Source organism: Amblyomma americanum, chromosome 4, assembly GCF_052857255.1.
Source record: "Amblyomma americanum isolate KBUSLIRL-KWMA chromosome 4, ASM5285725v1, whole genome shotgun sequence".
NCBI lineage: Eukaryota > Metazoa > Arthropoda > Arachnida > Ixodida > Ixodidae > Amblyomma > Amblyomma americanum.
In genome coordinates, this window is record NC_135500.1 from 134,592,392 (window position 1) to 134,713,474 (window position 121,083).

Genomic DNA, 121,083 nt, shown 5'->3' on the forward strand with positions numbered 1-121,083 from the left:
TCCCCTAATTCTTCTTCCCCAGTGCAGGGTAGCCAACCGGAACCCCTTTCTGGTTAACATCCCTGCCTTTCTTTCCCTCCTCCTTTTTATCTATCTATGATATCGCACTGTCAACGGAATTCGAATAACCATTGATAATGCAGCTAGCAAAGCCGTTGAAGTCGTTTCAGGTTTTGTACTGCCTTGAAGGGGAGAGCATCTCGCTGGTCTCACGCGAAGGCGTTTTTTCTGGCGCTTCTTTGAGAGAACGTGCATCCGACACACCGGTGGCGGTTCCCGCCGCTAATAACCTACCTGATTTCGCAGGGAAACAGCGTGCTGAACAACTTCGGTCGCATAAACGGCATCTACCTTGGTGTTTCGTTCATCGTGCTGCTGCGCCTTCTAGACACCGTGGTTAGGGGAATTCACCTCCACAGAGACGGAACCTTCACTTGCTGCGACGAGCCCATTGAAGACCCGTAAAGTAAAGAGAAAATGAAAAGGTGATGCCAGAGGTCGGCCGGACAGTGAGTGCATGAGCTGGAGCGAAATTTTACGACGACGAAAAGACGGTGCTACCTTAAACCATGCCTTCAGCGTCCAGCTGGAGGGCGTACGCTCCGCGCCTACAACTTTCCAGCAAAAGGTGTATGCGGTAAATGGGGAAATACTCGTTAATAAAAAATGACCACTTACTTAACACAAACAAGAACGATCGTTTCATTGTCTCCTCCTCCTTTTGTTTTGAGCATTAAACCTTAATTTGGAAATCAAGAAATCTTGCCACGCATTGTTAAAAGCTATATTATGACGTAGTAGCAGAAGGACTGCAACATGAAAGCATTCGTTAAGAAACAGCAGACATCAAAAACACTACAACCCGGTAGAGCTGCACAGAAACAAAAGAACGCGAGATAAAGTGGCACCAAAATATATCACTGAGAGGAAACATCAAAACGCTGCGTGATGAATGCGTAAGCGCAAACAAGAATGTACCAGTGAAAGAGAAGCACCGATGTTTAACCCTGAAATGCAAAGTGTCAAGGATTCGCGACATAGTAATTGCGCACCGTGCTACACATTACTGCATAAAGCTTGCATGAAATGTTTGATGTCAGTATGCTCTCAGTGGCCCCAATTTCCGATCACTATGTTTGGAGTCATTGTGAGCAGGCCGCGGGAAGACACAGGGGATGCGAATGTGTAACTTTCAGCCAGCGTTCAATAACACGTCGTCTCTCATTTTTTGTCGATTTCTGCGCGAACAATACGAATACATTTGTTGCAGAAACACTGCCTGCTTTCCTTGGGCCTTCGAGTTGGTTCTAGACCTCCGAGGTGGTCTTTCACACATAACAGAACCATGTGCACAAATGAACGAAATGCTGATTGTCGCTTATTGCCGACATGCTGATTTCGAAACTAAGCGCAACTAAAAAAATTTGATCGCTTTTAATATGGGCAAATTAGGCAGCATAATGTGTATGTAATGAGTATTTTATTTTATTCCGCCATTATTTCGGCATATAAGGGTTAATAAGCGCAACCAGCGAACGCATATTTACCTCACGTTACTTACCCGAAGGCTGCTGCTGCTGTTGCCCTCGTGGGAATGAATGACGCATACCCACTCTGAGGGTTGGCCAAGACACAGGTGCCGACTGACATATGCTCGAATGCGTTTTCCACAAAAATATTTTAATGAAAACTGGTAGAATAAAATTAAGAACAAATCGGTTTCTGCGAGATTGATGACATTAAATGGTAAGAGCGCTTTATGTGCAATGTATTACGTGCTTTGATTACGGATGAATTTTGTGCATGAGGAAAAATAAGTACGAATTCAGAAAGATTTCAAGATATGTCAAGTTTGAATCCTAAAAAAAGTTTTGAATGAACGAGTGCACATTCCTGTAGCTGTACCCAAGGGTGGAAACACCAAGGAAAATAGCAACCTCAGTACACAAATCCAGGCCGAGCTGTTGAAAAGGATTTTCTGGCGGGCACCTCCGTTAGGAGGGGCATGGCAGCAGGACAACAAAAGCGATGGACTGTTTCGGGTTCCGCAAAGAATGGACACAAGGAGAGACCGCCAAGCCGTGGAGGTAGAAGTTCAGTTGAGGTATGCGACAATTTATTCGCGTGAAATAAATCTCAAAGCTTTCCAGCTACACGGGAACAGAAGATGCTGACAGTCAGTAGCGGGAATAAGCGCAGAGGTTGTCAATTCTTGTATTAGAATATGAGCGCGAAATTTAGTCGCTGGCACGTACGCAGGGTGGGAGGAGAATGATGACTGGGCCATGAAGAGAGGCCTTGGCCAAGGTATCTGCAACCTTATTGAAGAGGATTTCTCAGGGCCCAGAAACCCAAATTAAACGTATTAAACACGTGTGTGGTGGTAGGCAGAACTTCATCATGCGCAGTGTGTCGGATACTGTAGGCGTGGTTGAAAATGAACGCAGAGATAATGTGTCGGCCATAATTATAGCAGAATAAAAACAGCTGTCCAACTAACATAAGGCCAAGGGAAATGCTGAAAATTCGGCCAAATAAATTAGTGCGAAGTTGAGGACGCGGAGTGAGAATGACCATTCGAGAGACAGATAGCGAATACCAATGCCTGCTTTTTTTTTGACATGTGAACCGTCCATCGCGATGACGACATGAGAGATAAAGGACATGAGGTAATCATGCAATTTTCATCGCGAAATTTCTAGCCATGTTTCTGGCGACCAAAAAGCTATGTACTCAGCAATGTAACTTTTTTTGTATATGAGGCCCTTTCAGTTCGTACGGTCATGACGTATCCCAATCGGAAAGGTTTTCTTCCTCTCTTTTTTGGTCTTGTGCTTTGTCGTGTTCGTGAGGATAGGTCTGTGTGGGTTCCCGACTACAGCGGAACTCACACGAATGAGCTAGCCTGATCTGCGCTTACTTCCTTATTTTTCCTTGTGGGCGGGTGACCGTTTCAAACAGTTTTTTTTATTTCTAAAGCACTTTATGTTACTATTCTCGTCCGATGACTTCCAGAATTTGAAGTTCAGGTGGCATTCGTGTCAATGCCTTTCTTGTCAATGTGAGGTGAATCTGAGCAGTTTTTGATGCAGAATTCCTCCCTTAAATTTCTGCCGTAATGTAGCTGGGTGTTCTCCCTCAGCCATGTGTTCTTTCTACAGGCAGCCTTTGAAATTGCTTTCCGAAATTTAAGATTGTCGCCAACAATTCCAATTTTACTCTCGTTTAAGGCTACACATCTGGGCTGCAACCATGGTACAATTCGCTCCGCTGTCCACAACTTGATTTCTTACTCTGGAAGTAGTTCCTGCTAGAGACACTGATCACACTGTTTTTTTTATTTTTGTTTATATTTCTCCACGCGTCCTTTTCTACGCCATTCTAGTCCCGGGCTATGTTCTTTTTTTTTGCATTGAAATCGCTGTTGTTGTTGTTGTTAGCCTATCAAAAGATGGCACATACCCACACTGGGGGATCGGCCAAGAATCGGGTGGCTATTCACCTGAACGCAGTTAATAAAAAGGAAAAGCACGTGGGAGCGCAACACCGGTGAATTCTTCGTCATGAACAGAAAAGGGATGAGAGTTTTGATTTTAAAATTTCAAGAATAATAATAATGAGAGGGATTAAATATTAATGATTAAGTGAAAATGTAATAATTGATAGAAAAGAAAATTTTGGAACACTTAGCAAGGCAGTCGGTGAGATTCTATCAGGAAATTTAGAACAGCGGTGCAAACGGATCTGTGGCTGAACCCAAACGTGATGGCGCCAAATGATAGAAAGAGCGGGCTGCTCAAACTAAGGCCAAGATGCTGCAAGGGCTCCTCCAGCAACCTTTTTCTCAGAGAGTTGAATCGGCGACAATACAGCCAAAAATGTTTTATAGATTAAGGCTCACGGCAAAATGCACAAAGGGGAGAGAGCGCCAAACCCGACTTGTGTAAATAGAAATTTAGAGGGGGATGCGGCTCCTTTGTATTTGCCTCTTCTTTTTCTTTGCTTAAATTGTGCCTGGTAATGCCAGCCTTTTATTTCTGTATTGTGCGGCCAATAACACTTGTGGTCATGTGCCATTCACCAAAACCACCAGCAGCAATAACCACATTCAAAAAGTTCCCAAAGAAAGTAATTTATTTTCCAGTAATGAAGAATCCACCAATCCAATTTACTTAGCAACTTCCATAAAATGCTACTCTGCTGACAGCTGGCTTTCATTATTGGTATTCAAAGCTCGAAAACATTCTACTCACAAAAATCAGACCATAGCACAACTCTATGATGCTCCGTTGCTACCTGGCAACGGCAAGGACTACGACTAACACAACTGCGCTAGCCCATATGGACAGCTACTGCTCAGGCTACAGGGTAGTTGTGTAGACAGTCTACAGAAGCCAAACACGTCTTTCCAGCGCAGGAAGGCGCTGGTGACCAGCTATAACGTGGAGGACTAACGGGCTCTCATACAACAGCTCCACAGGGCAGCTCAAGCCAGTGGAGCCCTGGAATGAGGACCCCGCCCATCAGCTCGAACAACGTTTTTCCTCCTCCTCCACTTCCACCTCAATGTCATCTTAAAGTGGATATGGCATCTAGCAGTTTCACAAACCAAAGTACAGTGTTGTGGAGGTTCGCAGGTGGCTCAGTGCACGCAGTGTGGTGTACGAAAAATGCTGCATGTTTGGCGAAATTATGCATTAGCAGTACTATATGCTTTTCAAACAGTTCGTTGAACGGGAAGTCGCATCATGCTGACATTCGTTCGACTAAAACTAATTTTCACACAATACATGGCCGTTTCAGCGAGGAATTTCGCAATAGTTTATTTATCTGGAAAGCTCGTCAAGTGACGTTTCTTCAAGCGACATTTCACTCTTCACAAGTTTGCAGGTAATCTCTCTGTTCCAAGTAATAAACGTATGGAGAAAGAATTGCAGCTGCACCTCATCTTCCTTTTCTTGTTAGCGCACTGCCATCGCCTTTTTTGGGCATAAATTCCCTGCACAAGCGCGCTCACGTGAAGTCGGATGGGCAGAAGAAGAAGAGCACGCGCTGCTAGGTGCGTGCTGCACGAGCTCCGCTGGTTCCATACCGAGCAGCAGCGCAGTGTCCGCGATAAGCGAGCTCTCCTTGTTCATCGCCCTTTTCCCAAGCGTTCGTCTGGCATCCAGGGTCTTCGGGAACCGAAACTCAGCGGCTGCGAGCTGATGAGTAGCAAGTCGAGTGGAGGCGATGGAGCCAAGGCGGGCGCGACCGACGACCAGCCCAGGCCCGACAAGGCTTCGAAGGGCCGCCGTACTGCACCCGGTACGACGCAGAGCAAGGTCTCTGTAGCCTCTTCCAAGGGCAGCGGAGGGTCTCAGCAGAGCAAGGCCTCTTCCACGTCTTCCAAGTCCAGCGGGCGGTCCCAGCTAAGCAAGGCCTCGCGCAGCGTTACCGTCAGCGAATCCAAGGCAACGTCGTCCACCACAGCTAAGGCCAAAGCCGGCGCCCGAAAGGCGAACGCGGCGAAAGTCTTGGGCTCATCGACGCCAGAGCGGGCATCGAAAGCGCGGGGCACGGGCCTCCGCTCGGACGTGGACAAGACGGCGGGAGCAGACGCCGAGACCAAGGATCTGGCCAACTCGAAAATGAAGCGGCCGTCCGGCACAAAAGCGGTGAATCCCGACGACAAGGCTGCTTCGGACGTCGAGGCAGGGGTGCAGTCCAAGAGCTCTCGCAAAAGTATCCCCGGCAGATCTGCGAGCGGGAATCCAGACGCACCTGATGAGGCCGCTGCGAATATGCCGAGCAAACCTGCAGCCCTTGTGGACGGCGGGCCCAACAAGAGCGACGGAAAGTCTTCAATGAAGGGCGGGGCTGTCCGGAGCCGGTTTTCAGCTCTGAGAAGTCTGCTGAAGCGCAAGTCGCTGGCGGTCCTGAGAGTCGCGAATGTGGCTAAGTTCGCGACCCGCCGAGCTTCTATGCCTCCCCCCCGCGAAAGGCGAAACTCGGTCACACAGCCGGTGGCTGATAACCAGCCTGTGGCTGCACCGGACGCCAGGGAAGCTATTTCCAAGCTTATTCCGCACGGTAAGAAGCCGGTAGTGGCGACGACTTTTACAGCAGCCAAGCGTGGAGGGCCTAGGAAAATGTCTGCCTCCAGCTGGTCGCAGGAAAGGGCTACCTTTTCAACATTAATACCAGATTTTCAGAAAGCTGGCTGCTATGCACGCAGTGCAGAAGAAGCAGTGTTCTATGTATACAAGCAGCCATGTGCGCCAATACTTGCAAAGTGAACCGTATACGTTAAGGCAAGCCGGTATTCAACTTCTATCATGCGGTCCCATCGAGTTTCTAGGCACACCTTCCAGATGAGCAGCTCGCTCAAAGAATACAAGAGGCCTGCTTCATACTAGCCTCACTTCACAAGATATCGAATAACGTCGCCGCTAGTTCTTCATAGCTAGCTCTCAGTTCTCCGGTTAGGAAGCTAGTCGTTAGTTACATCTTTGTAAAACCTAATCAAAGTAAAAATACAGTAATCTGTGAACCAACGTTGATACTTTTTACGCGTGTGACCCAACGTCGATACTTTTTATAGTCACGGTTTGGTTTAACTTTGCATGTTATGGTTTGGGTTGTCATGGATGAATTTCATAGAGGTGAAACAAATTCGTTCCAAACATTCAAGCGCTTGCCATTAGTTTCTAGATATTTTATAGGGCGTTAGGTAAAGCCTTTGTCGAAAAATTCTCGTTGCCGTAAATGCTCGATAAAGCTGGTTGACCACAAGGAACAGGATAACCAGTGTAGGCCGGAAGATCAATGTTAACATAAGACCTGATTTTATCAAAGTTGTCACGAACAAACAGATTTCCTTAAAATCTTCTGCATCCTTTTGCCACAGCCGACGAAAGACTAAAAATCTCTTTTGTCCTGATGTAGAGGCGAGCGGCCACAGTGACCTGGACTCCCAGCAACAGCGCTGGCTGGCCCTGTGCGGCGCGCTGTCGCTCACAGTGCTGATGCTGATCTTCTTCAGCGTCGCCACCTACTTCCTCACCAAGGGTACGACTACCGTCATCGTAGCGTGCGAGACGCCCGAGTGCATCGCCGCCAAGGCTTACGTCGAAGGCCTGCTCGGCGACCCCAAAGACAGGTGCGCTTGTCTGAAGATGCTTATGACGACCTTGATTCACGGCCTCCAGGATAAGCATGCTCAGTGCACAAGAACCTGTGTGCGCTCCCAGTTTCGACTATGAAAAATTCGGACGACACTTAAACTCCGCCTGAAGCTCCGCACTAACGTGATAGCGTTAATTCTTTCCTTCAGAGGCCTGCGGTCCTCTTAGCGTATCCCTTCGCAGACACGGACACTGCCGTGACACGCCGAAGAGACAACGATGGTTTCCGTCGTCTCTCTACCCATACCTTATGAAAGCGCTATCTCATTCTAAGGCCCATACAGGTTGATACACTCAGCCGACCTAAAAATCCATTTTCCCTAGAAAATCTCCCCCAGGGTAGCACTGTTAACTATTGCTATCTCGCAGCCAGATGCAAAAGTCGTGCAACTTGTATCTCTTGCCAAGGCCGGGCCTTGACACCGCTTGACGGCAAAGCCTTTGACCCTCCACTCTCAACTCACGTGCAGGTGCACAGACTTCTACAGCTACGTCTGCGCACGGTTGATCCAGGACCAGTCGAGCGCGAGCGAGGTTGTCTTTGCGAGGCTGCACGACGGACTGCTCCGCGAGAGGGGCATCAGCGGAGACAAGCTGGGCGGCCACGTGGCGGCGACTGTCTACTCCGGCTGCTACGACTTCCTCGACTGGGAGGAGTCGCTGGCCGACGAGATGCGGGAGACTGGCCAGTCTATCATGACCGCACCTCTGCGCAGTGCCGCCAACTTCTCAGAGATTGTCCAGGTTAGTGTCTGCGCGTAGCATTAATGGGAATTTGTGGGCCCCGAAGAGTTTGGCTGAAAGCTGCGTTTATTTTTAGTTCGCTAGCACTGCTGCCCGTAATAATGGATTTCGCGGGGTCTGTCCGAAGCCGCGCCGTGACCATGAAGCGCGAGAGGTCAATAGGTGGCGACGCACGCGTCACGCGGCTTAACCAATAAGGAGGCGGCGCGATCGCTCAGCGCGCTTTCCGCAGATGGTGCGGGATTCCTTGAGGGCTCTGGACGTGGCGGACGTATGTCGCTCGCGCTCCCTTGAGCAATGCTAGAGCATCTATTTTTTCGTTTGAATTAACTATGCAAATCGACTGTCATTTTTTTTTGCCGATAATCGGAAGCAAAAATCGTTTCGGGGCCTCACAGCTACACAACTCCATGTAGCAGCCATTCATGACCTTTTCTCAGCTTATCCTGGCCGTCAGAGTGCAGGCAGTTATATTCTGTGGGAATGACAGAACAAGTAACTATCGCGGTAACTACCGTGGTAGGAGCTGTATTCTCGAGGCGCAAACACAGCAAGGCTTTGAAGTTTATGAATCGGGCCGTCGATCCAACGAACGAAGTACACAATGTTTGTGAAAGTTGGGTGGTCTCTGTGTAGACGCGCTTATCTCTTGTAAAGAGGAAACCTGAGTTTGGTCACTCCGGATACTTTGTAAGTCATACTGAGTTCGACAGTAGGCACATTTCAGCGCAACGAATCAGCTGGGAATGTTGCTGCAAAGTCACGTCTTAATGTAAAGTTCTCGGTGAAACAGAAGCGCTCGTTCTGTGTAAGAAAGTCGGCTGCTGACACGTAAAGGCATCGGAAAAAAATGTTAATTGCTTAGATTTCTTTTCATTGACTTTACTAGCACGGCGACTGCATTTGCTTTGAGAGAACAGTACTGGGCAAATCGGCTTCAAAATCCTTGGGCTAAAGGGGAGATGCGGGTTTTTAAATGAATATTTTTATTAATAAAGATATCCTAATGAGGTAAATATGTGTTTCCTCTGCTTCCAAGAATATATTTAGTTTCAGTACGTCTCAAAATAACTGAACCCTAATAGTTAAATTCTTACGGGTTGTTTAAACGCTTTGTTTTTTTTTTGGTTTCTATTGAACTGGGGCTGCAGCCAAATACCTGTCATCTGGAGCTATGCTAATTATATTGTTGTTAAAGTATATCATCATATTAAAATGTTAAATTTTGTCTAAGCAGCATAATTATGCGAATTTGAAAACTCAGCCAAACAAGAACAGCGCAGCTCCACAGTTTTATTTCTGAATTCAGCGATATAAGATTAATTGAAATTACATCATAAAAGCCTAATAAAAACATTCGTAAGGCTAGTCATGTCAACAAAAAGAAGATCGCATTTGAAGTGCGCGCGCAGGCCATTCAGAGGCAGTTGTAAAGGCCTCAAAAGAGCGGAATGCGGATGTTCCAAAAATATTTCACAGTAGTGAGCAATACCAGGTAGTGGTAAGGGGCCCAGCTTTCAAACAAAACCAAGATGGTGGCTATCGGGGCCTCGTTCGTGGGAAGCGATGGGTGCGAAGTCCTGCCGCATTTCGTTCCGAAATCGCCATTTCTGAGTTTCGTAGGGGCGAAATATATGGTGATAATAATAATAATTGGTTTTGGGGGAAAGGAAATGGCGCAGTATCTGTCTCATATATCGTTGGACACCTGAACCGCGCCGTAAGGGAAGGGATAAGGGAGGGAGTGAAAGAGGAAAGGAAGAAATAGGTGCCGTAGTGGAGGGCTCCGGAATAATTTCTACCACCTGGGGATCTTTAACGTGCACCGACATCGCACAGCACACGGGCGCCTTAGCGTTTTTCCTCCATAAAAACGCAGCCGCCGCGGTCGGGTTCGAACCCGGGAACTCCGGATCAGTATTCGAGCGCCCTAACCACTGAGCCACCGCGGCGGGTCGAAATATAACATCGAAATATATAGATGTTTGTTTTTTGGAGTTCGAATTTAGACTTCAAATCTTTTTAGACAGGAACATTGGAGTGTATTGATCCCGAATATGGTACTCTTGCAAAATCTAAATTTTCGCTTTTTTTATCATTTCAAGACCCGCGTCTCCCCTTAAGTGGTATGAGCGAGTTCGGGTCGGCAGTTCAAGATGTCAGGGCCATGTGAATGTTGCACTCATTGCGACATATAGAGGACCTTCAATGAACAAACTACAGTTTGGACTGCGCAGCAATCGTGATACAAAGCACCAAGCACGTCGGAGTGATGCAGTAAACCGTACTCAGTATGTTATTTTTTTTAATCTTCAGCGCCATCAGGTCCACGCCGCTCAGTGAAACGAGCTCCGATTGCTTACTGTGTGTTCAGGGTCATAGTTTGCATGATATTGCAGCACAGAAGGATCACCTTATTGATTGTGTCAAAATGTTTTTCACAGTAAATGCGTTTTAGCATACGTAGGCTAAGAGGCTGAAGTTACCGCAAATGCAATCACTCATAAGCAGCTCTCTAAAAACAGCAAGTCTGTACGAGCCTATTTTTCTTAATTTAGCTTCAAAAGCATTTTTTAGCGCTTACACAGAACTAATAGCTAAATTTTGGCATTAACTGATTACTTGAATCTCTATCGTGTTAAGGAGCTTAACAAATGAATACATTTCACGTTATACACCTACCAAGCTTACGCCATCATATTAAACTGCGTGCTTAAAAACCTAAACATTTCTCAAGGCTTCCATTATTCATCCTCGAAGGCGCAAAATCCACCTCTAAACGGTACAATGGATGTATTGCTTTATTACCCCGGCTTGCATGTTCCCATAGCCGTGAAACTTACGCGATACCTCCGGCGATATCTCGCTTCTTAGACCTCACAATACAACCTAGCTACCTGCGTATAACCGTGATGTCCGTAACTCGTTCAGCCTTGACAAATTCGCATACAGGAAGCAAGGTCACAATTGGCCTCGTTGTTGTTGTTTGTTTCTTCCAGCTCCTGGTGCGGATCTCGTTCCAGAGGGGTCTGCATACCGTGCTCGTGATCGGACTCGTACGCATTGCGGATGGCTTGGATGTCTCGTTGAGCCTGTCCCCGGGCAACTCCGTGCTGCGCAAGTTCCGCATGGCAAGCTACGACCAACTGGAGCGGAACTTGAAAGCCGCTTTCTCGTGGGCGCCCCAGGTGAGCCCCCTGTTACTGGCTGGGTTCATAGGATGGCGCCTACAAGAGTAATATAACGTTACCTGTGCCGGACTTTTTAAAAATTAAACGCGCGGCCGCAACGTCACGCTGGATTAAACACTATCCGCTCTGAACTGCTTACTTAGAGAATACCGCACAAGAACGGCCACTGAGTCTAATTTGCGAAACTAGTGCAAGTTCATTCTTGTAGAAAAGTTCTCAAATGACTTCTGTTCTTATTTTGATAAACATGTGTATTGAATTTTGGGGACGATTACCTTTTTTTTCTGTTCCATGCAGTGTTGTCGCTTGAGCTTTTTTTTTTTTACAATAGAAATGCGACTTTGTCGGGCAGCGTATAATTCGGTACGAAAACGTAAACGCTGTTCATTGTACCCGTTCTTATGGCAGGTCAACACGAGCGCAGCCTTGAAGGAACTGGTCATTGTCGACAAACGCGTTGAACAGGCTCTCGCCGCCAGTGATGAGGAGGCCGATGAAGCAAGTGGACCACTGCGCCGCTTCGTCGGCGGCCTCGTCAGAGGCGTCGACGCCAGCGTGTGGGTGACCGCCGTCAAAGACGCCAACCCCGGCGGCGTCACCATCAGCGCTGAGAGCGAATGCTTCGCCAAGGCCTTCACCGCCATCCGAAACGCATTCCGCGAGCTGACCGCGGTCGGCGTTCGCAGAGCGGCCTCGTACTTGGCGGCGAACCTCGAGGCCGAAGTCGCCTTCCTCGAAGACGCCAGGCAAAACCTTAAAGAAGACGCGGCGGCGAAGCGCCGCTTTTGCCTCGAGCTGACGCGACGAAGCGTGGCCCTTACGTGGCATCCGCTGGCCGCCAGGATCCTGCACAGCGCTGCTCACGAGGCCTCGGTGAGGGGCATGTTCGGCGCCCTCCGGGACGTCCTCGGCAGAAACAGCGTCGCGTTCACCTTTCTCGACCCGGAGGTGCGCGCGGCGGCGCTAAACAGACTCAACGGCACGGCGCTGATCTTGATCGACGAGGAGATGGCACAGCAGGTCAACGCGAGCTACGAAAAGTTCATGCCTGTGATAGCCGAGGCCAAGGACTTCGTCAGTGGCTACGTCAGCGCCTTGAAGGAGACCCAGTGGCTGCAAACGGTGTCGCCACCATCACGTTTGCAAGCCCTCTGCGCGAGCATGGAGCTGGCCGCTTCCATCGAGTACAAGCCTTGGCTGCGTTCCATCGTGGTACCTCCGATGCTGCTGGCGGAGCCGTATTTTTACGGCAAAGCGCTACCGCTGCACTTCAACTACGGCACCGTCGGCTCCCTGCTTGCTTCCAGGGTCGCTGAGGTCCTTGGCGCGGATAACCCGCAGACTGGTGGCACCAACGGAACAGGTGCTGCCATCTGTAGTTTGAGATATTGGCTTTCGTGTTTTTTCGTTTTTCGTAACACATATATATTGGACTAGGTATTCAGAGAAATTCAATTTATATTTGCGTTATGAGTGGAGCCAGCCTTCCCGCGTGAGGCTCCGCAGACTTGTGGGGGCGTCAACGGACAGACACATGACCTGGACCCTACAATACCAGGAACGACCCAAGAAACAAAAGTGCGAGATCCCCACTACTTCCATGCCACTATGTGTTTTCTCAGTGAGCGGCCCTTCATTTCTTAAGCACATTTATAATAAGTTTTGGACCCAATTACTATGTTATCGAGGTCCCTAGAGCGCTAACATCACACGTCGCTCTCACGAGAAAAAAAAAAAGCCGAGATGTCAGTCCTCGTGTGCTGATTATCGCCCGAAGCTCCATAGTTTTGTTGAGTCATGCGAGAATTTGGTCAATTGCGCTGAATCTTGGAAGCGTCGTCACTCGGTTTATGGTGTTCAAATCTCGTTAATGCAGGTCGCGAAGGGGATCCACGGGCCAACGGATCTCGCTGGAGCGAGCAGTCGGTGAAAAGATACAGGAAAAGTGTGGAGTGCCTGCGGGACCTTCATGCAAGGCTTGGCTCTGCTGCCGGCGCCTCGGGGCCACAGCGCAAACACATCAACGTCCTGCTCGCCTGGGCGCAGGCAGGTGTGCTCTGTTCTAACGAATCGCAAGTCACTGCGTTGGTGGCAGATCCGGGCGACATTATGCCCCTTATAAGTTGGCATAGTACTTTGTTATCTTCGGTTTTTCACTGCTGGCCTTCGTAAATCCGCTCATCAGGAGAGCGTCCTTTCAAGCCAAAGCAGGTAATTGTTGATGGCGGTGGTTAATAAGCCATGTTTTTAATTGATGTGCACGTTGTGAAAGCTTTAGTGTTTCTTTTCTTATATTGCAGAATTTTTTTAATAAAAGCATTCTTATTAGTGAATGATCATGGACCAAAAATTAAGATCACCGTTGAGGCGCCGAATGGTAAAAAGACTGTCAATAATAATCGCCCATGTGGGCTTCTTTGACATAATCGATCTTCGCAGGGTACCAGCGTTTCGAATTTCACCTCCGTCAATATACGGTCCTCCATTGTGTTCGGTAGTAAACCACCGTAGCCACTGACAATTTTCCTATCTCGCGAGATCCACAAAATGAAAATAAAATTTTCCTGTACCGCGAGGCAGCTTACTGGCCATGCGTGGCACAGTTCATTTAATGTGCATGTGCTCAAAACAGAAACATCTTCAGAACTGAAACCCGCCGCGGTGGCTCAGTGTTTAGCGCGCTCGGCTACTGATCCGGAGTTCCCGGGTTCGAACCCGACCGCGGCGGCAGCGTTTTTATGGAGGAAAAACGCCAAGGCGCCCGTGTGCTGTGCGATGTCAGTGCACGTTAAAGATCCCAAGGTGGTCTAAATTATTCCGGAGTCCTCCACTACGGCACCTCCTTCTTCCTTTCTTCTTTCACTCCCTCCTTTATCCCTTCCCTTACGGCGTGGTTCAGGTGTCCAACGATATATGAGACAGATACTGCGCCATTTCCTTTCCCCAAAAACCAATTATTTAGAACTGAACATCTGCTGTGCGCCACCGCGCAGCCAGCGATAAGGTAGCGAATTATGTTTTGCTGCTCGAAGCACTGTAGATTTTTTTATCATTATTGCGACAGTGTGCCTGCCTGCATAATGTATTATTTACACAGAGTTGCACGCCGGACTATCGTAGTCCAGTAACGCCCGCTAGGGCGGCCCAGAGATCCACTCTACATCGTGCTGTCGACCTGGGGCCGGTCCCCACCGGAGCACATCTTCTGCCGGGTAGAGCACAAAGAGAGGCAGGTCCAGAGCAAGTGTCTAGTATCCACATCGCAGACAGGAGCGGTTGGTTCTGATGATGATAATGTCAGATCTGATGACAAGTTAATATGCGCAGCCTACAGAAAGAAATTCCGAGCATCGCTGGTCTTCGTCATGCGAGCGCTTACGTCTGTCTTTGGCAGTCTTCGATTTGCACTGTGATACCAACTTGCTTTATTCGACGTGTTAAAACCATTTACTAGATCCGATATATATTCTCATCGTGTTTCAGGCGGCTTCGGCTTGGTCATCCACAATAGGTATATGCCTAGTTTTGTTTACTGACTCTAGCTTCTGCCCCACTTTGCAGGGCCTGCGCGTGGCGTACGAGGCGCTCCTGACCTGGTTCACCACGGTCGCTGGCGACTCGGATCGGTTCCAGCACCACTGGCACGCTGCGCAGGTCCTGTTTTTCGCCCGCTTCTGCCTGCTCTCGTGCAGCGCCGACCGTCGGCCAACAGCGGCAGTGCCTGGGCGCGACCGCTGCCTCGTTCCGCTGCACAACATGCGGCAGTTCGCCGAGACATTCGAGTGCGGAGGTGCAAAGGGCTTCGTCACCGCCAGCTGCCCACTGTGAGGCGCCGTCAACCACGGCGGCGCCATTGATCTGTAGGATACTTTAGTAGTTCTACTTTTGTTCAATGGTGCCGTCCAGCACGACGACACCATTGATCTGTAGGATACTTTAGTAGTTCTACTTTTTTTCAATGGTGCCGTCCAGCACGACGACACCATTGATCTGTAGGATACTTTAGTAGTTCTACTTGTTTTCAATGGTGCCGTCCAGCACGACGACACCATTGATCTGTAGGATACTTTAGTAGTCTACTTTTTTTTCAATGGTGCCGTCCAGCACGACGACACCATTGATCTGTAGGATACTTTAGTAGATCTACTTTTTTTTCAATGGTGCCGTTCATCATGAAGACACCATTGATCTGTAGGATACTTAAGCGTTTTTGTTTTTTTTCAATGGTGCCGTTCACCACGACGACACCATTGATCTGTAGGATACTTCTATGTTTACACGTTGTTGCTTTGCTTCCATCTACCAGGACGACACCATTGATCTGGAAAATTGTTTTGTGTTTGTATGTGATTGCGGTGTTTTCCGTCGACCAGGACGACACCATTGATCTGGAAGATTGTTTTGTGTTTGTGTGTGGTTGTGGCGTTTCCGTCGACCGGGACGACACCATAGATTTGGAAGATTGTTCTGTGTCTGTTTGTTAATCGTGCCAACAAACGCTCGTAACTGACTGAGCCTTCAAAGGTCACTTGTGCCAACGCGCTGTGGTAGCAGTGACGATTGTTCATTCACCATGGTCTTAAGCGCATTAATCTCAGCGCCTGGGAGCCGAAGGCGTTGCGCTGCCTCAGCATGCTTAGGCCATTAATAGAATACTGGAGTCTTCTTCCGGTTACTGTAACCGTATTACTGACTATATACCCAGGAACGCCACGCTTGCAACTGAGAATAGTGCCGTGAGGAACACTTATAACGTCACAATGTATAGCACTTTGCTCCATTTTTGCTGCTTTCGTATATTGGCTGTGTGTAGATAGGTTGGCTGTGCGAGCCCTTTTAGGTCGCGTCTGGGGTGCGTGTGCCCATGACTGGGGTGGTGCTTCCAGCAAAAACACGCAGCCGCTTCCATATATATGCTGCTGATTGTTCCGCAGCAGTCATTGAATGCTTTACGAACATGCTTTACAAGGACGTGAGTGCTTCCTCTAGTTACTCTGTATGTAGAACTATGTTGCCTTAGCGTTCTCAGGCACATTTACTTTAAAGCGTGGAAGGCGCCCAGTGGAACAAGTCTGCCTACAAAGTACCGGCGATTGAAAACTGTCGGAACTGGTGGTGAGGTTAGACTGAGCTGGACTGTTGTTCGCATGCCATACACAACTTTTACACAATAACCACAAGTGACAATTACTGTGTCGGACTTAATTCCAATGTAGTATGTCTGCCTCAGCACGTGGCCCATCTCAGCTGTAGCCGAGATGTCTTAGGCAGATGGAACAAAAGCTGGCAATGGTCGTAGAGCTCACTTTTTATTGCCTGTGGTGTCTAACGGCGCTCATGGTGAGCCACTTCACCAGCCTAATAGTTGCATTCAGAAATAAAGCACTTCCAAGCCACAAACCTAAATGGGGGTATTTTGTTGTTGTTGTTGCCGCCGCCGTCGTCGTGGTTGTTGTTGTCGTCGTCGTCGTCGTGGTTGTTGTTGTTGTTGTTGTCGTCGTCGTTGTGGTTGTCGTTGTTGTTGTAGTGGTTGTCGTTGTTGTTGTCGTTGTCGTTGGAACGCAGTACTTCACTAGAGGCTTCACGCTTACGACCACGACTTGATTGTCGCTGGCCTGCGCCATGGCGCCTTAGGGATATGCTGCTGCTCTTGCACTTCGCCGATTACTTCGCTCAAGCCAATGATTTTGTCTAAGCCGTCAATATAACGCTCATTGCAAAAACTTGCACTGGTACTGCGACGTTAAAGGAAAATGACGCTGTTTGGAAGAATGAAGCTGGCTTGCTCATAACTGGCGCATCAGTTACTTTGGGGGAAGTGCAGTGAATGGGACAGTGGAAGGGCAGGACAGAGAATGAATAGGTTTTTTTCGTAGCGTGGTTCAAACCACATGTGCTCAGGTGCGCGGCGTCACAGCACGCCAAAAGCCTGCAAGTCGCAAACTGTCCTGCTAGGCTGGGAATGATGACCGTGAAGACGAATATTACGCATGAAATGCTAATAGCTCCCAGTCTCGACAAGCCGAGTCTGACATCATGCTGAAATAGGGAAGTTATCTACGGCCTAAGCAGCAGCCAGAACCAACGATTTCCCGAGGCCAAATTTTCCGCCCCAATGCTATCCAGCAGAAGAAAAAAAACCGAGCACCGAGAACCGTTCGACCTAAAGCCGAAGCCCATCCAACAGTTTCGTTTCGCGACACCTCGGGTGTGCCAGCCATGGCTACTGCTGCTCGCCATGTGTGTTGCACATAACTCAGGCTGCACGGCTTGCTAGCGATTGAACCTGCGTACGTGTAACAGATGGCGCCACTTCCAGTGTGCTGACATTTGCTGCTTGACAGCAAAGGTGTACCCACTACACTGAGACGCATCGTCCTCGTCATCATCATCCTGACTAAGCCCACTGCAGTGCAAAGGCCTCTCCCATGTCTCTCCAAATAACCCGGTCCTGTGCCAATTGGGGCCACCCTTTCCCCAGAAAGTTCTTAATCTCATCCGCCTACCTAACTTTGTGGCGCTCCCTGCTACGCTTGCCTTTTCTTAGAATCCAGTCTGTTACCCTTAAAAACCATCGGTTATCTTGCCTTCGTTATTATGCCCTGCCCAATCCCATTTTTTTCACTTGATTTCGACTAGAATGACATTAACCCGTGTTTGATCCCCAACCCGCTCTGCCCTCTTCCTGTCTGTTAACGTTACACCCATCATTTTTTCTTTACATAGCTCGCTGCGCAGTACGAGGCGGCAAACGAAGCCTCGTCATCGACAGTTCACAAGCAGTTGCGCCACGCGAGCGTGGACGCGATGCACTCTGGCAGCTGCAGTATGCCAACCGGCGGTCACTAAAAGACCGGGTTCACTTTCCGAATGGTTACTCGGCAATTAATAATCAATCAGGTGATAGAAAAATGCGCAGAATACGCATAATCAACCCCCATATATGGACTTCTTTGATTATGAGAAAGCATCTGACTCATGGTTCATGGTTTATGGGAGTTTAACGTCCCAAAGCAACTCAGGCTATGAAGGACCCCGTAGTGAAGGGCTCCGGAAATTTCTACCACCTGGGGTTCCATGTGACTGGATTAGAAAATATATACCAAGTGTTTTTGTAGCGAGAGCTACACTGGCCTGCCAGTCGAGCATTTCGCGGTGGCTGGTAGAGGCCACTTGTGCGCATGCGCCGTTACCATAGCAACCGGAGAGGAGCAGCAGATGCTGCGGGTGCTTCGCCATCGCCGCGGCCGCGCCCCCGCTCCACCGTCGTCACTAGGATGAGCGATTGTGCGCATGCGCCGATAGCATGGTAACCAGAGAGAGCCCACAGGTGCGCCGCGCGCTTCGTCGCCGCCTCGCCGCTCTATCACCCGAACCGCGCGTCGCGTCGCGTGCGCAGTTTGCATATAAAAGGCGGAGAAGTAATGGGCGGCTGTATCACGTTTTACATGGATGCGGAAAGGAGAGTCCAGCCGCTGCTAAACGGCGGTATATACAAGAGAAGATAAACTCTTCCGATCCTGAGGTTGTCACCTGGCACTTGGCTATTCAACAAAGAGAGAATGAGCGTAAGGCGAAGAGAGCAGCGGAGACGCCCGAATAGAGAGAGGAACGGCTTGCCAAACGTAGATGCCAGACTGCCGAGCGTATTAGACGGCGCATGGCCGCTGGGATGGAGCCCAATGTCTCTCATTGCTAAACATACAGTGGCGACAACAAGCTCAGCAAGGGAAACGTACTTACCTCTCGCTACGTATATCCTGGCATAGCCGAGCTTAGCCACTGCCAATTTTTTTAACTGTTTACAGATCGTTATTTCAAGCTGTGCGAGAGATGCGTCGGTATGGCCTGTGCAGATGGATCGAACAGCAAGGCGGACATTATGTATGTGATAGAGCTCAGTCATTAAAGTGACCCAGAAATGGTCTCAATAAAGCTGCGATATGTCTGGGATGTTAAAAGACGCCGCCTCATAATTATCCTCCAGCAAGAATTATTTTAACGCGTTTTGTGGAAGCTGGGTTACAAGCAAACAAAATTTGAACTTCCGCGTCTTCGCGCCTCTCCCTCTCCTCTCGCGCGCCAAAACAGCGGCGCTCCTCCGCTGGCCCAATCTAGTCGGCCCCTCCCCTACCTCCGCCGGCGGCGACGCGCGCGGAGTGGCCGCGGCCGCGGTAGCGCGTGACGTCTGAAAGAATTTGGCGCTGTGAACCAATGATAACTCCAGGCTGGTGACGTCACGTGCACGACGTGACGTCTTGTGCCAGGTTTTAGCGCGAAAGCCCGGCACCGTGCGTCGCCGCGAGGAGCGAAAGCCGGATTTTTAAAAATGTGTTGTAAACTTCCCGCTCGCTTTTGAGGTCTCGTACGCGGCATGGACTCTCGGTGGCCTGTACTCTACACATTGCAAGCATTTTACAGCCAAGCTCAAACACCCCTTTATGTGGCACTTTAAACGATTAATTAACTAAAATTAACAAGTCGACTTTTTTACTGTTTATATTAAGGACCAACATTATATTAAGGAACTGAAGGCCGTCAATGTAATAGCTAAGTCGTTTTTAAATTTCCTTTATCGGCAATGCAGTTCGAGATATTCAGTCAAAAATACGCGTTTTTTAACTTATGGTGATTAATACTTATGGTGACTAATACGGCTCGAGAGGCGATAAGCCGGTGATATGATTAACTCTCCTAAAGCTGAATGATAAAACATATGAAAGAGACGCAATCAAGAAATTTTTCGTCGCGTTTTAAGGCTGGGTAAGTTGGCTCTAGATTTTAAAGCACACACACTAGTGTAGTGTGAATAATCAGAATAAATAAAGCGGATAGCACCATTTTATATATTTTCTAAGGTGAAAGAAAAAATAGGGCTGGTGAGGATCCCATATTGCTGAAGTGTATTCTTGTTTAAGACGGACAAAAGTTAGGTATGCTAATGATTTGATGGATGGGGTGGCAAATCGTAGATTGCGCCGTATGAAACAAAGGGTACGATTAGCCTCGTTAGCGGTATTCATGATATGAGATGACTATGTTAGGTTTTGCGTTAGAGTAATACCCAAATACTTACAGGAAGAGGCGGGCGACACTTCTGAACCAAAAATAATAATAATAATAATAATAATAATAATAATAATAATAATAATAATAATAATAATAATAATAATAATAATAATAATAATAATTGGTTTTGGGGGAAAGGAAATGGCGCAGTATCTGTCCCATACATCGGCGGACACCTGAACCGCGCCAAAAAGAGCGTATTGAGAACAAGTATGCATCTGCCGACGATGGAACAAAATGAAACATGTTTTGGAAATACTAAGACATTAACCAACGTTTGCACCAAGTTCCGATTCGGTTAAGATCTTGTTGAAGAATGCCAACGTCAGTACTATTAGTGATTGGGCGGTAAATTACACAATCGTCAGCAAATAAGCGGATAGTAGAGGAAATATTGGACGGAAGATCGTTAATGTATATGAGGAAAAGGAAGAGTCCTGACACTGTACCTTGGGGAACACCTGAAATCACCGGGCTACGCGGAGAAGAATAAGTGTTAGCATAGACAAATCGCTCTCTGTTAGTCAGAAAGTTACAAAGCCATTTCTATACTAACGGATTAAGATTTAGGCACGTAACTTTAGTAGCAGTCTTTTATGCGGTACTTTATCGAAAGATTTTTCAAAATCAAGGACTGAGAGAGTGTCAGTAGGAACGTTTCGGTCAAGATTGGAGCTTAGGTCATTAATAAAGGGAGCCAATTGGGAGTCACATGAACGTCCTTTCAAAAAGCCATGTTGGTTAGTATGGAAAAATTTTACGGAGACAAGGCATATGACTTTGTGCTAATAAATAATATGTTCCATTAGTTTCGAACAAACGCTTGTGAGTTCATGGCTGCGTGTCTACGCTACGGAGTAATTAGGCTTCGTGGTAATTTTCTTGTTCCGAAAACTTTTGTAGACGCCTGTACAATCCAGCTGCGCAGACCACACAGATATATTTCGCAGAGTTTAAGAAAGGATCGGTAAACAGTTAAAAAAAAAAACACCAGGTGTAACAGCTGCACAGCCGCCATAGTCGTCCACGGGTAATTTGAAAAAATACCAATCAGGAAGACTCTCAGGCAGCGTGGCACTACATTCAAAAGCGTCGTTTACAGGCCGTTTAGTACTAGTGAAGGCACCTGAATTGTAGCAAGGGCATGGCCGGTTTCTTGTTCACGCTGCTTTGTAAAGCCTTTTTATAGGCATGTCTACCTGGTGCAAGGCAGTGGGTAAAGGAGTGGGAGAAGTCTCAGTGCCATATTTAGGACTCCACGAGGCCTAAGCTCTCAAAGTGCGTATTCGCTCCTCATACATCATGCCGTCACAGTCTTGAAAGTTTTTTTTTCTTCTTCAAATGGAGCAGAAGCAGGTGTGTCAACTGCTGATATTTTGGTGCACGTCGATGTTTCACTATACGTCATATTGGTTTTTTAGCAACGCGGCATGTCGCAATATCGTCTATATCAATTAAACAATATTTTGCCCGAAAACAAAAGCAGGGCCATAGCACCTGTGTTTGGGATTGCACTGATGCTAACCCGTCAGTCAACAAGTTTAGTATGGCACAGAAAAAGTTGTAAGTTGTGGTGTAAGCGTTCCGACCGCTACAATAATATTATCCCAAAACTGAAAAGAAAAACAGTGTTGCAACAGCGGGCTCAAAAATGAGTATAAAAGTCGCCAAACTTAAGATCATTCAGCAGAGAAGGCGCGCTCAAAACCTGCAGTTTGCTCCTCCTTTCAAGTTTCACACAAAGCACACTGTTTGTTCTCTAAATATAGCATAGCTCGCTCGTGCTTCCAAATTTTCCTTCCGGTAAACAGGGAAATGGTAATGCTGACGTCTGAATTTTTTTTTTTAATATAGCGCGTCTTCAGCAGACACATGCATCAGAATTTTAACCTCGTAGAGCATGAAACCGTCGCGTCTCATCACCAAAAACGGAGCCGAAATGCTTCACGTTGCGTGCTGCGCGTCCAATTTGTCGCAAAAAGTGGAAGCAGATTAGTCAGGTATTGATATTGATGCGAAACAGAATGAAAGAGGCTAGACGCTTTCCGTGCTTCATAGGAGTTGTGAAAGAATACGGCCACAATTGTGTATAATTATATCGTTACAGCGCTTATAAAGCCACGCAAATAAAAACGTGCGAAACATATATCTGCGTGCTTACTTTAGTAAAAAAGAGGGAAAAAAATATTCGTGACATTTTTTTTCCATAAAAGACCAGGGATAAATAAAGACAACAAACGTTTTATGACATGAACGACTGCCTCAATTTTTACGCCTTCCTGCTGTTGTTCGTACCCATTCACTACTAAAGTTAATTATGCCTGAATTGACACTAAGCAAATCAGCAGGGAACATATAGGGGCAAGGAATGACATGGGGATGTAAAAATGTGCCTATCGGTTTGAGTACGAACGTTTTTATCTTGCAGAGAGAGAGAGAAAAACATTTATTGAAATCTCAATGAGATTAGCGGTGGGCCATCATCTTCATCGTTGACGTCTGGCCTCTTCGCAAGGTTGGGCCCCTATTCCAGGGCTCCGCTGAGTCTTGCTGCTTCGCATGCGGGCTGCACAAATGCCCTTTGGGCTGTGAGCTCGCTGCTGGTGAGCAGACCCTCCCATTGCTCCGCACTCGGGGTTTTGAGTTTGTGGGATGCATAATTGCGTTTGCACTCCCATGTAATGTGGTATAGCGTGGGGGTTGCCCCGCACCACGGGCATGTGTCCCTCAATTGTGTAGGGTACATTTTGTGTAGAATGTATAGGTTGAAGAATGTTCCTGTTTGCAGTCTCCGCCAGTTCACTGATTCTTGTTGTGTTAATGAGTAGTGTGGCGGAGGGTACTTGAGCCTCTGTCCTCTGTAGCAATTTAGCAGCTCCGCATATACTAGCTCCACTATGGTAGGGTTCTCTAGGGTCTCCAACAAATGGCTAGAAACTGTGGAGCAAGCGCGTGCTCATCGCTACCTGCAACATCATACGAGTATACACATCAGGCTCTAGTGATAAGCCCATTGTAGCCTCCGCGGTTATCCCTTCCCTCTGGATCTGCAGCTGCACCTCTTCACAGTGCTGCACCTCGTGCAGACTGCACTCCCCCTTAACTCCGTAGTCAATATGTGAATATTATGATTACCGCGTGATTATAAAAAGGTTCAGCATAAGTTAAGGACAATGCAGCGAGCCATGGAAAGAAAAATTATAGGTGTAACGTCAAGAGACCGAAAGCGGGCACAGAGTGGGTGAGGGAACAAACGCGGGTTAACGGCATCCTGCTCGAAATCAAGAGGAAGAAATGCGCTTGGGCTGGGCATGTAATGAGAAGGCTAGATAACCGTTGGTCCTTAAGGGTAAAGGAATGAATTCCAAGGGAAGGCAAATGTAGCAGGGAGCGGTAGAAAGTTAGGTGGGCGGATGAGATTAAGGAGTTTACGGGGATACGGTGGCCGCAGCTGGCACAGGACAGGGTTAACTGGAGAGACATGGGCGCGGCCTTTGCCCTGCATTGGGCGTAGTCAGGCTCGTTTTGATAACGATAATCAGCGCGACGTAAAGCTACTGCGAGCGGATCTAGTACCGTTCGAAGCATCAAGTAAGGCAAGCTGTCGCATAGACAACGCCGCGTTGTATGCACTATTAAAGCGCCGATAAGCACTGGATGTTTTTGAAGTCTTTGCTGATATTGCAGAATTTGATAAGTACAAGGAGCTACCTCAAAAATGCTTCAGTTTTACTCCGTCCTCGTATCTCGAGTTGACGAATACTGCCTGCAAGCGCGAAATCTCAAAACCTGTCGAGTTTGTCGGCTTGGACCAGTTCATATTTCATTAGGAAATACAACACCTTGCAGCAGTGGGCGCTTAATTTTTTTTTTTTTTTTTGGCTGCTAGTCAGTTGCACTGATGGCTTGACATGTGTCTATTACTGTGGCATATGCTATTCAGTAAATTGAGTTGGGCGCGCGTCACCGGCGCGCACCCTTTCGTTTCTTTGCGGCAGCCGCTATCGCCGCTCTCTCTGCCCCTCTTCCCCCTTCCCCTCACGTTAAGCATGCCTATAAAAGGCACCCTGCTTTTGCAATAAATCGAGGTTCCTTGCTCACCAGCGTCGTTTCTGCGCTTGGCGCGCCCCAAGGTGACCGTGGCGATGCAACAATTACATGTGAGCTCGATGAAGCACTAGGACCCAATGTGCAAGCCCAATGATATTTTCTCAATCCCTTCGGCTCCTTGAAGGAGGAACATCCTTTAGACTATACCCGTCAAAGAAACGCTGACTGAGACCATGTTTGGTGGAACAATTTTTTTATTATTACTAATAATCTCCGTTCATCATCACAACGGAAGGAAAAACTCGAACTGGCGTTGAGTGTCCATCAACGCGGTCAGGCGGCCAAGTGGGCGCACTCGTGGTTGTTCACCGAGATCCGGTCTCCGTTCTTGCATACGGGGAAGCTCTTGCCCAGAAGATTGAGTGCGGAGCAGTGGCCACGAACACGCTCCGTCTACAGGTGGGGTAGCACGGGGAAAAAAGATGGCGGGGAAAAGAAAAACACGTAGGTTAAAGTCAACAACAAAGTCAAAGAATGAGCTTTGGCTGTTTTTCTCCCTAACGACTTGCCCGACCGACGAGCTCTGGTTGCTCCATTCCTGTTATGGAGTGTACTGCATATCGTACAAAGCGGCCTTGTCAGCAACGCCGTAAAAAAAAAACATTTCATGGATACTGTGAATACCCGCCGCGGTGGCTCAGTGGTTAAAGCGCTCGGCTACTGATCCGGAGTTCCCGGGTTTGAACCCGACCGCGGCGGCTGCGTTTCGATGAAGGCGAAACGCTAAGACGCCCATGTGCTGTGCGATGTCAGTGCACGTTAAAGATCCCCAGGTGGTCGAAATTATTCCGGAGCCCTCCACTACGGCACCCCTTTCTTCCTTTCTTCTTTCACTTCCTCCTTTATCCCTTGCCTTACGGCGCGGTTCAGGTGTCCAACGATATATGAGACAGATACTGCGCCATTTCCTTTCCCCAAAAAACCAATTAAATTAAATTACAATGCTGTGAACTGAGTGCAGGGCGGAAAGATGCCGCTGCTTCGCTCAACCTCCCTGCCCTGCCTCTCGCACTCTTCCATAAAATGCTACGCGGCAGTCAAACTACACACAAACCGCAGCTTCACGTTTATAACTGCGCTAACACCAACCACTGCAGGTATATATAGAAACCAAGAAAAGCAGAAAGGTTTGCTAGTTGCTAGTTGCTAGTTGTTTATAGTAAGAGGGCATATTCTCTGTCGTACAAAAGCAAGGACATGGAGAGACATATAAATAGCGTTTGTAGTGTCTATATCTCTTTCTGTGTTCTTGTTCTTACACGCTAGTTGTTGTGTCTTCTCAATGAAACCATGACAGCTTGTTTTGCGATTTGCCTCCATGTGTACTGGCACAAAACTGCGCCCGCTGTACGTGCGACGACCAATCAGCACTGCTCACCACTTGCACTTCGATGTGACAATCGTGTTGAGGGAGCGCGGCTGCCAAGACTGGCAGTTCGAGTTCGCTGGCAGGGGCAATGGCGCTGCCGCTGGAGGCTGGCGCCTTGAACGAGTCGGGTTTGGCCAGGACCTGCGTCTCTCCTTCGCCGTGAAGCAGCGTCTGCAGTGAGTCCGGCATCTGCGAGCGTGTGATGGCCGAACCATATATGATGTGTATCGGCTCATCTCATCACACGAATGCCACGGTAAGTTGCTGCAGGTGGAACAATAGACAATTACAAGAAAGAGAAAAAGCCACAAGCAGACATAGCAAAGGACATATATAGAGCATAAAACTCTGCCAAGTCTTCCTCAGAGTCACTATGGAGCGGCCAATAGACACTTTCAGCATAGCGCGTATTGCTATTGCTACCGCTTACTGCGTACCTCGCCCCACCACTGCGCACGCGCTGATTGGTCATGACGCAGCAGGCGTGATCGAGAGCTGTTGACTGGAACGTGGCGCCATCTGGTGCCCTCAGGGCAATCTGCGCATGCGCAGTGGCGGCTCGCCGCTTGCGGTGTCAGTGCGCGCTATGCTAAAGGTATCTCATAAGCCCGCACTAGTTCTTCCTTGTATAGCTGCCCTTACTCGGCATTTGTCCTTACGATCGTCCGCCGTTGAGGACCGTACAGGTCATTCCGATGCGGTTACTTGGTGGTTAGAGCATCCATCCCGTATGAGGGCTTCGTCTCCAGCCCAGCTGCGTACATATTGGTATCAAAATGGGTGCACGCTTTCCACTGACCATGGTGCTCGCCTTCTTTAGGGTGAGCTGTTCGGGAAAATTGACCTTTTACCTCACCTCGAGCTCACCGACACCTCAGCTGTGGAGCTTTTTGTCAAGTTGCCTTTCCGTCAATAATAATCAAATTAACATCAACAGCAACAATGGAGCAGCGACCTTGTGACGTCAACACGCCGGCTTTGCCACTGTGCCGCCCAACGCACGCTATAGCCAGTCTACGAACAGCAACAGGTTCCACTAGCGTGTCTAGTTAGAGCGGTCATACGCGGTAGAGTGTACAGCCAAGCACAACGAGAAGGTACACTCGCATAATAGTCCAAGGCTTTCAAAATTACTACGTACTCCATCCGAAACTACAATGGTCTATGCTGGAAGCAAGGCACACGTTTTGAAAGTGCAGACTTTTGACGAGCCTAGAATGAAATAGGTACACTCTAAACATAAAGGAGTAATGAGGGAATAAGCTCTCTTCTATAGCACTCCTTTTTATAACGTGGAGTGGGCTAGAGGACAGCTTACTCCTTCTTTACTCCCATACAGGCGTATTCCTGTTTAGAACGTATCGTATGCGAGCCACAGCATACCGGTCCGCGGTTCCTGAAGAAGCCATCTTGGGCGTTGCACGCCTCCAGAAACGTTCCCAGAAGCAGCGCCAGGGCGAAGGCCGTAGCTGACACAGCTGCCATTGCTTGGTCCTGCATGGTATTAGGGAGGAAAGCAGTGACGGCGGAATAGAGAAGCTCTTAAGGTTTCGTCGGAAGTTCGCTGCTTGAAGCACTCCTTCACACTGTTGAATGCACACAATTGGCTGCAGCCAATAAGCACCGGTTGCGTTGGCTCACTGGTCGCACAGATTCCGTGCCTTCTTTTACGAAGTGTGTGGTGCGACGCCCCGCCATGTCCAGCTCTGCACCTTCCGCCCGGCCATACATGATTTTAAGCTGCCGCGGTGTCTCAGTGGTTATGGAGCTCGGCTGCTGACCCGAAAGACGCGGGTTCGATCTCGGCGGTATCATTTCGATGGAGGCGAAATTCTAGAGGCCCGTGTGCTGTTCGATGTCAGTGCACGTTAAAGAACACCAGGTGGTCTAAATTTCCGGACCCCTTCACAGCGGCGTTCCTCATAGCCTGAGTCGCTTTGGTACGCTATACTCCCAAAGATCGAATCAAATGAAACACAGCATGATTTTCGTGCAGCAAGCTTTATAGGGATGCTAATAAGCGAGAGATTCGAGACAGATCGCTTACAGTTAGTTTCAAGGTGTCGTTCACTGTTTAAATGAGCGAATGAGCCATTCAACGTGATCTTGAACGTGTGCCGCTATGAGCCACCCGGTATTGCAACAATGTTTTTTTCTTCAAATTCTAGAGCATTCTTTCCATCCGCTATGTCGGATGGCTGAAAGTGATCACAGCGGGGCCTTGCCGATTTTCTAAACAAAAATAGAGTGGGGTAAACTCGTCATATTATTTTAGACCTGATATAATCGACATCAGAACTATTCTTGAAGCTTCCTAATTACAACAGCTTGTTTATCCTTGCAATATTTGCAATGTGTTCGCTAATTTGCAGTGCTCTATTAAATCGGTAAAGCTCTGCTTTCTTTCATGTTCTACCTTCCGCAACTTTTCAAGCTTGCACAGCTTGCAGTTCTGTCCATACAACGGGTGAAATTGGGCCCAGTACGGCGACCGTATTAAACTGTGAGCCAATAGCAAGCCTTTTCCAACTCCTGGCATTAACGAAAAAAAAAAAGACCTTGATCCGTGCCAGCGCCAGAAGGGAAAAAAAATTCGCACGCGATCAGTGCAATCCATGCGGCAGAGTATGCATTAGCATTAGTGTTACCCTCGGATGAAGCACTCGCTGCCGCTGGCGCCTATTCGGGTGGCATGATCCAGTATATCAATTACCATATGACACGCTGTACCTCCCTCTCCTCTCCACTCTCTGGTAGGTGACACGGGTTCCCTTTCCGCGTCCGTCCCCTCTCACCCTCTCTCTCTATCCCGCCTCTCCCCTATATATAGAGAGGGAATTTCCCATCCCTACTTTATCTCTTGTCTACCGAGGCTTCACATGCCAACCCCAACGCAGGGCACTTATTGCAATAATTGGCGTTCTAATGCTAACGCATCCAAATGTCATAATTTCAAAGTTGCAGCAACCGCAAGAGCAAACGCCGCGCCTTGCAATTTTCCTAGCGCAGGTGTTTACCTCAGTATAACCCGGGTGATCCCGCATGCCTTGTTTTCTTATAAACCGGCGACAAATTGCGCATAACTGAAGAAGCACCAAAAGAAACAAATTATTCCCAGAAATCTGGACGATTATTCACTTTGTCGCAAGTTGTAAGCCGTTATTATGCGCACTGCTTAAAACGCGTGACGCAGTACTAATGGACTTCTCAGGCCGAGTGCGACTCGCGGACAGCTTTCTGTGGCTATGCAGTACGAGAACAAGGCACAAGGCTTCCACAAGCGCCCTCTTAACACGCTCTCACTACGGAGAAAGATCCGCGTTTAAGCTGGCAGCGCGCGCCCGTAACTTCCGCTGCATAGCTACAAAAAGCTGTCCGCGAGTATAGCAGTGTTTCGCAAATTTTAGTTTGTTCCCGTTGTGGCTCATGCTCTTCCATTATGGTCTGCTGGTTCCTACCGAGTTTTCTGTCATATTCGCCCACTTGGGTACTTGCAATGTCGTCTGTATACAGTGTGCAAGCAAATGGTGAATTACGACACCACGCTATACACCTGCACTTCTTTTTCCCATCTCCTTATTACCCCATTCGCCCTCCTCTCACGGCGCGGTTAAGGTCTCCACTCGAAACGAAACCGCTACCACGCCTTTCTCTTCTTCATAACCGAACCTAACCTAACATTCCCGCGAGACTTTCTAACAATGCATGTGACGACCTGACTACAACTTCACTAGCCTTACTTGAGCGAACGCCTAAGTTTTCAGCTTCGTAGTACGAACAAGATTGCCCGGCAAACGGCTGGAATAAGGCGCAGCTAGCGAGACGAAGTTCTGAATCTATAATTTCCAGTAGCTCGGCAAGCCTATGTAACACTCACCTTAGGTTCTGTTTGTCGACACGGACCAGTGCTTGATCGAGAAATGTGCGTGTCCCGTTCGGTGTCCGAGAACAGGCAGGCTGGCTGGCTGGCTGGCTGGCTGGCTGAGAGATCTCTGATCGAGTGCCTGCCGGTCGGCGCGCTTTTATGCGGGCCGCCGCGGTAAGGCCACGCGGACAGCCTTTCTAGTTATTCCCTCATTTCCTGCGGCCGCAATCCTCGGTCGCGCCTCCCCCAGGAAGCCCAGCAAGTTACTCCCGACACGGCGATCCCACTCGCTTTTCATCTTTGTTTTTTTGTTGTTGTTGTTGTTGTTGTTATTCCTCTGGTTCGATTCTGAGCACGACGACCAACATCCTTGTGTTCTAGTGGCGTCAAAGATCCGCGTACGCACAGCACAAGTCGCGAAGATTTACCGAAGCCCTACGCAAAAGGGTCGAGCTGTAGAGGTTCTATATATATACGTTCTCGCTGGGGACTTGTTTTTCTAAGAGTGGCCGTGGTTAGCGGTTCTTCGCTTAATGCTAAGCAACATCACTTTAATCATCAGGCCTGCTCTCTCGTCTCACGCTGGGCCAGTCGCGATGTGGCTCTATGGTAAGGGTTCATATTTCTTTACATCAGGTGAATAATTCGGGTGCATCTCCACGTGTAGTGTTTCTAACGTTTAAGGTTGCTTGAGTTCATGTAGTGGAACTGGTTATTCTGGATAAGGGATCGAACTGAATACCGCCGCTAGACAATACGGCAGTAGCTCCCCCAGCAGAACTACGAACATATAGAGGAGACTGCTAACATATGCAAAGCGAGGCCAAATTGAACAGAAGCTCCTGGCAGGAACAAAGTTAGTATGGTGTGTTCGAGGGAGCCTTCTCATGGTGTATGCTGTGGGAACCGCGTAAAGAATCATCAGTACATTTCTTACTTTTTGTTCACTTACGTTTTTTTTTCAACCTTCCTTGCACATCCGAATTTTTTTTTATGATTCCAAATGTAGCAACCCTGAATGAAGTCTTTTATCACACCTACCACGCTATATCTCTTCTTCTCCTATTGTCCATGCCTCTTGAAATCCGCAAGTCACGGTTAATTTACATTTAGATAGGATTCTGAGAAGTAGGGCCTATTGTACTGCTTTATTGTAGTAACATGATTTCACGTCTCCCTGTCTTTCTCGTTAGCACCATTTACCCTCACAGCAGAGCAATCCATCATAGTAGTGGTTCTCGCCATCCTACTTATATTTCCATTTCGCCATCAGCTTAAGTTCTACCGTCTCACGAAGTACCAGAGATAATACTGTTAACTATAGCAACAAAACACTAAAGACCCTTTGCAGTTACACAAGCGTACATAGCCGCGTACAGCTGGCGTACATGGAATAAAAGAACTCTTAGGCAATCCGCGTAGGATCTCTTGAATGCGTTTGCAGCCAAACATTCATTATATCCTAGATTGACACATTAAATATCGTAATATCCGAGTTGATACACACTATGCAATTTTATGTTCTGCTATCCTGACTGAAGTGCAGTATCATCGGTTCCTGCAGTCTGTTTCTTATGTTTCTTTCTTGCGTCATTTTAATGAAAACCGATAAAGGTGTACAAACTGATGCGTAGACGTGATGTTCTCTGGTGGATTATTGCCTGATCACGGAATCGTTAGTGCTACTGTAGCAGCATACTGAAGACGATAACCGGAATTTCTTTTGTGTTTATTCTGTTATGACCTTTTTTACTCAAGGAAGTAACAGCAGGCATTGGTATAGACTGCAATCCTGCACACACAGTGCGAGTACAGGCACATTTAGATTGATGACCATAAGTACGCATATGATTATCATGCTGTAACATACAAATCAGTCTAAAGACAACTACGATACTCTTTATCGGTGCTTCCTCCTGGCGGAAGAACAACATTTTAACCACATGGTGTTTTTGTTCGCCGGATGACCACGAGGAACACCCACAAGTAGAGAAGCACGCTCAACAGTGAAGAGCAAAATGGTAGTCTCGAATATCGCACTTGAAATGAGAGAAGCGAGTTACATAAAATTATAGTACGTGGCCAGAATTATACTTTCGCTGTGAAATATCCCACTTGCATATATCGCCGAAAAAAAAAGAAGAAGAGGAAATTGCTACACCCGTCCGCCAGTTTCGTGGTGGAATGTAGAATTTCTTAGTGTCTTTATTGAGCCAGAGTGGCTGCTGGTTGCTGTGAAGATTGCTCGCACATACAAAATTTTTTCACTAGGTTTAGTGAAGAAAGTACAATAGGTGTCAACACATAGACGACATAACTGCGTGCCCTCGAGCCTGCACGAGATCCAAGAGCGAGCGCCTTTGCCTCGGGTCGTTCTTCCCCGGTGCTTTGAAGACAACGCTTCCGCAATGAATTCCCTCATTGGCGACACATACCAAGGCAAGTTCAGCCTTCAAGACAGGCAGATGAGCGTCATCATAGTACTGCTGGTAGCCGTCATAGCTGGCCTGTGCCGCGCTCTGAAGCGCATCGTTAACATACCCGTCGTAGCCGTCGTCGTGGGCATAGGCTTCGCCGCGGGCCGCCTTGTCAGCCGCTACGACCTCAAGGAGAACCTGCTGCCAGTCACAGACGCGCAGATCCGGGAGCTGCTTTTCCTGTACCTGCCGATGCTCATGTTCACGGGGGCCTTCAACATGCGCTACCACCTCTTCAAGCAATGCTTCTGGCAGTGCGTGCTCCTGGGCTTCGGCGGCCTTGTGTTCAGCACCCTGCTGTTCATGCTGTACATGTCGGGCACCCGCGACGCCGAGAAGCAGAACTTGGCGGAGACCGTGCTCATCAGCCTGCTCACCTGCTGTCCCGAGCCAATGTTCGTCTCGGACATAAATGCTCTCTCCTCGTCTCGCTCCCATATTCTGGAGACCATAATCATGGGCGAGCCGCTGGTCGGAGTCACCTTCCTGTGGATGGCCTATCGATTCAGCACTCTGCCAGAGAGGCTGTCCGTGTACTCCTTCATGAGCACGGTGGGGTGCACACTGCTGGTGGGACCGCTGCTGGGCAAGGCCTTCGGTCACATACTGGCCATGGCAACAATCGCCCTCTCTCAAGACATGCCCGTCTCCTTCATCGTGAGCGTGACCAGTGTGGTGGCCACTTGGTCCTTCGCCGAAGCGTACCTCTATGGCGCCGGCATCACCACGGTCGTCTCGATGGCGCTCACAGCCAGCGCTCACTCGGGGGCAACCGTGCACAACCCTATCGCGCTGAAGAAGTTCTGGATGCTCGTGAGGTACAGCTACAGCGTGGTCATCGTGTTCCTCTCAGCGTACCGGATTGGCCGCGATACGCGCGAATATCTCGGCTGGCACGAGGTGATGAGCCCCATAAACGCGTACGTGGCGAAGATTGGCGTCCGGTTCGTGGCGACCATCGTGCTATACCCTCTGCTGGCGTCGGCGGGGTACGACTTGAGCTGGCAGCAATGCCTGATAGTAGCCTGGGCGAACTTCAAGGGCGCCGTTATGATCGCCCTCGACCTCACGAGGGCTTTCCCCACGGTGAACCTGGAATTTGCCCTCAAGGAGCAGTTTGTTCGCATGGGCACCCTGTTCCTCGTCCAAGTCCTCAACACCACCACTCTGCCCAAGCTGATGTCTATGCTTGGCCTGCTGACGCTGTCGGATGTAGAGAGAGCGAATATGAACATGGTTATAATGGCGCTACGCAACACGGCACGTTCGTCGACCAGCTACCAGCGTAGAGACAAAAAGTTCTCGGGCGCTGACTGGAAGTGGGTGCAGATGCATACATACATCGACAATCCGTACGCCGGTGCCGAAGACGACGAGCATGCCGAACAGACGGACACGTACATTCCTGCCCGTGTCTACCGAAACGCCGCCGCAAAGAAGGCCAGCTGCTCCATCCTGAGGCTGCAGAATGTGTGCTACAACAAGCAATACGAGGATGGCATGATCCACAACAAGACCAAGACCACCATATTAGCGGCCCTGCAGTACCCTATGGAGAAGGAATGTTACCTTGACTACTCCATGATGAAGCCGTACATTACCGTTTCTGACTGGATTTACCGCTTGAAAGACCTGGTTCTGCGATTCGCGGGCAGCGAAGCCATTGAGAAGCGCCAGACGCGCTCCACCCGCTCGCGCACTGAAGACGATGAGGAGGAGGAACACGTGGGCGTACTCTCGAGCATGCTGAAGGAGGGCTGGTACCACGTGCTCGTCGGCTTCGTGGCGCTGGGCTTCGTTCTGCTACTCAGCGGACTCGCTGTGCTCCTGATCAAAAAGACCCCCGAGCCAGAACAGTATGAGGTACTGTTATCTGTCATCACCTCTGTGCAGGGCGTGTACGTGCTGTTGTACTCACTCGAGATGGTCCTGCTGGTTTACAACGTCGGTATGCTGCACGTGAGACGGGACATCTGGAAGCAGATGGACGTCATCATGTACTTCCTGGTGGTCACCGAGTTTGTGTTGATCAGTATGGCATCCGTGCAGACCGGCAAGCAGGTCATCAACAGCAGGCAAGTAGTCACGTTCCTTCAGATCAGCTTCATAACCCTCATCTCGTGCCGCATCTTCAAGACACTGCAGAGGCGCGTCGTGCTCTTTGTGTGGATATGGGACCTCCTCGACGGGATACTGAACCGCAAGCTCTTCTACGCGTACGACCTCAGCTGGGCGTACATCACCGCCGAAGACGAAGCCATGGCCAAGGTCTTCCGTTTCGTCACAACGCCACACCTGGCCGTCGCCATACGCGAGAACAGCGGATACAATAAGCTGCAAACGCTAAAGAACGTCGTCGACATACAGCAGCGCTACCCCAACATCGAAGTCGCCACTAAGACCCGGCAAGCAGCGCGCAGAATCCTCAACAAGGCGCTCGACGGCCTCAATGAGCTCCACGAAGGCGGCCTTCTGGACGAAAAGCAGTTCAGCCTGCTCTACGAAAACCTGTCCTGGATGATCCAGCGAGCCGACGGCATGCCAACCAACGTCGCCGTGGGGAACGCGGCCTTCAACACCATGCTTAGCGTTCCCTGGTTATCGCATGACGTGGTGCCACGGCTGCTCAAGTCATTCTACCAATACCTGAGGGAGGGCGAGCTGCTCGTGGAGAAGAACAATCTGCACGAGTGCGTCTTCATCATCTGCTCGGGGATTGTCCGGGTGAGCGGCTGCAACGAGGAGCCGTGGGCAAACCCGGTGCATCTGGCAAACTCGGACTCGACCCACTTTTACTTCTGCGAAGGCGCCTTCCAGGACTACCTGGTGGCACCCGACACGCTTGGTCTGCTGGGCTTCCTCACGGCTAAGCCATCGGTGTGCCGCTGCGTCTGCGAGACGGACGTCGAGATGTGCTGCATACCTATGGAGGAGATGACGCTGCTCGTCGAACAGAATCCCGAGCCGCCGAACCTGGTGTACCGCATGTGGTTCAGCGTCGCCATCCGAGTAGGCCTCGCCGTACTCGTTAACCAGCGCCGTTACCAGGTAAGCACAATGCAATGGTACGACAGCGCAGTATAGATTTTTAGTTATCCGTAGTACTTGATAAAGACAAGAATTCGTACCAGAACCGCAGGTCTTCCGTGCGTTGAAGAAGGTTCCTGTAATTTGTCCACTAAGGTCCGTTGTGTAAAAATTTTTCCGTATTTCATATCAAGCATGACAAGCATTTGGGAAAATAGGCCTATGTTGCCTGATTTCAAATTGTCAATAAATTCAAGGAGCGCGTTGCTAAATCGTAATGGCCTATCAGATTCCATATGAAACAGGACAGGGCTAAATCTAGAGGACAGGACAGGGCTAAATCACTACGTAGTTGACTTAATAGGGGCTGATGATGATTGTGGTGGTGGCGGTGATTTAAAGTACCAGGCATCACGCCGAACGTGTTTTCACCTTTGTGATATTTTATGCAGGAATGGACGCACGACAAGTTAAAACGGTTCCTAGAGAATGGGATCATGCCAAACCTATACTACGCCATCGATTTCACGCTGGACGAGGCAGTCTTGGACGTGATCTTGATCCAGGGCGTCGTCCAGTGCTCGAAGTCGCAGGAGCTCTTCACTGGCCCCGCGTATATTCCGAGCAACGTGCGAGAGATGTTCCTGCCGGGCAGACCCACGGAACGGGCGCGGCCGGTCATGCTCATCACCACGGTGATGCGCTACCATCTGCCCAGCGATCTGGACTGGTTCCACCAGCCGCTCACCCACTACGACTACAAAAGGCAACGTGCGCACACTAAGGCCCTGGTTGCGACCAAGTCTGAGTAATGCGTCGCCCCAGAAATTCTCCAGTTGCCAATCGGCCTTTCTTCACCTCACCGCCACACATCATGCATCACTTACCTTGTGCTGTCCGACCAGAACCCATCTTCCGTTACTAGAACCAAACAATCCATTTGTCATTTTCCCACATATTCGCCGCCGTATACCACTGCTAAGCTGTTACTGGATATTTGAATAGTATTGCCAGTGGCAGTATCTCAGTTTGGGGATATCTCGAGCGCTCCATTGTGCTGAACGATTTCTGCAGCCATTCGTCATTCATCGGCTCGAGCCGTAGCCATACAATTTTTATTCTCCATTGTATTTCTATTGGCCTTTCGTATGTCACTACTGCGTGCCTGCTGTGGCAGCTGCGCGCAAAATCAAATTTGCAAATCACTACCATACCGTCTCAAGATTTTCACCCACGATTAAATATTCTTGTGCAGCAAAGCACCCTACAACAGTAGACCTGCGGAAATATGCGTGAACAACTGATATCTCGCCGGCCACATGACGCTTGCGAACATTAGCAAGGCGTAGTCGGTGGCATAATGATGCCCTTCTGAAGAAAGTTCTAAATGACTCCGCACAAGCCGATCGCAGCAGCGAAGTCCCAGTCCCGCCAGTGCGCTGTCATCAACAAGCCGTCCTTCGACAAGCTTCCCATAAGTTGTCAAAGAGGATTATAAAAGTTTTCCCTGTTAACGACGATATCGACTCACCGAGCTTAGACACCCGCCGGCTGTGTAATTCTCGAGACGATGCTGCCCGCAATGCAAGCCAGAGATGGGCGTTCATGTCAACAAGACTGAAAACCAGAGGCGACAACGCTGCTAGATCCGGTTCTACAACATTGGCGTCATGAAACGGCCTGGCAAGAACGTAGTACTTTGGGCGGAAGAAACGTGCTTGTTGTATTGCTTGTTTGGCTCCGCCTCTATACGCACCCCCCGTCGCCAGGACGGCGAGCACTGAGCGTTCGGCCCCCGGAAAGCTATATACATAGAATGGAACAGGTCTGCATGCACTCGCTGAACTTAGAGCTTGGCGGTGATGGCAGGGCTGTTCGAAAGGAAAACGTAAAGCCACCCTGAATTCGCGCCGAAAACTGGACACCAAATGACTTGTGAAAACAACATGAAGCCTACTGTGACGGAAAGATAGCGACGGATGTCAAATGATTGTCAGTGGTCGGAGGGACAATTTATTATCCTGGATTCGCTGTCCGAACCAGTAGCATCGAAGTGACTGTCGAGTTTACCGCAGAGAGAACGCGGTGAGCAGGTTACCGTGACACACAAAGCAGAGTGGTTCAAAGCAGGACGTCTGGCAGCGACTGAGCGCGCACGACAGTTAGCAGGCTGCGTCCGCGGGCTATTTGAGGATTTTTAGCATTCATGTGTGAACGCTCGTGTATAGTTCGTGTTCGTGTATGACTTGCGGTTCGGTGCTGTTTGGCTGAGAGCTACCATCGCAGCTTCCACCCGGATCGCCGCCATGCTGGGGCATCGATGGAGGGACTCTTAACCGCTGAGTGAAACTACACCGTGCAAACAGGCGCATTTTGAATGGCCGGCAATAAAGGTCGTCTAGGCTATTCCAGCGTAGGGCCTTTGCTCTGATGGCCCCTGGCATCCCGTAGCAGCATTTCGCCTTGTTACTGCTGCCCGCTATCCACCTTTAGGCAACTGTTGCCGTATCGGCCAGCCTTCGCTTCTGAATCAGCAGCTCGTCAATCGCGGCTAAGGGAGCTAGGAGTGACCGCGGAAGGCGGCACAGATTCATTTGCGGATGCAAGCTGTACCGCATGTTGCACTGATTCTTCACGCAAAAACTTGTGAAACCGTTGCATGGAACCCTGTATACTCGCAAATGTAATCACACATCTTTTTGCAGCCATTTACTTTGATACCTCTTAATCGGTGCTGAGGCACCCTGTAGCAACATACGAGGGTGTGGCTCGCCGGGAAGCTCGTCGGCGGGAAAGAAATACTTGTTGCTAGAACCTTCTAGAATTCACTTGAATCAATACTCATGCTCCAAGTATGCATAACCGCCTTTTTTTTTATTTGATACTGTAAGTCCCATCAAGGACTGTAACAGGAAGGGCTCTGAATGATACAGTTGTAGTGCACATGTTGGTAGTAAACAATTTGAACAATAACATAAGCAAAAATAGTTACAAAATCGGTTAGAGAATTCAAGTTGAGGTACAAATAATAGGCGGCAAACATGATGACAAGCATACCAAGAAAGGAAATCCGCTGCAGTTAGTGTTGTATTTTCAATCTAGGCACAAACAAAACGGTAAAAATAAACAGGGCAGAAAAGTGTAGAAAATGAGAATAACTACTGGGAAACAGACAGGTGATCTATAACCAGGGCACTGAACGCATCTAATGATGAGCTGTTAGTAATATCTATGTCTAGATTGTTGCATTCTCGTGTAACTCGAGGAAAAAATGAGTATTTGAATATGTCAGTACGGAATGGAAACTCGTTTAATTTGTGTGTGAGGTTGTGGCGGGTCAATCTAGTTTTTGTGGTCGTTATGTATTTTGTAGCGGGCACCTTTAGTTGGTTGTGTATTAGCTGATACATAATTTTAAGTCTTGCGAATTTTGCTGTGTTCTCCAGGGTTAGGATTTCTGCACGTTTTAGTAATTGTGTTGGTGAGTCTGTAAGGGAGTGTTTATTATATACACATCTTAGTGCCTTTCTCTGCACCCCTTCAAGTTTTTTAATGAGCTTGTTAGTAAAGGGAAACCAAACGGTGTTGCCGTATTCTAGAATTGGTCTGACAATAGTTTTATATGCTAGTAATTTTGTTTCAGAGGGTGCTAGTTTAAGGCGTCTGTTAATGAAGAAGACTTGTTTTAGTGCATTAGATGTGATGATATTAACGTGCGAATCCCATCTGAAATCAGAGGTTAGTGTCACACCAAGGTACTTATGCTCAATGACAGATGCAAGATGAATATTATTAAGCGTGTACTGAAAAGCTGATGTGTGTTTTTTCCTAGTTATAGATAAAAGAACAGATTTATTTAAATTAATGTCCATCTGCCAGTCCTGACACCACTGGTACACTGCTGTTAAGGCGTTATTTAAAGCTATATGGTCATCAAAAGAGTTAATTTCCTTGTAAAGGACGCAGTCATCTGCGAAAAGTTTAATATTCTCTGAAACACAAGCTGGTAGGTCATTTATAAATATTAGGAACAGTACTGGGGCTAGGACACTTCCTTGAGGTACTCCCGATGTAACATTAGTTGTCGCTGATTTCTATCGTTAATTCAACAAATTGCATGCGATTACTAAGATAGTCTTTAATCCAGTTTAGAATAGCGCCAGTTCCTAAAATAAGTTGAAGTTTTGCAATAAGTTTAGTATGCGACACACGGTCAAATGCTTTCGAGAAGTCTAAAAATATAAGGTCAATTTGTTTCTGGTTATCAATGCTCATGGATATGTCATGTGATAATTCAATTAATTGAGTAATAGTAGAAAGACCCTTACGAAAGCCGTGCTACACGGGGTTGAAATGTCATTTACTTAAAGATAAGTGTTTATGTGTTTTAAAACAATATGTTCTAATAACTTGCAAACTGTGCTCGTTAGTGATATAGGTCTGAAATTCGAAGGGTCGGATTTATTTCCTGATTTGTGTATCGGTGTTATCTTGGCTGTTTTCCAATCCCTAGGGAGGGTGCAAGTGGATAATGATTTGTTAAAAAGTAGTACCAGGAATTTAGCTATCAACTCGGCATATCTATGTAGGAATATGTTAGAGATGTTATCAAGCCCTGGTGCTTTCTTAGTGTCCAGATTTAGTAAAAGGTTTAACACTCCTGGTTCTGTTACCGTTAGTGGTTCGATTGTCACGCCTGTGCTAGAGTTCATTCCTGGTAGCTCTCCGTTATCCGTTGTGAAGATGGAGCAGAAGTAGTTATTTAAAGTAGTTGCTGTATTCTGTTATCTTCCGGCGATGCCTGTCTTTCACCTTGTTTTTTAGGGTTTATATAACGCCAAAATTTTTGGGGAGAATTTTTCAGAAATTTAGGAAGTGTTTGTGTAAAATAATATGTCTTGGCCCTCTTCATTTTTGATTTCAAATCATCAACAGCGGCAATAAGGTTTAGAACTGTTCGTTGTGACGGATGGTCTTTCTGTCTCTTTCTGAGTAGTCGAACTTTTCTTTTTGCGTGGATTACGGTTCGAGTTATCCAGGGGTTATGTTTGTGGGTCCTTTTAGTTTTCAATGGTACGTAGTTAGTGACAGTATGACACAACTGTTTTAAATATATGCCATAGGGATTCGATGTTTGTGTTTGTATCGTGTGGGAGTTGATGGAAGGATGAGAGTTCGAGTGATAGTGTATCAATGATGCCTGTATCATCGGCTCTGCTGTAATCTTTATACATTATTGTTGATCGTGAAGAAAGTGGAGAACCATTATATGGGACAGCACAATAGACCAGTTTGTGGTCTGACAGGCCGGCTGACACTTCGGATTTTGCCTCATGGATAGGCAAATGATTACTAAGAAATACTAGGTCTAAAATGTTTGAGCTAGATCCTTGTACCCGCGTAGGCTCGTTTATTATCTGGGTTAGATCGAAAGAAAGCATGATATCAAAAAGAACATCGGCGCAAGGTGATCGATGATGTAGTGTGTGCCAGTTAATGTCAGGTAGATTGAAGTCGCCCAGTAATATCACCTTGTTTCCCTTCACATGCTGGTGCATATACGCGTACAAAGATTGCATTGTAATCAGATCGGAAGAAGGACAGCGATAGATGCATCCCACAGTGATGGTAGTATCTACAAGGCAAAGTTTACAAAAAAGTGCTTCAACTCCTTCAATTTCCGGCAAGGTAAAGAACGGTATTTCTTTTTTTATCAACAAAGCAACGCCTCCGCCTCGTGTTGGCCGATCTTTGCGAATAATGACGTAGTTTGGGGGAGTTATTTCAAAGTCTTTGATGTCTTTGGTTAGCCAGGTTTCTGTTATGGCGATGAATTCTGGCTCAAAATTTAATATTACCGATTCGAGGGGATCAAGCTTGTTAATTATACTTCGAGCGTTAACATTAACGAAGGTTATTTTGGACATTGGGGGCGGCGTGGACGCAGGTTGCGCGTATCGGTGTCCTGGTTTTTTGGTTTATTAGAAGTGGATACTATGGGAGACACAGCATTTTTTTCTTCATCCCAAAAATAAAGGCGACTGTTGATCTTTAGTTTGTCATAAACCAAAGCCACTTTATCACCAGAGTCCTTTTGTTTCCCATATTCCCATAGCCTCCGCCTAATGTCTCGAATACGGGGTGAAAAATCTTCGCTGATGACGTAGTCGCTCCCCTTCAGTTTGTGACAGCTTCGCAAAATTTTTGTTTTCTCTCGGAAATCTAACAGCTTTAAAATTATTGGCCTTGTTTTGCTTACCTCCGGTTTGCCTTGTCGATGGATCCGTTCGATTGAGACCTCATCTAACTTTAAAGTATCCTTAATGACCTTTTCGTTCACTGCCTGTTCCAGGGATTCGGAGTTTTCTTCTTCATCTTCTGGCATACCATACACGATGAGGTTGGATCTTCTGGGTCGATTTTCTAGGTCATCTATTCTTAACTCCAGGGATGACACTTGTTTTTGTAGGCTAGCGACTTGTTTAGTGCAGGCTGATACATTATTTTCAATGCATGTTAGACGTTCTAGCTTTTCTTCGATCAACGTCAGTCGTTCTTCTTTTATAGATTTTATGTCGGCAGCGATTTGTTTTAGCTGTTCTGAAAGTTCCGAGATCCCGGGCCCGGGATTTGTCTCGACATCACCGGCAAGCAATAGCAACTTTGCAAGGTACACTATGTCATACAAAGCATCCAGAAGTACCGCTGGGCACGGTAGCACGACAAGACCGCGCTCGCTAGAGCGAAAACATTTTCCAAAACGTCTTCTTACCTGCACGTAGAAGACAAACGGATGAACCATCTGCGTGTAAGCCCTGCTGCCGTGCCCTTTGGAATGCGGTGGCGCGTTGGCGGGTTTTATCCTCGGGAAGGGGGGTGGCGCTGCGCTGAACGGCTTGAAGAATTCACTTCCGCTGGAAGTAGACGATGATGGGGTCCCATCCGCAGGTTCCAGGATAGGATGCGGCAAAATGCTGGCGTTCTGTAGCACATGCGCGTGGTGAATCACGAAAGGCCGGTTGAACTCTTGTTGTCCCGCTGGTATCAGCAGCAGGCTGGCGACGATCTGCACGTAGAAGACAAACGGATGAGCCATCTGCGAGTAAGCCCTGCTGCCGTGCCCTTTTGTCAGAATAGCCGAATCGATTCCCATATTGCTGAATCCGCTAAAATGAATAAAGCTATGGCTGTGCGCCAAGAAAATACGCGGCAATCTAATTTCATACCCTTAATCGCCAAGGCATTGAGAAGGGAGCGAGTACAATTGTAACAAGAAAATCTAATAGCAGAACCATCTATCACCGAGTTCTGACACGCAATTACATTTCTAAACTAACCGAACAAGCAATGCACTAAAAGGATCGGTTTATCATGTTAGATTACCTGTAAGACGATCTAGAACCCCACAACTACAGCACTCTGTACAGCACGTTGCACTGATTCTTGACACAACTTGTGAAACCGTTGCATGGAACCCTGTATACTCGCAAATGTAATCACATTTTTTTGCAGCCATTTACTTTGATACCGCTTAATCGGCGCTGAGGCACCCTGTAGCAACATACGAGGGTGTGGCATGGCACCTCATGCCAGCCACGCCTTCTCACGCCGGGAAGCTCGTCGGCGGGGAAGGAATACTTGTTGCTAGAACCTTCTAGTGTTCACGTGAATCAATACTCGTGCTCCAAGTATGCATAACCGCCTTGTCAGAATAGCGCCGAATCGAATCGCATATTGCTGAATCTGCTAAAATGAATAAAGCTATGGCTGTGCGCCAAGAAAAGGCGCGGCAATCTAATTTCATACCCTTAATCGCCGAGGCATTGAGAAGGGAGCAGGACCATCTATAACAGAGTTCTGATACGCAATTACACTTCTAAGACTAACCAAACAAGCAATGCACTAAAAGGATGGGTTTTTCATGTTTAGATGTGACGGTACGGATGCGCCGGTATATCTGTAAGACGATCTAGGACCCCACAACTACACCACTCTAACTGAAGCTGCATTCGTTGCTATTCAATTTCATTAACCATTTCTTGCACCATGGCATAGTAAGGCCTAAATCTGACAAGCATTTTTTGTCGCCATAGAGAATATGTCCCCCACGAAGTCTTATTAATCCGGTACAGTTCTCTGTTTATGTCTTATACAGATTACTGTGAACGTACACGCTTATCGCAGCAATTACGGAACACAATCTTTGAAATACCGTATTCCAGCTGCCCTAAACAATTTTCTGAATCAAAATGTTGATATCCTTAATCTTAATAATAGGCATCTAAAACAAACTTTCCTACTCTCGTGATAAAGATTATTTCATTTCGTAATGCCCTAGCTATTTTTAATTTTTTTTATGTACAATTCATGATACATATGTTTGTGTGCTTATAAGCGTTGTGCTTATAAGATGTTGTGCTTGTCATGGTATGTAGTTTCTTTTTTTTTCGTTTCTTGCTGTCCATCGCGATATAATATGCCCCAGCTCATGCTCCTCCTTCTTTTTCTTATTTTGCTAAATGATGTTTTGCTTCTCTATTTACTACTGCTTTTTTAACATAAGCTTGAAGATTTATATCTGAAAACTAAGAAATTACGGTATATTGGTCTCTGACTTCGGTGTGCTTGCTCCTGGCCGATGTGCTCTGTTAACTGCTGTCTGCCTTTGGGCGAGTGGGGCCTTTGTCAAGCTGTGTACACAGCCTTTCGCCTCACTTTCTCCATCATTTTGACGAAAATGACCAACAAAAGAAAGCGGAAACACATGTGGACAAGAAAAAATTAAAAAGAAGCTTTCAAAACGCATGTGTTCGATGTGTTGAGCTGACAAAAAAAAGGTATACAAAGCAAAGGCGTAATCGAGCTGTGACCATATATCGCACGAACGCGTCACGTACAACACACAGCAGACGAAAAATTTATTCTATTCCGACTCTTAATATATTCCTATTCTATTCCAATTCTGAATCTACTTTGATTCTGATCGCTCTTTTTAGTCAATTTCGCGTGAGCTGAGTAACCCGTAGTCCGGGTCTTCCTCCTCTCCCTTATAAGCGGATAGGGAGAGAGGCGTCGGTGGGGGATAAGACGATTAGTCGGGGGGCAGGTGTGGCCACCTGCCAGTTGTGACGGTGGCGGTTGCCGGGTTTTCGCTCCAACGAAGTATCTGTGAGCGTAGAAGCACTATAGCATAATAGTGAGCTTCTGGATGAGACACTGCCGTGGACACATTCGTGAAGAGTTGAACGTAGTCTTGTTGTGGGGAACTCGGCCGACCTGCAACGCAAGGCAAACGGAGCACGAGGGAGATCTGCAACCAGTACCGCTTCAACGGAGGTTGTCCTGCGAGGAATAAATGAGCGAGATCCAACTCCCACCTCCATATGTACGCAAATTGTTGCCGCAAGGAGGCGCTAATAGCCTCGAGAAAATATAATCGGGGCTACTAAAACGAGCCTACAAGAGAAGGAAGAAACGGACGAGGAAATACAACTTGCAGAATAGATTCGCTATTTAATAAGTGAGTCTCATCCTTTCAATTACATTACCGCGAGACAGCTTTTCAGCAGTAGAAGGTTACCGCCCCGCTCTCGGCCAGTCCCCGCACGGTGGGTTATGTGCTGTTTTCCATTTTAGGACAACCATAACAACATTGACTTCTGTGGGAGCTCCTCGTTTAATACATGTATATCCTTGTAGATGCTCAGAATAGTTTGGTTTTACACGTTCCCGGCCACCGCACAGTTTTCCTTATAGGCGAGTTTGAAACGCCTTTGCGACATGCCAAAGAAAAAACTTGTTTTTTTTTTCTTTTCGTCCTTCGGAATTCACCGCACACGTATGAATTTTTTTTTTAACCTCACATCATTTGCAGCTCACCCATGATCGATATGCTGCTCAATGCTTTACCTACCACATACACACACAAAAAAAAGATGCATTACTGCTGCCGGTTCAAGGTAATTACCAAAGGCAGGCTTCACCTCATCGGCGACTCAACTTCCGTTGGATGATGTCATGTGGAGGTGATGACGAGCTGTGTAACGAGGCTCGAACAATGAACATCAATAAGGACGAACTTAAACCTAAGCCAGGAAGAAGGAAATTCGATGGCAGCAATTGTGACAACAACGGACAGTAGAACAAATAAAAAAAAACAATGGCCTTTACACGTTTGCCCATACATCATACACATTCGAGTCTGCTCAACATTTATAACGACACTCCGGCATACATAGTGTCACATTCCATCAAGGCGACATCAAGCGTGCTTTGGAGGCTGGAAGTGATCGAGATGGGCTTGCACTATTGCAAACATGAGAATGATTAGTGGCCCCGGGAACATAAGATAAGGAATAAGAAGGTGTTTTCTATACTGCCTAGAAAAGCCCCCAATTGACACCGGTTAGTTGCAGGAATGACGAGAATTTTGCGTGACCGTATTTACAAGACCAAGAAATTGAACCTAGTTTTAGCAGCCCAACAGAAAAGAGATCCGTTTGTTATTGGGAGATGTACGCACTCGGCCTGCTCCGAATATGCACGAGATTTCACACTGGCTTTGACAAGCTCCCTGAAAAATATTTGGGAAAGTCTATATATGAAACGGAAAGTGAGAAGTTGCTTTGTGTACTACGGTGAACGGTGCGTATTAATAAAAAATTAATTGAGCAACTGGCCAGTCACTAGACAACGTTGACCAGTATCATGGCGCGCAGTAGTACACCACCAGCCCCAACTTATGGGGCAAATTTTCGATTTAAAAACTCTTTGTGCAGTTTTAGTTATCAGCTTTTTGGAAATGCGTTATAATTAGCTTTCCACATCACTACAGTACTAGCAGTCAGCAGAAAAATATAATCTAAGTGGCAAACATGGTTTGGTTTGGTTCTGTTTTATGAGGTTTAACGTCCCAAAAGCGACTCAGGCTAGGAGGCACACCGCAGTGGGGCTCCGGATAATTTCGATTATCCGGAGTCCTTTCAAGTGCACTCGATACCTCCCAGTACATGGTCCTTCAGCACTTCGCCTCCATCGAAATGCGACTACAGAGGCCGGATCGAAACCGCGTCTTCCGGGTCAGTAGCCGAGTACCATAACCAATGAGCCACCGCGGCAACATGGACCAATCGCCCCAGAAAAATACTTCCGTGGGAAGGGTAAAGGAGGGAAGCATATGGCCATAATATGCAGATAACAACCAAATGAAATGCTCTACACAACAGCATCAAGCTCTGCACTCTTTTTCTGGACTACGATCTCCCACCTAAATAAACTCCAGTAACTTGGATGCAGTTCCCTGAGGTGCTGTATCACCACGCAAATTCACTGACGACCGTTTTTAATACTTTGCTTTTATTTTCCTGCCCCTCCTCCCCGCATTCATCCTTCCTCTTTGAAAACCCATCCACTGCGCAGAACAGTCAGTGCTTTTTATGCGTCGCGGAAATCCCCGCTCTTTCCATCTGCCTATTTCAATAAAGGCAGCGATGTGCATATATCAACTTGGCATCAGTCATATTTCGAGGCCGCAAACTTCGTTTCGAAACAGCCGCCGCTCCTAATCAGCACATCCTGGTTTAATAAGAGCGAAGCCAACCACACGACAAGTACCCTAACGACAGCGTTGTTTTGATGAGACCGACTGGACTGCCCGCCTCTTACCTGCTGCGCTTTGCACTTGACCTTCAAACGAAAAACTTGGGAGGAAAAAAAAAGTATATTTTTATCCTTCCCTGTCCGCGAAACAGCGTACCTGCCGTTTCTGCCGTCGCGAACACCGGCCACTGCATCGCTGTCGCCTGCAGCGCCTCTCGCGGCAAACAACAGTAGCGCATACCAGGAAAAGCTCGCGTGTCGTTCACTGGAGTCGGGTGTCGTGCCTTTGGCAGGTAGTCAATGGAGTGACCGGCTTTGTGCAAGCAGCAGGCTGTAATCGGGATCAGCTGACGAGGCTTCGTCTTGAGGCGCCGGGTGCTTGTTCAACGAGGATCCGTCGAACCTCCGGCCCCACCATGTCCAAGCACATCCGATGGGACAGTTTGTTCACGTACGACACCCTAGTGCACGCCGTCGGCGGGGCGGCTGGCAGTGCAGTGGCCATGAGCGTGTTCTTTCCTCTCGACACGGTCCGTTCCCGTCTCCAAGTCGAGCAGCACCGGGAATCGAAAAGCACCCTCGCCCTCCTGCGTGAGCTTGTAAGCGAAGAAGGACCCGGCAGTGTGTACAGGGGCCTGGGGCCCGTGCTGACTTCGCTGTGGTGTTCCAACTTTGTCTACTTCTACTCCTTCCACGGCCTCCGAGCTGTCATCGCCGCGGGCGACGCGAGCCGTCACGGAGCCTTGTCCGACCTCCTGCTCGCCTCCGTCGCGGGAGTCATCAACGTGCTCACGACCACGCCGTTATGGGTTGTCAACACGCGCATAAAGATGCAGGGGGCCAAGCTCGCGGCCGCCGACCGAGAAGCGCTCCGCAAGCACCCTCGCTACGAGGGCCTCTGGCACGGCCTATGCCACATCGCCCGCACGGAGGGCCTGCCTGCTCTCTGGGCCAGCACCCTGCCCTCGCTCGTGCTCGTCTCGAGTCCCGCCGTGCAGTTCATGGTGTACGAGGCACTAAAGCGACGCGCCAACGCAGCCGGCGTGCCCCTCAACGGCGCCGTCGTGTTCCTCATCGGAGCAGTTTCCAAGGTTATCTCGACCGTGGCCACTTACCCGCTGCAACTTGTGCAAGCCAAGCTCCGCTACGGGTGCCCGCCTGAGCTGGCCAACAAGAGCCTGCTGGGCATGTTGCTCCACATCGCCCGCACGCAGGGCTTTCCGGGTCTCTACCGGGGACTCGAGGCCAAGCTGTGGCAGACGGTGCTCACCGCGGCGCTCATGTTCGTCGCCTACGAGAAGATCGTGCGCTTCGTCATGCAAATTTTGAGACCGACCGCGGTTCGCCGAGCTGCCCAGTGAGAAATGAGCACGTACTTCAGAAGAGGTTTGAGAACAACTTTGCTTTTTTTTTCATTCTTTTTATACACCGACGCAGCACAGCACGTACACAGGCAAGTCATCTTCGCCCAAGTGAGAAGCGACGGGACTGCCAGCTGCTAAATTTGGTGTAGGCTGCTTGCAGGAGGTCGTCCAAGTGGCCCGCCAACTGTAAAGACAACGAAACGTGAAGTACAATTACTAAAATTAGCCGGTCACTAACGTATGCATGGGTATATTACCAGAAAAAATAAAACCACTACAGTGCATGGCACTGTTTCAATGCATCCCAGAAGTTTCCCTCATTAATCCTTTAACAAATTCATTCTGTATAAAACAAAGTTTACTTTCCTGCTTTCATGTCTTCAGTCCCTGCTAACTGCACCAAGATAATGCTACACTTCTTCACAAAAGACATCACTGAAGAAAACTGATCGCCATCACTCAAAATGACTGCAATTGCATTGCCAGGCCATGTATAGACACCCTCAAACCTGCTGTCTAACGAGTCTATACTGCACTGTGTTTTTAAGGCAAATGTTTAATATTCTAAGAAACAAAAATGTCGCCTCTGGCAGTGGCATGCAATTACGCGCCTACTGAGAGAGATTCAGCACCCTTCATGTTGGATACCACAGATTCAGTTTTGTCCTACATTTGTTTCAGTAAAAGAGAATACAAAGCGCAAGTGCAGTTGTACTCGTACATAGGTATGTTTGCGACGTGGCTTCTGGGAGTACTTTTCTTTACAGCCTGCACATCATCACTTTCCTCAAACACCTTAAGCTGCAAAAGCCGTGTAACTTGATGAGGTCACAGTGGACTTCCCAGGCTGTTCAAACAAGAGATAAAACTCAAGACCAACCAGCTTGGCTGGCTTCATGCCAGGTGCACTTGATGCAAATGGAATTGCCTGCAGCAGCATGCCTACGTGTCCAATGTAAGTGCAAATGGTGCAATCCTTGCATAAGTGGTCGTGGAAAAACTCACAATCACTGATAACTGCATATATGCTCCCTAGTGAAGGCTCCACTGCCGACTAGAGGAGACAGTTAGCAAGTGCTTTAACTTTTTCCTTCCCTGGTACCATGAAAAAGCACAACTACACAGCTGCCATTTAACAAGGTCAAACATCTGGACCTTTGTGAGCGATTTGCTCAGTCCAAATCAATTAAATTAGAACTTATTGACACTCAGAACCCCACTCCTCTCCCCTTTTCATTCCTTTTGCAATTTTTATTTCGACAATACTATTGGCAGACTGGTTTTTTTTTTTTTTTCAGCTACCTTCATGGTGTTTGCAGATTCCTACAGTAGCATCCAACCTACAGCAAAGCAGAGGCAAATGGCATCCTGAACATTACTTGTATAATGCATTCGTTTGGCTCCAGTGTTGCTTTCACAATTGTTTGCAGTACATGCAACAGAGACACAGAACTTGAAGGCACTGTTCCACAGATTCATTCACAAAGTACAAGTGATGAAATTCAAGCTAGACACTTAACAATCATGAAGGCAGTGGACACTGTTTACAGCCCAAAATCACTGCTACAAGCCTAAAAAGACGCATTTCTGGGGCAGATTAAGATATTGAATAAAATCATTTCGGTGCCTCCATAGGACACTGAGGCATCACCATGTCTTGAATGGAATGTCATTCTTAGACCTATATGTGATGTACTAACGAGGTCAAAAGTAACGACCCCCCCCAACGCCCAAAGTTCCGAAACATGCCACACTGCATGCGGGCGCCATTTCACGATGCACTCTTGGTGCAGAGACCGGCGCAGTACCCCGGTCTTGGCACCAGCAGGGCATCCTTAGATGGTGCCTGCATGCAGTGTGGCATAGTTCGGAACCTGAAGGGGGGGGTCAATCACTTTTGTCCCTGATAGTACATGTACAGTCACTAGCTAAAGTTTAGGAAATGCACAGTGCGAGGAAGAAAAAAGAAAATTTCGGCACAGTCACGAGGGGACATGCATGCTCTATCTACATGAGTCCATACCATGCAAGTGGGTATCAAAGAAGTACTACAATAAATTTATTCCCGAGTACACACATCCTGCGACATTTTCCTAGCAACTTCATGTCATTTGTGCCCCTTTGTTTGTCCTCGTCCTGTCTGCACCAGATACAAAACTCCAAGAAGGAACCAACTAGCTCAGACCAAAGCATCAATTATGCTCGTCACCTTCTTTGAATGTGCGTCTTAAACAAAAAAATTACTGGCTAAACTAGGCTATGGCGTAGTTAGAACGTTCGGCAAGACCCATCATGTCTATTTCTTTCTCCATGGTGGTGACCCTCAACTTTTTCCCTCCTCTTTTCTTTCTCTTGTCTTCTTTTGTTTTCGTTTTCTTCTCTCTCTCTCGTGGCCCGACTCTGGGCTTGGCTTACCTTGGCTTGCTGCATATCCAGTTGGGCACCAAGGCAAGCCAAGCCTTCAACTACAACAAGCTTCAGCTACACGATGACTTGGGGCAGGCTCCCTTAATGGCTCTCGCCGTGAAAGTAAGCAGTAGCTTTAGCGGAATGTTTTTTAGCTGCACAGAAGCGAGCCCACCTCTTGACTCAACTCAAGAAACTGTGAGGTGTGCACCAAAACTAAGTTTTAGCTTTGAAGTCTAGACTAGTTTAGTCGCTCTTTCAGAGAAGCCAGGTTTACTAAAGAGTCAGAGCATCACTTATCGTACTATTAACAGAGTAGATAGAGTAAGCACAGTACTTAAATATAATATAAGAATGCTGTCGGCAAAAAATTCAAGGTTTAACATTGACTACTGTCTACTGCAATCCTCGTATGTTGAGTGGATATGAAAAATATCACATTAAAACTGCACCAAGTGTTCACAGTAAGTCCTGCAAATGACTGGGAAATGCATGTTCTGAGAAATGAAAGAAGTATTGATCTTATGTTGTCATTGCTGTAGCTGATTTGTTGTTTTTCGGTGTAACTGTATGAGATGCGTCACGAATTCCAAAAATGGCATGTTCGGGATCAGTACACCCTAAAGTTCCAGCCTAAAAAGTTTCAAGGTCTAAATTTGACCTCCAACTACTAAAATATCTATATATTTCGTGCCTACAAAGCTTGAAAACTGCGATTTCAGAGCGAAATGCGGCAGGGCTTCGCGGCCGTCGCTTCCCACGGCTGGATCCCCAATGGCCGCCATCTTGGTTTTGTTGAAAAGCTGGGCTCCTTCCCCACTACCTGGTATTACTCACTGTTGTGAAATATTTTTGAAACATCCACATTCTGGTGTTTTTCGACGCCTCTACAACGACCTCCGAATGGCTGGCGCGCACACTTCAAATGCGATTTTCTCAGCTTTGCGTTCACTGCCGGCATGACTACCCTTAAGGAAGTTTTTATTATGTTTTATGGTGTAATTTCAATTAATCATATACCATTGAATTCAGAAAGAACTAAACTGTGGAGCTATGCTGTTTTTGTTTGCCTGAGTGAACCATGATGTCACCTAACTATAATTTTTAATTATGGTGCTTGGACAAAATTTAACATTTTTATATGATGATGTACTTCCAAGAACAATATAATTAGCATAGCGCCAGATGGCAGGTCTTTGGCTACAACCCCATTTCAATCGAAACCAAAAAATATAGAAAGTGTCTTAACGACCCATAATAATTTAACTAATTAGGCTTCAGTTAAATATATACTGAAACTAAATGTCTGAAAACAGGAAGAAGAAACACATATACGCACCTAATTTCATTATGATATCCTTAATAATCAAAATGTTCATTTCAAGACCCGTGTTTCCCCTTAAGTTATCAAAGTGCCAGATGTTCTTTTATATCGTGAACCACCAGGCTCGCAGTTTGCAAAAATCTGCTGCTTACAAAGCAAAATTATTTCTTTTCAGCATGGCACACATCACTAATGAACGAATACTCTTCAGCTCTCTCTCCAAGCACTGTTTTCATTCATTTTCCTGACAACAATAAAATATGATCACATTAAAAGCCATGGCCGTGAAACATTTCTGCTCATGAGAAGTTTCAAGACAATTTCATAGGGGGAAAGAACAGTCTGTCAGGAAAAAGGCTGTCGAAACACTGTATCCAGTAATGCTGCAATACATGCTAGTACCAGCCCAGGCAGTGCAGGAACCTGCTTGGTGTAAAGAGGAGGAAATGTGGAGAAGCTTATACTCGCGGGCAACTTCTTGTGGCTATGCAGTGGAAGCTACGAGGGCGAGGCACAAGGCTTTCACAAGCGCGCTCTTATCACGCTCTCACGAGGGAGAGAGGTAGGAGTTTAAGCTGGCGGCACGCACCCGTAGCTTCCGCAGCATAGCCACAAAAAACTGTCTGCGAGTATAGTGTACACCTTGTTTTGTTATTAAGTAAAACAGTCACAAAAAAGGCAAAGTTCAGATCCCATGCCCATCCTCTTTCAGATCCCATCCAGCCTATAAGACCCAACCGTTGCAATAGTGGGTCGATGATTTATTCTACCACCAACCAACTTCTTGGGCAGTACATAAACACTGTCCCGCTAAAGAAAGCTCTGCAAGAAACCTTTTCACTTTTCTGAACTTTTTTTTGGCATTGGTCTTAACTTCGGACACATGAGCTCCCATTTATTGTGCCACAGCTGGAAAACTGCCATTAATGTTTCAATAGTGCGCTAGCTCGAAGTAACGTATTCAACGTGCAGTCACCAGCAAAAGTTTAGCAGCCCCATTGTTAATAAATCCAGCTGCACATTAATAAGAGCCAACAAATTCTGCGACTCAACTACGCAGTAGAAGGAAAAAATGGCATGATATGTATGGTATGGTATGTGGAGCTCTGACATCCCGAAGCTGCTGCACACAGGCTGTAAGAGATGCTGTAGTGGTCAGTTTCGGATAGGTTGTGTACACTTAGGGAATCTTTAACACGTTCACTGCTTCGTGAGCCACCGGTGGGTCATGTCATTTATTCATACTGTGCAGCCACAAATACTGAGTCACATGATGGAGCCATGGAAGAGCTGAAATTTCTCACAAGGCACACAAAAGGTGCATGTGCCAGGCTGCATTACCACCTGTATGGGACTCAAAGACACTGACAACACTAGTAGCTCACTGGTTGGTTACACAGCGCATAAAAAAGTTTAAGGGTGGCCCACCAGTAAACCCTGACGCACAGGGATTAGGGCTCTGAAAATCGCTGCTGCAGGGAAACATGTTAATGTGCACTGACACCGCATAGCACACTTAACTTTTTGCATTCTGCCTCCATAAAAATTTTCCGGCCACAGCCGGGATTCAATGCCATGTTTCTGCGCTCAGTAGGTGAATGCCATAAACACTAAGCCACCGCATTGGGTGAAACAAAAATGTTCCTTTTGCTGGCTGCTTAAAAGGCACCTTGAAGTAACATAACTGGTGGCAGCTGGTAAAGTGAAATGGCCTGCAATCATAAAAAGGCCTGTGCACATCCAACTGTAGGTCTTTACATCATGCACAACACCAGCACGTGGAGTGAATAGGCATCTCAACATGTGCTCGTGTAGCTGATAAACTTTTGTGGGCTACAGTGCACAAATCGAAAAAGAATGCTCATGGATCATGAACCATTCAAAACCAGTGCAATGGCAGGCTGCTAAAGAAAACTCACATCGGGAGCATGGTGTTCACGAAGCAGCTTGTCTCGGAAGGGCTGGAGTTGGGCGAATTGAAAACGTTCCAGGGTGGCCCTCATATTGACTGCCTGCAAATCAGCAAATAAAACAGCATATTATCCCTAAAATTTTTCAGCTCTAGCAACAGCAGACAGCAGCACCCTTATAGTATCCACATCAACTTTGCATCCAACAATGGCGTAGTCTTCAAAGACACATTAGCAAACTGTAGTACTCACGTACCCACAACATACAGGTAGATAGCTGTATTCTGATGAACTGCACCACTTACAATGCTATGCCGAAAAAAGTGCTCTCCTAACTCAAAAAGCCGGTTTTTAAAAATTGCGTAAAATCTTAGCTGAAACGCTATGCATAATGCACCCTTGGCCAAGGAATTTTCCAAATTCGCATCATCCCGAAATTCATATCAATCGTGATCACATCGAGATTCTACTCTACAGCATACCTGCCAACTCTTCTGATTTTTCAGTAAAATGTACAAATTTTGACCCGTATTACGATTTTACGAATATTGCCTGAAATATTACGGAATCAAATTTATTTGCGATAAACGTTTAAAATTCTGTAAAAAAAAATACACTGTTGTCGGTGGTAACCTTCCACCGCCACGAGAGAGGGATATGTATACCATCTGTGAAATGAGCAGCACCTGGAATAGTGCAGAGTAAAACTTCGTCAATTCAAATTAAATAACCATTTATTCCTACTCCTCAGCCTCGGTTAATTTACATAATCCGCGCTGCCGTCACAGTCCTGCCGAACGTCCCTGTAAGACTGTGGCAACGGGGGGCTCGTTTATTCGGATGCCCAAGGGCTGGCATCGGTCAATTCTGACGGGCTCCCAAAAAGTGGTGCCGTATCGCGCTATGATGACGTGCACGACTAACCGATTGCCCAAACATTTGTCCCCAGGCCTGAACTGCATGTTATATTTCTTATTGGCGCCCCTCTGACATGCGCGCAACTGCAGGTGTTTTCAGGATCGGCAGGCCCCCACGGGTAGGTCGATAGAGAGTATGGCCGCGTAGTTTCGTTTTTGGAGCTTCGCCGCCAGCCCAAAGCGTCGGCGGCTATCGGCTCCGCTTATCAGTCAGCCGAGCTATGCGCCGTTTAGAAAGACGATTGCATTGTCGTGGGCAATTTTGTATGCTTGTTTGTTTGTCAAAAACATCTTAATGGCCGCTGCGGCAAGACTGTGAAACAACTGTGAGCGGCCCTCAATTCAGTACGCGTGATACTTGCGTTCTTCCAGCGTGCTGAAATTCTGTGCTCGTCACGTGCTGTTCGCAGTTTGTGCGTTTCCTCACGTGCGATGCCATGTGTGAAGAAGCTTCAGCGCTATTGCGTCATGGACTGGCGACGAAACGCGACGTTTCAGAAAAAAATTGTGTGCTAGCTTGGCTATACCCCCCTCCCCCCCCCCTGGTCACCATGGTTTTACGAATTTGAAAGCCCCGAGCTTGGCAGGTATGCTCTACAGGCGTGCAAAGAGAGAAAAAAAATGCTAAGTCATTTTTGGATATCCAGATATGTATAACCCAAGAGATTTGTGCTTGTTTAGTGATTACAAAGTGTCGTAAAGGACATTCCACTCACATTATCAACAGTTCTGGCAACAGAGCAATGTAATTTCATGCACACAAAAGTGTTCTGCAAATGAGCACTTCCCAAGTTTGGTCGCTTTTTTAGAGGCCCTGTACAATCACAACAACTTCGCAAACAATTTGTGTGAACCAGAAAACATATTCTTTTTCATCTATATGTTCAATCATGCTAGAAACCAGTGCAAGTAATGTTTTAAAGTGAAGGGCCACGTCCTTTGCAAAATGATCACAAATAAATGCCAAACAATGGATTTTGTTGCATTTGGGTTTCAAGCCCCAAGGGTAGCGTTGGCCTGGCGGCCTGGGGCAAAGCTGGAAACATCCGAAGGTCCCGGCAAAGGAAGAGTCGACTGGCAACAGAACAACTAGTTTATTCTGGCATCGCAAAAGAGCAGCCGGTCAGGGCGACCACGTTACTCGAAGGAAGGAATCGAAGGCTCTCCCTCGCGTCCGGCGCAGCTGTCTTTTTTTATACCCTCGGAGTCGAGGGCAAGAGGGAACGGCTTGGGAAGAGTCATCCGATACGGCGACGCTTGAACATGTTCAGGCGTGACGGGCGCGTCCGCCAGGCCGGCGCCGGTCAGACCTCCTCGCCTCCCAGTTGAGGAGCTCCTCTCCCCGGCTGCCGCGCTTTGACAAGCGTGGGCAAAACAAGCACACACACACACACGCACGCACGACGACACGTGGCACTGAAACATGCCTGGACGCGCTTGGCGGGAGGCGTTGCGGCAGCGATGAACGAAGCCGCGGCGTCCGTTGCATCCGCGCCGGCTATACCGCGCGTCGTAGGTAGGCGAGACGTAACAGACCGCCCCGCCGGGAGAAGGAGATCCCGATGGTCAGGGGACTGCATCCGCTGTCCAGAGGGATGTCGCTCGATGATGCTCATAATCGAAACCGGTGGTCCCTCGACGTTGCTTGAGCGCAGCGCACAGAGAAGGCCTCGTTCTCGGGTTCAGGATCACATAGGACACTGTAAAGTCACTTCGGGAGAGTTGCCATTTTTGTGCTCGTTCCCAGCAAGCGTTAGAACTACGCCGAAACGCAACCGCTCAGTCAGCAAGCACGAGACAACCCTCACTAAGCTCTGCCAGGCTCTTTCCCCTTTTATACTACTGCCTAGTTCCTTACAGTAGTCAAGCAGCACTCAGAACGCGTCCACAAATTGGAAAATTGCACTAGAAAGCACATAATCACTTTGAAACACTAAACAAAAGCAATATGTTAAAAATCCTGCCTCAGGAAGAAAACATCAGTAACCAACAACTTTGAGGCGGATTCCTACGTTAGGGGCTTCGACTTAAGCCATCGGCGTTACCGTTGAGACTCCCCTTTTTGTAACGCACCTCAAAGGAATATTGTTGCAAAGCGAGGCTCCAGCGCAGGAGGCGGCCATTTTTGGGAGATATGGTCTGCAGCCATTGGAGAGGGCAGTGATCCGTCTCAATGATAAACCTCGAGCCGGCTAGGTAGCATGACAACTTCTGAACGGCCCACACGAGACACGCACACTCTTTCTCGGTGGCGCTGTACGCCTGCTCACGACAGGTCAGCTTACGACTAGCATACAGGACGGGGTGTTCCACTTCTCCATTGTCCCTTTGGCACAGTACAACGCCCATGCCTCGCTCACTAGCATCGCACTGAACAACGAACCCTTTGGTATAGTCTGGCGATCGTAGCACAGGCTGGCTTGTTAGGGCGCTCTTTAGGGCGCTAAAAGCTCTCTCCTTTGTCTCGCTCCAGACGACTGTTTGGGGCTCTGTTTTTCTTAGAGCATCCGTCAGGGGAGCCGCGATATCGGAGTACCTGGGGATGTACCTCTGATAGTAGCCGGCGACACCCAAGAACGACCGAATATCGGTCTTCGTGCGCGGTTGCGGGAAGTCTCGCACAGCGGCCACCTTTATTTCAGAGGGGCGGCGACGACCCTGTCCAATCACGTGACCGAGGTAGACAACCTCGGCCTGTGCTAATTGGCACTTGGGAGCCTTGACTGTCAAGCCCGCTTCGCGCAGGCGGGTTAGCACTGCCCGCAAGTGTGCCATATGCTCAGACCAGGAGGCGGAGAATATCGCTACGTCGTCTAAATACGGTAAAGCGAATTCTTCCTGTCCCCGCAACACTTTGTCCATGAGGCTTGAAAAGCAGTATGGCGCGTTCTTCAAACCAAAACTCAAAACTTTAGGACGGAATGTTCCCATTGGTGAAATGAACGCCGCATACCTACTAGCCTCCTCTGTAAGTGGAACCTGCCAATAACCCCTGACAAGATCTAGGGTGGAAATAAACTGAGCGCTACTAACTTTCTCAAGGCGCTCCTCGATGTTAGGGATCGGATAAATTTGATCCTTAGTGATAGAATTAAGCCTGCGGTAGTCGACGCAAGGACGAGGTTCCTTGCCCGGTACCTCAACTAAAATCAAAGGGGAGGTATAATCACTCTCACCCGCCTCAATAACACCGAGCTGTAGCATTTTCTTTACCTCAGCCTCCATAATATCGCGCTGGCGGGGTGACACCCGGTACGCCTTGGATCGTACTGGCTCTGGGGAGGTAAGTTCTATATCATGCGTAAGGACAGAAGTCCTACCCGGCCTCTCAGAGAACTGACCTTGAAACTCTTGTAAGAGTTGGTGTAGTTCGGTTCTCTGCTCAGCTGACAGCGGTGCTTTAATGATTAAGTCACTAATGACCTGATCAGTGTCTTCACTGTTCGTCACTGAGCCTAGTCCCGGAAGCTCGACCGGAAGCTCTTCTAACTTTCCCTTGTCGGGCATTTCCTCTCCAGTACCTGGTGCCTTCAACGCTACAGGCTCAATTTTTTCCAGTTCTGACGTGCTCGGAATATCAGCTTGCTGCGCCTCCGACCCTTTTTCATTGTTCGACAACGTCGGCCCCGCAACTACCGCCTTTGCAGCGAGCTCCCGAACTCTCGGTCTGGTTAAGGCCTGAACGCTAGCCTCACCAAACAAAAGCCCCTTCTCGCGCAGGAGGTGATCGGACCTGTTCGAAAATAGGTACGGGTACTGGGGGGGCAGCCTAGATGACACTACGGCCTCCGTCTCAAGTGCTCCGAAAGGTCCTTCAATAAGCACTTTTGCTACGGGCAGACACACGCTATGAGCTTCCACGGCTTGCTTAATCCATGCGCACTCGCCCGTGAACATATCGGGTTCTACGTAAGAGGGGTGAACTACATCCATTGTAGCTGCGGAATCACGAAGCACTCGGCACTCTTTCCCGTTCACGAGGAAGTCTCGCATGTAAGGCTCGAGAAGCTTCATGTTCTCGTCAGTGCTACATAATGACAAACACACGACTTCTCTTTTTGTTTCTGGACACTGCGCCGAAAAGTGACCCGGCTTCTGGCACGTATAACAAACGCGCGCTTGCCTCCTCTCGAACCGCTTTCTGCGTTCGGCTTCGGCTGCCGCCGTCTCCTTACGTTCGGTCGGACTGCTTTCACTCGCATCCGCACTACGCGTGTCCCCCCTTGCTCTCATGGGTGTGAACTTCGGCCTCTCAGACTTGGAGCCAAATTCACCCTTTTGACCGTCCTTAGCTCCGCGAGCCCGACGCGTCACAAACTCCTCGGCTAGCTCGGCGGCTTTAGCCACTGTACTAACGTCTGGCCTATCCAAGACCCAGTACCGCACGTTCTCAGGTAACCGACTATAAAACTGTTCCAGCCCGAAACACTGCAGAATTTTCTCGTGGTCACCAAACGCTTTCTCTTCTTTGAGCCACTCCTGCATGTTTGACATAAGCCTGTAGGCAAACTCTGTATATGACTCATTTCTGCCTTTTTCATTTTCCCGAAACTTCCGACGGAACGCCTCCGCTGACAGCCTGTACTTTTTTAGCAGACTTGATTTCACTTGGTCGAAATCCTCTGCCTCCTCTCTCTTCAAGCGAGCGACTACGTCGGCCGCCTCGCCGGGTAACAAAGTGAGCAAGCGCTGTGGCCACGTTTCCCGAGAGAACCCCTGCTTCTCGCACGTTCGCTCAAAGTTAACCAGGAACAAACCAATGTCCTCTCCAAGCTTAAACGGCCGCATCAGGTCAGTCATTTTGAACGATACCCGTTCTCCTGCACCGTGTGCCTGACTTCCATTACGAGCGCGTTCCATCTCTACCTCGAGACGCTTCATTTCTAAAGCGTGGTCGCGCTCTTCTTTCTCTTTTTGCTCTTTACGTTCGCGCTCCTCTTTCTCTTTTTGTTCTTTACGTTCGCGCTCGTCTTTCTCTTTTTGTTCTTTACGTTCGCGCTCGTCTTTCTCTTTTTGTTCTTTACGTTCGCGCTCGTCTTTCTCTTTTTGCTCCCTCTCCTCAATGGTCTCAAGGCATTCCGACAGCTCGTCATCCTCAGCCTCCAACTCAAGAATCGCCCTTAGCAGTTCTGGTTTTCTGAGTTTGTCTGAGACATCAAGACCCAACTCTCTTGCAAGCTCCAGCAATTTCGGTTTGCGCAACGACTTCAAATCCATGGCTGCTCCGAATGCTGCTTTCTCTACTGCCTACTATTGTCTTGCCGCAAACTAACCCGGCAGCAACGACAACACAATTACCAGCTCTGTTTCTGACACTAACAAAAGCCTGGCAAAACTCAGAAGAAGAAAGTCCCGCACTCACCAAACCTCGCAGCCACGAATTCAGCGCAGTCGTTCCGCTGCAGGCAACCAGTCATCACACAGGGCTCGTTGCACTGCTCCCGGATGGTCGTTGTGCTGCTCAGCATACAGTTGACCGCATATCTTCGCTGCTGGCCTCCGTTGTCGGGATCCCACCGCTGGCAACCAGTTGTTGCATTTGGGTTTCAAGCCCCAAGGGTAGCGTTGGCCTGGCGGCCTGGGGCAAAGCTGGAAACATCCGAAGGTCCCGGCAAAGGAAGAGTCGACTGGCAACAGAACAACTAGTTTATTCTGGCATCGCAAAAGAGCAGCCGGTCAGGGCGACCACGTTACTCGAAGGAAGGAATCGAAGGCTCTCCCTCGCGTCCGGCGCAGCTGTCTTTTTTTATACCCTCGGAGTCGAGGGCAAGAGGGAACGGCTTGGGAAGAGTCATCCGATACGGCGACGCTTGAACATGTTCAGGCGTGACGGGCGCGTCCGCCAGGCCGGCGCCGGTCAGACCTCCTCGCCTCCCAGTTGAGGAGCTCCTCTCCCCGGCTGCCGCGCTTTGACAAGCGTGGGCAAAACAAGCACACACACACACACGCACGCACGACGACACGTGGCACTGAAACATGCCTGGACGCGCTTGGCGGGAGGCGTTGCGGCAGCGATGAACGAAGCCGCGGCGTCCGTTGCATCCGCGCCGGCTATACCGCGCGTCGTAGGTAGGCGAGACGTAACAATTTGAATAATAGACCATAATTTGCATTCACATATTTGTGTCACTGAGATGGATTTCACTCCTCCCTATACGTATGGAACAGGTCATGTAGGGCCGTTCCATACACCTGCCTCCTAGGGCTGTACCTTTTTTTATTACGAAATGGAATCAAAATTGTTAAATTTAAATGAAAGCTCACGTGTCCTATTTCCCAGGAGCACATCACTTTTCGGTATATTCACCATCAGCGAGTGGCTACTCGCTACTGCCACCAGTGGATTAGTCTCTGCATTCCGTTTTAGTAGTTTAATGCCTTCATTCTCTGCCACTCTCGGGGAAACTATCAAAAAGCGATGCGCTCTCGGGGAAGAGGGCACCTTGAACACATCGGTCAATTCCATCACCTGACAAAAATTACAGCCGAGGAAGAAAAACCTACTGAACGCCCGGTTGTAGATGTACACACATTTGTGGTAGTCCTCTTGACCGGTTAATGCCAATGTACCTGTACAGCATGCACGTCAAGAGCCCACGTCACAACAGACCAAATTCACTCAAAGTTTCACTGCTGCTGCGGAGCGCACTAGTAGCTGCACTCCTTAGCGGAGCTGCATCACAACCACGCTCGGAAGAAGTCTATGGGGACAGGGAAGGCGCATTAGCACATGCACCTTACACTCTGAAGTTGCCTGGTCCAATTTGTTAAGAACAAAAATCAGTTTCTTTGGATGTATAAATACACTTCTAGTAAAACTAAAGGACTTAGGTATGTCTGGTAGGAAAAAGAGTGGGTGTCCTTGCTGAAAAGTAGTCATGCCCCGTTAATATGACCGTTAATATAAGACGACTCGAATTAGGGTCAATTCTTGTAGGGATCTAACTTTTTCAATGCATTTTAAGACTAATTAATATGGAAGCTTGCTATCCGGAAAGAGGAGAGGGTAAAATTGCACAAAGCTTATTTGGATGCATGTATTTTTGCCACGTTAATATGGACAGCGATGACACCAAACCACGAATAGCCCAATAAGATGTTTCTTTTCCTGTATTTTAAGTGCAGGATGTGGTGAAAGGCAGTGCGAAAGCACAAATTCCTAAGTGACAGCTTATTTTTTGGTGGTTTACGCTTTACTCTGCCAAAATGGCTGGACAATGCACATCGCCATGAGTCATACTGCAAGAATGGCTGCTATGAAAATGGTACTACAAGATACGTCACCATACCACAAGACACTGTTGTGTGTCTCATGGACCTTTAGCTGCTCCATACCGGACCACATTATTGTAAAGACCATGACTACCACGATAATCTTCGCAGAAGCACACCTTAGTCACCCACTGCTTTTTAGCATTTTTTTTATGATTCATTATTGCGGATGTCTCACTTCATGGATAGTTTTGTCAGGGAACCAAAGTGTCCATATTAACAAGACACAACTGTAGTGCATCCAAGATCTATAACATGTATTTCCTAACTCACTAAATTATGTACTCGAGTGTACCATCACAAAGCAACCACCTGCAGAACCATCTTGAAATGCCAAAATTTTGTTGCATTGAGTACTGGTCCCCAGGTTGTCTCAAGCTTGACAGCAGCAGTAAACTGGTCAGGACTAGTAGCACAGGCATCACGGCCACCGCACAATCCGTGCACAGGCGCAGTCAGCGTGGTGAAATAGAACTATTGGGGGCTCATTAAATCTGGAGCTCACCTTTTCTTCGAGCTGTGCACTGGTGGTGGGAAAGCAGCTCCAGAAATGCCGCAGGAGCTCAAACTGTGCCTGGTAGGTACTGCGAAGGTCACGCTGCACGTCCACGCTCACCGTGTCTGCAGAAAACAGCGAGAGCCGGGCAGCGCAAGTTCATTCACGATTGCTCCAATCATTTTTCCAGTTATAGTTCCAACAAATGTGGCCATTTTGATGGGCCTACTTTATGTTTACAATGGCTTCCAAAAGGTACTCATTTTCCAATTTTTCACTCTTTGTAAAAATCAATTGTTTGGCCCCCTGGTGGCTACAATGATGCATTTATTGCTGAGAAAATTGGAGTTGAAAGTGGAGCATTTTTTCTTCCTGTCATTCAGTTCAAACTTGTCAACGGCTCGGTGTGAAATTAAGAGTAGCCATTTTGTCATGTGTGTCTGAGCTGCTTGAACTTCAATGTCAGGCACTGATGTATAGTGATTGAAGGACAAGAAGAAGAAGGCACACAACAACAACTGGACAAACAACTGTGCTTTATTGACGACAGCACCTTCCCAGCTAGACAAACAGGGCATGCGGAGTGCAACCCGCACCAAATACAAAAACGTCAAAAGAAAAGATAGATATCAAATCTATCGCCAGCGATCTAGAAAAGCAAATTATTTTTCGAGAAGGCACATGGAAGTCGTGCTGATGCAATCATCGCCACACATACTAATGAAGTAGGCTTCAAAAATCTTGCACTCTTCTTTGCCACTGCCAAGAATGCTAACATTGCTGAACAACGGGCTTTCCTTTGGGCCATTGTCTCGTGTGCTGTGCATCCTCTTCTTGACTGATCTCCCTCAAGAAAATATGTACCAACTGGCCCACATTTAGACTCTCCTGAGAATGAATGGCTATGCAGCCTAGCCTCAGAGATCCGCACAGAAAACACTGTTTTGACGTCATTGCAGCTTTCTTGTTGGAACAGCTGGCGATGATACGCCGATTTCATTCTTGGCCTTGGCTTATAGAAGCTGCGTTTTCAGTTAAACTAGCAACTTTATCATTACAACATGGCAGTTTATCGATACGGGCCAACATCAATTTGTCCTTGATGTCCCTTTTAAAACAACTCTTAGTTAACTAAAATTTTTCATCTTTTTGTTCACATCAGTGCCTGCAGGGCGGATCTTCCGCAGGCAAAAGCCCCAGAAGGCAAGAGGTAGTGCAAGACAATCACAATACATCAACGCCTGACATTCAAGTTTAAAGCAGCTCAGACACACATAACAAAACGGCTACTCTAATTTCACAGTGAGCCGTTGGCAAATATTCTCTGGCAACTCTTCAACCCATAGCCGCTGCATAATAAAATCCAATCTCTTCTTTTACTTCCTGTCATGGCTTCTGACAACGTGTGTTGCAAGCAACATACAATGTAAAAATGCTTGCCACCACAGACAAAACCGAAGCAGTTGTAATAGTCAGCACAGTCCCATTAACCACAACACTGCCAAAAGTGCTTTAATTGTAATACCAAGAACTAAAGCGTTGTTTTAATCGTGAGCCAAGCAGCTGATATATTATTCAATTTTGGCAAATTGAAATAAAAGCTCGCAGTCTCCAGTGTATTTGAATTGATGTTACTTAGCTGTAGATTATGCACTAGACCCCAAGAAAAAGAAGTGATGATGATGATGATGAATTTTTATGGCGCAAGGGCAGCTTTGGCCAAAGAGCGCCATGGCACAAGGTACTTTTTCATTGCACAAGGTGGGGTCAGAGACCCATTTTCCCAAGCTTTTCACCCTAAAGAAGCCGAGCACCAGGCAGGGAAAAGCTTGCGCCCACTGTATAACCGGTGGGTACCCGGCGGCACTGAGGATTGAACCCCGCACCTCTTGCATGCGAGGCGGATGCTCGAACCACTAGACCACTGCTGCGGTGGCAGAAAAACAAGTTATGGTTTACGCCTTTTAAACTGTGTCATATCCTTCCGAGACCTAGCGAGTGAATTGTGTCGTTTTTTTTTTTTTTAACATTTACGAAATCATCATTTGGGTCTTAAAACATGACTGCAATATCTTTGCTGCTTTTGGTGCTGCACTAGGAGATGCCAAACAAAGAAAATTGAGAAATTTCTGAGACACAAAATTTGAAAACCACGAGGTTTTTGTCGCTCAAATATATGCTCAAGTGTGTCGGACGCGCAGTACGAGTGCTAGCCAGTGTTCAAAAGTGCTTTTTATTTGCCGCTGAAATGGATCTGGATCAGCTTGTTTATTTTTTTTTTCTTAAGACGACTGTCAAACGTGTTCCCACTGACTCCCACCTTTTTTGGGAGCTCCTGAAGAGGACAGAAACACTGCAACTTTGATCGTGTTCACTTGACAGCAGCACAGATTGTAAAAGTAGCTAAGAAAGAGCTTTTCATAGCGCTAAGCTGCCATCCATGCCATTCCTTTGTCCAGTATACCGGACAAATTTTCCAATGCCAGGTGTAAGGAGGATACAGACAAAGAAGTCATACAAAGATGGGTCAATATGAAGGATGAGATGAAAAGAAAGCTTTACCTTTCAAAGGTACTTGCTGTGCATTTTTCATCAAGGCACCGCCTGGAGACAATTCACCCAGGACAGACAGAGCGGCCGACGAGGGTAGTATCTGTACAGGGTGAGGAGAATGGGATGTCCCTCTCTCACGTGCACAGTTGCAACACAGTTCTTGTAGCACTCCAGAAAATTTCACATGATTGAGAGCCTGCAGTCGTCTAGTGTGGATGTCTAATTTGACACACAGCATCCAAGTACCTCCAAGTACAGCAATCACCTATCAGTGTCATGTTAGGAATAAACAGAGCTTTTGAAAAGAAGCAAACGCCCAACAGAGACTCCGCCCAACAGAGACTCTCCAGAATGCTACACTACTACTCTGCTAGTACGTGCCACGATACTACGGCAAGCTAGCCTTCAACTTATAAATGCAACACAAGACAAGTAGTTTTCAGTTTGAGAAATAAAACATATAGAAGACTGAATGCTGACAAAAAAAAAATAAGAGGTGAAAACTTGCCATCTGACCTGCTAACTAAAGAGGTGACAGTATCAGCTATACCACAGTCACCACACATATGGCTCTTGTATGTATATATGTTAAGACAACATAACATGACCACACACCAAATGCATTGGCAAAAACATGGCCACACAATTTACAGCACCCCAGACAAAATCTTTTGGCTGGATAGAAATAGTCACTTGGCAAAAGGCAATCAGTCATGTGATATTGTGATATCTCATAGTAACTGATATCTTCAGCACCACAAACCTCGAAAAACTTTCCAGACATTGCTACCACTGCAAAAACTAAGCCTGCCAATGAGTAGCATGGTGTTCTGAGCATCACTGATTGAAGCTATGGCCCTGACAGCAGCAACATGCCTTGACATATTCTTGCTCAGCACACAATTTTTTTTTCAATCCATTGTTAGCTTTCATCCCCAACTTCAATCCTAGGTGCCAGCACTACCGTCAAACACAACATCATAGGGCAGCCAGCCATCAGCTTCCTCTATAATGCACCCATTCAATGTCTTTGACTTGATGAACCCCTTCCGCATTTTTCCATCAATGTAAGCCTGCAAGGCAAGCCTGAGCCTGACCTCAACGCAAGTGAACTTTGGACACAGTGGAATATTTTTTAGAGGGTTTAAATACCAAACTTTACCTTAATAGGGTTTATCAATGCAAATTAAATCACCCCAGGTGTAGTATCTGCATTACCCCAAACTGCTCACTAAAATGCCCCTAACAGAGAGGTAAGGGTGTGGCAGGATCTAAGAAATTGCAAACACTGACACCCAATATGTGTCGAAAAAATGTGAGAAGAATGCATGCACACAAGCTCCTTCCTAAGCCTTATCACTAAAATACAAACAATCCTGCCGAAAACGAAAACTGAGTAAACGAACACAATGATCTGCTTTCAGTCCCAAACCAACAAGTCCCTGCAAGAAAGCCTATTCTTCCACCAAGAAAAAAAAGAAAGAGGCTCATGTATTCTACTGAGGCTATCTTTTAGTCATTTACTATACTATAGTCGGATACAACTCAAGAACAAAGCAGGTTTTCCCTGTCAAAGGACCCGCTTCCAGCCAATGGCATCGGCCAATTCTCATGACCCTGCTAGCGTAACAGTGCAGGGAGGGGACTAACCCCTTTCACCTGCCACTCCCAGCAGGGTCATGAGAATCAGCCAACGCCACTGGAAGGAGGTTCTTTATGGGGAAAAGCTGCTTTGTTATTGAGTTGTATCGACTACACCTCTTCAAATTCATGCATGGGCTCCCACAGAAGCACATATATTTTATCAAGGCCATCTTATTTCTCTACCAGTACACTGTTCTTCTTCTTCCAAACCCACCAATAAATACACCAGGACAGCATCATTCTCACCCCTTGCCCCGAAGGGTTCCACTGGGATAGCTCTCGCCGCAGCACACTGGGTGCAACGTGAGCCTCGGGCGCCGCTGAAGAGTCGCCCAGTGTAGGTCCGCGCTGGTGTCGCTCGCCCTGGCCCAGCCGCACGGGAAATCCGCCACCAGCTCCATTATTGCCTACTAAGTCATCCAGCTGCGTCTTCTCCCACACCATGGCCTGGGTCCGAAGGAAAGGAAGAGAAAAGACCCCACTGCTGCATCACAACCACCTCTTCACAGAAGACTCCCCGAAATGCCTTTCATTGCAGCTACCACTTTTGTTGGGCTGTCCTTCTTCACTCAGCTCTGCAAGCATGGTACCAGAAGGCGTTGCAGGAGAACAGGCCCACGAAAAAGTGTGCAATTTTCCAAACTAACCGAAGATAGTGCTGCCTCTTTATTTTAACAACATGAAATATTTACTGAGACAAAGACAGAGTAGGTCCTTCTGCCTTACCAAGTTTACTCAAGTGAAATGCAAGCTTTTTAACGAACAACAGAAGCACAACGCCGCCTCTTATGCTATAATACAACTGAATCACAAGCAGAGAAAGTTGTGAAAACTAGATAAAACAGCTTAGAAGCACAGCAAATGCTTGATTATTAAAACCACCTAATGTAATAAAATATTGCTTGATTTCATAAATTTTAATGAGCGGAATGAAGTTTGAGAGACAAAAACCTCTCAAAGACATCCTGCAAGAGAGGCATGCAACATTGGTACACATGGGTTTATGCAAGATCATGAAGTATGAAAAGCTGAACAGTTGCACAGTCGGAGAATCATGGAAGTACGCACTTGGTAGTTTCCAGCTCGTGAGGAAGGCGAATCATATAACTACCACAATGTCTAAAAAGAATAGACACATTTCACCAACCCCAAACCGATTCCATAATCCAAGTGGCAGGAGCTCCTGGCAGCTCCCAAATTTCCCTACCTGGCCCAATGGTGATGGCAGTGGCACTGTGCTGCTAAATATCTCTTTTGTGCCAGACTCTTACTACATGGTTTCAATTTTCAGAGGTCCATGGCATGGTCTCATGCCTGTTACATCACTGTTTACAAACAGAGAGCAAGTCTACTGGTCAATAAAATCAGTAACTTACGCAGAAAGACATCTGGACTTAACAAATCAACAAAATGTGAATGAAGCGGTATAAGGCATTGTTCAATTGCGACAAACTGCGAAACTGCTTTCGAGGGACCCAAAAACATTGTTTCCCATAGTCGCAGCATAACATTACAATTTACATAATCCCTGCTTCTGGGCAGGAGCATAGAAATCCTGCAGTGCAAAGCACTCCGACCTGCTAGAGACATGAGTCTAGCTCTAGCAAAATCAAGGCATCACGCAGCAAGGTACAAAAGTCCATGCGAAGGACCGGTTTTTTTCCTTTGATGTTATAGTACACCAACTCTTCAAAAGTTACCCATGGGTTCAGGGGGAGGATTTATAGCGGTTATGCAGAGGGGGCCCAAGCTAGACACTTTACATTGTAAATCATGATGAACTCCATTTTTTTTTAATAAATTCCAAGAACCACATAGTTTAAATGGAACAACCCCGTCCAAAACTGACCAATAAATCTATCCCTGCATGAACTATGAATCAAAACTGCAATAGCTTCAGCGCTACTCTGTCAATTTCTGCTGTTCGACCGCCAAGCCACTTGGCAACATTGACGATGCTTTCCAGACACCTAATGCCAAGACATGCCCATGGCAAAGATATTTCACGAGTCTTGTGATAACATAGTTTGCATCACGAGTACTAGGAGCGAAAAAACCCTCGCAACAGTCATGTTGGCATGTTTGGATGGTGGCCACAATATTCTTCCATTCATCACTCTTCACCAGAAGACCAACCCAAAAAAAATGTTCTCAAGAGGTGCTGTCATTCAGCATCATGAAAAGTGTTGAGGGGGCCTCGGATCTCATTTCAGATTAGAGTCACACTATTTGGGATCAAAAACAGGGCACTTTTCTGCATACGAAATCAATATTGGCACTGGATTCTTTCCAAAACCACCTTATGTTTAGTGATAAAGAGAAGCTGCAGCATGACAGCACGCATCTGGTCGAAATGCCACTTGGCACGGTGCCAATTTTTCAGGCCTTGAACTTTAGTTTCAATAAACAACTCAAAATTCATGCGCAAAATTTTTACTGCAAATGGATAAGGCGCGGTTCTACCTTATCACCTGCTCAAAAAGTGTAATATCCAAATGCACCCACCCTCATCAAGGGGGGTTCCAGCTGCCTGGTATGGATTACCCAAACCTGTTTGTCTAAAGGGACCAACATTTGACCAAAACGTGTTATGAGATTATGTTGGAAATGAAAAGCTCTTCCCTTATATTGTAAGGATCTTGAACTGTAATACTGAAGAAACAAGGATTAAGAACTTTAATTTGGCAATTAAAATTGCATACAATAAGCTAAAATGGCATTCCATGGTAAAACCTTTCAATGAAAACCAGTGCTCCCTTCATATTGTTGATGAAGTGATTTGAGCTTTTGTTACTACTAGGGGTGTGTGAATATTGAAATAATCGAATACGAAATATGAAGAAAAAATGGCTTCGAATATCGAATTGAATATCGAATATCTGTTCAGTACAAAAAAAATTTCACAATACGATGAGCAAGCAAACATTGTTGCCCTTATTTTTTTTTTTTTTCAATATAGTGTATGGTCTTTGCAACTAAATTAAACAAAACTAGACTGCCTCAGTACCGTATAAAAAAACCACGATGTGCACAGAAATGTATACTACTTGATTAGACAGCGTAACAGCATCCACCAAACTATAATGAGGTCATGCAAAACAAAATCCATAAAATAACAAGACTGGCAACAAAAAATTACATGGTGACTAGTGAAACCTCATTCATTCGAAGTTCAAGGGACCGGAAGAAATACCCAGTTCATCCGAAAGCCCCAGTTTATAAAATTACCCCCTTTCCCTGGAAAAAAAAAACCTGCCGAAAATGCGAAGATGCAGTAAGGCCTTATTGGGCGGCTCTATCGCGCTAACACCTGTAAGCCCGTGATGAGCCACCCGTTTTGGAGTGCTGGAAGAACAACACACTGGCATCGGAACGGCGAGATGGTTCCTAAAATGGGAAAAGAAATACCATGGGACGCGCCAGTCGGCGTCCAAAAGCCGCGCGGAGCTGTGATTGGCCTACCGGCGAATGCGCGGCCCGACAGGTGCGGTTGCCGCGGAGCAGCGGCGAAGCTCAGAAACCGAAACTACGCGGCCAGGCTATTATTTTTACCTAACGAGAGAGGCCTTCCGATCGTTGTCACGCCTGCCGCTACGCCCATTAAAGAGGTGCGCGGGTTACAATGCACCACGCAATAGGTGAGATTTTAACAGGATCACTGACCCTATTGTGACAACTCGACGCGCCCCTTCAGGAGGCTCCCGCGACATTCCGCAAGTAGGCTTTCCCGCATAGCGTAGTTTACAAAACTGGACGGCGGAGGTCACGCTCGGGGAGTTATTAAGGCGACAGGACGCATTCTTCGGATGCGGGCATTAAATATGTAACGCATTACGGAAGGATTTAAAAAAAAGCGCGATTTCGCGTTGCGATTGTTCGAAGCGGGCCGTCGGCCATCTTGTTCGCAGCACGTGTGATATGTGGGAAAGCCCACTTGCGGAATTTCTTACACGAGGTCAAGCCTAGCGGCGTCGGAATGCGATCGGTCCGCGTGGTAAATGACGAAGAAGGAAGGGACTAGGACCTATGTATGGAATTCTTAACTCGATCATCGGCTAATTTGCCCAGATATTGCGGTTTTGCCACGCTCGAATTTATGAAAGTCTGCGCAGTATACGATCGCTGGCGAGTATTTGGGAATTTTCGAATATTCGGAAATTCTCGAATAATAATACGCATCTAATATCAGACATATTCGATTCGTATTCGAAATTTCGAATACTCGCACACCCCTAGTTACTACTAGATTGCGCCACAATATTCACCACTTCTGCTGGACATGCAACCACCATCCCGTTCTCTAGTCATGCTATACAGCATCGGGTTACACATAAAAACAGGTGCACCCCCCAACAAAAGTCTTTAGGCCACAGCGTTCACTTATAGTGACATGAATGTTTTTTTAATTCCATCGGTAGTGGAGCATTCAAAGAACAGGTCAAGCAGCAAGCTTCTCTACCACGGGGGGAAACCTTCTCCAAGGATTTCAAGGCCCTGTGGTCTTCAATGGTGCCTGTCATGGGTCCATAATGGAGGTAAAAAGAAAAGCCTTTGGCCTGAAGACTTCTGACCAAGACTGTACATCCACTGATAGAAAAATTCTGGACAAAAATCTTCTGCAACACTCGCAAAATTGGTGCGGAATGGGCAACCTTGGAGACTAAGTTTTCCACTGCGCCGAAAAAAATTAAGTCCTTAAAACTTGGCTGTCGGCCCCTTAAGAACACCCAAATTTCTGATGCACCTGATGGAGGTGAGGACAACCCCTTGGAGGAAATTGATGACGAGGAAATCTTTGGTTGTGACGACAACAACAACATGGCAGTGATGATAATGAAAGCAAGGCATAGGAATGTCAATTTTCGAGCTACTTTGATTTGCAAACTTTATGCAACCTTCAGTGCATTTGGTCCCAATTCCTCAGGTTACTTTTATGCACTGCTTATTTTCCTGCTCAGGGCGGGCAATCAAATGTTCCTTGTATCAGAGTTGAGATCATGCTACACTTGGCCAAACAAAGACATGCGCATGTTCATTTACTGCAGAAAAAAATGACAATGCACATTCACTTACGTGCTTAGCAGCAATGGGGTTCTCTTCCTGTGCAGATGGTGCAGGAGAATCCTTGTCCTCCCCACATGCCCTGAGGACCATCATGGAGTGATGGTTGAATCTACGAATCATGGAGTGATTCGCCACATTTCCTGCAGATGCCACTGATCCGGGCAGGTCTCGTTCCTGGCAAACAAGAGCGGTTTGAAGAACCGAAGCTCAGTAGTGCACATGCCGCACTATGTACCAGCAAATAATCGCCGCCACAACAGCTCAGGTGGCGTTTACATGGTTTTACACATGCCTCCATGAAGTACAGAAAAGACGAAAAACACAAACTTACATTGAATGTGTCAATATCCTGGAAAGATGAGATGTCAACAAAGGGATCCCGGAACCCTCTTGCAATAGCTTCTTGTATGTCTAGAGTGGCGATGTATGAAAAAAATACAGGAAGAAAACTATCAGTAATGCAGCCATAGTAACATGTCCACTACGCAAACTGGACATGCCATAATATTATCCAAAAAGCCAATTTCTTAATTTCGTGAATATCATTAGAATGATATTCTGATATCCTGGCTGACTGTGCACAGAGTTGTTGGCACCTACAAGATAGTTAAGACATCTTTTAAAAGCACAAATATAATCGGCGTGACAAGCAACTGGTTTAACGCTCCCGCCTTTTTATTTTCGAAACTCCCACCTAGTAAGTCTGACATGACAAGAAATAAAAACAAAAAAAGATGACAATAGGGCTTGTTTCACTGTTCACCCAGGCAGCATTTCAACTTCAGTATTTCGTGCATTATAAACGCATCTGGCAACTTCAAAATCACAGAAATTTCACGAGAAAACCTATTGCCTTCAATCAAAAAAAGTGAGCAATGTAAATAGTCAATTATCTTCTGAATTTATTCAACAGCAACCTCCTGGAATGTGGTCCAGAGTTCAGGTGCAAAAAAAAGTAGCACACCCGGCAAAGATGCTGGCATACTGCTGTCAGGCTCTTTCTTTGTTCCAAGGCACACACTCAATCACAACAGTGAACCAAGAACAATACAATGAGCATCATGGCCCCCAGAAGCAGTAAGCAGGCTTAGCATGGTAAAACTGGTGCACACGGTATTAAGCTGCGCTTAGATTTGTCTACAGTGACTACACTAGAACACAGTCTGTCATAGAACTGAGGAAAAAAGCCGGGCTCGTTATACTGAATTGAAGAATGAAATAGAGTAGACTGGTTTTCTTTTTTCAAATTCTGGCTGGTTACTATCACACTGATATACTGAGACACATTACACCAGACGTTATTTCTCAGTCACGAATAAAACACACAAAACACATCAAACCGTTAAAGTACAGAACCGATTGCTTCAAGTATTCTTTCTCAGTTCAATCTATAGACGAATGGAATAAGCTGCCAAATGAAATTGTCGTCCTCACAGAACCTGTACCATTTTAAAATGCTTTGACTGAGTACTTGTTAACGGTATGATAAATTCCTAGCACGCTGTTACAAACACTAGTTATCCCATTAACTTGTTGAATGATGACTTGTTTCTGTTCTTTGCTCATTAAAAGCATATATAGTTATTTGCTTGCAGTTTGTATCGTGCATTCTGTGTGTGTATAATACGTATTGCAAGCACCAGAGGATTGCATAGCTTCATTAATGTTTTTTTTCTCCTTCTTCAAATGAGTAATGACTTTCACTGTATACATCCTGCAACTCCTCTCTTGGCTCAGGCTGACAGTATGAATAAATAAAAGCAGAGAGACTCAACCACAATTACAAGGCCCTTGAAACACCTCCACGAGAGTTTGATTTTTTTTTATACCCTCATCATTTTTTCACGTCATTACTATTAACATGTAGGCCTGTTGTATAACAGGCGTCAATGCTATAAGCTTATACAGCAGCATACCTAATTGTCCATCCAAACAGGAAGAAAATATGCTTATGAGCACACCGTAAACATATTCTGACAAAGATTCAGAGACAGAAACAACACTTCGTGTGCAATGCAAACCAGAGTCAAGGCCTTGTGCCCTTCATATGGCCATGCCCTGGCAACTTCTAATATGCTAACAAGGCTAAGATGGCAGATAAAACCTCAAAAATATGAGACTGCAGAGTGGGTTATGAACCTTTTAAAAAGACCATAAACTGAAGTTCTGAACATTTTTTTTTTTCTAGTTTGCCTGTTCAAAGTCACCTACCTGGTTGTTCAGCATGAAAACCATTTTAGCCGAGAAAGACGCAGCAGATTCAATGCACTCCTATTTCACACCGTAGCAATTCAATTGAAGTCATAATATGGAACGTCAAAGCACAAATCCATGTGCTGCAATTGTGCTGGTTACCTGTGGCAATACCACCAGAGACTCATTTTTGGTTGTCTTCACATTTCTAGTTTTCTGCACTCTATCAATCATGCACCGCTAAAAAATCCCACTCAAAGCAATAAACAACTCTCTTCACAATAAATTTACAAAACACAACTAAATCAATGCAAAACTGCCATCGTTCCTAGTCGAGAAATGTGCTGAAAAGTGTGCAATCAGTTGCCACAGGTACTTGGCATTTACGTTCCTGTCTGACATCCTTGCAATGTAATGTAATCAGTTAAAGAACAGACGCTTCACGTTGGAGCTTGCAATCCCCTTCACAAAATGTAGCTAACACAACCTACCTTTATCGTCACTCCGGGCACAGTCCGAAAACAGGTCCCGTGTGCCTGTGTGAAGCCTGTCACGGTGGAAATAGTGGGACTGGAAGAACCGTGTCCAAAATTCAGACTCAGTCATGCGCTCTGGCACATTTTCCAGGTGCTTCCGCTTGACTGAAATGCAAACCAACTATTCAGACACCAGCAGCAAGGATCACGAAAACAATCGCTCACCCAACAACAGCAATCCTAGTGACAAAATGACAAACGCTCACTGATCAGGCATGCACAGTTGGTAGATCCCCTTACTTTAAAACTCCAAGACGATGATTCATGTGCTGTGAATACTTCTGAAAATAATTAGCATGAAAACATTTAAAATGAAGATAAATGCTAACAGATTTTTCCTAACTTAGTGTATACATATATAGTTTGAAAGGATGTGACATTTCCAAATTTAAACCAAAACCCCAATCGATAACTAATTTGCAACGGCACGAGCGGACTATGATGCGTCGAATTTAAAGGTCGTCTGGAAACAGCCAGACACCCTTGCAGATCAGTGCATAAAGTTTTCCACACGCAGGCTCCCACATGAAATAAGTGCCTGCACGTATCCGAAAGGTGTCGCAACGGGCAATAGCTTACCATCTGGCGCGCCCGCTAACCGCACTGCGCAAAATGGCGCAGCTCACGTTAACGTCATGATACCGGTACCAACGCAAAGCACTCTAAACCAGCGCACTCGAGCGCGCCGTCGGCTCCGCTCGCCTTCTTGCAGTCTCGCTGTGCGTGCGGGCGTGCGGGCGCGCTCTCTCTCTCTCTCCCCCATCAAGACACCCTCCTCCTCTCCGCTCCGCGTAAGCAACCTTCACGTGACCAGACACGCGCGAAGGTCCCCCCGCCCCCAAGGACGCCGCGCCACCAATGCGGCTCTATATCGTTTGATTCCAGCCTCCGCGCACGGATTCCAGCCTCCGCGCACGAACACCACTCGCGGAAGAGCAGACGGAGCTCCTCAGGAGAGGCGCGCCGTTCGATACCTATCGAATGTTTACACCGGCGACCGGAAATAAGCGAGATCGATGCCGGCGCTCGAAGCTCATATACGCTTTCACGCGGAACGTGTTCCCACGCAAAATTATGCTCGCGCTCGCTTGGCGGGGCTTCAAACGCGACAGCGACCGTCCATCGCCGTGACAGCACTCTTCCCATATTGCGACTAGCAGTATAAACAGCGGAAACAGCCTCACACGGATCCCTCACCATCGCCGTCTCAGGCACCGGGGACTCGGGGGCGCGCGCCTTGCAATCGACACCGTGTTTGTCAACGGAGATAACGGCGGTGGCGACGCACGCGCACGCTTCGAGGCTCCCCTCCAGTGCTTTATAACGACCACCCGTGTCTACCCAAGCGTGCTTGTAAGTAGTCATGCTATGATCAACGCGCAACCGGTTCCGAACTTCCGAGGATCAGCGAGTAGTGTCCTTGAAGAAAATTGATGCACGGTGCGCAAAAAGAGCTGGCCAGCCCTGTGTTATCACCGCGGCGGAGACGATCACGTCTTCTGCCGGCGGTCAAAGCGAGACCGCCCAGACTACTGGATTTCCGCGCCAGCGTTATGCAAACAAGCACTTGGCACGAGAGACGAATGCAAATATAGACACAGGAAAAAAAAGACACCGACCAAGTGATAACCCTCAACTAACCCTCCTTGGGAAAAAACCCGAGAACACGCGCCTTCCTAAAACCCAACAAGACGAATGTTAAATCACCGGTGTAAGCTAATACTCAAGATGCAATCACAAGAGAGCAACTGCGCCATTCACAGACACATCTGTTAAGCACAGAGAAGAGTGCCAACTTCATGGTTATCGAAAGCAACTCGCAGCTGATGGGCAATGTCAAGGAAGAACATATACTAGGTTTCAATAATTTCTCATTTTGGCCTTCAAGATGTCTAGGATGCCTGGATCAGAAAATTCGACACACAAACACATTCTCTGCAGAGTGCCACAAAGTAGGGGTATACGAACTTTATACTGTTCAACGAAAGTGTTGCATTCACAATGCAGCTATAACAAACAAGGCAAAATACACCTACAGCAGACACTAGACAATAATTTTTTTATCCAGCTTTTCTCAAGCTCCATAATTTAATAAATAAAATATTACCAAAGCCTTCAATATTTTCCATCACAGCAACAGGTGTGTCAGTGAAGTGTCAGATACACTAAGCAGCATCTATCAAATTCACTTAGCAACCTAAAATCAGCTATACTCTGCAGATAGATGGCATATCAAGGTCTTTCTAATTGAGCGTTCAGCTCTAGACCCCTTGTTGGCATCCCTTGTTTGCATAATGGCACTACTGTTTCCTGTCAGCACCCTATAAGCGAACATGACCTAAGGCCTCTTCGGAATGAACAATTCCCGATCCAGTAATGGAGAGAATTGTCTTGGTGGCACCAATCAGCCATGAAGTTACTCTTTAGCTGCTGTTAATCGAGTTTTTCCAAGAGCTGATGCACACTTTCAATGCACACAAACCAGTTTTGCCATGTATAACTTAAGAGGAAGCTTCAAAAAGGCACAGAGAGTTGCACACAGATGAAACGAACTACATATTGTCACGTAGTGGTGACTGCAGTCGAAGCAGCGATGAAGACGGACAAAAGGGTCTTCTAAAAAAACTGTTTATTGGGCTGACTTGCACCCAAAATGGACTGAATCACTCGGCGGCGGCGAAGCGACAAGTGTGCTCGGCGGTCGTCGAACAGAATGCCCGCCGCTGTCGGCCGTGCTCAATTTAAAGCTGATAGCGAACTTTCGAGATAAAGCGTGCAAAGTTACTAGAACATTCCGGAACAACGTGGAATCAGCTCTGCCTGGCTGCGATCAAACGAGATAAATCTAGTTGCGTCTTGCGTCGCAAACAAAGCGATAAAGTTGTGTGGCGGCAGATTTGAAAAATGAACAAACACTGCAAATGTTCGCGGCAATATTATTAGTAGCCAAGCACTGTTGCAGAAGTCAGTGCTCATTATATGTATCACATTCTAATCAAATAATATTTAAGGTTATTTATTCATATTATTAATTACGCATTCTAGAGTATTAGAGCCCCTTCCATTGCAGGGCAGAGGCACATCGCTTTAGCACTGCAACAATGCGCCAGGAGTGGTATGAGGACTCCAAGCGGCCTATGAGCGTGAAGTCAAGAATGATCAATTCCACATATATGGGCATTAACCCATTCATGCTGCCGCGTCATACCCTTCAGTGAAGCTTAAGTGCACCCCCCCCCCCCCCCCTAGTTTTTTCCCAAGAACTTTGAAGAAATCTCGCTGCAGGGAACTTGCTAAAAATGCATTCCACGTCAGCCCCGCAACTCACAACGTTGCCTTCATATAGTATAAACCGTATGCTTATGAACCATGCATTGTTGCAGCAGGCTGAACATATCCCCATCCATTTCTACAACCACAAAGCCACCTTCATGACAATCATATTGGGAGAGGAGTGTCACCTGAAGAAAGAGTGTCTGTAGAAAATAAAGAATGCTTTGTAACTGTACATACGTACATATATCTCCCAAATTCTTTACCTCAATATATAAAAAAATCAAAACACCTACAAAGCTGTGCTCAAATTTCGCATTAGGGAGTATCTCGATCGTCCTTATAATTTTTTTCATCATCATCATCAGCATCAGCAGCCTTACTACACCCACTGCAGGGCAAAGGCCTCTCCCATGTCTCTCCAATTAACCCTGTCCTTTGCCAGCTGCATCCGCCCTTTGCCTGCAAACTTCTTAATCTCATCCGCCCACCTAATCTTCTGCCGCCTCCTGCTACGCTTACTTTCTCTTGGAATCCACTCCGTTCCCCTTAAGGACTAGCGGATATCTTGCCTTCGCATTATATGCCCTGCCCAAGCCCATTTCTTCCTCCTGACTTCGACTAGGATGTCATTAACCCGCGTTTTTTCTCTCACCCATTCTGCCCGCCTTTGGTCTCTTAACGTTACACCTATCATTTTTCTTTTCATGGATCGCTGCGTTGTCCTTAACTTAAGCTGAACTCTTTTCGTTAGCCTCCACGTTTCTGCCCCGTAGGTGAGTACCGGTAAGATACAGCTGCTGTAAACTTTTCTCTTGAGGGAAATTGGTAAACTACCACTCATGATCTGAGAGAACCTGCCATATGCACTCCACCCCATTCTTATCCTTCTAGTTATTTCCCTCTCTTGATCCGGATCAGCTGTCACTACCTGCCCTAAGTAGACGTATTCCTTTACAACTTCCAGGCTCTCGCTGCCAATTGTGAACTGCTGTTCCCTTGCTAGACTGTTGAACATTACCTTGGTTTTTTGCATGTTAATTTTTAGACCCAGCGTTCTGCTCTGCCTGTCTAACTCATTGATCATGATTTGCAGTTCACTTCCTGAGTGACACAGCAAGGCAATGTCATCAGCGAATGTCATCAGGCAATGTCATCAGCGGCAAGGGGAAAGGCAGCTAGGGAGGATCAGGTAACAGCAGATCTGTTGAAGGATGGAGGTGACATCGTGCTAGAAAAACTAGCCACCCTGTATACGCAATGCCTCATGACCTCGACTGTACCAGAAGCCTGAAAGAATGCAAACATTATCTTAATTCATAAGAAGGGAGATGCCAAGGCCTTGAAAAATTACAGACCGATCAGCTTACTATTTGTTGCCTACTAAGTATTTACTAAGGTAATTAATAAAGTCAGGGCAACCTTAGACTTTAATCAACCAAATGATCAGGCAAGCTTTCGTAAAGGATATTTCACTCTAGATCATAATCACACTATCAATCAGGTGATAGAGAAATGCGCAGAATACAACCAACCTCTATATATAGCCTTCATTGATTACGAGAAAGCATTCGACTCAGTGGAAACCTCAGCAGTCATACAGGCATTGTGTAATCAGGGGGTAGAAGAGCCTTATGTCAAAATACTGGAAGATATATATAGCAACTGCACAGCTACTAAAGTCCTCCCCATAAAGTCAGCAATAAAATTCCAATAAGGAAGGGCGTCAGGCAAGGAGACACGATCTCGCCAATGCTGTTCACCGCCTGTTTACAGAAGGTATTCTGAGGCATGAATTGGGAACAGTTGGGAATAAGAGTAAATGGAGAATACCTAAATAATCTGCGATTCACTGATTCGCTGATAGAATTTTTTTATCCATATATATATATGAGCAGCAGCAATTCGCAAACTAAGAATGAGTCATGTGCAGAAAGTATGAATACACTGTATGAGAGCCGCAAAGTCATATAACTAGTTGGGAGGTGGCAAGCCTGTCATAGAACTTAAACATATGCTGCCCTCTTCCCTTCGGTTTGCAGTGCTCCGTCAGCGCCTGACTGAGTAGCACCTTTTGGAAATGTCTGTGCTGATCCAGACTTCAGCCAAATGTGAGGTGTGATCCACAATAAGCATTCTGCATGCAAGAGGCAAACCACCAGCGGGCGTTCGCAGAGAGGAATGTGCTGTTTTCGGCGATGTTATGATCGACAGACTATGGAGAAGTGGTGCTGTGAAATTTTGGAAGGCAGGATGAAAGCTCATCATGAAAAAAAGAGCTGTAGGCCATCTGTTGTCACTGATGATCTTTGCAAAATGAGACATGAAATGCAATCAAATAGGCATGCGATGATAAGAGAATTGCATGAACTTGCTTCTGAAGTCGAAGACCATGATTCGTGAAGCTGCAACTGAAGAATTAGGGTACGAGAAGTTGTGCGCAAGGTGGATGCCCAAGATGCTGACCAAAGAGCACAAAACAAAAGGATGGGTTATGCACCAAATTTTCTCACACACTACGCACTAGACGGAGACCAATTCCTGGACTCGATAGTGACCAAGGATGAAACAGAAGTTCTCCAGAAAAAAACAATCATTGCAATGGAGCCATACATGTGCCCGTGAAACAACATAAAGCAGAGACTTCCATTTCAAGCAGCTAATTGATGGCCACAGTTTTCCTAGACAGATGTGGCATTCTGCTCATTAACTACATGCCTCCAGGCGCAAGCAATGCTACTGCAAACTATGAATCCTTGTAGAGACTACAGCAGTCCCTTCAAAACAAACAGAGGGAACTGCCGACAAGGGCCTACACCTGCTTCACATCAACGCTTGAGTCCACACTATGCACACCACTACCTCACTTCAGGCAAAATTCAAGTTGGAAGTTTAGCACCCCCCCCCATATAGCCTGGGCCTGGCGCAAAGTGATGTTTCAGTTGTTTCTTCATCTGAAAAAATATCTTCTTCACCTAAAGAAACATCTCACTAGGAAATGGTTTGCAAATAACAAATTGACACAGAACGTCACGAAGTGGCTTACACAGCAGGAAGAAGATTTCTATGACCACAGCGTCAAAAAGTTGGCTCCCAGGCTGTACAAGCTTTTGGTTAAAGCTGGAATGTATGTGAAAAGATTAAGAAATTGAATGTGATTATTTGTGAGCAAGTTTTGTAATATCAAAATTTTGCGCAGCCATGCTGGCCTTGGCATATTTACTCTCCGGATGCACCTTGTACATGGATGAGATCACTGTGGCACCCGCATTGGAGGAATGTGTAAGCATTGACGCCTCCTCGCCCCTCTTTGCCTAAATTAATGAAGTTACATCACTGCCCATTTTGAGTTTTCAAACTTGGCGCCCCGCTCAATTTTCAAATTTGGCACCATGCTTCGCTCCGTCCATAATTCCGGTTTTTCAAATTTGGCACCATGCTTTAGCTCTGCCCACTTCTGGTGTTTTCAAATTTGGCACCACTTTTGCCCCGGCCCCGCCCACTTTTCGGACATTTTTTGCTTTAATTAACTAATTATCTCACATGCACCTCATGATTTCCCCTGCAAGATTTTTTGATGCTCTATCCAATGCAACCATTTTTTTTCTTATAACTCAATTCGTTCCAACGTTAACATGAAGCCAAACTCGTGATGACACGAAACCATAAACACAGCCATACAATGCTTATGCATTAAAAGAAAAAAAAGAACGAAACTGGCAGACTGTCTACCCTTGCAGCGCCCCCTCTTAACTTGTGAGAGCATCCAGAAGGTTCACTCGAATCACATGTCCGTGAATGTCAGAATTTTCCGTTATGACACACTACAATGTGAACACCATTTACCCTTGATAAGGTCTGTTATACAGCTATCATCATAAGGCAGCCTTCAGCGCGTCGGACACCATTTTCTCTGACTAGGTCACCCATTAACGAACAATGCACATATTCTCAGTGGTCTCACACAAACGTTATGTTTTTGCAAATCTTGAAAGAACCCTTCTTGTACGAAAAGTTACAGCGAGCTCATGGCATCATACTCAGGTGCTGTCATGCTTCTGTAAACTGACACTGTCATGGATACACTCAACAGTTAGTTTCTCCCCTGGAACCGAAGTGAGCAGCACAGTTGGACAGTGAAGCAATTGACAGCAAGCGGGGGACAATCATTCTGTTACTTCTCAAGGCAAGTGACTCAAAGCTCTCTGGCAAAAGCAACACGAGAAGGTGCCTATTCTAAAAAGACAGTAGTTGACTCATAACCATAAATGATGAAAGAAACCACATGAATAGGGCAATGCCTGTGTCAGCACCTGTCCTGCTTTTGCAAAGTTTTTATCCATACAAGATGCCCTCTTCCTATTTCACCAGATGACAGTCACCCCATGCAACACACCACAGCAACTCTCGATAACTGGAGCTTGAAGGGGATGAAAAGTTTGTTCGCATTATCCAAAGTTCGAATTATAGAAAGCCTTTTTAATACACTCAAGGTTCGTGGGACCTAAAGCTAAAGCATAACTATGAATAAACCAGAAGTTCGAATTCAAGAGATTCAATTGCAGTGCACTGGTGTTCCAAACCTAAAGGGGAGAAAGGAGGTAGTCGAGGTCTCGTCCAAGTTAATCACGCCCTTGGCCTCTGCCAAAAGAGAACACAGTAAACCCCTGTAACTGCAAGTCACGAAAAAAAAGCAAAAGTTCATGACAAATGCAGTTACGGGACAAGAGCTGAGATTTCCACAATACTAATCTTGTGTTGCAAAAAAAGTAGAGCTGTACAGACACAAACATTTTGTGCGTCAAGTGTTTTTGCCACGGAAGACCCCCAAGCGCAGAAAACAAATATAAACCCAGAAAGCTGGAGTGCGGCTTGACATATAGTTTACGTGTCACAAAATTCGGCGCATTTTCAAAAAAAAACCGGCGCTGCACCTAAGCAATCGCACCCGCGCGCGGTAAAGTGAAACAAAAAAACAGCGGGGAAGAACCCCCGGAGAGTGCGTAGCTTTGCGTACTGCTTCAACTCAGCTTGCCGGCGGGGCGCCAAACTAAACATAGACACGCATGGCGTCGATTTTTCTCGAATGTCGGAGAAGTTTTTGCTCGTTGTCGACGGAAAGGGGGTAACCTTGACTGCGCAAAAGTGATACCCTCTCCCATTCGCTCCTGCACCGATGACAAAGCGTGCCGCGAATGACCTAGATTGTTCGAGAAGGTGGTTTCCGCGCTCGACCAATGGGGTCGCGCGCCCGGCGCAAGAAGGAGAAGGAGTTTATGCAGTTGAAGCTGCGTGTATGTGCGCGCCTGCCCTGGCGCGAAGAACAAACAGACGCGGACTGTGCCTATAAATGAGGGGCTTCAACCGCTGTCTGTTACACCGAGCCGCCGTTTAAACTTCCGAGAAGCGCACCCACTCGACTCCCGGGAGAACACCACTCGGCCAGCCAAGGACCAGCGAGGCCACGTGCGCCAGCCTGCGGATCGGCCCCGTCGTGCTCCTCAGGTCGTCAGACTGTCGCAGTGCCCGGTGAACAAATTGTGTTTTGTTTGCTTGTCTCTCTCCTGTGTTAGTGCACTTTAGGTGCAAAGATTTTGTTGAATTGCTATCTCTCTCAAGTGTGTGCACGCGATGCATGGTATTTGTGAATCACTTTGTATGTGCTCGTACGAGTGATTGTGAAATCTCTGTATCGCCTCTTAGCTGTATAAACTTTGTCTTGTTTGTGAACGTTTGGCTCCGACCCATTCTCTGGCTGGCGACCGGCGAAAGCTGGACACCAAACGACCAACCCCCTTGTCACTTGGTAGCTGGGTCCGGCTGAACTTGCCACGCTGAGTCGAGGGCATCTCCTTTGTGGCCGAGACCGCTACCCCCACATGCTCTAAGGGTGTCTGGGAGCGCACGCCAAAGTGCGCATAGTGGCGACATATTCTGGCGTCCGCAACAGGACGTTTGGTGCTTTGTGAGCTCAGAGACCGGAGAAAGAGTCGGGAGGAGTTTACGAAGAGGTTGTAAACGGGTGTTCAGCAGCAAAGCAATATTGTGAGGTGCCGCGCTGAAGCGGTTATTGAGGTTCACCGTATAGAGGTAGTCTTTGTTTTGAGTTCATTCTGCAAATATGAACTTGAAGGAAATAGTTGATGTTGGCACCCAGATGGGGATGTCCGGGACTGAACTACGGAAATGGGTGAACCAGAGAGAAAAAAAGAGGCTTGAGAAGAAGCCGAAAAGGAGAGAGAGAGGGTTGAGAAAGAAAGAGAGAATTCGAACGCGAAAAACAACTGCTTGCCATTAAGCTTGAGCTCCAACGTGCTGGGAACCACTCAGCAGAAGTCCATAGCACTAGAGAAGAAGGCAGCGGCCTGCGTATAGATGCCAGCAGATTACTTCCCAGATTTGATGAAAAAAGGGACGATCTCAATGCGTTCCTCAGGCGATTCGAAGGGATCGTGGGAAGTCAGAATTGGTCAAACGGTGAATGTGCTACCGTTCTTAGCACATGTCTCAGCGGTCAGCGGGAATCTCTAAGCGTATTCAGGGGACTTTCTCCGGACGATGCTGCAAGCTACAGCAAGGTAAAGGCCGCCTTGCTTAAGCGATTCCGACTCACCACCAAGGGATTCCGAGATAAATTCAGAACAGAGAAGCCCACAGATCGCGAATCGGGAACCCAGTATGCGGAAAGATTAAGCCACTACTTTGATCGGTGGATAGAACTCAGAAATTGCACAGGAATACAGTACACTTCGCAAGCTACTCATCAGGGAACAATTCCTGAGTAGCTGTCACCCGAGCTTGTCGTTGTACCTGACGGAAAGAAGGGCCAAGACTCTCTCCGAAATGCTAGATCTTGCTGACCAATTTCATGAAGCTCAAGGAGGAATGAATCTGACAAAGATTAAGAATACGAATTCAAAAAACGCGGGAAAAACTGACAACCGTGATGCCCGATTTAGCCCAAAGGCTCCACCGAAGTGCTACCTGTGCAACAAGTTAGGCCATTACGCACCTAATTGCCGCAACAGCGCTACAAACAGTAGCCCAACAGCTTGTTTTAAGTGCGGCCAGAACGGACACAAAGCCACGATTTGTCCGAACCCAAGCAAGCCCAGCCCCCAGGTATCGTGCGTATGGGCCTCCTCAGATGACCACCTGAAGGAAGAAGATAAAAACGGGTTTGTAGAGCTAAAAAACGGCAAGAAGGTACCAGTCGTGAACGCCGTAGTGGACGCGCTACCGGAAGCCGAAATGAACAGAATGCCTGTCCTGAAAGGGAACGTACAAGAAAAAACAATTACTGTGTTGCGAGACACGGGAAGCAGCGCTGTAATCATAAAACGAAGATTAGTAAGAGATAAGGATCTCACTGGAACGAAGAGCCTTGTGCGACTAGTGGACGGCTCGTTTCAGCGCTTGCCGGAAGCTGAAGTACAGGTACGGACTCCCTACCACAGCGGGAAACTAACTGCACTGTGCATGGAGCGCCCCATATACGACCTCATATTGGGCAACGTAAAGGGGGCAATATTTCCAAAGAACCCAGAAAGTAGCCACGAGACAGAGAAATCCGAATCCTGCTCTTCGGAACGGCGCAGTGATCGGCAAGCGAAAAGGAAGTGGCGAAGGAAGCGCGAGCCTGATAGCTCAAACAAAGGAGCAGTGAAACAGACAGTCAAGCACGAAGAACGGAAGAGTCCTGCAGAGGAACATTCCGAGGAAAAAAAAAACGTTTCCGCAGGAAGGAACGGGCACTGCAGCAGAAAGCTGTGCGTAGCTGAAAGAAAGGCCACGGAATGGTCACAAGGAAGCAGCAAAACGCGAAAGAGAGACAGCACAAGAGGGCAGGGTGTCCGGAATTTCTGCTAACCTCAGCTTAGCGCAGGTTGTGGACGTGTTCATCGTGCTGTTGTGCACATTACTTCAGCTGCATTTCAATCGCACAGGAAAATTCTGGAACGTGGCCAAGCGTGCATTCACACCAGTCAATATTCTGTGCCTGTGTGCTTTGACGCAGGTGCCCTGGAATCCATCGATTGCCTTGTTTGTGTGTGCATACCTAAGCGCACAATTCTTTTCCGAGTCGGAAAATTTATCTACAGGGTTCAGGTGGGACGAAACAGAAGCCCATGTTGATCGAGAAAAAAAACCCGCGAGTCGAAGAGACTCTTGTTGCGACAAAAGGCAACTGTGAAGGTCCTCACGCATGCATTACGGAAGCGCAAGTAGGAAATGTAGGTGGAAGTATCGGCTAAAGTATGTATCATACTTGTGTGCTCCCATGGTAATGTTATGCTAATGTGTTGCCGAGTTGAGGCATGTATTGAAGTGAATCTTGACAGTTCTCAAGTGTTGTGTGCATGCAGACATCATTGTACTGATGTGTGTATTCTGGCAATCAACATATAGATTGCGAACGCAAGCATCTGCGCACGAATTTTGTGTTTTCTGAATATTGTTGCACAATATTCTTAAAGGAAGGGGCAGTGTCACAAAATTCGGCGCATTTTCGAAAAAAAACGGCGCTGCGCCTAAGCAATCGCGCCCGCGCACGGTAAAGTAAAGCAAAAAAACAGCGGGGAAGAACCCCCGGAGAGTGCGTAGCTTTGCGTACTGCTTCAACTCAGCTCGCCGGCGGGGCGCCTAACTAAACATAGACACGCGCGGCGTCGATTTTTCTCGAATGTCGGAGAAGTTTTTGCTCATTGTCGCTGGAAAGGGGGTAACCTTGACCGCGCCAAAGTGATGCCCTCTCCCCTTCGCTCCTGCACCGATAACTCAGCGTGTCGCGAATGACCTAGATTGTTCTAGAAGGTGGTTTCCGCGCTCGACCAATGGGGTCGCGCGCCGGGCACAAGAAGGAGAACGAGTTTGTGCAGTTGAAGCTGCGTGTATGTGCGCGCCTGCCCTGGCACGAAGAACAAACAGACGCAGACTGCGCCTATAAATGAGGAGCTTCAACCGCTGTCTGTTAGCCCGAGCCACCGTTTAAGCTTCCGAGAAGCGCGCCCGCTCGACTCCCGGGAGAACACCACTCGACCAGCCAAGGACCAGCGAGGCAACGTGCGCCAGCCTGCGGATCGGCCCCGTCATGCTCCTCAGGTCGTCAGACTGTCGCAGTGCCCGGTGAACAAATTGTGTTTTGTTGGTTTGTCTCTCTGTGTTAATGCATTTTAGGTGCAAAGATTTTGTTGAATTGTTATCTCTCTCAAGTGTTACTTTGCACGCGTTGCATGGTATTTGTGAATCACTATGTATGTGCTCGCACGAGTGATTGTGAAATCTCTGTATCGCTTCTTAGCTGTACAAACTTTGTTTTGTTTGTGAACCTTTGGCTCCGACCCGTTCTCTGGCTTGCGACCGGCAAAAGCTGGGCACCAAACGACCAACCCCCTTGTCACTTGGTAGCTGGTCTCCGGCTGAGCTTGCCATGCTGAGTCGAGGGCATCTCCTTTGTGACCGAGACCACTACCCCCACACGCTCTAAGGGTGTCTGGGAGCGCACGTCAAAATGCGCGAAGTGGTGACATTACGCAAGTAGTTTTTTGCCATCACTTCTGTGTTCGATGAGCACCAATGTGAAGCTTCTGCGTGGCGTCACATTCAGCCCACTGCAGCGCCGGTAATAAAGTGCGTTTGGAAATCCCCAACACAAAAGGGCTTCACTTGCTGGCGTATGAGCACTGCAGCTTGAGCCCCTACCACGTGCCAGCAAACAGCCTGTCGGGTATGCATCAATGTTCACAATAGATAAGGTGACGACACAATTTTTGCTCGGCTCGAATTACATGCAGCACTTGATGTCAATTTCCACGCACCTGGAAAACTAGAAGCTGCTCGCCAGCCATTATTAAATATCTTATTAAATGGCATGCTTTTCAATGCCTGTGACTGAAATTTGCTCAGTGACACCCCAACAATAGGAGAACGCAAACAGCAGCCTTTGCTGGTCTTTTAAATTTCATACCTAATAACCCTTCAAGCTTTCTATCCAAATTTGTTCTGAATCCAAACTCCCTTACACAAACCGAGCCCATAATCACAATAAAAGAAGTACAATGTAGCAGCACAGCAGTGCAGGAAACACAGCTGACAAGGAAGAGCACACGAACTATGAGACGTGATCAAGTTGATAATGTGACACGGACAGAACAATGCTGCTACAGGTGAATAGTGGGGGGTGTTCATACACGCCTCTTTCATATGTCCCTTCTCTTAGCTTGCCCTGCCACTGATGCCCTTAAAAGAGTATAGGCACCTAATTTTTGGTTGCATGTTTTCTTCTTTGCAATGATATGCAAGACTTTGATATATACATATATCACAACGTGGTATTTACATATGGCTGCTAAATAATTCATAATCAAATTTCATCTCCCACCTGTCTCGGTTTCGGTTTCAACACCTGAGCAATGGCTATGACGTCAAAGGTAAGTATGGGTCCCGTGAGACATAAAAAATTATGCGATATATTCCCAGCTTCGTCGTTTTACTTCACAGCAGCATTAAAGCCAACCTGCCTCATGAGCCGGAATCACAATGAGCGAAAAAGCAGTGATTATATTGCGGTACTTTTCACGGCTCATGTAACCTATACTGACCTGTGACTTCATAACCATCACTTGGCTGTTGAAACGAAAATAGGTGAGAAAAGAAAGTTAATTATACATTATTTAGCGGTCATAGGCAAATACCACACGGTGATCTATGTACATTAATGTCTTACGCATCATTAAAAAGAAGAAAACATGCGATGGAAACTTGGTGTCTATATTGCTTTAAAGGGTGCGCGCCTCAAAGCCACTGATGGCTCGGCACACAAGGCTGTGAGACATGCACGCATCCTTTTATTTTCTGAGTGCAAGCAAGTGCACTCAGCACAACTGATTGTGCATGTTCGGCTGGTTCATTGCCAGGTGGTATCACGTTCAACGCGGCGGCACTGCTTGATGAGCATGTAGCAAGCAACCGACAATGGGGAATTGTGCGTGAGCGCTGTGGTGACAGGGTCACACTGCCCTTCGTCATCGTAGTTGTGGCGACTCGTCACAGCTACCAAGACATTCCCGGGCTATTCCTGGGGAAACACTGCCCTTCTTGGCCTTGAAGCGAAGGTCCACCACCGGCAGCGAGCACCGAGATGGAGCCTGACAAAGTGCCTGGCATGAGGGGCTGTGTCTATTGCAGCCCCGTCACCGTATTGCACTGACCTTTGGTTATTGAAAAGGTGTTCAAATTAACGAGGGTTTCCTGTAGTTCTGAATTTAGTGGAAGACCTCTTTTCTTGCTATTTGCTACGTCATCATCAACAGCCCAACAATGCCCAATGCAGGACAGTCAGGCCTCTCCCACTGACCTCCTATTAACCCTGTTCTCCACAAGCAGCGGCCACCTAATCTCCACTAATTTTCTAACCACATCTGCTTTTTCCTTGATATTAATTTTTAGACCCACCATTCTACACTGCCTGTCTAGGCCCCCGATCACACACTGCAACTGCTCCCCTGAGTTACTTAAGCGGTATTCACATGGGGGACATCAGGGCGGATGGATGTGGTAAGGAGGTGAGCGATGTCACCGATCCGCCGAAGTCCGCCCCTGCTCGAAAAAGAAGGAAGGGGACAAAACGATACCCCCCCTGCAGGGTTGTATCGGTGTCCAGACACTGGAGGCGAAAAAAGAGGGGGGAAACAGAATAGATGCCCGAAAGGAGGGGAGATAAAAGAGAAAAGAAACCTGAGGGGGAACAGCCAAAAAAAGAAAGACAGCAGCCGGCTACACCCCACCCATGCCACCGAAGGCCACATCTCCCGAAGAGACAGGGACTGAATGTACTCTCCTCGGTCGGCGGCTGCCGCCGGAGCAACACTGGTAGCTGCGTCACCGCGAGTACTCTCAAAGGCATGGCATGTATGCAGCCACCGTCACTTAGGGAGGGATTACATCATCCGTGTGAATGCCCCTTCAGCAGGGTAACGTCTACGCACCCACCACTTAAAGGGGCTGCGAAATACTGCTTGAACGGATGCCGGTTGCAGTTCAGATGGATTCTTTATGTCACACAGATGCTGACTCAAAAATAATTACAAGAATCGATGTATAGAAACAGGAGTAATTCAATGAAAAAATTTTAAAATACAAGCAAACAGAATGCTGCCCTCAACACGATTTTCGCGCAGCTTCCCAATCCCATTTCACTCTCCCAATGACGACACTTGTGGGGGCCAATCAAAACAGCCTATCTAAGCACTTCGTGGAAGTTTGAACCCCATGGCTGCCTGTTCTCTGTAACTCGTTCTTGCCAAGGCTAGGCTGGCAGCGCCGCTTGCATGGTTACAACAACCATGTGAATGCCAAGCTGACCCAGCGATGCTTCATCGCCACGTCGACGGCGCAGAAGGACATACTGATAAGTGACGTTCCCTGACTAATGGATCTAAACACGATTCGAATTGGATCCGAACTCGAGCGCGAGATATTGCGATGGTGTGACGGCCTGCGCAAGGTATCAGATACATTTAGCATAGCGCGTACCGCTACTGCTTACCGCCTACCATGGCCCGTCACTCCTAGCACGCTGGTTGGTCCCGGCGAGCAAGGAAAAGGAGCGCACGCTGTTGAAGAGAGCGTGGCACCATCTGGCGCCGCCGCCCGGTGATCCTTCACAAGCTGACGATGCGCACTGCTAAATGTGAAATGAACAGCTTTTTTCTTTGCATCCTACCTTGGGACTGAAATGAACGTTTATAGAATGCAATGGCTCGATCAGATCGATTCCGCAAAGCCGTTCTCAGATGCATAGAGAGTAGCCATAAGTGTTGTGTGCTAGGTCGTAGAATGTTTACAGAGAGGTGCAAAGTCCGATGCAAAAAGCAGCCAGAGCCTCTGGCGGTGTATTTTTGTTTTACTTGCTTTACAGCACTTTTATCTAAGGCAAATAAGTTGGTTTTGTTGATGTAATATAACACACAAAAACTTGACAAAACGTATCTCTTGTTGTTAACCCAATTTGAAGTATATTTACTGCTTGTCCAATCATCAAGCTCCCACCAAGTGATGTCATAACCACTGCTAAAACCGCCACTGTGTGGTGACACCGTCAGCACCATGAATTTGTTTTTGCGAGCTAATTAAAATATTATAAACCAGAGTATAACTCATTCCATGAAACCAAGAGGCAAAACAATGCACTGATTATGTGTACCGGGGCCCCTTCAAAGTCATGAAAAATCAGTGTCATCACTAGTCGGCTCATACAACATATCACCCATGCATCCAAGAGGGAGAGCTAACCTCTGGAGATACCTTGAGGGAAACCCAGCTTCTTGAGCCAATCGGTGTTGCCCGAAGTTCAATTGAACTTGTGGGTAAGCTAACCTCTGCAGATGTTTTGAGGGAAATCCAGTTTCTCAAGTCGACCTGTGTTGTCTGAGGTTTGATCTATCTTATGTGATGGCTAACTTTTGTACGACGCAGCCGTACCTCTTCCTATGCATTCAAGCTGCAGCTTTAAAGTGCTCAAAATTGTTCGATATAAACGAGAATTCAATCTAACCGAGTGCAATATAACTGGTTTCAACTGTATTTCAAAGGTCATCTGAATAAAATTTTTAACCCATCTGGCCGGCTAGCACACACATTTATCAGTTTAGCTAAACTATGATCGAGGAGGGAGGGAGGGGGGGGGGGGGGGGGGGCATTAAATTTTATTACGTGTGTCAATGTGATAGCAACCAAATATGTGGAGCTGCCTTCACACGTCTGCACATACCCAAGCGCGGTTGACGAATGCCGCCGTGCGCCTGCAACGGGCCCCATGGTGCGCGATATCACAATCCGCGCAGATCAATCAGTGACACCCAGGTGCAGCTGCCAGCCACCGTCACACCTGTCTCCACGTCGACATGCGACGTGGCTTCATCACATCACACCCCGCGCTAAACAATTAGCAATGCTGCAGCGGACGCCAGCTTTACTCTGACGAGGCTTCTATGCTATTGCATAATGTAAGTAGTTTATCAGCCCAGTTAGCAGCGAAGAAATTGAATCATGCAACATTAGAAAAACTACTGTGGACAAAGCCTACAACCACAAACAAGACATATTTTTCATGTTTCACTTATACTACCATTATTTTACAAAAAAATTTCTAGAGAATATCCAAGCCACCAACAAACGTCTCCACAGGTGATGAACCATTTCTCACCGAACAATCAATGACATGTGGGTAATGGCATCTGCTGCTGCAACTGGTTCTTTTCTTATGACAGCCAACAAGAGTGGTAACAGCACCAATGTGGTGTGGGATCACATGCCACGCTTACACCTGGAGCATGTCCAGCAATGCAACCAGAACAGACTAGCAATTCTGCAAAATAAAGCAGTTGCTAGAATTCGCTGTTACAAGCACAGACACACAGCTAATGCAGAACTGCAACACACTTTCAAAATCAACATATGTATCCTTTTAAAGGCTCCTACAATAGTTGTCAACGTTAGCGACAGATACGTACCAGCAGGGTAGGTCCTGAATATTGAGTCAATGATGTCAGCCGTCAGGTTGTACTTGAGACCCTCTGTGCCATCTGTCTGCGGCTGGACATCGACTAGAAATGCTGCCGACACCCCAACGGGCTGACATGAAGGAGACGCCTGAGAGTTCCCCGACTTCTTCTGGAAAAAAATAATAACCATAAAATAAGAACAAAGCATACACCACATAGGTTGCTCCAAGTTAAGAAATTAAGAAGGCAAGAAGTTGCTCCTTAAGGAAGTGGTGGTTATCCCATACCTTCTCAGGATTTCACACAATCTTAGGAAGATCAGTTCAAGGGCTGGCGTCAAAGTGGTTTTTTCTCCACCAGAAAAACTCTCCCGGATATGCAGGAGAGTGAGTGCAAATGACACGACCATCGCCTCTTCAAAGCATTACCAACAGCGCTTCGTGCGGTGTTCAAAGAGTGTCATACATTCCATACCGCTGTCCTGTGGTAAGCGGTATATCGTCCAGGCTGGGAAGTGTCTTAACGAGAGGCTAAGAGAGCACTCAAAAGTTGTTGTATAGAAATCAGCTTGCAAAACAATTCATAGCATTCTGAATTGCCGCAGCTGCACTCCCACGCTTAGAAACATTGCAGTGTTGCACACGTGCAAGATGCAACTAGGAAGGGAAATAATTGAAGCTGATGAGATTGCAAAATCTGGTAGCATGTGTGTCAGCAACCCCCAAAACTTTGTTCCCAAAAAAAAGAATTCAAATATCTTGCACAGCAATAGAACTGCAATTCTGCAGTTCACGTTGTGGGTTGATGGGATCTCAGCTGATTTGACATTTTCCTGTGTGATTTCTTTTCTTTCATTTTGTGGATAAGAGCAGCTACTGTATATAAGCAAGTGGTCTTTCAATAAAAACCCGAGTTATTAGTTAACGCTCTGTCCTGCCAACTTCGTCCCTTCCTGTGCTATGCTTCTGCACTCAAAATCAATTCCAGCAATGCACCAACTAGCCTGCAAAAACATCCTCGCAGGCGAATGCATATCTGTTCAGCCGAGATGAATCCGACGCTTCTCCCAACTATTGTCAAAATGTAAGATCACGTCGGCTAGTACAGAGCGTCACACACTAGCGATTTCATTCAGCAGCTAGCGTAGAAATTAAAGGCAGGAACACTTTCTGCCTACCAGCAAACCAAATACACAATACACAGTGCTGAAATATTTCCTGAAATATGCCACATGTGCTCAAAGCGAGCCCCGTGTACTTTGAGCAAAATTACTAAGCTTTCAAATTGCAAAATATGGCTATAAAAAAGATCACTTGCTTTAATCACTGTATCTTCTCATATGCCTCGTTTTCTATACTGTCCCGAAGTTTCACTGCTGAAATTCACTGAGCAGTACCCTAAAGAATTGTTTAGTGAACCGTGATAGCATTGTACATCGAGGAAAGACTAGAAAAAACGGCATTTTTCACCACTCCGGTTTTCCGACTAGATGCTCACCTTGTGGAGCAGATTTCTGCACGACTGTTTTGTCTATTTTGACTCCGTTTGTCTTGTTGCACGCACAGAACTCAACTACATTCATTTTGATGGATTGCAGATTTTTGGTGAGACATCGTGTTTACAGTTTAGACATGTCTATGCCAACTGCTTTATAAAAATGAAGACAATAATGTTTGTGTTGTGGAAAAAAAATTGTCATCATGCGTAGTATGATTTCAGAGATGCAGTGAATGTTGAACTAGTGTTCTACCACATTCTGTCCAGTCTGCAGGCCTTGCACAAGGTGTAAAAGGGAAAAATATTTTGTAGAAAAAAAAAAAAAACGTTCTTCGGGTAAAGCACTGAAAGTTTGTGAATTAAGATTGACAGAATTACTAGCATGCAAAAAATTGGCATCAAAATCCATCAAAACTTTAGAAAGTGTGTGCTGAAAGCTCCATCCCCCTTAAGTGCCAACTACTCATCAAGAAACCAAAAACAGTGTTCAAGGCCCCCTGACCTCCCCACTACGCCGCTCCCTGATCTTTTGCCTACCACAAGCCTGCTAGTGACTGCAGCACCACCTCGACCGTTTGCAAACAAGCAGGAAGTGAATCGCGATGGTACTGCATATCGAGGAAACACGAGAAAAATCGGCATTTTTCTCTATCCCAGTTTTCCGACCCTCCCTTGTACATGGACAATTTCTTACTGTCACATATAATAAGGAGTCTAATATAAAATTATGAAGGAAAGAGGTGTGAAGAAGACGACGTGGACTAACCGAAGAATAAAGAAGAAGAAGAAGCATCCGGTGAGGTGGAGAGAGATGATTGGTGGAGAAGAGAAGAAGGAGAAGAAGACGACAAGGCTTACGTGGACTAACGCCAAGGCTATAAAAGGGCGAGGGAGAGCGAGGCACGGGGGGGAAGAGCAGAGAAGCGGAAGCTCCGGCGGGTCAGGGACGCTTCGGCTGGAAGAGAGCGACGCCGGCTACTGCTCCGGTGAGCTCGCGTTCTACTGCTTAGCATCGTGGACTTCCTGCCGTGCCTGAACCTGTTCCGGGGAATCAACGGAGGACGCTACCACCTGCTACGGCCAGGGATGTCTCCAGCGCTGTTGCCACCCATCCGGGTGGAGCCCCCAACGCCAACAACACCGGCATCACCTCCACGGGCGCTTGGACCTGGAGCTTATACAACGCAGCCAGCGACGCCGCCAGCGACGCCAGCCCAAGCACGTCGAACGCCGCCTCGACGCCGGATACTGGATCCATACAACGCCGCAGCCACACCGAACCAACCGTGAGCACGAACGCCGACCACGAATAGTAGAACGCTAGTAGTAGACGCTGGTAGTAGTGTGCCCGGGTCGTGTGTACTTATAGCCTTTGTGGTTTGTGTTAGTTTTGTTAGTTTTGTGTGCTAGTGTGTGTGTCACGTAGGGTGTAATAAATGTGCGTCTGTGTGGGTACACCTGCCACCTAGTCTATTCTTTCGGTCCGAGTATTCTCCGGAGAGATCCGTGACAAAGATAAGTGGTGTCCCTGTGCCAGAATTCATTTCCTTGTTCCTTTTTTGCTTTGTCTCGGGTCTTTCCGATCTCTCGACGGCAGAAAGTATGGATTTGGCAAAAACATTAGAACTGGCGTTCAAGCTAGGGTTAAGCACGGAAGAGGAGATGCGTCTCTATGAGCAGGAGGGAAAGGGGTAGAAAGAGAAGGCAGATAGGCAGAGAGAGGAAAGGGAGCAAGCATGCGCAGACGCTCCCGAGGCAGAAGAGCGAGAAGCTAGAAGAGCTCGCGAGGCAGAAGAACAGGAGAAAAGAAGGATAGAACGGGAGAAGGAGTTTCTTTTGTGGAAACAGGCGCATGTCGCGGGAGGATATGAGGAGATCACAGACAGTGATCAGCGTTCCTTAGCGGGCAGAGTTTGTCCAAGGAAGCTGATGGCTCTTTTCGATGACAAAAGAGATGATCTGGACGAATATCTGCAACGATTCGAGCGGATAGCTTTGGGGCAAGGCTGGGAGCGCAGTGAATGGGCCACGGCATTGAGCATGTGTTTAGTCAGAGAGGCGCTGAATATGTTTGGAAGGATGCCTGCTGCTGATTCCATGGACTACGAGAAAGTCAAAAAGGCGCTCCTCCAAAGATTCAGGCTTACGGCAGAGGGTTTTTGTGAGAGATTTCGCACCGTGAAACCTGACGATTTGGAAACCGATAGGCAGTTTTCCTGCAGGCTGACCAACTATTTTGATAGGTGGCTTGATATGTCAAACACAGAAAAGAGTTTTGAAGGGGTGCATGACAAGCTGGTCACAGAGCAATTTTTAGCGTGTTGCAGCTCAAAGCTAGAGCTATTCCTGAAAGAAAGAAAGTTTTGTTCATTGGAAGAGTTCGCCGACACTGCAGACCAATTCCTCGAGGCTCAAGGGCTAAGAAATTTGAGTAAGGCAAAGAAGGAAACCCAAAAGATCCTAGAGACAGATGCGGCAAAACCGCGGCAAAACCAAGAGCATATGGCGGTGCATCTAAGGCGCCAGTAAGGTGTTTTCTCTGCGGCAAGGTGGGACACCGTGCAGTTGACTGTCGGACTAGTAGCACTGCCCAAAAAACACAGGTTGTGTGTCAAGGTTGTAAGAAGTGGGGTGATACTCTGAATGATTGCCAATACAGAACGCAGGACCAAGCTGCATGCGTTGTCGACTCTAGGGTAGAATTTGTCACGCCACCTGAAGTTCCACAGCTGAAAGGAGAGCAAACGCCGCTGGAAAATGAGGCGGTGAGTAGAACACCCAAGTCGAAAGCAGCAATGCCGGTGGAGGTTGGGCAAATAGGGGACCGTCCTATATTGGAGCTTAGAGACAGCGGAGCCAACACAGTTTTGGTTCGGAGAAGCCTGATGAAGGACGAGGATCTTACAGGGGAAGTGTCGGCCGTCACTCTTGTAGATAGCACAGTAAGGTACCTTCCTGAAGCCAGGATTCTAGTGTCCACGCCATATTATACTGGGCAGGTGGTGGCAAAATGCGTAGACCAACCCATCTACGATCTCATCTTGGGAAACATTACGGGTGCAAGAAGTGTCGAAGGCCCCGATCCCGAGTGGAGGATGCTCGACATTGAAGAACATCCGAAGGAGGAAAGGCCCGCGATAGCTCAGACGGATGCAGTCAGTTTCTCGTCGGCAGTGGAGACAAGAGCTCAAGCGGCAGCCCGAGCAACGAAGCGTCCGCTCTCTACTCCTGTTACGATGTGCCTGAGCGTAACACCAGGCGAAATTGCAATTAGGCAAAAAGAAGACCCGAGCCTGAAGGCCTCCTTCGAAGAGTCGGGAAAAAAGTGAAAAAAAAAAAAGAAGAGTCGCACGTCATTCAAATATCAATTGGTGAATGGTCTCCTGCACAGGGAATGCATATTTAGCTCAGGAAGGCGGGTCAACAGCTGGTGTTACCGAGAGATATGCGAGAGACCGTGCTACGCTTAGAACATGACGCCATTGTGGCCGGACACCAGGGTGTTCAAAAAACGGTGTCTAGGATCACAGAGGAGTTCTTTTGGCCGGGTGTTCAGAGTGACGTTAAGCGCTTTGTTCGCTCATGTGACGTGTGCCAGTGCACAGTTCCAAAGGAAAGAGTTGGTCCCGTACCTCTGGGCAAGATGCCAGCCATCGACCTACCGTTTCAGCGAGTGGTTATTGACATTGTGGGGCCAATCTCTCCAGAAATCTGCCAAAGGCAATAGATATGTGCTTACTCTGGTTGACGTGGCCACTCGTTATCCTAACGCTATTCCACTGAGAACTTTTGACAGTATCCAAGTGGCGGAGGGTCTTGTGGAAATGTTTTCACGTTATGGGTTCCTGAGGGAAGTTTTTAGTGACCAGGGCTCGAACTTCACATTGGAACTAATGAAGGAGGTTAACCGCCTTTTGTCAGTAAGGCAGTTACTGACGAAGCCTTACCATCCCATGTGTAATAGGTTTGTAGAGCGGTTCAACGGCACCCTCAAAAATATGGTCAAGAAAATGTGCCAGGAGAGACCTACTGATTGGGATAGATATCTCCCAGCTCTTTTGTTCGCTTACCGCAAAGTACCGCAAACGAGTCTTGGTTTCTCGCTCTTCGAGATGTTGTATGGGAGAACCGTTAGAGGTCCACTTACAATACACAAGGAGCTGTGGGCTAATAAAGAGATTGCATCAGATCTCAAGACAACATAGACATACGTTCTTGAGTTGCGGGACAAATTGGAAGAAACATGCAGGCTTGCATATCAAGGCCCGGAAAGGGCGCGCGAACGCTATAAGGGCTACTATGACAAGAAAGTCGTTCACAGAAATCTGTATCCGGGCGACAGGGTTCTCGTCCTGCTACCCACGGATCATAATAAGTTACTTATGCAATGGAAGGGCTCGTACCTTGTGACGCGGAAGAAAAAGGACATGGATTATGAATTATTGATAGATGACACTAAGAAGGTTTTCCATGTAAATATGTTGAAGTACGAAGAAAGGGGTGCCGTACGGTACGCCCCCAAGGTAGCATGCTCAGTAGTAGCCGAGGAGACAGATGATGTTGTCGAGGTGCCCACGTGCAGTGAGAAGAAAACTGTAGGAGGGGATGAGGTACTAATGAAGCCCAATGTAAATAAAGTCAGACGATCACAGCTCTACTCCAAATCAAGGGGTAGATATTTTCGGATAGGCCAGGCAAAACGGAGGTCATATGTTACAAATTAGACCTGTATAAAAATAGAGCCAACTAAACAGCTCTAGGTATTTCTGGAATGTATCCTGTTGTTGTTACTGCGCAGGGATCTCTGGGATGTATCGTGTTGTTGTTGCTGATGTTGTTATGTGATTATACAAGGGAGTGTGTAGTGGATATTAACATGTGTATTAAGGACACCGCACGAACAACGCCAGTGGTGTGTTAATGTTCCGAAAATGCAGTTTGGTGTGCTATGTCAGTGGTGTGCTCTTGGTGTGTGCTGAACATCTGCGATGTGTTGTGTGCTGGGTCCAGAATCACCACAGAAGATAGTCGGTTGGCTGGATGGCTTGAAGATGAGCATGGCGTGAGCAGTTTTTCACGGAAAAACTCTTGAGAGAGGGGGCCCTTGTCACATATAATAAGGAGTCTAAAATAAAATTATGAAGGAAAGAGGTGTGAAGAAGACGACACGGATTAACCGAAGAATAAAGAAGAAGAAGCATTCGGTGAGGTGGAGAGAGATGATTGGTGGAGAAGCATTCGGTGAGGTGGAGAGAGATAATTGGTGGAGAAGAGAAGGAGAAGACGACGACAAGGCTTACGTAGACTAACGCCAAGGCTATAAAAGGATGAGGGAGAGCGAGGAACGGGGGGGAAGAACAGAGAAGCGGAGGAACCGGCGGGTCAGGGACGCTTCGGCTGGAAGAGAGCGACACCGGCTACTGCTCCGGTGAGCTCGCGTTCTACGGCTTCGCATCGTGGACTTCCTGCCATGCCTGAGCCCGTTCCGGGGAGTCAACAGAGGACGCTACCACCTGCTATGGTCAGGGGTGTCTCCAGCGCTGTTGCCACCCATCCGGGTGGTGCCCCCAATGCCAACAACACCGGCATCACCTCCACGGGCGCTTGGACCGGGAGCTTGTACAACGCAGCCAGCAACGCCGTCAGCCGTAGCACGTCGAACGCCATCTTGACGCCGGCTACTGGACCCATACAACTCCGCAGCCGCACCGAACCAACCATGAGCACGAACACCGACCACTTACAGTAGGACGCTAGTAGTAGACGCTGGTAGCAGTGTTCTCGGGTCGTGTGTATTTATAGTCTTTGTGTTTTGTGTTAGTTTTGTGTGCTAGTGTGTGTGTCACGTAGGGTGTAATAAATGTGTGTCTGTGTGGGTACACCTGTCGCCTAGTCCATCCTTTCGGTCCGAGTGTTCTCCAGGGAGATCCGTGACACTTACACAGTGGAAAAGGTACTGTGGCTATCCTGCATGGCCCTCACTTCAGCTGGCATAAAAGAAGGGCACTCATCACGCCTCACACAGCACTTTTGTCTACTTTGGAAGATTGCCTTAGGTTTGCGGGCAGCACATCCAGATCCTGGCTCGGCAGTCATGATTTCGGTTCCTGTCTAGAAGGCCTTTATTTTTATTATTTCTCAAGCTTACCAAAATCTACATTAGACTAAAACTAACAACGCCACAGAGTCTTCAAAGTGTGCCGGATACAGCTAAAAAGGAAGAAGCAAGGAGAGCTTACCGGAGCATGATTGGCCCAAAATTCTTCTGGAGTGATCACACGGCTCACAACCAAGTTCCTATAGAGCTCGAACAGTCGTGGGTCTTCCTGGAGAATCCTGCAGTATATTTTAAGGCACGAGAGAATTATTCCACCAATCAAATTACAATACTGTTCCAATCCAAATCCTTCCATCCAACTTGTATAAATCCGCATTACTACAACTGCCTGTAACAGTTCGTTGGTGTGGCGATTACTGATCAAAACCTGAACGAGATGAACCAGAACTAAAAGACAGGAATTTATATGTTATGCCAATAAAAGGTAATCGAAATTTTCAAGCATAAAAAGGAGTACTATATCAAACGTTATCAACATAAAGTGGCTGGTGGAGGTTCAGTGAATTTCAGGAATGGAAAACACAGTCAGCTGAAGGTCAGCCACAGAGGTGATATTATGAAGCCTGTTGGGACTAGGCAGCCACAGCTGGCGCAGCACTGGGTTCGTTAGAGATTGATAGGAGAAGTCTTTGTCCCGCACTGGATGCAATCCAGTTGGGTACAAGCTGCCCCTGGCCTCGTGCTCGGCTTCTTTAAGGTGAAATGCTTGGGAAATGGGTCTTTGACTCCACCTTAAGCAACGAAAGTACCTAGTGCCATGGCACTCTTTGGCTGCAGATGCCCTTGCGCCATAAAATTCAGTATCATCATCGGCAATCTAGTTGATGATGATGACAGTTGCAGCAGCAATCGTTCAGATGAACACCATGTCTTCCTAGTCATGCACTAGATGACCTGAACAAGGTCGTCCAATTTCTTCCTGAGCATCGAAGTAAGCTTTATCCATGAAAAACAATGGTTAGTGGTGCCACCTAGGAACACAAGTGACAAGATGAAGTGAATGGAATCTTTCTTAACACTATTAATGCACTAGGGGTGCATTATATGACATGATTATATTACCTTGATAAGCAAGTAGTGGCCCTGGCTTATTGGCCCACATCCACAAACAAATGATGTGAGCAACATGATATTGCCGGAACAGTTTTTCTCTATTTCTCCATATCCTGCGACACTCCTATGATTGCCAATTATTGTGCTCCACAGAGCTCCTCATGTGTTGCCAAGACCACAGTAGAAACAGTCAGAGAACTTGGCATGTGCAAACAAAAGCTATGCTGGCCAGCGAAGTTCAAAGTATAAACAGGTGAAAAGGCACCATCTGACCTGCCCCTTCCACTAAGTTACCAATGAAACGGCCTACAGAAAATAAGAACCAGACTCAAAACACAACACAGAAGCCTGCATATCATGTTTGCGCTTTGAGAGTAGCCAACAGTCCATGCCATGGCCGTGCATTCTGAAGGCATCACCATTCCAACACTCGGACGTGCAGGCATCATATGCGTGCCAGCTGTGTAAATGTGAATCTTTCTGATCCCTGTTTATAATCCTTTGGTTTATAGTTTATGGACGTTTAACGCCTTAAAGCGACTCAGGCTATGAGGGACGCCGTAGTGAAGGGCTCCGGAAATTTCGACCACCTGGGGTTCTTAAACATGCACTGACATCGCACAGTACATGGACTTCTAGAATTTCACCTCCATCAAAATTCAACTGCCGCAGCCGGGATCGAACCCGCGTCTTTCAGGTCAGCAGCCGAGTGCCATAGCCACCAGGCCACCACGGCGGCTGGGTGCAAGTATGGATGTGAGCGAAAAAACATTCACTCATTGGCAAAAAGGGTGGCATTAGTGGGTAGGCAGCAGTTCCAGGTGGCCACCAGTTGATGGCTGGCGGCAATCTTTTTGGCTCGCTCAGCAGCCTTCAATTGCGTGGTCGGGTGCAAGCTGAGCAGGACATCTTTCCATGCTTTTATCGAGGAAGAAGTAATGAGGTCTGAAGTAGGGGATCCTCTGGGCAGACCCATAATATGCGATCTAGCATAGCTAGGTCTCTGCAGAGTTTACAAAGCGGACTGATTTGATCAGGGAATACATGCACGTATACCCGCAGGTAGGGATGCGAGTAGGTCTGGAGTCTGCACCACATTATTTCTTTGGTGAGGGACATTTACGGTGGTGGCATGCTTGGTGGTAGTACTGGATGATGTCATGAAAAGAGGTCAGACCCTCATTCGCTACATCCGAGTCCGAGATACCCACTGCTCAGCCAACGAAACCTCAATCATAATTGTGAGCAGTTTCGTACCCGGGACTGTCCAAATGGGCCGCGACCCAAATTAGGTCTACCTTCCTAGTATGGGCATCGGGTTGAAATCCTACTAGAATTTTGAGAGCGTGGCTCAGTCACCATGCAAATTGCAAACGTGCAATGCTTTGTTTCATAGTCTACTGCATCTACGTATAGCACTCCTCGCTGGTCTTTGTATATGACGTGTTGGGCTTTCACCCTTGACTTCCTTCTGCCTACATGTTGTTCGCGTTGCATGTTTTTAGGCAGGGCTTTAACCGCAACCAGTTTTCACATAGGTAGGGGTATTGATCTGGGTAATCCACCATTGATTCGGCTGTACAACTTTCTCACCCCACTATCCCTGTATGTAGCCTCATATTGCCATTCTATAGCCAGCTGCCTCCTACCATAGCATTGCTATTGTTCGCATTACTTGCCTTCATTTCAAGAGCCTCAGCTGCAGCAGACTTCCCCCCATATGCCACTTTTTTATGTGTGCCTCAAACAAAACACAACCAACTCTTATAAAGACTATAGCTATCTTCAATAACTTCAATCCTAGTTTGTGTACCCTTTCGCATTGAATGAACAAAGTTTTGCCCAAGATTACACTTTAAGAACATATCAACTGTCATGAAGGTACCTTTCGGCAGTAAAGCTGTTTTAACACTGCACACACTTTTACAGCTTTTATATTTAACAAAAACTTTAAATTGCCACATTTTTGCTTCGGTAGCTTTTCAAGCCAATGTTTTGAAAGGAATTCCACATTACAAATATATACGTGGAATAAACTTCCCATGTATGAAACGACCTTTAGCAAATACTTCGGCTGAATGCCAGATGCAATAAATAGATGCTAGTTTCTGTGTTTGGACAGCTTGCATAAATCATGCATTCTCTTTCTGTCATCTTTTAATTATTTTTATCACATTCCCCTTTCCAGGAAATACCAATGAACAAATGGTATCAAGCAAAAGAAAAACTGCTGACACAGCATACCTGTTTTTTTCTTCAAGGTCCGAATTCAAAGTCCGCTTGAACTTCGGCAGCAGCTGCTGCAGTAGCTCCTTAACGCTATTTCTGTCTTCTACTTGAGCCTGGGTGCCGGACGGATTAACAAAATGAAAGGTGGTTGCAGAACCTTCAGCTCCATGAAGTACAACCTGGAGCTGGACCTTGGCCTTGCCCTCTGGCGAAATCTTTTGCACTGTGCAGAAAAAGAACCAATGACATCAAACAATGCCTAACGTCCCCGAAGAAGCTGCCGGCACTGTGACGCTTAAACGGTGTCCTTAGTATTAACTGTATGCACCTAATCAACCACACTGTACATCCGGACTTCGATCATTCATGATCTCAGCAAAATAAAGCTGCTACCATTTGCTTGGTATCACCAGGCTAGTGACATATCCAGATTCGCAGCAAGTCTTCAACACACTGCCAATTTACGTGGGCGATAATAAAGACAAAGGTTAAACTTTTGCCTCGCTCGCGGATTCGATATCGTGGTTCGATTGTCATTACATTCACTCGAGATATAGGAGCATATATGCAATGGTCATCGGCAAGGCTTTCAGACAAGACAAGCATAAATGACCGTTTCAAACAAAAGGGTGCTCTTGTTACATCTTTCGTGGCGCGTCACGTGTAAAAAGCCGAGGCGCACTCACTCTTGATGTCTGCATACTTGTGGCTCACGGAAAAGGAGTCCTTGCCCTCCAACATCCAGGCAATGCGCTCTGCCATCAGGTAAAGCGTTCCGTTGTTTTTCTTGTAGCGCACATTGCCGACCATGAGAAGGACGTCTTCCGACGACGTGCCCATGGCTGTGAACTGATGTGATGAGCCCTTCCTCAAAGAAGGCACCAGTTGATTCTACAGTTCAGATCCAGTGTTGATACTGGGGAGGATTGCAGAGACTACACCAACGCTAAAAGACACGCCGGTGATAGACTAGTCACAGACGCCGGCGCGCATGCGAGACAAGCGACGTTTCATAGAGGATTTCTACATAGAGTTGTTCAAACGACATAGAAGTCATTAACTTAGCCATGATTTTGCGCATTCGATACAGCTATCATCAAAAAATCAGCGCAAGGGCGAACACAAAGAATTCATTTGCATTACACCACATCACACAACACTCTCGCAAAACCGCCTAAACCTCCATTCAACCATTCAACATGTTTCGCCGTGTCGGCCACCTAGCGGTGTGCATCGTCAGCAATGTTTTTTTTTAGAAACTTTAGTAAATCGCCAATGGATGGCGACACAAGTCCGGGCGCTCTGAGACAATCCTGTTGTACCGCATTTGTTCGAGTTTTACTAGCAGTGAGCTCAGCAGTGTGGTTCGAATCAATTGGTTCTAGTAACGTTGATCTGAACACTGAGGGGCAACCTTCGCTCAAAATGCTGCCGATGCCTCACATATTCGTAACGTTTCTTTTCTTTTCGCCATTTGAAATGCGTACGAGTGAAGAACTACGGGACATGTGGGGAGTAATTATCAAAAACATTGACACTAAATAATCAGGTACGAAAACTCACCCGAAATTTTTCACCAAAATTCCATGTGCATGCCGCTGCATACAGCAAACAAAATATTAGTAACATGCAGTTCAGTACATAACGACCCCAGTTACAACGAACGCAGCCCGCATATTACGGAAGAAGGTGGTGTTACCATCAAAATATGTATTATGATTATGACACTGTGTCTGAGATAAAATGAACAACCGTGACCGCACCTATCAGTTATAACGAATGAGGAGGCGCCGCAAAGTCGCCCCGAAGTCGAAAAAATTCGGCAGAGACACTTCAGATTGCATGCTTATGTGTGGAAATGCGAAAGTATGTCATGGACGCAAGACGTAGACGTTTGGCTGCGGTTTGCGAACTGAGTTTATTTCAGGCGATCAGTCTATTTTTACCCCCCCCCCCCCTAACATACATACACGCGCGCGCGTCGCCGGCTTTCCCCGTAATGGGACTAGTATGCTTTAGCAAAACGTACTTTCGGCCTGCGCGCAGACCGAAGAGCGAACGTCTTCCCAGATCACGTGATCTGTCTCAAAGAAAGTGCCCAGTCCCGAAAAACAACACAAATAGGTGGCACTGAAATTGCAGCTTACCGCAGGCAAAATGCGCATAGACAGGCTACAAGGCCAACGGCTGCGTGCGTGTTTGCCGGCTGGGCAAAGCGCTTTGTTCAGGGTTGAAGCAGAAGCGTGGTAAGCGCGAGTCAGGGGCAGCGTTGACCGCGAAACTACTTACACGGCCAGTGCTCGACCAATGGCAGCAATATGAGAATTTTGAGTACATCTTACGAGTCATGTCTGCTGGTATGTTTCCTTCCTCCATGCTACTGGCCGATCCGGCCTCATGGAGTGCACCGCCTACCCAATCGGATCGCCAATTTCTGCGCTGCACCCGCGTTCAGGCAGTACGCAGACGGAGCCTGTCTGCGTCACCTATGTGTGAAGCGGTGATGCAATGCGCTCCATTCAATAAAACTGATATCAGACAGTAAGTTCCAGATGGTTTCCGGGTAAAGCGCTATATAGTTCCCACCTGGTTTGTAGGTCTATGTGGCTCTACCTCCGCGCAAAAGTTGCTTGAAGAACCTAGTAACTGCAGCGAGGTGTTGCTTTATTTGTAGTCCAATTCGCTGCTCGGAGCGCTTTATACAAAGGCAGCGCATACCGTACGCTCTGTGAGCACGTGCTCTACGATCGCTTCGTCGCTGTATTCTTAAAACTTTATCGAGGTTTGAAGAACACCACCAGTTTCCGCGAACGCCTAAGGCGTCTCGTCCGCAGCAAGGGTCTTGGCCAGGAACACATGACCGCGCTGGAGAGCTTTGAAAAACGGCTTTATAGGGTCTGCGCTTTGCAGGAACAGACGTGCACAACGGACTTTTTAAAGAAATAAGCGACACTTTGGTCTGGCTGCATGTTTTGGCTGTAACAGGGCAAGTCCACTTACTACGAGCTTCGGATTCAACGAACGCAACCCACGCGACCGTACTGTTCGTTATAAGTGGGCTCAACTGTATTTCGTTTTCGCTATTGATTCGAAACAGTGGTCCCAATTTTCACAAAAAAATACGGTCCGGTTTTAACATGTAATGGGCACTGAACCTAAAGTTCCACCACCTATATATCTCTCCAGTAGATTACTGCAGGTACCAACATACGTCCACTTGTAGCGTTAAGTGAAGTTAGAGAAATTATGACTATAATGTATGCGGAACGTCCGTGGAATGGAGTGAGTAAGAGCAGCTACACAGCACTCAGGCAATTTTCGGGGAACTTTCGGGGAACTTGGAGTAAAATTTGTCTAAAAGAGAATTTTTACACACAAAAAAAACAGCAGAAAATTACGCATTCACTACAAGAAGGAGTAGATAGGAATACGCTGGAAACACAAGTGTCCAGAGTCGTGCACATTTTCGGGAAATTGTAGGAACGAAGATTTTATCACTTTTTCCAAACTTCCAAAGTTTTCAAGGTGCTGCAGGAAAAATGGGCCTCAAATAGGGATTGTTTTTAGGTCCAACTGAGGGATTTTTTTTTTTTTTGTTACGGCATGAAACATCCCAGCTTGGGAGAAGGGTTTTTGAAAGTCACAGGTGATAGTCGAGCCGAGAAAAGGAGGCGATATCGTTATTGTCCCTACTCTGGCTCAAGGTCGGAGTGCAGTGTCATAGAAGGTTTTCTTCTAGAACACAGCAGCCGGAGAAAAGCCTCGTTCTACAGCGTACTCAACTCCGATGATGATGATGATGATGATGATGATGATGATGACGACGACGACGACGACGACCACGGCGACGACCGGTTTTGTCAGCGCTTGTCGCTTCGCATACTGGAGTCTCCTTTTATTTTAAAATTCCCCAATCAACGAGTAAAACCAAATGCATAATTATTTAATCTCTGGAGATTAGTGACAGTTTCCAAAAATAAGATTAAAGCGCGTGGGGAACCAAACCCCGGCTGTGCAAATTTTGGGTGCTTTGAACAAAGCGAGGGAAAAACTGTCCGCAGCGACGCGCATTGAGCTCTCCGGGCTGCGGAGCTCCCTTAGCGGCCCTTGTCACGGCGCTTCTCCGGTATTGAGAACGTTTCCTTCAAAATGAAGGAGAAGTATTCATAATGAAGCTATTTGTTTCATGTAATCGCACTGTTTGGGTTATTTCCACGTTCTACAAGCTTTCTTCCTCGCGAAAGCTGAGTAGATTAAAGTTTATCATATAATTCGGATAATTGGCTCAGTATGTGAGGCCGAAGCTACTTGTGTTTGCGCGGATCTACCGCCAACAGTACTGCTTTTAGTTTCATTCCTGCAACATGCATCAGTTTCATATATTAGATACTCCTAAGTGGGACACACAAACCTTGCTGTTTGGAACAGCACAGTCGCTATGATATTGCACACACTAACTCAACCGACTGCACCTCAATGCGATGTCATCCTAGGTGTTTTTCCAGCTATCCTCGCTGAACAATGCGCAAAGTGTCCTCCTCTCTGGGAGGGGGGCAGCCTACTGGAATAAGGAACCCTCATCAGGCCTACTTGATTAACTCGCTCGAAGCCACCCAAAAGAGGGAAGCACATCTCATTATTTCAAAGTATCAACCTCGGCTCAGTGTTACTATATATCTTGAAACCATCTCTCGACCTCAAATCATTAGCGCTTCGCCGAAAAATTTCAATTCTTTTTCTCTTCCACAAACTTTCCAGCACTTCGGGACAGCCTTCTGCGCCCACCGGTGCGATCATCCCGCCGCTTATTTAATTCCTCCGGCATACAGCGATTGCACGACTCCAATAATGCATTCAACAAATCGTTTCTTCCTGGTGCGATAGAAGACTGGAATAACCTACCCGGACACATTGTCATTGAGACTAATCTTTTTCAGATTTAGGCAGCTATTTATCGACCTTTTCAACGGAAAATAATTTTTTTTTGTACCCTGTATCAGCTACCATACTGCAATCCGATCAACATGTTTTAGTGTACTCGTTGTATTGCTGCATTTTTTTCTTTTCTCTATGAGAATATTTCCTTGCTAGAGTACTTCAGTCTGTGACACTTTCTTTTGTTTTTTTAAGTTCTGTTATAAGTTGTCATTTCACATGTAAGTATGACCGCCAGACACTCTTGTATCATCCCCCCTCCCCACTTATGTAATGTTCATACGGGACCCTTAAGGGCTAATAAATGATGATGATGGTGATGAATCAGAGGAAAGCAACAATTTGGATGAAAGGGCTGATTTTAGAGTAAATGTTTATTATGTGCCCATAAATGTGAGGCCATCTCATTGTTACAGTGGTAGCATATCTTTCGATATCTACTGCTCCTATCTACATAGTCAATGTCTGCCTGTACCTTCGAAATTAGCAGTCAATGTGACATACCACAAACAAACATTTATTGTTTTAACGGTTCGTTAGGAGTGCACCCTTTGCTGAGCGATGTGTTGCTGTGTTTTTTGGTGCAGTAAAGGTCTCATTATATGTCTTTTTTTATTTTTAGATATTTATTTATGTTTACATTTTTATTCCGGACCTTGAGTAACATTCCGAACAAAGCTACTGGAATCATCTGTACAAACAGTACTCTAACTGCGAAACGCCCGCTGCAGTGATTTCAGGGTTAAGCGTATGTACAGTCGCGGACAGAATAATGTGGGCCACGCTTAGGCGTTCTAACTGCTCACTCGTCTTGCGTAACGAGAAAGAAAGCGTTTGCTGCCTTTATGCACAAGCACACAAGGGGCACTTATTTGCATAAGTAATGAGCACTGAATAATTTTCGCTAGATACCGCGTCAGAAGAGTTTTGGTGCCGAAGCGTGTTCCAAATTATTTTCTCTGCGACTTTACATTCTTTCAACACACGTAAGTGCGCAGCCACATCGCGACTTGTCCAAATAATTCTTGTGCCTTGCAGTCAAATATCTGCGAGATTTTTGCCGCTTTGGGATTGAAGGCAGCCATACAGAGGCGCGCGCGCATGCACGCACGCACGCACGCACACGCACGCATGAACACATGCAGTTGGAAGGAAGGAAGGAAGGAAGGAAGGAAGGAAGGAAGGAAGGAAGGAAGGAAGGAAGGAAGGAAGGAAGGAAGGAAGGAAGGAAGGAAGGAAGGAAGGAAGGAAGGAAGGAAGGAAAAGGAAGGAAGGAAGGAAAAGGAAGGAAGGAAAAGGAAGGAAGGAAGGAAGGAAGGAAGGAAGGAAGGAAGGAAGGAAGAAAGTGAAAGGAAGGAAGGAAGGAAGGAAGGAAGGAAGGAAGGAAGGAAGGAAGGAAGGAAGGAAGGAAGGAAGGAAGGAAGGAAGGAAGGAAGGAAGGAAGGAAGGAAGGAAGGAAGGAAGGAAGGAAGGAAGGAAGGAAGGAAGGAAGGAAGGAAGGAAGGAAGGAAGGAAGGAAGGAAGGAAGGAAGAGAGTCTGTTCCTGGCACTGTTTGAGTCGCTCACCTGTTTTGACACGGCAGTTCAGTGTGACTCAGAATTGTATTCCAACAAACGTTGCCGCACCAGCAGCAGTACTTAGACGCTTTAGCGTGGGTATCGCATCGAGGTTATACAGGTATTAGTTCCTCTGCAACGAATGAAGGTTGTTAATCCGCCTCCTTCCTGTACGGAAAGCGTCTTCTAATTCTTGCACGGTGCTTTGAGCGCAGTCACTAGCAAGCCGCTGACGCACCTGTGCTCTTCATATACTCTAAGACTCATTCTCTTGGCTACTGATTCTGTAAAGTTTCAACTATACTGGTTTTCTGCTAATCCTTTGTCCCACCCTTCCTCCGCTCTCCGTTTCCTTTAGATTATTTTGTAAAGCGTGCTTCACCTCACAATTGTGTGTACTGTGGCGAAGCCAATTATTTTGCGATGGACGGAAGGGCAGAATTTTGTAGCTGCACAGGGGCCTGGTCCCAGCGCTTCAACTCAAGATGAAAGGTTAAAGCTTAACGGAAACAAATCAAAGTTGGAGGACTGATTTAGAAAATAATCGTATCAAACTTTTTGAAGAGTGAAATGTTATGTCTTGGTGACCTCTCACCTAACGACTTGGGCAACCTTGGTTGACTGTCCATTTTAAGGCGCCTCTAACTACCCCCATCGCAAGCGCCTTTTCACCCATTGTTTCTGTTTGTTGAACACTAAATCTAAAATGTGCATGGAAGAGAGACATACATACTCAACGCATCTGTGTAATGCGAAAACACTAATAATTTCAATGAAATGAAAAACTTATCCACATTGATTATTTCTCTTGACATCACAAATGTGATAGTCACACAAATGTGATTGTATCACAGGTGATACTAATTGCATGTTTATAACATATCTAGAGAACAATCTACACGTATAATGGGGCAAAATGCGACACAAATTTGCAAATAGTCGCCTTAATTTGTTATTTACGGATATCAAAACATAATTCCGTACCGTCTTGGAACGCGGAAAAAATTTAATGAAACTTGAAAATTAAAAATTTCGCATTTTGCCCCACCACATTTTTCCACAAAGCTCGGGGCAAAAAGAGACACCATCCACAATCAACATATTACTCACCAGTGCAATCAATGCACACGAATTTGGCTCTATTGATATCTACACAGCCTTTGCGAGCACAGCCCATTAGAGTCTACGCAGTTTTATCGCTAAGCTTTGCGTGTAGCTGGGCTAACTACGCGAGGTTCTCGGATTACTTGCCCTTATCGCAACTTTTTTTCTGTTTTAGTGTCACTGTTGGTGCTCTTTCAGTGTATGGGTTTATGGGGGTTTAAAGTCCCAAAGCGACTCAGGCTATGAGGCACGCCGTAGTGAAGGGCTCCGGAAATTTCGACCACCTGGGGTTCTTTAACGTGCACTGACATCGCACAGTACACGGGCCTCTAGAAATTCGCCTGCATCGAAATTCGACCGCCGCGGCCGGGATCGAGCCCGCGTCTTTTGTTGGTGCTCTTTCATCCAACTGTGTTGAATAGACATGAGATTTGGTTCGATTTGTAGCGCATAAGCACGAGGTTTTGAAAGTGATTGTATAAGCTGGACCGAACAGAGCTTACTCCATTGTCAAAATGTGTTGTACAGATAGTTGTTCATGGCCGCCGCGCACAGAGTGCGACGCTGGGATTCGTAAGAGTTTCAACACAGTTTCTTTCTTTCATATTGTCACATTTTCTTTACTTTCTTGTGGTAAGTGCCTATGGTACCGCCAAATCGCTTGTTGACACTAGCGCATGCATGCTTGCATCTCTCGAGACCTTTCTTCTTGTTTTCTGGGTGATAGTAGGCATTTATCTTTTTTTTTTGTACGTTCAGGCCATCCTAGTGAGCGGAAAAAACATGGGTAGAGCTTTAAAGGAAGCAATAAAGCGATTACGTATACTTTAGTCCCCCCCCCCCCCCCTCCCGCATGTAGCCTGCTGCTAAGATTATTCTCCTTTAAGAACCAATATCCCTAAACTTTGCATAATATAACACAAATGTCCATGTATAATAACTAAACACTTGCGTTAATGTAAGATGCCATCAGGTTGACTAAGTTGCACAGTAGCGTGCAGATTTTCGCGCCTTTTCCACAGCTTTCTTCTTCACCAAGGCTTACTTTGTAACTTTTTTTGCTGATCTGGTGAGCCTTGAACTCAATTGTTGACGCGAACATGTGGCGGGCTATACCACATGTATATCAAGTTAACATGACTGTTCATTTAAAAGTACATCATCATCATCACCCTGATTACGCCGACTGCAGTACAAAGGCTTCTCCAATATCTCTCCAATTAACCCTGTCCTGTGCCAGTTGCGGCCACCTTATCCGCGCAAACTTCCTAAACTCATCCGTCCACCTTTGCTCCATGCGCCTCACGTTTCACCGAACTTCGCTGGAATATCCTGTATCGAGGCCTGCTGCGTGTATTGTATAACGCATTTCTTACTTGCCTGGCTTCAGCGACCTAAATTAAAACAAGCAGTGTTGCGTAACCGTCTAAGTTATAGTTCCAGGTGGTCTGAAACTTTATAGATGTCGCGATGACCGCTCAGGAGCGACTAAATACACATGTGGCAGGTTGTGCTTGTATACTAACAAATAAAAAAGACAGGCTGCCGCTAATATATTGGATAGACCAACACCGACCTGTGACGTAACCAAGATGCGGTGGCGACGCTGTCTCCGGCTGGTGATAAAAGCTGATGTTACGGCCCATAGGAATACATGTAAAGGGAAAATTTCTAAGAAGTTTTCTTATCTCGCAGTGCGCCTATGATGTGGTCTTTTAGTGAAGAAAAGGCGAGTACATTTTAGGACAGATTAGGACAGAGGAGGTGGCTACTGGGTGATGATTCCGGTGGGCGGAGGTGTAATCTCTTCGCTTGGGCTGGAAGCGATATATCAGCTGTCCATTAAAAAAAAAAAAGAGTGCCGTAAAGAAGGGACTATAGCGCATGCATGCGTGCACGCAAGCGTCGGCTCTGCGGTAAAGTGTATGCGCGTTCGTTATCCCAAAACCTTCTGGAAGCGGCTTAAGGTCGTTAGCTGCGCTTTGGCAGTACATGCAGGGATTGCGTGCCCGTTACACCAGAAAAATGCGAGCTGTATTCTTTGAAGAGACCTCACCATTTTTGCATGGGCTTGTTGCATGCAGCTTAAGAGGTCATTTTAAAGGATCAATCCTGTATAGAGGCTCGTGGCAGCTTAATAGAGCTACTGACGGTTAAATTCAAATGTCTTTTTTTGTTCACGAGAACGCACGTTCCTTGGAAATATTCGAAAAAAAAAGCACAGAAAAGCACTAGTCTTCGCACCGTATAAGACGAAAAATCTGACAGTATCTGTCGGGATACGGATATAATTAGATAAAATGAGCAGTCCTTATGAGCCGCACGGGTTGAATAAACCTTATACTAAAATTATGTGTTATGTGTCCCATGTAAGTACATGTACACCCACTCCTTAGCGTCATTCACTGACCAATTACACCGCGTGTGCATATCGTCGCTTTTTTTTCTCTTTTTTTGCCCACCGTATTGCCTCACTGGCTTTGTTGCTAGACTGCTGATCCCAAGGTCACGGGTTCGATCCCAGCAGCTGTGGCCGTATTTCGACGAAGGCGAAATACAAAACCGCCCGTGTGCTGTGCGATGGCAGCGTACGTTAACGAACCCCAGACTAACTTAATTTGGAGTTGAGCGTCCACTTCAACTTCCCTTAAATAGTTTACGAGTCGTTTCGGAAAGTTTAAGCCCACGATTTACAAGTTTACCACACTGTCTTTTCTCGCTGCTGCTGAATCTAGTCCTTTACACTCCGAAACAAATTTGACCTGTTTAAGGTATTTCACACCCTTACACTCATACAAAAGTGATGCACGTGTTCACTGAAACAGCCATACGGTCTGTTTTCTGCAGTTAAGTTTGCACTGATTCTCTACAAAGCTGTTTTAACAGACCCTACGCGGGGGCTCAGTTGTTAGAGCGCTCGGCTACTGATCCGGAGCACCCAGGTTCGAACCCGGCCGCGGCGGCAGCGTTTCGATGCAGGCGAAACGCAAAAAGGCGCCCGTGTGCTGTGCGACGTCAGTGCACGTTAAAGATCCCCAGGCGGTCGAAATTATTCCGGAGCCCTCCACTACGGCACATCTTTCTTCCTTTCTTCTTTCATTCTTTCCTTTATCTCTTCCCTTACGGCGAGGTTCAGGTGTCCGCCGATATGTGAGACAGATACAGTGCCATTTCCTTTCCACAAAAACCAATTTTCATTTTCATTTTTGTTTTAACAGATCAGCAACTTTTGTGAAGTGCGTGAAAAGTTCTGACAGATTCGGCAGGTGCCGGTCATTTTGTGTTTAATGCACTCTATAGCAAGAACAGAAAGGCGGCAGCCACTAGAAAACCCTCGCTCCTTTTGAGATGTTTTGTTGTGTCTTTAGCTAACGTTAGTAACACTCAACCAAAATGTGTGCAAGGGGTCGCTGAAAACCCCCATACTATCGGTATTGTAATGAAATGTAAACCAATTTTTTACGAAATGTTTTAGGAGATTCGTAGCCTTCTTGAATGGTCTCGAAAGTACTGACGATGATGAAAGATGCCGGTGTTTTAGTGGTTAATACGTACTAGAATTAGCGATGGTATGTCACCAGAGGCACATAAAGCAAAGGCGTGCCTATACACAGTGTATTGATATATACCTCCAAACGCTTGTAGTATTTATATGGTTTGAGCGTCCGTCCCGCATGCGGGAGGTGCGGGGTTCGATGTCCAATGCCGCCAGTTCCCTGCCAGTGATGCAATAGGCAAAGCTGTGCCCTGGCCTGGCGCTCGGCTTCTGTGAGGTGAAATGCTTGGAGAAATGGGTCTTAGACCCCATTTCGTTGAAAGAAAATGTCTTGCGCCATGGTGCTATATATGACCAAAGCTGCCATTGCACCATTAAAATTCAACATCGCATGATCATGTTCATTATATGGTCAACCATTATTTTTTCTCGCGTCCTGTGCAGCAGCGATAGTTTACAATGACATCCTGGTTGGTCTAGGACAAGAAGCGGAGGATGAGTAGTAATAAGCAGTAGAGCATGCATAAAGAAAGGACAGCCTACCCCCCCCCCCCCCCCCTCAACCTCTTACTGCTGAAAAATTACGTCATGCTGATTAGCCAGCCTTGGGCCACCTGATCCATGATCGAACACCCCAGTGTGGTCATGTGGAACTGTATGCCAGTATAACAACAAGAATAGTTTCGATAGAATCCATGGGATAGAACAAGCGTCTCCGAAGTGATTAAAAGCGCAACGCTAATTAATCATCAGCGCCTCCGTCCCAATAGGGCTCGCTTTTGTTCGAACTCCGCGAAATGGAAATTTTCTGTCCCCTACACGAGTTGGAATTATCGACATTCCATGGCATTTGCCTTTACGGTGCACAATATTATGTATATTTAGTAACGGTGGCTAAAACGCATAGATTAAGTTAAAAGTGAAATCAAGTATAAATTGAAACTGCAAACAAGCACACACACCCGCCGCGGTGGCTCAGTGGTTAGGGCGCTCGACTACTGATCCGGAGTTCCCGGGTTCGAACCCGACCGCGGCGGCTGCGTTTTTATGGAGGAAAAACGCAAAAGGCGCCCGTGTGCTGTGCGATGTCAGTGCACGTTAAAGATCCCCAGGTGGTCGAAATTATTCCGGAGCCCTCCACTACGGCACCTCTCTCTTCCTTTCTTCTTTCACTCCCTCCTTTACCCATCCCTTACGGCGCGGTTCAGGTGTCCAACGATATATGAGACAGATACTGCGCCATTTCCTTTCCCGCCCAAAAACCAATTAATTAAAATAAACAAGCACACCAAGGCAACAGCTTTTATCCCCTCTTTTTAGGGATCCCAACACGCGAACACCGAGCAACGCCGGAATGTCTATTGCACAACCAAACGTGATTTGACATTCCATAGAAAGGCTACAGACAGCTGAATGAAGGTTTTGGTAAGGTGGTGGTGAAAAACTTTATCTTTTTTAATGTTTTGGTAAGAATTTGCTTGCGAGACGGCTTTCTCCACGCTCTTGATAATGTTGCAATGCGTCAGGTGGCGCTCGCCGAATTCCCGTTTCAAAGGGGACGCTCTTTCTATCCATCCAGGTGTGTCCGATTATACTGTACGTTGGTATAGTGCCTAGAAGAACCTTCTAGGCACTATACCGTTGGCCTTGGCAGTGATGGGCTCAAAATGCGGCACGTGTTGTCAGTCACAGTATGCATGTATACCCACTCCCTTGTCATGTGCATCGGAGATTGGGCTGCCAGGAGTGGCCACGTAACGTAGAGTTCGTGCTGTGGAGAATTTATGTGATTTAGACGGAACACGCAGAAAAACATTCTTGTCTTTTCGCGGAGCGGTATGCAGCACAGTTATCGCTGTCATTTTTTTGCCGCAAGGAGGTGAGAAACATTATCTTTTTTTTAGGAAAAGTGGCAGCACGGAGGATCGAGGAGCAGAGTTTTGTTGAACCGGTGCCAGCCAGCAGTGTTGGGGACCTCTGCAGCAACCGCGTTAGAAGAACAGCAGCCTCTGGAGAAAAAAGAACGATTTGAAAGAAAGAGGAAAAAGTACAACAATAAAGGAAATAACACAAGGGAGAGAACCATCAAAGGCGCCAGAAACAAGACGAAAGGCTTTTTAGTCCTTCCCTCCGAAAAGAATTGTCTAAGCGTGACTCACCGCTTTCACAAAGCCCCGCAGCGCCACACGCGCGTGCACACACGGAGCGGCTGCTGCCAAGTCAAGCCAAGTCAAAAGCCATACCAAGAACGCGGGGGAGAGAAATTCGCGACAGCCGACGGGCCGCGAGGGCTGTGTATCCGCGCGCGCCGCGCAGGGCGAATGTCGCGACTGCGTGGCCTATTCGTCTTCCCGTCTCGCATTTGGCGCTCGTGTTTCTTCTTTCTTGCTTTTCATCTGTTATTGCTCTTCTTTTCTTCTTCTCGTTTCTCCTTCCACGGTTTTTCCTTCAGTCATTCCCTTGTCTCTCGACATTCTGTGCTCTTTCCATTCTGCCGCCCTTCGCATGCGAAAGCGCGTCCGCGAATGAACGAAGACAAAAAAAAAGCTTTCTGTTTTTTCTTTTCTTTCTGTCTTACGCTCCGCTGGTTAGTCTCCCTTTTTCGTGCCAAATTTTTTTTTCTCTCCTGTTGTTTTCACCTTCTGTTTTCTTTCTTCAGCACCCTGTTAGAGCTTCCACTCGGCGGACCTCGGAGCTAGTGGCGAGTGGAAATGGGCAAATGGCCAAGCATAGAGAGAATAAGAAAAACTGAATCAAGTTATTAAACGAAGGGAGAGTCGGCGGGAGGGTGGGAGGGGGGGGGGAGAGATCGCGAAGCGAATTTCGCGTCTTTTCGCTAAGTTTTCGCTTCTCCTCCACAGCATCACCATCCCTCCCATCCTCTCCCGTTTCACTTCTCCTTCCTCCTCTTTTGTTTCGTCCCTACTGCGCTGCGCCGTATATGCGGGCAGTCGCGGAGGAGAGTAGACAATAACCGGGAAAAAAAAAAAGGTCACAGTATAACAGGAGAGGGCGGCAAGAAAGGGAAGCATAAAAACGTGGTCGAAAGGAACGCGAGTAATGAGACAAGCGACTGCTGCAAAAAGAAGCGAATAGGATATATATGTATGTATTGTATCAGGAGATATACACGTGTGTACGCGCGTAAAGGCGAAAACGAAAGTATACATACGCAGAAAGCGGCGGAGAGACCGCGTGCCGCCGTCGCATAGGAGAGCGCGCGCGTTGCGGGTTGAGCTGGCGTTGAGCCGAGGGCTAGGGAACGGGGATGTCTAGCTGGCCCGCTTTATTCCTCCCTTCCCGGTCTCCCCCCGTCGTCGTCGTCATCCGGCGACCGATTTTTCCGGCCTGTTGACTGCGCACGCGGCGGCTGGATCGAGCCGACTGTGCCGTCGCGGCACGTGCCGTCGGCCCCCGAGTCGCCCAGACGCGATCGTGCCCTGCGCGGTCGTTTTCCCTGCGTGGCTGTTAGGAGGAGCGGCCTCGCGCCTGCACAAGCATGCCAGGCATGGCAGTGCAGAATAAGAAAAGAAAGATGAACCTAACGAGAGATAGAGAGATGAAATTTAAAAAAAAAAGAGGGGGGGGGGGGTAGTATCCGCTGCGAAACACGTTCTTTCTTCTCCCTTTGCTCGCTTCGGCATTCCGAAGGGTTCTTCCTCTTCTTTGGTCGGACGCGCGATCAGCGACCCGTGCATGTTTCTACGAGTGCCGATGGCGCCTAGACCGCGAGCTTCCCCGCACGCCACGTGCTCTGGGTGTGTACGGAGCGGGGCACGAGTTTTGTGACAACTTCAAAAAAATTTTTTCCCTTGTTCGCAGCTGGATCGGTCGGCGTTCAAATGTCGACAATGTAGCTCGAATGATGTGGTTGACTGCAGCCACGTTTACATGACATCGACATCGACGCCATTGCGCTTAGGCGCGTGTCGTGCATGCTCATCGAGGCGGCAGCGATGGTGGCGCCTTGCGGTGTCGATCGCAGCTAAAACTGAGGGGGTCGAAGCACTCCGATGTTACTTCCGAGTACATATCGCTGACTTCCGGGCCTTGCAGCGTCTCGAGGGAGAGCAGTGACGCGAAAGGCTCGCAAGTGACAAGGGTATTCGTATACCGCGCAAACCGGATAGGAATTCCTTGATATACGATGCAGAATGTACGCGCGGTGACGAGTAGCGATTTCTTGAGCGATTAAATGAGGCGCTCAATAAAAAAGACGCCACGCGCTTCTCTCGCAATCGTGTAACCACAACCAATAAAAGACTAAGCGGTTGTTGCGGTATATCTGTTTCTGGGAAAGGGCGCGGAAAACAGGGGACCTTTTCTATATGTATAAAAGCTGGAAGAGCCCGCGTTAATAATAAATGTTGCCCAATCTGAAGCCCATAGCGACTTTCACTGCCTCAGCCAATTAAGCAGAGTGAGGCAGTTATTTTGCCTTAAATCGGCATTTCACTCTGAGCGAATGCGAGCACACATGCACCCACGCACAAGAGGAAGTATGAAATTTGCTGTTGTGCAAGAATTCGAGTGAGGAAGCCGATCGCTCAGGTGGAATAAAATTTCAAAAGTGTCACAGTTATCCAGCGAAGTGTATAATTTCTTCAGTCTGCTCACTATGATCTTAAAGGCACCCTCATGTTCATGTTCCCTTGAATCCCTTCATTATTACACCGAAAGGTTCCTGGAGCTTCGATATTTAATCACAAACGTTCATGTGTATCCCCTTCCGACACGCATTATGTTCTCCCATATCGAAAATCTTGGAAATTTTTGGGTGTATACTTAGAACCCCATATTTCATAAAAATCACATGAAGGGCTCAAGAAAACATTGCGAAGTCACGTATGCCCCCACACTTCTACACTGACAAAATTGCAGCCGCATTAAAAAAAACGCACACACACATTTATGCCCAATTCGTTATTTTATTTATCATTCGGAGCTGTTTCCGCAGCGAAGAATGAATTGTAGTGTCATTTAGTGCTGTCGCAGATGGAACATGCTACATTCCTTCGCTCTCGCCACACCCTTCCTCCTCCTTCCAGGGTAACCACGTCCCGGATGGTTGCCGTGGTACGCCTTCCTACACTGTCGCCATACCCTCCTCCTCTCGCCGTACCCTCCTTCCCCTTCTAGGTTAACTATACCCTCCGGTTTGTTCCCACGGAAACCACGTGACGGTTGCGCTTTTTTACGCTCTCGCCATACCCTCCTCGGTCTAAGCACTAAAGGAGTAAACTCTTATCTAGCGCACAACCTTTAAGGGGCAGAGTATACTTCCTAATCCCGTGGGGGGGGGGGGGGGGGGGGTAGATTTTCATCACCAAAATACGGAATACTTACGGTTGGCAATGCATACAAATTCCCTCTTTAAAACATCAAAAGCTATAGCAGTTACGAGGATTTTAACCGAGGTTTCCATCTCCTCTATTGCTAACCTCGGGACCGCCGGCTCCGAGTTTAAAAACCTCCTCCCATTGCTAACAGCGTCAAATTACTATGATTTGCAGCGGGAAAATACACCTCCGTTGCCAATAGTACGCATTCCGTATTATTAGTGATGGAAATCTACACCAGTGCTTGAGAAACATACGCTGCCCCTCATATGGAGAGGGCTATAGAGGACAGCTTACCCCTTTTTTACTCCCACAAAGGCTTATTTTTGTTTAGAGCGCTCCTTTAAGGGTAACCGTCGTCCTGTTGGGTTCGAAAGGTTAGGGTCCGGGCTATAGTCGGTAATCGGCATGAGGTCCCATAGCGCACAACAAGGAAGGGACACAACATGAGCCCCCGAAACCTTCTTCCTTCGACGGTAACCACTCTCCGAGTGGTTCCCATGGCAACCCACCTGCTGATTACGCCGACGTCTACGACAGACTACGACATATACTATTGCGACGCGGAACCCAGAAACGGGCGCTTGACAGCTGTCGCTGTATAATTTCTCGTGCTTTCATTTCTACAAGTTCGTCCACGTGCAGCCTAAGAGGATAAATAATGCACCAAACCAAAAACAAAAAAAAAGGAGTAAACGGCTGCCTATAGGCATCACTCCTCTTCAATCCACAGACGGCCGAAGCTCAGTGACCGAACAGAACCCAGTCTGCTTCCTCTCGGAAAACGAGGGAGTTCAAACCACGCGCGCTCCAGCGACGTCACGATGCCCTTTGAAGTGAGTGACCAAAGCACATGGCGCACTCACACAGAAAAGCAGGCACAAAAAGCGGAGCGCAAACTCCCGCGCTTGAAGAAGCAGCACCACTCTTGCAGCATAGTGCTTTCCCCTCCCCTTTCACTTCCCGCTGGCTTCCACTCGAAACGGCCGTTCCCCTGGAGAAGGCACGCGTTTCGTTACAAGTGGTCCTTCCATGTTCCTCATAGCTCCTCCTGCAGTGTATAATGGCACGAACGACTTGGTCTGACTTCTATATACAGCTATGTCGTGTGCCTCGCTGACCCTATAAAGCTCGTTCTTTTTTTACCCGCAAGATGGCGCCGCCGGCGAATAATTGTACGCTCAAGTTGACTCACTAGGAGCCTGAAATCCGTTTGATCCGGGCCGCTGTACCCCCGTACGCTGGCCGCCCCAACCACAAAGAATTCTACGCGCATTCACGTTACACAGGCCTGTCTTTCTATGCATGCACATAACGAATATTCGACTGCCGGTTGTTCGCCTGCTTCCAGAAAGGGGGAAAGGGGCAGAAAAATGGGGAGGGAATAAAGTGTAGAGAGAGGAGTGATGCGAGTGCAGACCTTGAAGTTGAAACGAAGCGCAGGGCGAATGACAGTTGTGACTTCAGGTCACGTAACGTGACGTCCCTCCTCACAATCCTTCTTCCACCCCCCCTCGCCCATCCTTTCGTTTCCCTTTCGGTCTGGAGCCGCAAACGCAGACAATTCTCGCATACAAAGCATTCTTGGCGGCAGTACACCGGGTCGCGGCATGGTTTGCGCGTCAGTAGCCTCGCAGTTATGCGCATCGTCAAAAGCGTGCATAATGAAACGGGCTTCGCAAA

The 121,083-nt window shown here is 47.1% G+C and overlaps 5 protein-coding genes across 6 annotated transcripts; 3 read left to right on the forward strand and 2 right to left on the reverse strand.

Moving 5' to 3' along the window:
* The first annotated feature begins 11,594 nt into the window (after positions 1 to 11,594).
* Positions 11,595 to 14,929, forward strand: LOC144129848 (neprilysin-3-like). The gene is made up of 4 exons (XM_077663913.1): positions 11,595 to 11,599; positions 11,641 to 12,464; positions 12,978 to 13,147; positions 14,663 to 14,929. The coding sequence occupies exons 1-4, from the start codon at positions 11,595 to 11,597 to the stop codon at positions 14,927 to 14,929; spliced, it is 1,266 nt and encodes a 421-aa protein (XP_077520039.1).
* Positions 14,930 to 24,464: 9,535 nt separating this feature from the next.
* Positions 24,465 to 29,629, reverse strand: LOC144130375 (uncharacterized). The gene is made up of 4 exons (XM_077664299.1): positions 29,527 to 29,629; positions 27,033 to 27,143; positions 25,659 to 25,838; positions 24,465 to 24,673 (listed from the first exon to the last, which is right to left on the reverse strand). Exons 2-4 carry the CDS (start codon positions 27,132 to 27,134, stop codon positions 24,554 to 24,556), a joined length of 402 nt encoding a protein of 133 aa, XP_077520425.1. The 5' UTR covers positions 27,135 to 27,143; positions 29,527 to 29,629; the 3' UTR covers positions 24,465 to 24,553.
* A 2,271-nt stretch (positions 29,630 to 31,900) lies between these two features.
* On the forward strand, positions 31,901 to 36,842 carry LOC144130376 (sperm-specific sodium:proton exchanger-like). The gene is made up of 2 exons (XM_077664300.1): positions 31,901 to 35,039; positions 35,471 to 36,842. The coding sequence occupies exons 1-2, from the start codon at positions 31,923 to 31,925 to the stop codon at positions 35,828 to 35,830; spliced, it is 3,477 nt and encodes a 1,158-aa protein (XP_077520426.1). The 5' UTR covers positions 31,901 to 31,922; the 3' UTR covers positions 35,831 to 36,842.
* A 10,031-nt stretch (positions 36,843 to 46,873) lies between these two features.
* On the forward strand, positions 46,874 to 48,282 carry PMP34 (Peroxisomal Membrane Protein 34). The gene has a single exon (XM_077661730.1). The coding sequence runs from the start codon at positions 47,033 to 47,035 to the stop codon at positions 47,975 to 47,977; it is 945 nt and encodes a 314-aa protein (XP_077517856.1). The 5' UTR covers positions 46,874 to 47,032; the 3' UTR covers positions 47,978 to 48,282.
* Tfb1 (transcription factor B1) lies at positions 47,993 to 104,167 on the reverse strand. Of its 2 annotated transcripts, none has more exons than XM_077661729.1 (12): positions 103,656 to 104,167; positions 102,985 to 103,192; positions 99,809 to 99,905; positions 92,082 to 92,238; positions 74,251 to 74,400; positions 71,898 to 71,977; positions 71,576 to 71,740; positions 66,749 to 66,949; positions 64,868 to 64,958; positions 62,315 to 62,430; positions 53,630 to 53,722; positions 47,993 to 48,164 (listed from the first exon to the last, which is right to left on the reverse strand). In XM_077661729.1, the coding sequence occupies exons 1-12, from the start codon at positions 103,807 to 103,809 to the stop codon at positions 48,075 to 48,077; spliced, it is 1,602 nt and encodes a 533-aa protein (XP_077517855.1). In that variant the 5' UTR covers positions 103,810 to 104,167; the 3' UTR covers positions 47,993 to 48,074. The 2 variants fall into 2 exon arrangements, with proteins under 2 accessions (XP_077517855.1, XP_077517854.1); XM_077661728.1 differs by having other exon boundaries at positions 92,082 to 92,241.
* Between the last annotated feature and the right edge of the window lie 16,916 nt (positions 104,168 to 121,083).

Excerpts from the sequence above, each read along its gene's own strand:
- LOC144129848 (XM_077663913.1), top strand. Across the intron at positions 12,465-12,977 it reads TGGTGGCACCAACGGAACAG|GTCGCGAAGGGGATCCACGG; the intron begins GTGCTGCCATCT and ends TCGTTAATGCAG. Across the intron at positions 13,148-14,662 it reads TCCTGCTCGCCTGGGCGCAG|GGCCTGCGCGTGGCGTACGA; the intron begins GCAGGTGTGCTC and ends CCCACTTTGCAG.
- LOC144130375 (XM_077664299.1), bottom strand. The coding sequence starts at position 27,134 with ATGGCAGCTGTGTCAGCTACGGCCTTCGCCCTGGCGCTGCTTCTGGGA. Across the intron at positions 25,839-27,032 it reads TCTTCAGGAACCGCGGACCG|ATGCCGGACTCACTGCAGAC; the intron begins GTATGCTGTGGC and ends ACACGCTCGCAG. Across the intron at positions 24,674-25,658 it reads GTCACATCGAAGTGCAAGTG|ACGGAGCGTGTTCGTGGCCA; the intron begins GTGAGCAGTGCT and ends CCCCACCTGTAG.
- LOC144130376 (XM_077664300.1), top strand. The coding sequence starts at position 31,923 with ATGAATTCCCTCATTGGCGACACATACCAAGGCAAGTTCAGCCTTCAA. Across the intron at positions 35,040-35,470 it reads TTAACCAGCGCCGTTACCAG|GAATGGACGCACGACAAGTT; the intron begins GTAAGCACAATG and ends TATTTTATGCAG.
- PMP34 (XM_077661730.1), top strand. The coding sequence starts at position 47,033 with ATGTCCAAGCACATCCGATGGGACAGTTTGTTCACGTACGACACCCTA.
- Tfb1 (XM_077661728.1), bottom strand. The coding sequence starts at position 103,809 with ATGGGCACGTCGTCGGAAGACGTCCTTCTCATGGTCGGCAATGTGCGC. Across the intron at positions 103,193-103,655 it reads CAAGTATGCAGACATCAAGA|TGCAAAAGATTTCGCCAGAG; the intron begins GTGAGTGCGCCT and ends TTTTCTGCACAG. Across the intron at positions 99,906-102,984 it reads GACCTTGAAGAAAAAAACAG|GATTCTCCAGGAAGACCCAC; the intron begins GTATGCTGTGTC and ends AATATACTGCAG.